The sequence below is a fragment of the Carettochelys insculpta genome, chromosome 22 (genome assembly GCF_033958435.1).
Source record: "Carettochelys insculpta isolate YL-2023 chromosome 22, ASM3395843v1, whole genome shotgun sequence".
In the NCBI taxonomy this organism is placed as follows: domain Eukaryota; kingdom Metazoa; phylum Chordata; order Testudines; family Carettochelyidae; genus Carettochelys; species Carettochelys insculpta.
In genome coordinates this window covers 23615610-23751698 of record NC_134158.1, presented here as the reverse complement: position 1 = coordinate 23751698, position 136089 = coordinate 23615610, and the positions used below count along the sequence as shown (strand labels likewise).

The 136089-nt window shown below is 58.4% G+C and overlaps 7 protein-coding genes across 18 annotated transcripts; 2 read left to right on the top strand and 5 right to left on the bottom strand.

Annotated features, from left to right (window-relative positions):
* Positions 1–7369: 7369 nt before the first annotated feature.
* On the bottom strand, positions 7370–24293 carry DHX34 (DExH-box helicase 34). Of its 2 annotated transcripts, XM_075016158.1 has the most exons (17): positions 24181–24293; positions 23106–23947; positions 22506–22817; positions 21677–21937; positions 21426–21528; positions 20295–20512; positions 18529–18703; positions 18236–18429; positions 17700–17801; positions 17400–17630; positions 16773–16940; positions 16032–16146; positions 9840–9946; positions 9355–9612; positions 8552–8728; positions 7955–8084; positions 7370–7814 (listed from the first exon to the last, which is right to left on the bottom strand). In XM_075016158.1, exons 2-17 carry the CDS (start codon positions 23817–23819, stop codon positions 7681–7683), a joined length of 3399 nt encoding a protein of 1132 aa, XP_074872259.1. In that variant the 5' UTR covers positions 23820–23947; positions 24181–24293; the 3' UTR covers positions 7370–7680. The 2 variants fall into 2 exon arrangements, with proteins under 2 accessions (XP_074872259.1, XP_074872260.1); XM_075016159.1 differs by lacking the exons at positions 7370–7814; positions 7955–8084; positions 8552–8728 and having other exon boundaries at positions 9412–9653.
* Positions 24294–25232: 939 nt separating this feature from the next.
* Positions 25233–30605, bottom strand: LOC142024449 (C5a anaphylatoxin chemotactic receptor 1-like). 2 transcript variants are annotated; one of them, XM_075016458.1, is made up of 2 exons: positions 30527–30605; positions 25233–26860 (listed from the first exon to the last, which is right to left on the bottom strand). In XM_075016458.1, exon 2 carries the CDS (start codon positions 26838–26840, stop codon positions 25824–25826), a length of 1017 nt encoding a protein of 338 aa, XP_074872559.1. In that variant the 5' UTR covers positions 26841–26860; positions 30527–30605; the 3' UTR covers positions 25233–25823. The 2 variants fall into 2 exon arrangements, with proteins under 2 accessions (XP_074872559.1, XP_074872558.1); XM_075016457.1 differs by lacking the exon at positions 30527–30605 and adding an exon at positions 27802–29831.
* A 1002-nt stretch (positions 30606–31607) lies between these two features.
* On the bottom strand, positions 31608–35940 carry LOC142024511 (C5a anaphylatoxin chemotactic receptor 1-like). Of its 3 annotated transcripts, none has more exons than XM_075016574.1 (3): positions 35918–35940; positions 35332–35384; positions 31608–33328 (listed from the first exon to the last, which is right to left on the bottom strand). In XM_075016574.1, the coding sequence occupies exons 2-3, from the start codon at positions 35336–35338 to the stop codon at positions 32247–32249; spliced, it is 1089 nt and encodes a 362-aa protein (XP_074872675.1). In that variant the 5' UTR covers positions 35339–35384; positions 35918–35940; the 3' UTR covers positions 31608–32246. The 3 variants fall into 3 exon arrangements, with proteins under 3 accessions (XP_074872675.1, XP_074872676.1, XP_074872677.1); XM_075016575.1 differs by having other exon boundaries at positions 35332–35381; positions 35918–35939; XM_075016576.1 differs by lacking the exon at positions 35332–35384 and having other exon boundaries at positions 35918–35927.
* A 13049-nt stretch (positions 35941–48989) lies between these two features.
* Positions 48990–57275, bottom strand: CCDC9 (coiled-coil domain containing 9). Of its 4 annotated transcripts, none has more exons than XM_075016889.1 (13): positions 57131–57275; positions 56394–56498; positions 55865–56011; positions 55308–55577; positions 54483–54569; positions 54087–54263; positions 53725–53912; positions 53520–53572; positions 52190–52313; positions 51769–51826; positions 51298–51655; positions 50737–50792; positions 48990–49626 (listed from the first exon to the last, which is right to left on the bottom strand). In XM_075016889.1, exons 1-13 carry the CDS (start codon positions 57131–57133, stop codon positions 49609–49611), a joined length of 1644 nt encoding a protein of 547 aa, XP_074872990.1. In that variant the 5' UTR covers positions 57134–57275; the 3' UTR covers positions 48990–49608. The 4 variants fall into 4 exon arrangements, with proteins under 4 accessions (XP_074872990.1, XP_074872991.1, XP_074872987.1 ...); XM_075016890.1 differs by having other exon boundaries at positions 51298–51658; positions 55883–56011; XM_075016886.1 differs by having other exon boundaries at positions 51298–51658; positions 57131–57274.
* Positions 57276–70740: 13465 nt separating this feature from the next.
* Positions 70741–75240, top strand: BBC3 (BCL2 binding component 3). Its single transcript, XM_075016653.1, has 4 exons — positions 70741–70946; positions 71588–71891; positions 73277–73452; positions 74259–75240. Exons 2-4 carry the CDS (start codon positions 71600–71602, stop codon positions 74376–74378), a joined length of 588 nt encoding a protein of 195 aa, XP_074872754.1. The 5' UTR covers positions 70741–70946; positions 71588–71599; the 3' UTR covers positions 74379–75240.
* Positions 75241–76004: 764 nt separating this feature from the next.
* On the bottom strand, positions 76005–96814 carry SAE1 (SUMO1 activating enzyme subunit 1). 5 transcript variants are annotated; one of them, XM_075016648.1, is made up of 9 exons: positions 96652–96814; positions 92089–92252; positions 88057–88230; positions 86782–86924; positions 86192–86291; positions 83085–83190; positions 78580–78724; positions 77117–77186; positions 76005–76283 (listed from the first exon to the last, which is right to left on the bottom strand). In XM_075016648.1, the coding sequence occupies exons 1-9, from the start codon at positions 96806–96808 to the stop codon at positions 76191–76193; spliced, it is 1152 nt and encodes a 383-aa protein (XP_074872749.1). In that variant the 5' UTR covers positions 96809–96814; the 3' UTR covers positions 76005–76190. The 5 variants fall into 5 exon arrangements, 4 of the variants coding, with proteins under 4 accessions (XP_074872749.1, XP_074872751.1, XP_074872750.1 ...); XM_075016650.1 differs by lacking the exon at positions 96652–96814 and adding an exon at positions 92937–93059; XM_075016649.1 differs by lacking the exon at positions 96652–96814 and adding an exon at positions 92937–93059 and having other exon boundaries at positions 92089–92200.
* An 18-nt stretch (positions 96815–96832) lies between these two features.
* On the top strand, positions 96833–127212 carry ZC3H4 (zinc finger CCCH-type containing 4). The gene is made up of 14 exons (XM_075016647.1): positions 96833–97036; positions 109549–109774; positions 110518–110628; positions 112453–112675; positions 115190–115332; positions 115934–116030; positions 116162–116307; positions 117228–117341; positions 117751–117862; positions 119037–119146; positions 119852–120213; positions 120912–121264; positions 123682–123933; positions 124908–127212. Exons 1-14 carry the CDS (start codon positions 96885–96887, stop codon positions 126398–126400), a joined length of 3894 nt encoding a protein of 1297 aa, XP_074872748.1. The 5' UTR covers positions 96833–96884; the 3' UTR covers positions 126401–127212.
* Positions 127213–136089: the final 8877 nt, after the last annotated feature.

Sequence of the window (136089 nt, the reverse complement as noted above, 5' to 3'; positions counted from 1 at the left end):
ATGAATGAGGTGAACTATGCCGTGGAACTGTCGAACTGGGCTCACAGCCACCGGCTCTGTCATGTGAATATGATGAAACTGTCCTGGGACAGGGAGAACTTGGTGCTGGCCGTGTGCAGGCACTGGGAGGGGCAGGGGGATGATCCCTTGGTGGATCTGCTTGCTGGGACTGGAGCTGGTTCCTTGCTGGAGTCTATTCCCCTCTCTCACCAGCCGACCCCCGCACAGCAGACGGAGATCAGGGAGGTGCTGCGTTCACACCAACAGCTGTTCTCTGACCAGCCTGGACTCACTAATTTGGCTATCCACCAAATAGAGACAGGCACCCACGCTCCTATAGAGTGTGCACCGTTCAGAGCTATGGGAAAAACAGCCCAGGACCTAGAATGGGAGATCCAGGACGTGCTGGCTGTGGGGGTGATCCAGCCATGCTCCAGCCCCTGGGCCTCTCCTGTGGTGTTAGTCCCCAAAAAGGATGGGTCAATCTGGTTTTGTGTGGACTATCGCAAGCTCAATGTCATCACCGCGTTAGATGCCTACCCCATGCCTAGGCCTGATGACCCCCTGGTCAAGCACACGGGAGCCCACTACCTCACCACCATAGACCCACCAAGGTGCACCGGCAAGTACCATTGGATCCAGCCACTTGACTTAAATCGGCTTTCATCACCCTGTTAGGGTCTATGAGTTCCTGGTCCTGTCTTTTGGCCTCAGGTGGCTGCCTGCCACCTTCCAGTGCCTGGTGGACCAGCTGTTGAGGGAGATGGAAGGTTTCACCTTGGCTCGCATTGATGACACGTGTCTTCATCCAGATGTGGGAGGACCACATGTCCCAGGTCAGCCAGGTGCTGGACCGACTCCAGGGATCTGGGCTGACTATCAAGGCAGGGAAGTGCAAGTTGGGGATGTCCAAGGTGACCTACCTGGGCCACTAAGCGGGCAGCATATGCTTAAAGCCAGAGCCAGCTAAAGTGGAGGCCTTCATGGGATAAGAATGTCTCCTCTGGGACAGGCCCTGACTATGCCCTTTCTGCACCCAGCAATACACAGACCAGGTCTCATTGTGTCCCTTGGGCTGGCTGCTCCACCCAGGCCCTGGCTGGCCCTCTGGGGGTGGGTGGCTGGACCCTGTTTCCTGGGCTTGTCCCATAGGTGATTCCCTCCATTGCCGCCAGGAGCCCGTCTCTCCAGGATTTCTCCGGGATTCTCTTTCACACCAGGCCCGGCTGTGTGTGAACTCATCAGGCATCTTCCCGTGCTGTGTGGGTCCTCTGGCTTCTGATCCTCCAGCCACATCCTCAGGTCAAGCGGACACACTCCACAGAACCCTTCCAGGACCATCAGCTTAACCAGGTCTGGGCCCCCATCCCGAACACCCACTTGCAGTAGTACTGAGTCAAGCAGGCCAGCTCCACAGAGGTCTCCTCTGGCCCCTTCTGCACCTCCTGGAACTTCTCCCTGTGTGTCTTGGGGTGTCTGCACGAACTCATGCTGCAGGGCCTGTTTGACCCATTCGTAGTCCCCCGGCTGCAGCCCCGTCAGCTGGTTGAGCACCTCTGCGGCCTTCTGAGCCAGCCAGTGGGTGAGCTGCTGGAGCCATTCAGCTGCGGGGACCTGGTGCACCTCACAGGCTCACTCGAAGGAGGTGAGAAACCCATCCAGGTCCCCCACATCCTTACACTGGGCCAGCCCGAACCTCTCAAAGTGACTGGCAGGCCCAGGTCTCCTGGGCCCCTCCCTGCTCACTGCAGCTGGGGTCTCTCGGCTTCTCAGCTCCGCCAAGGCCGGCTCACACTGCTGCTCACTCTCCCCCCCGCCCGTCCACCTCTCTCCTGACGGATTTTCTCCTGTTCCTGGTGCTCCTATTCCTGCTCTTGCAACTCCCCTAACTGTAGCTCAATCTCCAGCTGTCACTTTCTGCAGAGGGGGACCCTGCCCAGAACAAACCACTATTGATAGAGCACAGCCTGATGGGCCCTGCATCTGTCAGCGCAGTCCTGCACCCCCCGCCGACCTGAAATGCTCCCAAGGGGGTGACCGGCTCCCCTCTGGGACAGGTTCCAGGTCTCTGGACCCATCATTCTCTTCTTGCCGGGCACTCAGCTAGGCTTTGGTCACCTTCACCACGGTCAGGCCCCTCTCCTGCACAGCCCCACAAGTTCTGCTTTCAGGGCTCGGGTGGAATCCATCTCCCCGCCGTTCACCGAGTGCCGACTCCCCGGCCCAAGCTGCAGCGCCCCACAACTCCCAGGAATCACTTTGCTGTGCCTCCAGCCCATCTGGGTCTCTCAAGCCCTCGTCCTACTGCGCACAATGGCTTGCAGCTGGCTGCCCACCCACGGCTGCAGTGCATCCCAGATATGGCAGGGTTTGGGGTCCCCAAGCTCTGCACCCCCCCCGCAGCCAGACGTGACGATCACTCAGCGGGTGGATGAGATGCAGCACAGTACACTCTTGTCAGCACAGCGACCAGAAGGGTCTGTCTGACCTGTGCTGGGGGAAGGAGGTCCCCCAAGGGAACCCCAGGCCGGAAGCCCCTGGTTCAGCCCAGCTGGGCTTTGCTCCTCCCCAGCCTCCAGACCCTCACTCTAACGGCTCTCAAAACCCAGCTGAGCTCTTGTCTGGCTCCGGACAGGTGTCACCTGGCTGCCCAGGTTACAACCAACCAGGACCTGTTGCCAAGGTCTCTCCCTGCCCCCCAAGCAGGGACCCTCGTTACCTAGGTTACAAATCACACACACGCCCCCGCCCCCCATCACACCATTACCACAGCTCAAACCATTGTCACTGCCCTTCCTGAGCCAGGGACAAAGCCCAGGAGCCCTTTGTGCTCTCCAAAGCCGGCTTGCCAAGGCAGCTGTGTGCTCAGCTGTACCGCCGGGACCACGCCATGCGCACCGGCTGGGAGGGAGCAGCTTGGCACACAAGCGGGGCGCGAAGGTGGCAGCAGTTCAGGCCCGTGGCCTTTCCACAAGAGCTGCCCTGGAGGAGCCAGTCACTCCTGTGCTGGGCTGGCCAGGCCAGGCCAGGCTGCTCAGCGCTCGGGAACGGGGCCAAGCTACCCCATGCAGCGTACCCGGTGGGGTACACGGCCCAGGGTGAGGCTACAGCCCTGTGCTGCCCTGTCACTGAGCCGGTCCCCACCGGCAGGCTCCAGCCCGACTCCGGCTGCTGGCTTTCTCCCCTGCCCCGCGCCAAGCACAGCAGGCAGGAGCAGCCAGCCCAGCCGTGACTGCGCGACGTCCCTCCGTCGCCCCCGTGCTGGGCACCAACGCCCTCCTGCTAGCGCGCGCCTCGGGTCACAGAGCCGGTGGCGTCTCTGCATCTGGGGTATCAACGCAATTTACGCCCTAATTACCGGACGGGAAGAGAGTGGCCACCAGTGAAACCCTTAGCGCCAGCAGGGGGGAAGCCGGGACGCAGCCCATCGGCATTAAACTCCCTGCTCGCAGCCAGGAGCTGCGCGTTGCTCTGGCAGCCCAGCCCTGGCCTGGTGCCCAGCCGCTCACCCCAGGCGCGGGTTAGAACTGCGGGGGGCTGGCTGGAGCTGCAGCTGTGCAGGGCTGATGGCTCAGGGCCCCACGCCGTGACTGCCCTGCCAGGCTGGGGCTGCTCCCCGGGAAGACGCCGCTCACAGGTAGGGCAGCTGTGGGGGGCACCCTGTGCCGGCAGACTGCACGCCCTGGCTGCAGCAGGGTCGCCCCCGTTCACAGCCAGAACTGCCACCTCTCCTCTGGAGCAGGGTGGCCAATGCACCTCCTCCTCGGAGCCGGGCACCGGGCACCCCTCGGCACCGTGCCCGAGCGCTTGGCAGAAGGGCAGGGAGCACCAATGAGTCGCCTGCATTGAGTAAGAGCGAAGGTGGCGGGCCTGGCCCTGGGGGCGGCGGGATTGGGTTACAGTGGGGGCGGTGGGCCTGGCCCTGGGATGGTGGGGATTGGGTTACAGTGGGGGCGGTGGGCCTGGCCCTGGGGATGGTGGGGATTGGGTTACAGTGGGGTACTGGGGGTGCAGGGCCCTGGGGGGGCAGGGGGGATTGGGTTAGACCAGGGGGCTGGGGGTGCAGGGCCCTGGGGGGTGGGGGGAATTGGCTTAGAGCGGGGGGCTGGGGGTGCCTGGCCCTGGGGCTGGGGGGTTTGGATTACAGCAGGGGCAGGGGGCCTGGCCCTGGGGGCAGGGGGGGGTTGGGTTAGAGCAGGGGCAGGGGGCCTGGCCCTGGGGGGTTTGAGTAAGAGCCGGGGTGGGGGCTTGGCCCTGGGGGCAGGGGGGGTTGGGTTAGAGCAGGGGTGGGGGGCCTGGCCCTGGGGGCGGGGGGGTTGGGTTAGAGCGGGGGCGGGGGGCCTGGCCCTGCAGATGGGGGAGTTGGGTTAGAGTGGCAGCGAGGGACCTGGCCCTGGAGTTAGAGCGGGGGCAGGGGGACCTGGCCCTGGGGGCGGGGGAGGTTGGGTTAGAGTAGGTGGCACTGGGCAGGGCATCGAATCCCATCGTCTCGCTCTCTACATCATTAACACAATCCGTGTTCTTTCTCCCTAGCGGGTTGGCCCCCTGCTCTGGTGGCGTGAACCCCCCCCGGCCACACCACTGGGGCAGCCCCTCTCCATAGCTGGCTCCTGGCTCCTCACGCCTCGCACCGCCCTGGGCAGGCTGAGCAGGCCCTGGCACCACACCAGGTGGCATCTCACGAGGCCGTTGCACCCCCTGCTTGGCGAGGACCCCCTGCACTGCCTGGGCAGCAGCTTAGCCAGAGCTTGCCCTCCCCATCCTGCGGCGCCGAGGCAGCCACAGGAGACCGCACTGCACCAGCTCAGTGAGACCCCAGCACCAGAGCCGGAGGCGAGGGCCTGCCTTGGCCACCCAGCAGCTGCAGAAACTGGCACTGGCTCCGGCTCCGGCTCCAGCCAGCACTGCGCTCTCAGAGCTTCTGTCCAGGCCACTTATGCAGCCAACATCTGTCCTCTGCACACCCCTGGCGGGTCCCCGGGGCCACCCCCCCCAGCTGGCACCGCCCCCCCGCACGCATTCAGCTTCCTATCGAAATCAGCACAGCCACGGCTACACTGGCTGCTTTTCGGAAGGGGCGTGGTAACGAGCGAGGTCGGAAGATGCTAATGAGGCGCTTTCATGAATATGCAGCACCTCATTAGCATCATGGCAGCCGCAGCAATTCGAAAGTGCCACCTTTGAGTCACACACCGCCGGTGAAGATGGGGCCTTCTGAAAGGCCCCCAGACTGCAAAAGGCCCTTCTTCCTCACACCAAACAGATAAGGGGCTTTCACAGATCGGGGGTTCTTCCAAAAGGCCCCGTCTACATAGGCGGCACGCGACCCAAAAGCTAAGCTTTCAAGGGGCTGCGGCGGCCATTATGCTAATGAGACGCTGCATATTCATGGCCCTCGCTCATTACCTTGCCCCTTTCGAAAAGGGGCTAGTGTAGACATAGCCTCAGTGCTTGCCAGGCAGTCGAAGAAGTGAACCGACGGCATTGGCTGCAGCAGTTACAGATGGGTCAGAGCCCGGGTCCCACACCAGCATGCGATTCGCACTGCGGGACAAGCCCCAGGCTGGGGTGACCCCCCTGCATGCCGAGGGGCCGGCAGTGGCGCGCAGCGCAGCCAGGCAGGTTGGAACAGCCCCAGCAGGTCAGGGCCACCGAAACGCCCCCCATGGTGCAGGCAGAGCCAGCCGGGGACCTGCCCCCGGACCCCGCCAGAGAGCTGGGTGGGGCAGAGGGACAGCAGCCCTGCAGGTGGGGGCAGAACAGGGCTGTCTCCATGCGCTAACCGCAGCTCTGCTGGGGCCATGGCAAGCCCGGGGCAGCCCAGGGTGCTGCTCAGAGCTGAGGACCAGGCAGACACCCCCGTTCTCTGCGCTACGGCCACACAACAGCCCGTGAAGTGCCAGCGGGAGCAAGGGGAGGCCTTGCCAGGCCGGGAGAACCAGTGACCCAGAGCAGGGCAGGGAGAGGCTCAGCTGCAGCTGCAGGGGGCAGGAGCCAGGGGCACATGGAAGGGAAAGCTACTTCTCTCCACTTGCTGGGCGCCCCGGCTGGTGAAGCGGGGGGGGGGTTACCCCCGGGCGAGCTGGCAGGCATCGTCTGAGGCCCTGGAGCGCCCGGCAGTTTCCCTAAGCTGCACCAGGCAGCCCCAGAGCACAGAGGCAGTAAGAGCTCCCAGGTGACACCTTTGCTCCCCGGGACAGAGGACAAGGGGCTGGGGGGCTCGGCTGGTTTGAATGGGAACCACCTGTGAAGGTAGTTACCCTGGGCTGGGGGAGAGGGACAGAGGAGGCCAAAGGGGCCAGGCCCTGGTTTGGAGGCTCCCCTCCCCAACCGGGACCGGAGTGACTGTTTCTGGTAGCTACACTGATACGTCTCCACCAGGCTGCGCCCCGGTCGCCTAACGAACCTGCTGCCGGGCGAGTTGCTCCTGGCTGCAGACAGGGTGCAGAGCCTGGGCACCCCTGAACCCCACCACAGGCTGTCCCTGTCCTTCAGCCCACGCCTGTGCCACTCACTCCCCTGGGGAGCAATGGGACTGCCAGAGCCAGAGCTGAGCTGCCAGGGGACAGGTCTGGGAGCCACCACAGCCTACTGCATAGGACAACCTGAAACCTGTGTCCTGCGCTGCTGCGTTTGGCCAACGGGCCCCGATCTCGGCCAGGGCGCAGGCGGCGCAGAGCCCGACAGGGCCCCGATCTCGGCTGGGGTCCGGGGCACCCATAGCTCCCCTATGCGATGTAATAACTAGCAGGTGACCCTCCAGTAACATGTTTCCTGGCAAGCACAGGTGGTCCCCACGTCTCCACCCGGCCTGGCTCTGCTCGAGCTGGGCACACAAGTCCTGGAGAGACAGAGCAAGGCTGCCACCCTGTGGCCACACGACGCCCAGGCAGCGTCTCCAGTGGAGGTGGCAGGGCCAGGGACCAGCCTTTGCAGCTCCGCTCGTGGCCAGGCTGCACCCCTCTCTCAGCACCCGCCCCATGGAGATCCCCACACCCCTCTCTTGGGCCGGGCTCCCGCTCTCTCTGTCCGCCCTGATGGCCAAGCCAGGCCAGGCTGCCTTCCAGCCACTTGGCGACCACAGCCCCTCCAGAGGCCCCACATGGCTCCCTGCCCATCCAGCTCCCAGCCAGGCCACGCCGAATCGCTCAGGTGCTACTCCGATGCTGCAGCAGAGGCCAGGCCCAGAATGGGCACGTCCTGTCCAGCTGCTTCCCCAGGGAGGGCAAAGCGGCTCTCAGTGCCAGTGAGTTGCCCTGTCTGGGCTGTTGGCCCAAGAGGGGGAACCAGGGGGGCTATTGTGCCATTCCCACATCAGTACCCACCCTTGAGCAGCCCAGGGCCCCAGCAATGCACCAGGGGGCTGTGCTCCTCCAGCACTGGGCTTTTATTCATACCTGGACAGGCCCCAGGCCCTCACCGCAAGGGCTCTGCACTGTCAGAGGGGCCCAGGCCAGCTGGCCCCAGAGCAGTGCCACCAGCCTGCCTACCCCTGCAAACCCGCCAACCCATCTCCACGGACTCAGCAGGGGAGGGAGGCTGCTGGACTCAACTCCCACCCCAGAGCCCACCAGCAACCCCAGCCGGCTGCCAGTAACGCTGCTAAAGCCAGGGAAAGAACCCAGGCAGCCTGGCTCCAGCCCCTGCCCTGAGCAGGGCCCCAGCACACAGCCGACTCAGTCACTGATGCTGCTTCCGGTGTCGCAGGATCTCGGTGGAGGTGAACATGAAGTCCCGCTGGCAGGCGTCGCAGTGGTAAGGTCTGTGCAGAGCGGTGGCTTTGGCTGAAGTCTCAGCAGCCTCTTCCAGGGTAGCTGCAAGGGCAGGGACCCAGCATCAGCGGAGGGGCCCAGCACCTCGCTGTAGTGCCAGCCCGCAGGGCGCCAGGGCAGACACACCCGGGGGCCTGTCTGCAGGGCCTGCGGTGCCCAGCCGGGGGGCCATGGAGACTCACCCTCCTGGGGCTGGGGCCGACAGGCGCTCTCGTGGTTCAGGCGCTCCAGGGGGGTGCAGGGCATATGCAGGGCGCAGTGCGGGCAGGTCCAGAAGCTGCGCAGGCAGTCGCTGTACAGGTCTGTGTCGCTCTGCGGAGATGAGCCGGAGCCAACAGCATGGGAGCAGGTGCGGGGGGGAGCAGGAGCAGGGGGGGCTGGGCCGGGCCAGGCTGGGGAGCAGAGGGGGTGGGGGAGCCAAGGGGGGGAGGGGGAGCCAGGGCTGGGAGCAAATTGAGCTGCAGGGGGTAAGTGGGGAGACCGGAGGCGGGGGGAACACGGAGCTGCGGGGGGGCCCGAGCCAGGGGGGCAGAGGGTAGGGGCTGCAGAGGGGCCTGGGGGGGGGCCGAGCCAGGGGGGCAGGGGGTAGGGGCTGCAGAGGGGCCTGGGGGAACACGGGGCTGCAGAGGGTGGGGGGGGGTGAGCCAGGGCAGTGGGGGGAATATGGGGCTGCAGAGGGGGCGGGGGACCCGGAGCCGGGGGGCTGGGGGAACGCAGGGCTGCAGGGGCAGGGGGACCCGGAGCCCCACCCCACCGGTAGCTAGGCACCGGGCACTCACCGCCAGGCAGTTGTAGGTCAGGAACTCGGTCACCCGATAGCCGCCCTTCTCCTCATGGGGTGTCAGCTCTGCCCCCTGGAAGAGGCCCGGGAGCCCCGGTGCCGCCGCCACCGTCTGGGGCCCCACATAGAGGTTCTGCTTCTCCAGCGCGCTCAGCCGGCGCAGGCTGTACTGCACCTGCCGGGGCGCGGGGGCAAGTCAGCCTGCTCCCCCCACCCCAGTGGCTCCCACCTGGTGCCGGCGCCCCCAGGCCATGGGCACCCCCCACCCCAGCAGTGCCCGGGGAGCAGCCTGGGGCACCCCACTACCTGCACCCCTCCCCCACCACGCAGAGGGAGCTGCCAAAAGCCAACACCAGTCCCAGCCCTGCGCCTCAGAATCCCCTTACCTCGGCTAGAGAGGACATTCCTGAGCTGGCGGCTGGGGGGAGCGGGTCTCCCCTGGTGGCAGAGGGAAGGGGACAGGGCTGGGGGCAGGTCTCTCCAGGGCCCCGAGCTAATGGCCGGGCTGGGCTGGGGGGCAGGTCTCCCCAGGGCCCTGAGCTAATGGCTGGGCTGGGCCGGGCTGGGCTGGGGGTAGGTCTCTCCAGGGCGCCGAGCTAATGGCCGGGCTGGGCTGGGGGTAGGTCTCCCCAGGGCCCTGAGCTAATGGCTGGGCCAGGCTGGGCTGGGGGTAGGTCTCCCCAGCGCCCTGAGCTGACGGCCGGGCTGGGCTGGGGGCAGGTCTCTCCAGGGCGCCGAGCTAATGGCCGGGCTGGGCTGCGGGGCAGGTCTCCCCAGCCGTCCCGGCAGAGCTGCAGGTACCTCGTGCTGCAGAAACTCCAGCAGCCCCTGCTTCAGCATGGCCACCTCGCGGGGCACCACCCCGCGCTCAGGCTGCCCATGGCCCCGCTCCAGCTGCCGGTGCAGGAGCCCCTCCCAGGTGGTGCGCAGCTGCAGGGCAGAGGAGAGCAGGCGCAGAGCGGCCTCGGGGTCCGGCACGCGCAGCTCCAGCCAGGAGTCCGCTACGAGCCGCGTGCAGTCCCCGCTGGTGTCCAGTGAGCCACAGCACAGCAGCAGCGTCTGCGGGGGAGACACAGCTGACGTGGGGCCGAGCACACCGGCTATGGGGGGATGGAACACGGACTGGTTACAAGGGGGCTGAGCAAGGGCCAGATAGCAGGAGGGGGATGGGCAAAATGAGGGCCAGGTATGGGGGCAAGAGGAGGAACCGGGGCAGGGTGTGGGGGGGAGGGGCAGAGGCCACGGAGGCCGGGCCGGGGGGGGGGCAGCGGGGGCCAGACACACACCTGCAGGGCTGGTGCCCGCAGGCAGTTCACCAGGTAGGGCTTGTTGGTCTCCAGCAGCGAGACGAAGGCCAGGAGCTGGTGCCGGCTGCTGAGCCCCTCCGGGGAGCCTGCAGGGCCGTAAGAAACGTCACTCCCCCCGGCAGTGACAGGGGCTGCGAGGGGTGTCCCTAGGGGGTTCACTGCAGGGGCTGGGGGGCTCTGCGCCTCTAATCGGAGGCTTACGGTACCACTGCCCATGGTGGGCTTCAGCATTATTAGCAGATACCTCCCGCCGCAGCCCCAGCCAGCCCCGCCGCTCCCGCCCCCGTGCCCCAGCCAGCCCCTCTGCTCCCGCCCCCGTGCCCCAGCCAGCCCCTCTGCTCCCGCTCCGCCCCCAAGCCAACCACAGTGCTGAAGCAGGGACGGGGGTGGGGGCAGGACACCCATGGCCAAGCACTTCTTCCCGGAGGGATGTCCCTGGGGTGCTGCCCTGCAGGCGACCAGAGCACGGTGCCCTCCAGCAGCCGAGCAGGGCCGGGGCCGAGGGCCACCCCCGTGCACACAGGCTGTCCGTAAGGCTGTGGAGGGTGAGGCTGGGCTCCCGCCCTGGGCCCGCTGACGGGGTAGCTGTGCCATGCGGTGCACCCCAGGGACCTGTTTCATGAGCAAGTGACCCGTCAGCGGTGGCGTGGAAGGTGGGTGTCGCCCAACACACCCTCAGAGGGACAGGCCCCAGGGCTTGAGTGAGAGGACGTGGTTGGGGGTAATGGGGCACGGGGCTGTCTGGGGGGGACCCCTTGGGAGGGGCACCAGGCAGAGAAAGGTCGCATCTCTCCCTCTCTCTGAGAGAAAGGAGGGCAGGGGCCTCGCTCTGGGCACTTGCAATGGGGACAATTCAAACACGTTCACATCTTAGGAGGGGCTGACGGCTTGGTGCCGTGGACTGTGTTGGTCCGGGCGACGGCTGAGCCGGTGTTGTTTATCAGTTAGTCGGACTGGCCTCAGATTTCATTCGTATTGTTGTTTGACGGTCAGCATGTCGACACCCATCTGAGCAACCCTCCTCCTCCATCCAGGCATGGGACTGGCATGGGTTGGGTCGGGTCAGTAAGTTGGCTACCGAAAGAAAATTACAGCTAACACAGAGACTACCAAGTGGAACATGGAACATCCGAACATGGTGAGCGATTGGAAAGTTAGAGCTGCTTTGGAAGGAGATGGAGAGATACCGATGCAATAGACTTGGACAGGCTAAGATGCATTGGATGGCGTCGGGAGAGATGCACGGTTACGAAGTCATTTGGTCAGGAAACAAAATGAGGCAGGAGTCAGATTCCTTCTTAGCAAAAGAGCCAGAGGAGCATCGTGAGGATACAAACCGGTAAGCACGAGAATGATGGTAGCAAGATTCAAAACAAAACCGTTCGACATCTCGGTCATTCAGGTGTATGTGCCCATGCTGGATAGCGTGGAGCACAAGACTGAGCTGTAAACACTTGACAAAGACCCTGGAGGAGATACCGAAGAGAGATGTGTTGATTATCGGAGGAGACTGGAACGTGAAGATTGCAACAGATAACGAAGGTTGGAAGAGAGTCATGGGAAGGTTTGGATATGGAGAAAGAAACGAACGAGGTGAGAAACTACTAGAGTTTGCTACAGAGCATGAGATGGTGATCTGCACATGAGATTCCAACTAAAGGACCACAGGAAGTGGACAGGGCTATCAAATGATGGAAAGTCCAAGAACATGATAGGTACGATCTTGATAACATCAGTACAGCAGCGCTGAACTCTCCAAGGAGTGGATATAGACTCAGATCACAGTCTAGTAATCGCCAACGTCAAGATGAAACTCAAGAGAAAACGTAAGACACAGTTTAAGAAAAGAAGAGAAGAGAAGTGGCGAGACGAGGAAGAAATCGGGGATGTGTACAGAGCAGCACTCAAAAGAGAAGATCAGCAATGTAGGCAGAGAGAAAGACTAGATAAGAGAGTCAAAGGGCTGGCCGTGGCGATACAAGAGGCAATTGAGCAGACTGTTCCGGAAAAAGAGAAGATCACTAAGAAGTGGATTACACAGGAGACGCTGACTTGGTCCAAGAGAAGAGAGCGTTGAAGATCAGAAGGGATGTTTCTGAGAGGGTGGAACAGCAGTATAGGGTGAAATGCAGTGAGGTGAGGAAAGTGGCCAGAAAGGATAAGGCGAAATGGTTAGAGGCGGAGTGTGAAGATATAGAGAGGTATTACGGCAAATGTAAGACATATGGTGTATAAAATGATTAGGAATATTTATAGGAAGTAGCAGCCAAAGCAGATGGGGATCAACGCCGAAGACGAGGTGCTCATGAACAATGAGAAGATTGTGCAGCAATGGATAAGATATTGCACCGATCTGTACGAAGCACAGTTGTACCTGAATGTTTCAGAGAGACTGATCAAAGAACTGAAAGAGATGTCGCCAGAGAGAGCGTGAGACCGATATTTTGATGGAGGAAGTAGAAAGAGCAATGAAGTGACTAAAGAACAAGAGCCCTGGAAATGATATGATCACGGGAGAGATGATCAAATACAGTGGAGAAAGCATGACTCAGGAAATACACCGACTCTGTAATATAGCATGGGAAGAAGAGAAGGCACCTAAGGAATGGACAAGATCTGTGCTAGTGACAATACACAAGAAAGGACGTGCATTGGGGTGCAAGAACTACAGAACGATTGCCCTAACGAGTCATCCAGGCAAGGTGCTGATGATGATACTGACGCAGAGACTGATACCACAGATATCAAAACATTTAGCGGACGAGCAAATGGGGTTCAGGAAAGACAGAAGTACCAGGCAGCAGATATTGGCACCAAGATTGACAGCAGAGAGAGCTCCAAGAAAGAACAAGAACATCTACACTTGCTTCATCGACTTTCAGAAGGTATTTGACGGTACAAATCAGAAAGTGATTTGGGCAGTGCTGGAGTCATAGAGTGGATAGCAGATGGATATGGTTGTTGAAGGATATCAGAGACAATGGAGAGGCAGCAGTAAGAACATGCAGAGAGTTGGGAAGTTGGTTTAGAATGAGTAGAGGTACAAGACAGGAAGATCCGATATCGCCGAATATCTTCATCACGCATCTGGAGAGAGCGATGGACAAGATCAAGGAAGAGGTAGAGGGGATATCTGTGTATGGGGTAAGAAGTAACCACTTGAAGTTCACGGATGATATAGTTATCATTGAGGAAGGTGAGGAGAAGCTAGTGAGAACAGTGCAGGTGCTAAACGAGGAGGGAAGCAGTACGGACTGATTATGAACATTGATAAAACAAAAACAACAGTGTTTGGAAATAAGAAAGTAGGAAGACCAGTGTAGACAGGAACGCACTGGAGAACATAGAGAAGTTCAAGTGTCTGGGACGTAACATAACACATGATCCAGACAGTAAGCAGAAAAGAGAGACTAGAATAGCGAAAGCAAGAGCGAGTTTGAAGGCGATGGATAAGAAAAGCAAAGCAATTAGCTTAGGAACAAAGCTGGGCATCTTGAAAACGTGTATTCACCAGCATGTTGTGCGGATGTGAGACGTGGGTGATAACAAAAGATTCAAAGAGAAGACTATTGGCATTCGAGAGGAGTTGTTATAGAAAGAGCCTGAGAATCGGATGGATGCAGAAGATCACCACCAAGGAATTATGTAGGAAGATACAGCCGAAAGGGAACCTACTGCAGGAGGTTATACAATGGAAGTCACAGCTATTCAGGCATATTTGCAGAATGAACAAAAACAAAAAATCAAGACCCTGGTATTTGGCATAATGGACGGTTCAGCTAGGAGAGGCAGACCCCGCAGAGAATGGGCAGATGATATAGTAGATTGGGGCAGAGCTAGCCTACAGAACCTAAGCCGCTCCGCACTGGACAGGGAAATATGGAAGGAAATAGCAAGAGAGGCATCAGACAGCTCCGGGTGCTGAGCCCAGGGTGGTGGTGGTGGTTGATGATGATACTAATGGCTTAGGGTAAAGAAGAAAAAGATTCTTTTAACAAGAGAAATTTTTTTGGAGTTTTGTCAGTATCCGAAAACCGTGATCGGAATTATTTTAACGCCTTGTGCTGCTAACACTCCCGTGGCCAACTGATAAGACGGATGAACTGCACCATGGGTCCTGTTGGTTTGTTTGGCCTTTCAATCAGAGTTGGATTCCAGGCAAGTGCTCTCTGTTAAGGTTTACAGTTTGTATGGAAGAGGTATTGGGAACCCCTCCCTGCAGCTCTTTGCTATTTATCATAGGTCGGGCTCCTCCGAGGGCTCCCACACACCCGCATGGCGCAAGCACTAGGGACAGGGCTAAGCGGGTTGGGGAGCTCAAGGCCTTACATGCAAGCAGAGCGAATATTCCGAGTTGGTGACACACACACAGTGTGAAATTAGGAGAACTCTTGCTGCTTCTACAGGGCTCTGTCGTGCTTGCAAAGCATGCGTCCTAAACACTCATTTAAAATACCCCGACCCCATATGGAAAGCAGGTGAACACATTGGAGCGGGTCCAGCAGAGAGCAATGAAAATGATTAAGGGTCTGGAGCACACGGCCTACGAGGAGAGGGTGAGGGATTTGGGCTTATTTAGTTTGCAGAAGAGAAGAGTGAGGGTCGATTTAACAGCAGCCTTCAGCTTCCTGAAGTGGGGTCTAAAGAGGATGGAGAGAGACTGTTCTCAGTGGTGTCAGATGGCAGAACAAGGAGCAATGGTCTGAAGTTACAGAGGGAGAGGAGTAGGTTGGATATTAGGAAAAACTATTTCCCCAGGAGGGTGGTGAGGCACTGGAGTGCGTTGTCTGGAGAGGTGGTGGAATCTCCATCCCTAGAGGTTTTTAAGTCCCGGCTTGACAAGGTCCTGGCTGGGATGATTTAGTGGGGGTTGATCCTGCGTTGGGCAGGCAGCTGGACTCAGTGACCTCCTGAGTCTATGATTCTACGATCTGCTTGAAGTTGTCCTTCCCTTCATCATTTCACTGTAGTCACCTGTTTGTGTGGGACTTTGTTTGCTGTGTGTAACTATTACCTGTGTCTACCTTGCGCTGATATCTGCAAGGAGGACATGATTGCTGCTGGTTGAACCATCCCTCTGTTTAGCGCCAGGCGTGCAGAGAACAGGCATGCAGGAGGGGCCACTCCGGGAGCTGTGGACGCCTCTGGCATGCCAGTGGTTGGGTAGTTGCTTCTCTTTTTTCAGAGCAGAACTGGCCAGGCCAGAACCAGAGGCTCTGCTGGCTGCAGCCCAGAGCCCAGGCAAATGGGGCCAGGAAAAACATCTCCACTTCTGGCAGCCCAGAGATCTTTTTGGGCTGCCTCTTAGCCCTGGGCTGCAGCCCCAAAGCCCCTTTCTTAGCCCAGCCCTGAGGCAGGGCAGCCTTGCTCCCCCAGGCTAAGAGTGGCAAGGGGAGAAGTCATGTAGGGCATCATGTGGCTCGTGCCCCCGTGTCCCTCCTCGCCACTGGCCCCTGTCCATGCACGGCCACTGGCTTGCTGGTGGTGGGCAGGAGCTTCTTCCAAAGGGGGCCCTTCTGGGGAATGTGGGCCACCCACCATGGCCGAGACACTGCATGTCTGTCACAGCCGGGCTGGGCAGGCTGCGGCTGTGGCTGACACGTCCCACAAAGCCTGGCCAAGGTCTGGGCCAGCCGGCAGCCAACAAAGCCAGCGAGACTGGAGAGGAGAGAGACTGCATGGGGTTGGATGGGGAGAAATGGCCCCCGGGGGTGGTGTAAGCCAGATGGGAGCAGAGCTCCCCAGGCGCTGCTGGTCCGAGCAAAGCCGCCAGCACCAGAGAGGCACCGAAGGCCCTGCGCACGCAGCCCCCACCAGCACGGCTGCCCCCCGCTCCTACCAGGCGCTCAGACCCTGAATGTGGCACACCCCAGGGCTCTCCTCAAAGGGGGAGAGGGCTCAGCTCTGCCCCTCCCCACGGGGAGCAAGGCCCATGGCCCCTTCACCCCACAGCTCCAAGCGGGGGCGGAGCAGGCTGGAGGATGAGAGGGGCTCCAGGGACTCTGGCTTCCAGTGCCAGCTGCCCCAGAGCCCAGCGCAGGCCAGGCCGGGCCCAGCGTCTCTCTGGGCCCAGGGGCCCCCTGCTATGGCTCCTTACTGGCCCTGGCCAGGCTGTGTGTGAGCACTCAAGGCTGGGGCTAGGCCACCCCCCACCCCCCTACCCCTACCCACCTTTGCTCCTCCCTGGCTCTGTTCCCTCCTCAGAGACCTGCAGCAGCTCGGGGCTGCTGGCAAACACACAGGTCGGGTGCAGCACAATCCCCTGCTTGGTCTTGGTGTGAAAAATCTGTGAGGAGATCAGAGGCGGCATCAGAGCCTGGGCGCCGGGCAACGCCGCCAGCAGAGAGACCCCAGACAGGGCCAGCGACCGCACCAGGCAACGCCACTGGCAGAGAGACCCCAGCCAGGGCCAGCGACCGCGCCGGGCAACGCCACCGGCAGACACACCCCAGACAGGGCCAGTGACCGCGCCGGGCAACGCCGCCGGCAGAGAGACCCCAGCCAAGGCCAGCGACCGCGCCGGGCAACGCCGCCGGCAGAGAGACCCCAGCCAGGGCCAGTGACCGCGCCGGGCAACGCCGCCGGCAGAGAGACCCCAGCCAAGGCCAGCGACCACGCCAGGCAATGCCGCCGGCAGAGACACCCCAGACAGGAACATGGCCCTGCCAAGATCTCGTGGGTTTACTCCACATGCTCCCAAGCCCCAAGCTCAGACTCCCACAGCCCCGCAAACCTGGGGCATAACCCAGGAGTCCTGGCTTCTAACCCACCCCTCCCCCAACACGCTCTAACCCACCAGCCCCCACCAGCCCACTTCCACAGCGAGGAAGAGAACCCCGGCGTCCGGGCTCCCAGCCTCCCCACCCCCACACTAACCCACCAGCTGGGGCTGGAGAGAGGCTGGGGGCGCACCTGGTCGGAGTCCTTGCGGCAGCTGTTGTAAGGGTCAGGCACGGCCAGCTGGGGGTACAGGCCCCGGCACAGCACCAGCATGAGCAGGGCGAGCTGGGCAGGAGACAGGGCTGTGTCGCAGGCAGCCTTGAGCTCGGCCACATCATGCCGCAGCTTGAACCGGACGTCCTGCCAAGGGAAGGGCCGTGGGTGTGGGAGGCTGCACTGAGTGGCCAAGGGCCCGGCCCACCTGGGAGCGCCCCGCGGCAAAGGGGCAGAGCCCTGCAGTGGCCCCATCCCAAAAACACTGCAACTGCCTACCTGCCCCCCCACTCGCCCCCCCGGGATCTGGGCCCCCCTGCACTGGCTGGCCAGTCCCACAGCACAGAGGGCTAGGAAGCCGACACACCGGGCCAAGGGGACAGACCCAAGGTCACGGAGGCAGCGCCAGCAATTGAACCCAGGCGTCCTAGCTCCCAGCCCCTCCCCCTGCTCTAACCTAGCAGCCGCTCCCTGCGTCCCGGCAGCGGGACACGCGGGCTCCGCAGGGAAAGCTCGGGGCCAGCAGTGGCCCCCGGCGGGATGGGACGGGATGGGCCCAGCAGGGCAGCGCCCCCCGCCCCAGCGCTCTGCACAGCCCCCACACACCTGGATGTCGAGGCCCCGCGGTCCATCCTGGCCGGCGCCCTCCCCCTCCTCGCTGGAGGAGCCGGCCTCCGCCTCCTGCAGCCGCAGCACCTTGCGCCGGCGCCCCTCCTGCGCCTCGTGCCGCCGCCGCAGCTGGTGCAGCTCCCGGCGCTCCCGGTGCCGGCTCTGCCGTGCGACACTGTCCTGCAGCCCAGGCCTGGCCTCCAGCAGGCCCTGCTCCTGCAGCAGCTCCTGGGGGTTGGGGGAAGGTTAGGGGGCAGGCTGGGCAGCCCCAGAGCCCCCCTCCTGCCACACACCTACCTGGAACTGGTGCCGCAGGTTGGCAGCTTCATAGAGCCGGTGTTCCTCCAGCCCCCGGCGCCGGCACCACCTCCGGGAGTGGCCAGCCCGCGCCGACTTCTCCTGCCGCCCACACCGAGCCACCATTAGTGGGGAAGGGGGGCCCCAGTGCTCACCAGCAAACCCCAGATCCCCCAAAAGCCCCCCAACACCCACCCCAGAGCCCACCAGCTTCCTGCCCCAGAGCCCACCAGCTTCCCACCCCAGAGCCCTGCCCAGCCCAGCTCCCCACCCCAGAGCCCATCAGCTTCCTGCCCCAGAGCCCTGCCCAGCCCAGCTCCCCACCCCAGAGCCCATCAGCTTCCTGCCCGAGAGCCCTGCCCAGCCCCGCTCCCCGCCCCAGAGCCCCCACCAGCTCCCCCTCAGAGAGCCCCAGCTTCCCCATGGGGCAACTTGCCCATGAGACACCACCCCAGCTCCTGCCCTGGGGGATCCGCTCGGCAGAGCCGCACCCCCGGCACACCCCCCAGGCTGTCGCACAGCGCAGCTGGCCCCACCTGCAGCCACTGGTTGAAGGTGTTGAGCAGGGTCAGCGGGTCGCCGTGGGGGCTCTCGAGGGGCCGGCGGGCTGTGGCGCAGTCAGGGTTGCTGTGCGTGGGGCGCAGCAGCGGAGAGGGAACGCTCAGCACCGCCGCCACCGTGAGCACCGGCCCAGCCAGCCCGAAGAGCGCACCCAGAACCAGCATCTTCCCTGCGGGGGAGCAGAGCGTCAGGGCAGCAGCCTCTGCCCCCAAAGGCGCAAGTCCTCACCATGGCCCCGGTGGCCCTCCAGCCCCCCGCAGCACCTCACCGACCACCACGTCCACAGGCAGCTGGGCCAGCAGGCTGCCCAGGGGCGTCAGGCTCTCGGCCCCGTCCAGCGCCCCCTGCTCCCTCAGGTAGCGCACGGCCGTCTCCAGGCTGGGCTGGGGCGGCGGCTCCAGGAAGGGAAAGCTCCGGGGGTCACCCAGCCCCATGCTCTTCATCTAGGGGTAGAAACGGAGATGAGCCCTTTGCCCGGACGTTGCCGCCACTGCAGGCCCGACCCACGGCCACGTGCGCGGCGCTGCAGGCCAGATATCAGGGTGACCCATGTGACAAAATGGGGGTTTCCGTCCCATTCTTATGCTGTGTGTGGGTTCTACGGTCCTGGAGTAACCCCGGGTGCATGCCCCAGTTTCCATGGGCCCTGCACCAGTGCCTAGAAGGTGACAGGAATTTCAGATGTGACTTTCACCAAGGGAGGCTGGCCAGCTTCTCCTGATGGGGAATCAGTGGTGGAAAACCTCACTGGGCTCATGGGCCTGGCCAGGGAGAACCTTGCAATGCCCAAGTCCGAGCCGATGCCACCGGGGATCAGGTGATGGCTCTCAGACCCATGTGGCGGAACAAGCTGCCTGGGATGGTCCCTTCAAGGTCACCAAAAAGCTGAATGAGGTGAGCTATGTGGTGGACTGTACGACCGGGCTAACAGCCACCGCCTGTACCATGTCAACATAACGTCCTGGGACACAGAGAACTTGGTGCTGGCCGTGTGCAGGCACTGGGAGGATCCCTTGGTGGATCTGCTCGCTGGGACTGGAGCCAGCTCCTTGCTGGAATCTGTTCCCCTCTCTGACCAGCCAACCCCTGCCCAGCAGACGGAGATCAGGGAGGTACGTTCACACCAATGGCTGTTCTCTGACTGGCCCAGACTCACTAACTTGGCTGGCCACCAAATAGAGAAGGTGTCGGATGCCGACCCCCTGCCTAGGCCCAATGACCTCCTTGATGAGAAGTGGGAGCCCACTCCCTCACCACCATAGACCTCACCAAGGGCACATACCACTGGATCCAGACGCCCAGCTCAGATCGGCTGTCAGCACCCTGCTGGGGTTTATGAGTTCCTGGCCTTGCCTTTCGGCCTCAAGAGGCTGCCGGCCACCTTCTAGCGCCTGGTGGACCAGCAGCTAAGGAGGATGGAAGGTTTCATCCTGGGTCACATCACTGACGTGTCTTCAGCCAGACGTGGGAGGACCACATGTCCCAGGTCAGCCAGGTGCTGGACCGACTCCAGGAGTCTGGGCTGACTATCAAGTGCAAGGTGGGAATGGCTGAGGTGACCTACCTGGGCCACAAGGTGGGCAGCGGCTGCTTAAAGCCAGAGCCAGCTAAAGTGGAGGCCGCCAGAGACTGGCCAACACCCCACACTAAGAAGCAGGTCCAGGCCTTCATTGGGATGGTGGGGTACTGCCGGAGGTTTGTGCCCCATGTTAGCTCCATCGCAGCCCCCCTCAGGGAGCTGTGTGAGGAGGGGAAGCCAGACAAGGTGGTCTGGACAGAGCAGTGCTGGGGGCTCTCTGTGTGCTGAAGGAGGCCCTCACCAGGCCCCCAGTGCTGGCAGACCCAGACTTTGACAAGCCTTTCATGGTGTTCACCGGCACCTCAGACGTGGGGCCAGGCGCTGTGCTAATGCAGGTGAACGACAAGGGGGAGACACACCCCGTCGTGTACCTGAGCAAGAAGCTGCTGCCCCGGGAGCAGAACTCGGCGGCCACAGAGAGGGAATGTCTGTGGGGGGCCACCAGCTCCACCTACCTGCAGCACCAGGGCATCAAGCGCCACCCGCTGGATCTCAGGCACTGGGTAGGGGGCGAAGGCGTCGTAGTCGGACTCGGCGTAGAGCCGGTAGCAGACCCCGGGGCCCGTCCGGCCCGCGCGCCCCTTCCGCTGCTCCGCGCTGGCCCGGCTGATCCAGAACTCCTGCAGCCGCTGCACCTTGGCCTGGGGGTCGTAGCTCAGCTCCTTCACCTTCCCTAGGGACAGGCCAGGCAGGTGCTCTGGGGACGGCTGCACTGGCCTGCCCCCCCCCGCCCCCCCCAGCGCAAGGCCCGGGGGCTCCAGGCGCCCCCCTCCCAGGAGCAGGCGTTTCACCAGAGTCCAGCTGCCATAAACAAATGCCTGTAAAACGTTCAACCCTTAGTGGCTTCTCCGCTAGAAGCAGCCAGGTGAGCCAGTGGGGAGAAAGGGGCATTTCTGAATGAAGAGAGGGGGATTTCGTCTTTGTGCTGGGCTGGAGCCCAGACACATGGGGAAGATGCTCAAGCAGGATGAGTAAATCCAGTACGTACCCAGGGCCCCACGCAGCAGAAAGGGAAGGCTCAGTTACACGCCGCCAGGTTATTTTTAGTTGGGGTTTTGTTTTGGGTTTGAGGCTGGTCGATGACTTTTCCCCTGGCATCTGTAACGTCTACGCTGACTCCCAGGGAAGTAATTCTCTGCTTTACCTGGCATGTTCTGAGTTGTTTTACTACAGCCGACAGCCAAGTATGCGTCTGTATTCGCTTAGTACTTCTCCAGCTTTCGTCGTGGGAGCAAATTGCTTTTTTAAGGCAGTGATTTGATGCCTGGGTCCTAGAGGAGCCGAGGCCAAAGGGGCAGCTGCCAGACCACAGCTGCTTCTTCCCAAGCTCTCATCTATGGAAAGGGTGAAGGCAGGGAGAGGGCCAAGTGCCTCCTGGGTTCGAAGGCAGCTCTCTCCCTTGGCAGTGGCGATCACCCGCCAGGGTCACAGAACCTGTGACCTTGGGGGGGGGTTTTTAAGCAGAGCCTCTAGGTGTTCGCTGGCCCCCAGCGCCTGCACCCAGAGGGGGCTCAGCTCAGCCCTGGCACCAGCACAAAGAACACCCCAGCCAAAGACTCCCCCCAGCCCGAGTGCGGGCATCTCACCAGAGTCCAGCACAAAGCGCACCCCGTCGATGGTGACCGAGGTCTCGGCGATATTGGTGGAGACAATGCACTTCCGGACTCCGGGGGGGGGCATGTCAAACACCTGGAGGCAGAGACCGGTCACAGCCCCCAATGTGCTCTGGCCCCTCTCCGCCCCAGCCCCCCATCGCCCTGGCCATTCTCCACCCAGCCGTACACCTCTCCCCAGGGCAGACCACCCCTGGGGCCGCCCTGCGCACGCCCGCACCCACCTTGTCCTGCTCGGCAATGGAGAGGGTGCTGTGCAGGGGCAGAACCACCCAGCGCTGGCTGTGGGCTGCGTAGGCCTGGGCTGCCTCCAGCACCGTGCTGATCTCAGCCACCCCGCTGAGGAAGATAAGCAGGTCGCCCCTTTCCTCGGGCGGGTACTTGTGGTCGATGGCCTGCAGCACCTGCAGGTAGGGCCGGGGATCCAGCCGCTCCGGTTTCCCGCTGCCTGGCGCCTCCTCCCGGGCAAGGGGCTGGTAGACCACCTGGGCAAGCAGAGAGGCTGTGAGGGCAAAGCAACCTGCTGCCCACAGCGACACCGCCCACCTCTTCCCACAGGCTGGCGGGGCAGCCAAGGACCCTGGGCTCTAATTCTGTGTTCACAGCTGCATCTCAGCCCTAGGCAAGGGATCGCTGCACACAGCCCCCGCGCGCCACCCCAGAGGTGGCTGCATCTCAGCCCTGGGCCAGGGATCGCTGCACACAACCCCCGCGCGCCACCCCAGAGGTGGCTGCATCTCAGCCCTGGGCCAGGGATCGCTGCACACAGCCCCCGCGTGCCAGTACAGGGGTGGCTGCATCTCAGCCCCAGGCGGGGGATCCCCAGGGATGCTCCAGGGCAGTGTAAGCTGTGCAGTTGTCGGCCGCCTTAGGAGAGCTTGCAGTGCTGCCCAGCTGATTAGCAGCATGCGCACGGCTCTGGCTTTTCCGTGGGCTGGGGGTGCACGTTGGCTGGTAAAACCCCACACAGCTGGACAACGGGGGGAATGCTGCCCAGGGTGCAGTGAGGGGCCCCCACGTGCCTGTCCACACCCAGCCCTCCCCCGCTCTCACCGTGATGGGGAAGAGCCGCCCGGGCACCTGCACCACAGGGGCGCCCCCGAAGTAGCCAGCAAAGAGGCGGATGTTGATGGTGGCTGACATGAGCACCAGCTTGAGGTCAGGGCGGGCGGGCAGCAAGCGGCGGAGTACACCCAGCAGGAAGTCGCTGTGCAGGTGCCGCTCGTGCACCTCGTCAGCAATCAGCACCTGGTAGCCAGGCAGCGCCGGCTCACGCTGCACCTGCCGCAGCAGCAGTCCCTCCGTCAGGAAGACGATCTTGGTGGCTGGGGAGCGGGTGCTCTCAAAGCGGATCTGGTATCCCACCTGTGGGGCCAGGGCAGGCAGTCAGCCAGGGAGCCCAGAACCCGCCCAAGGCCAGCAGGCGGTCTCCCCCAGGTAGCGCAGACACGCAGGGTGCTGCCCGGAGAGAGGCCCCGATCCGGGGGCTCTTTCACCCCGAGGCGTGGCCCAGCCCCCATGCAGCTGCGCTAGGACACAGCAGCAAGAGGCTGCAGGAGCCAGTTTGTCTGGGACCCCAGCCCTGGCCAGGAGGAACAGGGCTCACGTCCCCCGCTCGCATCTCCAGAGCTGGCCTGGCTCTGCCCCACTCACCTCCGCCCCGTGCTGGTGCAGGCTCTCGAAGGCCACGCGCTTGGCCAGCGAGATGCAGGCGATGCGACGAGGCTGGGTGCAGGCCACGTGGCTGTAGCCAGCCGCCAGCAGGTACTGTGGGACCTGCGTGGACTTGCCGCAGCCCGTGTCCCCAGCTACCACCACCACCTGGTTCTGGGCCACAGCCTGCAGCAGCCGGTCGCGGTACTGGGCAATGGGCAGGGCAGCCCGCTCCCGCTGCAGCTTGGCAAGCTTGGCAAAGCTCTGCTTCTGGGCAAAGTCCAGGAAGTGCAGCAGGGCGGCACGGAACTGGGAGAGCTGCTCGGCTGGCACCTCTGGGCCTCTCCAGGGGTCCCCCCTGCAGCCCCTCGCCGGCCCCTCCTCCGCCCGGCTCAGCACCGCCAGGTTGATCCGGTAGCGGGGGTCGTAGTCCTGAGGGAGGCCAACCAGCCCAGGAGTGGCAGAGACCCGAGGCCGGTCTGCTGGCTCCCGCTCAGCCCGCAGGCTCTGGAAGCGCTGGAGCCGCTCAAAGAAGGCCCAGAACTGGCGGCTGTCCTCGGAGCTGGCCCGGAGGTAACCCTGCTCCCCGAAATAGAGCTCCTCCAGCCAGCGCCGCGTCTCAGGGCAGCTCCAGTCCCAGCTCCTGCCCGGGGACCCCCGAGACGGGTCCCTGCTTCGCCGATCGGCTCGGGGCTCCTTCTCGGACGATGGCATCTCGGGGCGCTCTGCTCGACGGGAGGGAAAGGCGCCCCCGGGGCTGCACCCCCACACAGGAAATCTGGCACCCGCAGGGCTGAGGCCACAGGCAGGACTGACTCTAGGGCTGCCCCGTTCTGTGGCGCCTGGGGACAGAAAGGGACAGAGAAGGATGGGGACTCCTTCTGGGACAGCAGTCAACAGCCAGCAGCAGCCCTGTGCCTGGCCCAGAGGTGCTGCCCCAAACCCCTCCCTGGGCTTCCTACAACCCCTGGCACCAGAGGGCACATTCCCTCCCTCACCCCCTCAGAGCTAATGCCCCCCCACAGCATACACCCCCATGAGCCCCCTTCCTCCCACAGACCCCCAATGCACACACCTGGGCCCCACCAAGGCCCACTCTGCCTGTGTGCCCAGACCTCCCCTCCTCAGAGCCAGCACTCCAGCACAGCACCACAGACACATCAGTAGCCACATGTACGTAAACCCCCCTCTGTACCCCCAGTCCTTGAGCTCCCCTTCTGTACCCCCTGCAACTCCAACCCCCAGAGCCCTACCTCCACCCTCTGCACCCCCTGCAACCCCAGCCCCAGAGCCCTACCCCCACCCTCTGCACCCCCGAAGCCCCAGAGCCCTACCCCAATCCTCTGCACCCCCTGCAACTCCAACCCCCAGAGCCCTACCCCCACCCTCTGCACCCCCGAAACCCCAGAGCCCTACCCCAACCCTCTGCACCCCCTGCAACCCCAGCCCCAGAGACCTGCTCCCACCCTCTGCACCCCCTGCAACTCCAACCCCCAGAGCCCTACCCCCACCCTCTGCACCCCCTGCAACCCCAGCCCCCGTACCCCCAGAGCCCCGCCCCCACCCTCTGCATCCCCAGCCCCCGTACCCCCAGAGCCCCGCCCCCACCCCTGCAACCCCAGCCCACCAGTGCCCCGCCCCCACTCTCTGCACCCCTGTAACTCCAGAGCCCCGCCCCACACTCCCGTGCCCCCCCCCCAGCAGCTCTCACCGCTCGCGCCGCGCAGGCCGCATGCGCCGGGAAGCACCGCCCCCCGGCCCGGCCCGGCCGTGCGCTTCCTGCCGGGGGCCGGGCCCGGGCAGCCGGGGGCTGGGGTGCCGTGCAGGGGCCGGGGCCGGTGCACGCTGTCCCTGGTGCATGGGGGGCAGCCGGGGGCTGGGGTGCCGTGCAGGGGCCGGGGCTGGGGCCGGGGCCGGGGCCGGTGCACGCTGTCCCTGGTGCATGGGGGGCAGCCGGGGGCTGGGGTTCCGTGCAGGGGCCGGGGCCGGTGCACGCTGTCCCTGGTGCATGGGGGGCAGCCGGGGGCTGGGGTTCCGTGCAGGGGCCGGGGCCGGTGCACGCTGTCCCTGGTGCATGGGGGGCAGCCGGGGGCTGGGGTTCCGTGCAGGGACTGGGGCTGGTGGACACTGTCGGTGCGTGGGGGGAATGAAATCCCATCCCCAGGGGCTTCTTGGGGAGCTCCTGTCCGCCGCGGCCTGGGCTTGTTCCCCCTCCGTGAGTGCTGCATGACACAGCTCGGGGTGGGGCTGCAGAGCATTCGGGGTCCGGCTGCCCCAGGGGCCTGGGCCTGTGCAGACGCAGGCTCCTTTGTCAGCCTGCAGCCCAGCCCAGCTTTGCTTCCAGCGAGTCACAGGCTGGCCACTCTGAGCAGCCAGGCTACAGTGGCTGGAGCTGGGAGCAGGGCCACAGCCGGCCCCTGATGCCCACAGGCCAGGCGAGGAGGGGACAGGCTGCGGGAGAGGGCTTGGCACCCAGCCGTGTGTTGGGGGTGGCCCTGCCCCAGAACGGGCCGCTGGGGGGTTCCGTGGTAACAGGAGCCGGAGGGTGGCAGGTCGTTGTGCTTCCTCCAGCCGGCGCCACAGAGATGGGTCCCCAACTCCACAGCAGCCAGCTCGGTCACCGGCAGCATCCCAGGTAGCCACAACGCGCCGCGGCCGGGCTGCCAGCCTCTCGCCCATCACGCCCTGCTCCTGCCCCAGCGGGTGCTCCCCGTGGCCCTAAGCCATTGTCTCCATGGCCTGCCTGCTGCTCGTGGACGTGGCCTTGTCCTCTCGCTCTGTTCCCTGCTCCTGGAGGGCGTAGCTCAGGCAGCTTCGCCCCACCCCCATCCCCACCCCCACGTAGATGATGGGGTTGAGGCAGCTGTTGACATAGGCCAGGCTGACCACGAGGGGCTGGGTGGCAACCACCAGCTTATACAGATGGGAGCCAGGGCCGTGAGTGGCCAGGATCAGCCCCACCACATGGTAGGGGAGCCAGCACCCAAAGAAGCTGCCGAGCACAACCAGCACAAGCACCGTGGGCCTGTGCCATGGGCCCAAGCGGCTGCTCTGGAGGCGGGCCAGCACCCGCCCATAGCAGGTGGCGATCACCACGAATGGCACCAAGAAGCCGGCGGCGAAGCGGAAGGCGGCGACGGAGACCTCGGTGGCATAACCGGCCATTCGACCATAGTCCACCCCACAGGTGACCTTGTCGGAGAAGGGCTCGGCCCGCGTCGTCCGGAAGATGAAGGTGGGCAGAGTGAGCATCAGCGCCAGCAGCCAGACTGCCCCGCACAGGCCCCAGGCCAGCAGCGGCGTGCGGTGGTTCTGGCACCAGACAGGCTGGGTCACCAGGGCGCAGCGGTCGGCGCTGATGGCCGTCAGGAGCAGCACACTGGCAAACATGTTCAGGATGGTGAGGGACGGGAGCAGCTTGCAGGCAAAGTCGCCCAGGTCCCAGCGGTTGTGGTGGGCCACAGGCACGGCCAGGAAGGGCAGCGCCAGACAGCACAGCAGGTCTGCCAGCGCCAGGTTGAGGAACCAGACGGTGTTCACCGTGCGCTTCATCCTGCATCCCGTCACCCAGACGACGGCCGCGTTGCCCGGCACACCCAGCAGGAAGACGAGGACGTAGAGAACCAGAGAGACCCCCAGGAGGGGGGTGAGGGGCTGCGGGGGCGTCTCCCAGTCGGGCGCGGTGAAGTTCGTGTACGCGGAGGGGTCGTACTCGTACGACTCGGTGTCGTTCATTCTCCACCACGAGCTGCAACCTAAAAACCAAACTGGGTTTGCCGGGATTACCCCGCCCTGCACTGCTCTGCACCTGCCCCCGAGCTGGAGGCTCGCCCCGGGCGCCAGCCCAGCCGGGCTGTAGTGGAGCGTGGGCCTGGCGGGAGGGCCCCACGGCGCCTCCCGGGGTGTCCATCTGCCACTCCCAGATGCTGAGCCAGAGGCTGGTCCCCTGCGCAGAGTCATGGGAGCTGGACAAAGCCAGGTGCCTGAGGTTACCCCCAGCCCTGAGCGGTTCCAGGCAGGAGGCTCCCACTGTGGGGCCAGCCAGCCACAGCCGGGACTCCTGCCAGCTGCGTAACAGCCCTGCCCCCAGCCACCCACACGCGCAGGGGACGATGTGGGGGAGTCTCTGCCCATGGCTGCAGTAAAAGGCCCCTCCTCAGCGGGTGGCGCTCCAGAGGTCTAGTCCTGCTGCCCCAGTCACAGGTGCCTGGGAGCAGGACAGAGCCCGGCCCTGGTGTCACCCAGGCCTGCAAACTAGGGGAGCGATCCCCCGGGTGGGCACAGGCGCTTGTGGTGTCCAGCTGAGCCTGCGGCCCCACACACAGCGAGAGTCATGAGCGCTCACGCGTCCCCGGCAGCGGGGCCCAGGCCCAGCGGGAGGAGCCGGTCGCCCCCCAGCAGCGGGGCCCAGGCCCAGCGGGAGGAGCCGGTCGCCCCCCAGCAGCGGGGCCCAGGCTCAGCGGGAGGAGCCGGTCGCCCCCCAGCAGCGGGGCCCAGGCCCAGCGGGAGGAGCCGGTCGCCCCCCAGCAGCGGGGCCCAGGCTCAGCGGGAGGAGCCGGTCGCCCCCCAGCAGCGGGGCCCAGGCCCAGCGGGAGGAGCCGGTCGCCCCCCAGCAGCGGGGCCCAGGCCCAGCGGGAGGAGCCGGTCGCCCCCCAGCAGCGGGGCCCAGGCCCAGCGGGAGGAGCCGGTCACTCACCTGGCAGCGGGGCCCAGGCCGAGCTGGTCGCCCCCCGGCAGTGGGCATCTGCACAGAGCTGCGAGTTGGATTCTGATCTCCAGAGCCCCAGCCGGACGTTCTCCCCAGCGGCTGTCCCCACCCCTGCATGGGTGGCCCCTGCTGCTTTGCGGGGGGCAGGGGAGAGGTCATCTCTGCTTCCTTGTGTGCAAAGGGAGAGCCCAGCCCAGGCACGGAGGGGTAACCCCCCCACTGCTTCCATTCCCCAAAGACCAAGGCCCAGCTGGAGGTGCGGTTTGGTTGCATCACAGCAGTCACACAGGCATTGAGCAATAGGGCCCGGGTGCTGGGCGGCAGCAGGCTGGTCTGGATAGGGAAGCTGGTGGAGTTCTGCTGCAGCAGCAGAAAGCAACAGGGAAGTGGCCTGCGGGGGGCAAGGGGCAGTGTCTGGAGGGCTCAGCCCAGGCAGAGCACACAGAAGCACAAGCTGGTCCCGGTTCAGGGCACAGCCCAGAAGGCCCTGGGGGGTTAGATGCCTCCAGCCGCACTCTGGCCAGGAGTCCTCTTGCCCTTCTGCTGGGCCTGGAAAGTAGGGCCCCACACAGCCCACAGCAGGCAGCAACCAGGCTAGCACCCGGAGCAGGGCGGGGTCGGAGCAGGGCATGTGGTAACAGCAGCTGGCTGGGCCGGTGAGGCGCCATGCTCAGCTCCTGCTCACCCCCCAGGGTCCCCCAGGGAGAGGAGGGGCTCTAGCAGCATTCGCAGAGATCCAGCAAACTCGCAGCATGCGGGCCATGGCCAGTCAGGACCAGCCCGGGGAGTGGCTAACCCAGTCTCCACCAGAGGCAGCGAACCTGTGCTCTGACCCCCTACGCACCGAGGGGCCAGCTGCAGCCTGGACAGCAGGGTTCCCTGTAAGCTGAGCGCTTAGCGGCCACCCATCAGAGCTCCAGGTGCTGGGCAGAGCCTGGGTGTCGTCTGGTGGCGCACGCCTTGCTGCACAGAACAGCTCTGCTCTGCCCACGGGTGGAAAAGGTGAGAGGGAGCCCAGGCAGCGGCCTTTGGCACAAGCCCTGGCTCCGCTGCGTTGCCGACTTCTGCCCCCCCGCCTCCAGGACGGCTGCGGTTCTGGGCTGGGGCGCGGTGGTGGATGGTGGCCGCAGCTGCAAGTTTGCTTAGGGCAGCACCATTCCCACAGCTGTCCCTCGGACAGCTTCCCCGTAAACTCCCACATGGGGAACTGCCGCTGGTTCCTGCCCTGGGGAGGGGCGAACCCGGAGCACAAGCTGCTAAATCACCATTCACCCACATGAGATCCTGCTGGCCCTGGCCTGGAACCAACCCAGCCACCTTCCAGCTGGGCTCTGAATGGCTAGCGGCATGGGCAGGGGCCGGCTTTGGAGCATCTACAGCCCTAGGGCAAGGCGGGCCGGAGGTGGAAGCCCAGGACACACTCCCGGGGGCTCAGTCGCAGCCGGTGGGTTGCAGCAGTGCTCCCGTGCACACGGGCAAGCAGGTGGTGGAGAGGCCTGGGCAAGGGTGAAATGAAGCTCCCCGTTTCGCCGCTGGGGCGGGAGGTGAGGGTGTAAAGGTGAGGCCTTTTCCTGCAGCCATGGGGCAAGGCCCCACCGCCCTGTCTGCAGCCAGATTAGAAGAGTAACAGCCGTTAGCAGAGAGGCAGGAAGTCATCACAGCCTCACACTCTGTCTGTAAAGCATTAAACAACTTTAAGACCAGGCTGTTCAGAGGGGGACCCCGTCCTTGCAGCACCCACCAGCCGCAGTGAAAGACACTGAGCTCGGGCTGGGGAGAGAAAGCTTAGTCTGAGCATTTCCTCCAGCAAGGAACTGCTCTCTGTAGGGTTTTGTTCTTTCCTTCTGTCCGTCTGCAGGTGGTAATTTCCCACATATCAGTCAGCCCGGTTTTAATCTAGAGTCAGTCCTTCGCTTACGTCACTTGGCACCCACAGAGCTGCATTTATACAGAGGGTCATGTTTGCCCCGCCTACATACCCGGGTGGAAAACCTCATTCCTTTACTGTTTGGTCTTTATAGCCCAGGTCTCCATTGACACCTGATCTCTGTCTGGTCCTTTTGTTGGTTGTCTGCTGTATAGTCAGATTTGCTAGGTGTAAATCTCTGGAGGTGGTGAGGCAGGGTGGGTAGGGAATTGTGTTGCCACACGGTAGGGCTGGGCAGTGACGTGCCAGCGTAATGATCAGTTACGGAATAGCTCGGCAGGGCTCAAGTTTCCCTGCATGAAGTGGGGCCCAACAGGCAGTTCTGTGGGAACCAGCTCCAGGACACAGCTCTCAAGGTCAGAGCTGCCAGATTCTCAGCCCTGTGCCAGTGACACCACACAGAGCCCAGAGGTTCTGCGTCCTGACTGGCCATCAAGACAAGTTTCTCCGGCCCCTGGCTGGGGTGAGCCCTGCCTGCTGGGCATGGGTGTTCCAGCCTGGGGAGCGGCTTGCAAGAGCAGTTAAGGGTGTGAGGTTGAAGACCCTGCAAACCTGCAGGCGATGAAGCTGGGAGGGAGCGGGTGCCTGGACAGACAGGGGTCTGCCTGAGCTCTAGGAACCGAGGATGGGCCCCTGCCCTGCAGTGTGCGAGTGACAGGGAAGTTTTGTGGGTAACAAGGGGGAGCTGCCCGTCCCCGATGGAGCACTGCACAGCGCAGGGACCAGGGGCTGCATGGTGGGGAGGGAAATAGGTTGCCTGGAGCAGGGGATCAGGGCAGGACTCACTGTGCCTCGGTCTCTCATCTCTGCCTGGCCAGTCCCAGCTGCTCCGGAGGCCAGTCAGAGGTGCTGGTGCAGGGGCGGCTGCTGGCAATGGACAGCTTCTCTCTGGGTGCCATGCAGCTGGAGCTGTTGGTTCAGTCCAGTCAGCACAAACAAACAGGAAGGATGCAAGACAGCTCGAGATAAGCCCCAGCTGGGCAAATGCCAGAGGGCTGCTGGGAGATAAGGCTGGGCCAGCGACTGGCCCTGCAGACAGAGAGCACGGGGGCTGTGGGGAGAACCAGGGGGCAAGCAGGAGTCACTGGGGTGGTCTAAGCTGCTGGCCCTGCCTGGAGCCCCACTGCGTGCGCAGGGGTTAAGTAAGACAATTGGTTGTAATCCCCCTTCTCTGGCTTGCTGGTCATTGGTTCCCCCAGGGAAGCCCCAGGCAGTGTTCCCTGCTAACTGAGGGCTTGGGGGGCTAGTGGGAAGGGAGAGCAGGGCAGCCTCCCAGGGCACTGTGCCCCAGGACAGGCCTGGCACAGGTGCAGTAACTTCCACACCTGCCCCCCAAGGAGTCTCCTGCTGGCGAGTCACCCTCCCTCCCAGCCTTGCGAGGATGGGCCCCGGCTGCTCCCACCCCTCACCCCAACATGCCAGCCCCCAAAGGGGGAGAGGCTCCGAAAATTCTGAGCTTCTGGCAAGCTGGGGCGGGAGGTTAGAAACTCTCCCACTGTCTTGCTCTGGTGGACGCTGCTCCGGAGCACCCAGCCTGGCAGCCGCCTATGTGGCACATGGCAGTCCAGTGCCTGGCCACAAACTGCCCCCTTCTGAGCTGGGCATCCCACCTGCTACTAGTACCACCAAGTGCATGAGGCCAGGGAGAGAGGCTCTGGGCCCTGGAAGCCCCAGGCTGTGGAGGGTGGCCCTGTCAGCCTCTCGTTGCTGAGTCGCGTAAGAGGAATCTGCAGTGGCGGATTAACATAAGGGCAGAAAGGACACGTGCCCAGGTCCCCCAGGCTCCAGAACTCCATCGTGTTTGAACATTTTGCTGTAATGGGACGAAAGAAAAGTCTCACTATTGTATTTTATTCTGCACCAGGAGTCATGATAAGCAGGAGTAGATAGTAGAGCACAAATAATGACGTGACAGTAATATACCTGGGGGAGGGGTGACAGTATTGTCCCAGGGCCACACCTGTTCTTAATGCACCCCTGCTGCTATGGTAGCTGAACGGCCACAGAACTGTGCACACCTCTGTAGCCAGCCTCCTGGAGGCAGCTTCTCCCGCGGAGGAGACCCGTCCGGAGCCATGCACTGGGGTTATCGGGTGATTCCAAGTGTGGCCCCAGTCATGCCCGTGTGGCAGAAGGGTTGTGGGGCTGGGGCCAGGCTGTGGGGAGGGAATCTGGGGCAGGGAGACCCAGGGAACTGGAGACTGGCAGGAGCTGGGAGAGGAGGAAGGGGGGGTTGTGTGATGGAGAAATGGGAAAATGATGCCATAATATGCCGATAGGCAAATTTAGAGGTGTCACTCTGTGCATTCCATCTCCATCTGCCCCCGTAGCCCAGCCTAACGGGGCCTGAGGCAAGTTAGGGGCAGTGGCCACGCAGCCATGCCGTGCGCCCCACATGGACCCAGGGTAACAGCCGGAAGTGAAGGGGCAGTAGCTGTGGCCTGGGTGTCACACACCCAGCAAGCCCCAGGGCTGGTGGAGGCCCTCCACAGGGGCTGGGTCTACTTTACATGTCTGTGCTGTGTGCCCCTCCCATGGATTTGGTCTCCAGTGTGGACTTGGTCTTTGTCCTGCTGTCCCCCGTGGAGTGGAGCGAGTCCTCACTCAGCACATTGCGGAGGATGGTCTTCAGTGAGCGCTGGAACCGGTCTTTGAAGTCCTGGCCCATGATGACGTAGATGATGGGGTTGATGCAGCTGTTGACATAGGCCAGCCCCACAATCAGGGGGTCAGAAGTGGAGGCGCCCTTGTACAGACTGGAGCTAGGGCTGTGGGTGGCCAGGATCAGCCCCACCACATGGTAGGGGAGCCAGCACACGAAGAAGCTGGTGAGCACCACGAGAACAACTCTCATGGTCTTGCGGGAGCGGTGGAAGCGGCTGCTGTGGAGGCGGGCCAGCACCCGCCCGTAGCAGGTGGCGATCACCACGAATGGCACCAGGAAGCCGGTGGCGAAGCGGAAGGCGGCGACAGAGACCTCGGTGGCATAACCGGCCATTTGACCATAGTCCACCCCGCAGGTGACCTTGTCGGAGAAGGGCTCGGCCCGCGTCGTCCGGAAGATGAAGGTGGGCAGAGTGAGCATCAGCGCCAGCAGCCAGACTGCCCCGCACAGACCCCAGGCCAGCAGCGGCGTGCGGTGGTTCTGGCACCAGACAGGCTGGGTCACCAGGGCGCAGCGGTCGGCGCTGATGGCCGTCAGGAGCAGCACACTGGCAAACATGTTCAGGATGGTGAGGGACGGGAGCAGCTTGCAGGCAAAGTCGCCCAGGTCCCAGCGGTTGTGGTGGGCCGCGGGCACGGCCAGGAAGGGCAGCGCCAGGCAGCACAGCAGGTCTGCCAGCGCCAGGTTGAGGAACCAGACGGTGTTCACCGTGCGCTTCATCCCGCATCCCGTCACCCAGACGACGGCCGCGTTGCCCGGCACGCCCAGCAGGAAGACGAGGAAGTAGAGAACTAGAGAGACCCCCAGGACGGGGGTGAGGGGCTGCGGGGGCGTCTCCCAGTCGGGCGCGGTGAAGTTCACGTACGCGGAGGGGTCGTACTCGTACGAGTCGGTGTCGTTCATTATCCACCCAGCTCTGTCTCCTGTAAAGCAACAGGACGAGATGAGTTCTAGTCCCGTCCTGTGCTGGGCCAGCGGAGCCCCAGAGCTGCAGGGCTGTATTCGAACACGGGGCCAGCTTGGCCTCACGCGATCACTCTGAGAGCTCAGGTTTGCCCTCACCGGGGCACCTGGAGTCCTGTGGGATGGGCTCGGGACGTGCGAGCAGGAGCTGCGTTGACTGGCAGGAGCTGGGGGTGGCCAGAGAACCTTTGCCTGGGGTCAGCAGCTCGGTGGGATTTGCACCTTTCTCTGAGTGAAAGCATGCTTGGCATGGCCGCAGGCAAGATCCCCATCAGATGGGCCCTGGCCATGTCCATAGCAGCAGGGACAAGCAGCCCTTCCCACCAGCATGCCCCCAAGCTATGGCCAGGAGTGTCAGGTTCATCCCTCCCCCTCTCTCTGCCCCCCCAAAACCTGCCCTTGAGCATGGTCCCGCATCAACTCCCACCAGCAGCCTGTGTCTGGGAGTGCCTGTGGGCCCCACGCTGTTGGGGAGTGGGCGAGATGGGGCGCAGAGCAGCTGGAGCTGCTCACAGGCTTGTTTTGAGTGGGCAGGAGTTTGTGTGTCTGGCTTTGGAGCAAGATAAAGTGACACTTCAGCCATCCTGCTGCTGGACACCTGCCCCAGCCAGCCCCAGGACCCTGCTGCTTTGGCCGCACCAGGCTGAGATGCGAGCCAAGCCCCTCAGTCCATCCAGGCACTGGCTTCAGCTCCTGCCCCTCCGCCCCACAACCTGGGCAGGCTGCCCCATCATTCGCCGTCACAGCACAATGTCCAGCCGCCTGTGGGTGGGGGAAGCCAGCACCCCAGTGCAGACCAGTCCTCCATCCAGGACCTCTCTGCTACACTCCCCCTCAAGACCCAGGCAGCACCAATGAGCAGCTGGCGCCTGCCCTCTGAGAGCTGGACTGAGGCCCCCAGTTGCCTTCATCCCGGCCAAGGAAGGCGAAGGACCAGCCGAGCGGCTCTGTGTTCTGCTCCCCTGCTGCTCTGCAGCAGACCATTGCCCAACTTTGCTTCCTTTGTGGGACAAGCCAGCAAAGCTGAGCAACGAGGCCGGAAGGAAAAAACTATCTTTAGTTTGACGCACCCTCTCCAGCTGATGGCCTCGCCCCTGGAGACATGGCCGCGGTGGGGCAGCATCAGGCCCTCAGTGCAAAGCCCCAGCCGACTGGGGCAGGTTCTGACCCGAAGAGCAGTGAGTGCCTGGATGCAAGGGCTGGTGACAGGCGAGTGCCCCACCTCAGACCCACAGGGTCCCATTCCCAGCTCTGGGTAGGCAGTGGGACCAGCTGGTTACCTCAGGGCTGCTGGGTCCTATCCCAACTCTGGGAGGGCAGTGGGGGCTAGTGGTTAGATCAGGGTCAGGGAGTCAGGACTCCTGGGCTCTATCCCCGCTGTGGAAGGGCAGTGGGGGCTGGTGGTTAGAGCAAGGTCAGGGAGTCAGGACTCCTGGGCTCTAACCCCCGCTGTGGGGGCTGGTGGTTAGAGCAGGTGACGGCCACCGCAGCACAAAAGGGAGCTAAATGTGCAGAAAGGAGGTTCTTTCACAGCGGTCAGCCAGGGTGCCGCAAGATTTCTCACCACAAAGCAATCCAGTCTCCGGAAGGAGGAGTTGTGTAAATGCAGGAGCTCTCCTGCCAGGCCTTGCAGCAGGCTGAAAGGTGACCACTACTGGGGACTGACAGCTCCAGGGGCAGGGGTGCCCTGGCACAGCAGAGCTGGTGGGTGGTTGGGCACCGACCCGCCCAGGCTGGGTGAAATGCAGCCCAAGCCATGAGCTGCCAAAACTGGTGGCTCAAAATATTTTAACAGACCCAGACAAAAATCAAAATCTCGCCCTGCTCCCCAAGGGAAGCGGGAGCCGCCGGAGGGGTTTTCCCAGTTAGCTCCAACTCCCCAGTGGCAAGCAGCTGCTCTGCCACAGAACACGCAGGTTTGCAGCGGGGTGACACCAGGACATCCCCATCCCTTCACACTCACCCTGCATGCACAGAAATGCTGTCCCGGCAGCGGAGCCCCAGGCTTTCTTCCTGCTAGAGCAGAACAGAGGAGAGAGGATGCAGGCGCTTGGCACAGCCACCGCACCACAAACCAACCCTGCGACCTCCAACGAGCCGCCATGGGCTGGGCTGGGCACTGCCAGGGTGGGGCCAGCTCTGGCAAACTGGCACCAGCAGGGCAAGCCCGGGCGCCTGGGGGACCAAACACGCAAGGAGCGCCAGTCGAGCCAGCACATGAAGTGGCTGGGACCGTCTCACCCCAGGGCCTCAGCTGCTCAGGTACAAGCTTCAGGAGCTAAATCCCGGGCTGCTGGAACAGGGCCATGCTGCAAAGCCCAGATGCCACAGCAGCACCCCAGCCCAGCCCTGGCTGAAAACCAGTCCAGCCACGGCCATTCATGCCAGACTGAGACAGTGCCCAGGCAGAGAGATGGGGCAGGAGCTCTGGGGACATGCAGCCAGGCAGAGGCCAGCATCTGGCCCCAGAGGGCTGTGCCCGCTCGCTGCCCCTGTTGCAGAGGAGAGGTGGCACCGGAACGGCTGCTCAGAGCTCAGCAAGCACTCACCCTGTGCCAGCCCCGCAGGCTGCGTCCGCGCTGCAGGCGTCACTAGCTCCACTGGGGCCACAGCTGAGGTTTTATATGGCCGTGAACAGGAAGCTCCAGGGCTTGGCGGGTGGATTGCTATGCTCAGCCCTAGGGAGCAGGACAAGGGGCAGCAAGCGGGTAGGAGGAGCTCGGCTGTGGTGGAGGTCACAGAGGGGTGGGATGGTGTGGTGGGGTTCAGGGGGCCCCCTGCACTTCACCCCGTCCGCTGGCAGGAGTGACTCTCACTCAGCAGGTACAACAGGAGGTTTATTAGGCAACAGAGGCCCAGTTTCTCACAGAAGCGACAGCACAGCAGTTAGAGACAGTCCTTCCAACCTGTCCTGGGGAGAGGAGCCCGAGAGGTGCCCCTCTGGGGTGTAGCTTCCCCCTCCCCGGCTGGCTCCTTCCAGCTCCCTCTTCCCTCCCCTCTAACCGTGCCCCCGATTCAAAACCAGCTCGGCTCCTCCCTCCTCTTTGTTCAGGGCTGAGGTGTTACCTGCCAGCCTGGGTTATAGCCCCAGGGTCATCCTTAGCCTCCGGGAGCTGCTCTGCTTGTCTCACACATCCAGCCTGAGTCTCACATGCACCCCCCCCACCCCCGCCATCACAGATGGGCGCAGAGCTTGAGATCTGGGTTTCATTTGCAGGGCTGCTACCTTCACCCAGCCTGCTCTCAGCCTCAGCACCCTGTGCTCCACAGCTCCAGCTCCAGCTCCTTGTGCAGCCACACCTGGAGTACTGCATCCAGTTCTGGGCCCCCCGTACCAAAAGGAGGTGGGCACATTGGAGCAGGTTCATTGAAGGGCAATAAAAATGATTAAGGGGCTGGAGCACACGACCTACGAGGAGAGGGTGAGGGATTTGGGCTTGTTTAGTTTCCAGAATTGAAGACTGAGGGGCGATTTGACAGCAGCCTTCAGCTTCCTGAAGGGGGCTCTAAAGAGGCAGGAGAGAGGCTGTTCTCAGTGGTGGCAGGCGGCAGAACAAGGAGCAACAGGCTGAAGTTACAGAGGGGGAGGTGTAGGTTGGATATTAGGAAAAACTATTTCCCCAGGTGGGTGGTGAAGCACTGGAATGTGTTGCCTGGAGAGGTGGTGGAATCTCCATCCCTAGAGGTTTTCAAGTCCCAGCTTGACATAGTCCTGGCTGGGATGACTTGGTTGGGGTTGATCCTGCTTCGGGCAGGGGGCTGCACTTAAGGACCTCCTGAGCTCCCTTCCAGCCCTAGGGGTCTATGAACTGTTGTTCCCCCTTCCCCCCACCCCAGTCACAGCAGCTAGATTCTGCTCTGTGGCTGCAAGGTGCAGGAGACCATCTCTGCCCCGCCCTGAGCCCCAGACAGCAGCAAACCCACGCCCGCTCCTTCCAGACACAGTGACACAGAGGAACCCAGTCGGCAGGAGAGTGGGTGCAAGGGGGTGTCTGGGATGGGATTGCTTCCTGGGGAGACTAAGCCACCCAGCCCAGTGGGTGAGGCTTTTGTAGCAACCCTAAATAGATAGGTGTGTTTTAATAGCACATTTGCATTACCGTGTGGTGGTGTATTTCCCTGTATTATCCCATGTCTTTTAATAGGAGCTTTGTACCTCTTTGTACAAAGAGGTCTTTGTGTCTAACTCCAGATTGTACCTGAGGCTCCATTTTAAGGGCGATGCTCAGCTGTGTCAGCCTGCGACCGTTGTGCTGCCTGTGTGAGAATGGGTGTGTGTGTGATCCACCTGGAAGAGTGAAGCTGGATGCTCAGAGGTCAGAGATGTCGCTGTATTAGTCTGTAGCTTCGAGAACAAGAAGTCTTGTGGCACCTTATAGACTAACAGATATTTTGGAGCACAAGTTTTCGTGGGCAAAGATCCACTTGGTCTCGTGGTCTTTGCCCACGAAAGCTGATGCTCCAAAATATCTGTTAGTCTATAAGGTGCCACAAGACTTCTTGTTGTTCTTGATGCTCACAGAGTTACTCTCTGGAGCTTTGCTCCAATCAATCAGACAGAGACAACCATCGACAAGACCTTTACCAAGCTTTCCTCGAACTATAATACCCACCTAAGGAAGTGAGGAAACAGATTGACAGAGCCAGACGGGTACCCAGAAGCCACCTGCTACAAGACAGGCCTCGCAAGGAAAACAAGAGAACACTCCTGGCCATCACATACAGCCCCCACCTAAGGCCTCTCCAGCACATCATCAGCAATCTGCAACCCATCCTGGACAACGATCCCTCACTCTCACAGACCTTGGGAGGCAGGTCTGTCCTCGCCTACAGACAGCCTGCCAGCCTTAAACAAATCCTCACCAGCCACTCCAGATCACAACACAGGAACTCTAAACCTGGAACCAATCTCTGCAACAAACCTCACTGCCAACTCTGCTCACATATCTCCACCAGGGATATCATCACAGGACCTAACTTCAACCATTCCATCAGGGGCTCTTTCACCTGCACATCTACTGATATAATATATGCCACCATGTGCCAGCAATGCCCCTCTGCAATTTACACTGGCCAAACTGGACAGTCTCTACGTAAAAGAATAAATGGACATAAACCAGACAGCAGGAACGGTAATGTACAGAAACCTGTGGGAGAGCTCTTCAATCTCCCTGGCCACTCAATAGCAGATTTAAAAGTAGCAGCCCTAAAACAAAGAAAATTACAAAATCAAATGGGGAGAGAAATCTCTGAGCTGCAATTTATTTGCAAATTTGACTCCATCAACCAAGGATTGAACAGAGACTGGGAGTGGCTGGCCCCTTACAAAACCAGCTTCTGTGCCCTGGGTATTAGCAGCTCCACATTAGAGTCTGACAATGGACCACATCCTCACCTGACTTGTTTTTCCCTCTTTTGATACACACTACTGATACTGGGCCATTTCCACTCCGACTGAATAGACCTTGTCAGCTCTGGCCCTTCCTTTTACTGGGACCCCCCACTCTTTAAATACCCCTCTGGAAACGCCCCCCCACACTTGTGCATCTGATGAAGTGGGTCTTTGCCCACAAAAGCTCATGCTCCAAAATATCTGTTAGTCTATAAGGTGCGACAGGACTTCTTGTTGCCCTCTGGAGCCGCCTGTCTGAACAACAAAGACTTGGAGGCTGAAGGACAATGAGAACTGGACTCTACAGCAGTGACCCAGCCGGGAAGGAAGATTAAGTCCCATCTGCAGGTGATGAGTCACACAGAAACCTGGGGCGGTGGGAAAGGCTCAGACCCATCGGCCATTGCCTGGTGACTCATCGTGCCTGGGGAAGTGGGACAGAACCAGAACTGTGAACTAAATGCTGTAAAAGATGTGTGCACCCTACAGGGCTGGGCTCCTCTTCTCAACCTTGGAGCATTGGCCCGGCTGCACAGAACCTGGCTCCACACTCACCTCTATGCTCTCTGGCCAATGGATTAGCCTCCTTGGGTAACGATGAGCAACCAAAAGAGGGGTGTGTGTGTGTGTGTGTGTGTGTGTGTGTGTGTGTGTGTGTGTGTGTGTGTGTGTGTGTGTGTGTGTGTAAACTGTCTGTTACATGCACGTAATTGAATGGTGCTGCCGTATCCTCACTAAACGTGGCGTTCTTGCCTCGTCCCTCTGAAAAGATCCCGTGTGCTTCTTGTAAGCCTAACCCTTGGGCTCACGTGAGCCAGCTGCGAGCTACTGTGGCAAGCAGCACATCCAGCTGCTCTGGGACAAAACCCTCCTTTCACCCAGCTCCCTGCTCCCACACTGGGAGGGAGAGAGCCTGTGGCCCTGCCAGGCCGTCAGCTCCTTGCTGGCTGCATCTCAGGAGCTACCTGCAAAGCCCAAACTGCCCTGATGCACCTCCGCCTGGCCCCTGGGGGCTCCTGCTGGGGCGTCCACTAAGATTCCCCCCTTCTAAGGCTGCAGTGGGGGGCCAGCCACACCCTCATCTCCTTCTCCCCATGTGGGAGGGCAGCACAGATAACTCTGGCTGTAGCAGGAGCCTCCCTGGAGTAGCTCCCAGCCTCCTCCCAGCTGAGACCCAGGCTAGCTCAGCCAGTCCAGGAGCGACACGTCCCCCGCAGCCATGCCCAGCCCTTGAGGGGCTGTTGGGAGTCATGGGTCACAGGAGGGAACGAACAGGCAGTGAGTCGAGAGAGGCCGTGAGCCAGGGCCCCAGGGAGTCACCTGGGGAAAAGGCTGCGTAACGCCGAGGAGGTAAAATTGTGCAGAAGGCTGCGAAGAAGAAAGAAACGAACAACTGACCAGGGACGACTCCAGTGCACGTGGCCCGGGGCTGGGTAAGCAGAACTGGGTGGTGTAAATTGGATCTTCTGAGACTGGTCATGACACGCACAGCGGGGGAGGACTAAACAGCACCCCGCCCGGATCGGGGGTGCAGCCAATGGGCTGAAGGGCGCACCCCAGCCCCTTCCCTGCCAAGGGAATGTATTTCTTCTTATGACGAAGGTTGTGGAGCTCCAGGCAGAGCCAGGCATTCACCCTCCACGGCGGGAGAACCACTCGCCCCTGCTCAATGATAAGGGTTCCATCGCTCGCCATCTGCAGGCAGGAGTGACTCCCACGCCGCAGGGGGGAGAGAAGGGTTATTAGGCCACGGAGATGCAGCGTGGTTCAGACTCGTCAGCACAGTGACCAGAAGGGTCTGTCTGACCCATGTTCATAGAACCACAGAATCCGAGGGCTGGAAGAGACCTCAGGGGGTCATCGAGTCCAGCCCCCTGCCCAAAGCAGGATCAACCCCAACTAAATCATCCCAGGCAGGGCTTTGTCAAGCTGGGACTTAAACATCTCTAGGGATGCAGAATCCACCACCTCTCTAGGCAACACATTCCAGTGCTTCACCACCCTCCTGGGGAAATAGTTTTTCCTAATATCCAACCTACTCCTCTCCCTCTGTAACTTCAGATCATTGCGCCTTGTTCTGCCATCTGACACCACTGAAAACAAAAAAGCAGTCCAGTAGCACTTTAAAGACTAATAAAATAATTTATTAGTGGGTCTTTCCCCACAAAAGCTCATGCTCCAAAATATCTGTTAGTCTATAAGGTGCCACAGGACTTCTTGTTGTTCTGACTGCCAATCAGACATTGAGCCATTGATCACTACCCCTGGGGCCTGACCATGTAGCCAGCGTTCTCTCTGCCTTACAGTCCGTGTATCCAATCCAGACTTCCTTAATTTATGGGCAAGAATGTTGTAGGAGACTGTACCAAAAGCTTTGCTCAAGTCGAGGTATATCACATCCACTGACTTCCCCATGTCCACAGAGCCTCTTACCTCTTCATAGAAGCTAATCAGATTGGTCAGGCAGGACTTGCCCCTGGTGACTCCATGTTGACCACTCTTGATCACTTTCCCCTCTTCCAAGTGCTCCAAAATGGATTCCTTGAGGATCCTCTCCAGGATTTTTCCAGGGACTGAGGTAAGGCTGACCAGTCTAGTTCCCTGGATCATCCTTCGGTCCCTTTTTTAAGATGGGCACGGCCTTTGCCTTTTTCCAATCACCCAGGATCTCTCCCAGTCTACACGAGTTTTCAGAGATAACAGACAAAGACTCTGCAATGACATCTGCCAATTCCCTCAGTGCCCATGCATGCATTAAATCCAGACCCATAGATTTCCGTACATCCAACTTTTCTAGAACCAACAAGAAGACCTGTAGTACCTTATAGACTAACAGATAATTTGGAGCATAAGCTTTCGTGGGCAAAGACCCGCTTCATCAACTGCATCTCTAAAATATCTCTTAGTCTACGAGGTGCCAGAGGACATCTTGCTGTTTTTGGAGATACAGACTAACACGCCTACCTCTCTGATAGCTTTTCTCAGTAGCTCTTAACCTGTTCTTTCACTGAGGGCCACCCATGTCCTTCCCATACTGCACTGTCTAGTGCCATAGTCTGGGAGTGGAACTTGTCCATGAAGATGGAGGCATTGAGAACTTCAGCCTTTCCCACATCATCTGTCACCAGGTTACCTCCCTCAGCCAGTAATGGCCCCACACCCTCCCTGATCACCCTCTTATTGTCAGCATGCCTGTACAAACCCTTCTTGCTGCCCTTCGCATTCCACGCCAGCTGCAGTTCCAAATGTGCTTTTGCTTTCCTGATTATGCCCTGGCATTCTCCAGCCGTATGTTTATACTCCTCCTTAGTCATCTATCCAAGTTTCCACTTCTTATGCGCATCCTTTCTGAGTTTAAGCTCACCAAGGATTTCCCTGGGAAGCCTGGCTGGTTGCCTGCCACATTTGCTTTTCTCAGTATGCATCGGGTTTGTTCCATGCCTTCAATGAGGCTTCTTTTAAACACTGCCAGTTCTCCTGAACGCCTTTCCTCTTCATATCAGCTTCCCAGGGGATCCTGCCCACCAGTTCTCTGAGGGAGTTGAAGTCTGCTCCTCTCAAATCCGGGGACTGTATATTACTGCTCACCTTTCTTCCTTTTGTCAGTATCCTGAACTCTACCACCTTGTGGTAAAGAACCGACCAGGCTGGCATGCTCTCGTATGACATGCGTATGACAACTTTAAAGAGCAGTGACGCCTGTGCCTGATTGATGCTCATGAGAGGAAGAAAAGCAACCGCAGCAGCCACCACCACAACAGAGCCAGGACAATCCCCGTGCCCCCCTGTGAACGCCCATGCCCCCCTGTGAACGCCCATGCCCCCCTGTGAACGCCCATGCCCCCCCGTGAACGCCCATGCCCCCCTGTGAACGCCCATGCCCCCCCGTGAACGCCCATGCCCCCCCGTGAACGCCCATGCCCCCCTGTGAACGCCCATGCCCCCCCTGTGAACACCCATGCCCCCCTGTGAACGCCCATGCCCCCCTGTGAACGCCCATGCCCCCCCGTGAACGCCCATGCCCCCCCTGTGAACGCCCATGCCCCCCTGTGAACGCCCATGCCCCCCTGTGAACGCCCATGCCCCCCCGTGAACGCCCATGCCCCCCCGTGAACGCCCATGCCCCCCCTGTGAACGCCCATGCCGTTCGAAGCGTGGACTCCTCAGACACATGCGAGTCCACAACCGATGAGCCTGTGCAAGCTCAAGACGTCAGCGTCGGGCACGACGGACGGCCTACTACCATCTCATGGGCACTGCACCTCAGGTTGCCACCCACTTCTGTTTCTTCTACCGAGAAGGAGGAGATCCCCCGGAGGCCACCCCAGCCTGGAAACGCTGCGTGGTGCCCTGCCTGCCTTTTATTCCTCTGCAGCCTCCCCCACCCTAACTGCCCACCTCTATGTCCAAACCCAGACCAGTTCCTCCCTGCTTCTTGTTCAGGGACTATGGTGTTACCTGCCAGCGTAGGTTACAGCCAGCAGGGGGTCATCCCCAGCCCATGGGAGCTGCTCAGCCTCTCTCTCTCTCTCTCTCTCTCTCACACACACACACAATCTCAAAATCGGATGAACTATTAGACTTAAATTGGATTAAAAATTAGACCATTAATTATTCCAGCTGCACATTATTTTTAACCTTCTTTTTAATAGCTAACTATTCAATTTAAACATTGCTTTTTTTTTAAAAAACTGCTCCTTAATTGCATACAGTGAAGTGTGTAAAAGGCAGAGATGCCTGTTTGTTTGCTGTGAATTGAATTGTTCCGTGTTAAAATCTGCGGGACTGCTGCCAGGCTGCTCAGCCGAGCACCAGCGTCTCTTCTAAGAGGTTGCCGACTCCCTGGGGTTGGCCTTGGCTGCTCCCTGAGGCGGTTTGGACTTCTCTGGGCCCCTCTGAGGAAGACGGGAGACTTAACCCCCAGGCATTCACTGACTCGTGCCACGAGCAATGCATGGGGAGCCCTTTCTGCACAGGCAGCAGGGCCCCGGCTCCATCCAGGTCTCACCCTGCCAGGGGGCTGCAACTCTCTGTCCCCCGGCGGGAGCCTCAGTGGGGCCCCTGTGCAGGCCACCAGCCACCTCCCGGGCCTGATGTGGTTGCAGAGCCGCAGCCCGGGGCCGCTCTACATGCTGGGGGGTGCCTGCACCAGCTGCAGCAAACCCCCAGCAGCAGCGAGGCTCAGGCAGTGGGGATGCACAGCCAGCCCGGGGGGCCCAGCAACAGCTCCCTGTGATGTATGTGCTGTAGTGGGGGCGGGGGGTGAGTGACAGGCTGAGCAGCTCCCACCAGCTGGGGATGACCCCTGGGGCTGCAGCCGGAGCTGGCAGGTGACACCTCTGTCCTGAGCACAGCGCGGGGAGGAGCCCGGCTGGTTGGAATCGGAGGCGGCAGTGAGAAGGGGGTGTGGGGAGGCAGTTGGCCTGTGCTGAGGAGAGGGGGAAAAGAAGGGGCTAGTCCCTAGACGGGACCCCCCTCCAGCCCCTCCCTGAGACGGATGGGAGTGACTGTCTCTGCCGGCTGCACTGACACCTCTGCGCTGCGCTGTGTCCCTGTCAACTAACAAACTCCCTGTTCTACCGGCTGAGGGAGAGTCACTCCTGCCTGCGGCCGGGGTGCAGAGCCTGGGGACCCCTGAACCCCATCAGCAGTGGGATGCACTGCACCCAGGGACGGGCTTTCAGCAGCCACTGACTGGACACAGCACAAGGCAGGAGGCTCAGGAGAGCCCAGGGTGCTGGAGGCAGAATGAAGCGATTTTTGGTAGTCGTGGGGCGCTGCAGCTTGGGCCGGGGAGTCGGCACTCAGGGAACGACGGGGAGATGGATTCCACCCGAGCCCTGGAGGCAGAACTTGGGCTGTGCAGAGAGAGGGGCCTGACCGTGGGGAAGGCGACCAAGGCCCAGCTGATTGCCCGGCTGGAAGAGGATGACTGATCCAGGGGGCCAGATCCCATCCCAGCAGGAAGTGGTCAGTCACCACCTGGGTGCATTTCAGGCCCTCAGGCAGGAGCAGGGGCTGGTCTCCACCAGACAGATGTGGTGGCCACCAGGCTGTGCTCCAACAGTGGTTTGTCCTGGGCCGAGTCCCCAGCCACAGAGCTGTGACGGCTGGAGATTAAGGTTGGTTAAAGGAACTGAAAGGCCATAGGCAGGAGCACCAGGACCAGAAGAGGCAGCAGGAGCACGTGCAGACCATGGCAGAGATGAAACATAAAAAGGCCCCAGCTGCAGTGAGTGGGGAGGGGCCCAGGAGACCTGGGTCTGCCAGTCACTTTGAGAGGTTCAGGCTGGCCCAGTGTAAGGATGTGGGGGACCTGGATGGGTTTCTCACCTCCTTCAAGTGAGCCTGTGAGGTGCACCAGGTCCCCCTCAGCTGAATGGGTCCGGCAGCTCACCCCCTGGCTGGCTCAGAAGGCTGCAGAGGTGCTCAGCCAACCAGAGAGGCTGCAGCCGGGGCACTAAGAATGGGTCAAACAGGCCCTGCTGCATGAGTTTGGGCAGAAGTTCCAGGAGGGGCAGAAGGGGCCGGAGGAGACCTCTGCAGAGCTGGCCTCCTGCCTGACTCAATACTACCACAAGTGGGTGTTGGGGCTGGGGGCCCAGACTGCAGAGGGCCTGGTTGTTGATGGTCCTGGAAAGGTTCTATGGAGCGTGTCCGGCCGACCTGAGGCCATGGCTCGATGCCCAGAAGCCAGAAGACCCACACGGTGCGGGGAAGCTGGCTGATGAGTTCATGGACAGCCGGGCCAGGGAATGCCGGAGAGACCAGTTCCTGGCTGTGCAACTGGGAGGATCACCTCTGGGGTGAACTCAGGAAACAGGGCCCAACCTTGTGCCCCCCAGAGGGCCAGCCAGGGCCTGGATGGAGCAGCTGGCCCGAGGGACACAGTGAGACCTGGGCTGTTATCGCTGTGGGCAGAAGGCCCAGCCAGGGGAGACCTTGTACGGTTATCTGGATGGGGTCCCAGTGGCCAGAGGAGCCGGCTGCCCAGGTGGGAGGGGCTGGCAATACATCAGTTGTGGGGGTAGACCCACAGGCCAGCACCTCCGGGAGACCTGACGCCCCAGAGGCGAACGTCTCTGTGTGCCGGGTGGGGGTGGGGCGGCCCTGCACAGCGAGTGCCTTGTGCCCCTGGAGGTGGGGCAGGAAGGTGATGGGCTTCTGGAACATGGGGGCGGAGGTGACGCTGCCCAGCCTGAGCGAGTGAGCCCAGCCCCCATGGTGCCAACGCCCAGCTGTCCCTGAGAGAGGGGCACAGAGAGGCCCCATTCAAGGCACCCGCAGCCTGGGAGCACCAGAAAGGGGGGCTAAGGGGGCCCCAAGGAAGTGGGGGTGCTCCAGCACTTGCCAATGGAGGTGCTGATGGGGGGGCGACCTACAGGAGAGGCCAGAAGGACCCCCCAGTGCTCTGGTCGCTACCCATAGCCAGAGCCAGCCAGGAGTTTAAGGCCCTGCCCGGGGGGTGTGTGCAGCAGGGTGCACAGGGGCCCAACCCGACAGGCACAGGGCTCAGCAGGGCTGGGACTCCAGACCCAGGCAGTGGTGGGGAGCAGGTCCCTGTCCTGCCCCAGCTGCTGGATTCCAGGCCAAGGTGCAGGCAGACCCCTCCTTGCAGACGCTGAGGGGCCAGGGTGCGGCTCAGCCCCTGGGGTGGGAGCCCATCAGGAGAGATTGCCGGGGGAGAGGGGATTCCTGTACCGGGAGTGGCTCCCCCCAGGAATGGAGGATCATGGGGGGGGGGGTCCAGGAGCAGCTGGAAGTTCCCCAAAGGTATCACCCCAGGCTGCTGTGCCTGGCCCATGACAACCCACTCTCAGGGCACTGGGGATCTGGCGCACCCAGCTGAGGCTGCTTCAGGCCTTTTATTGACCACGGACATTTGCTGGGCCTGCGGCTCCGGCCAGAGGGTGGGGAGAGCCCGAGACTGGGGAAAGCTGCCGTGAGGCACCTGCACGTCGTAGAGCCTGCCTGGAAGGTAGCGATCGATATAGCGGGGCCCACCGGCATGGTGAGTCGGATGGGGAAGAAATACCTGCTGGTGGCAGTGGCTGCTGCTGCCCCGGTGCCGTGGCTCTGTCCTCTACCGAGGCAGCCACGGTGGCAGACGCGCTACTGGCCATTTTTGGCTGGGTGGGGTTCCCTAAGGAGGTCCTCAGTGACCAGGAGCCGACTTCACGTCCACCTGCTCCGGTGCAGGTGGGGGAACGCGGGGATCCGGCTCTCCTGGGCCTGGGGGTGTCGCTCCCGGCCCAACGGGCTGGTGGGAAGGTTCCTTGGGACACTGAGGCAGATGCTGGAGGCCTTTGTGCACCCACACCTGCAGGACTGGGAGGAGCCCTTGTCCCACCTGCTGTTTGCAGCCAGCAGGTGCCCAAGGGCCCACCAGGTTCCCCTGACTGATCCGCAGTGCAGAAGGGGGAGGGGACCCCTGGGCTTGCTGAGAGAGTTGTGGGGGGGTTCCCCCGGTTGGGGAGTCGGGGGGGAGGATGTCCTGGCTTTCCAGGAAAGGCTTGTGGAGCTCATGGGCCCGGCCAGGGAGCCCCTGGGCAGAGCCCAAGGGAAGAGGAGGGGCTGGTACGTCCGCAGAGGGTGGGGCCGTGCTGGACCCTCAAAATCGTCCGGCAGCCAGAGAGGGTGGAGCGGCTCCAGCAGGACATCACCGCGGCAGGGCCGGGCAAAGGGGAGCGCCGACGCCAGAGCTGATTCTCTACCCGCTTGGGGGGGGGGGGGGACGTGAACTTCCCCAGGTTCCTGGCAGAGGGACCCCCAGTCTGAGCAGCTCCCCCCCGGCTGGGGATGACCCCTGGGGCTGCAACCTCAGCCGGCAGGTGACACCTCTGTCCTGAGCACGGCCAGGGAGGAGCCCGGCTGGTTGGAATCGGAGGCGGCAGTTAGAAGGGGGCAGGGAGGCAACTGGCCTGTGCTGGCCGGGGGGCAGAAGGGCTCTGCTCCCTAGCTGGAAGCCCCCCTCAGGCCTCCTCTCCCCAGGAGGGGGTGGAGTGACTGTCTCTGCCAGCTGCACTGACACCTCCACGCTGCCTCTCTGGCGGCCCTGTTCTCCTGCGGCTGGGGTGCAGAGCTTGGGGCCCCCGAACCCCCCCACACTCCTGTCCCCGACAGCTGATCCCCTGGGTCGCTCTGGGGCACACAGAGCCCCGGCTGCTCTCCCTCCTGCCGCAGTCATGCTGGCTGCACCCGGCAGACGCAGGTCTGGGCACCCCCTCCCTTGCCAGGCCTGCCCTCCGCAGCACTGTCCAGTCTCCTGTGGCCACCTGCCCCACGGCTATGCAGGATGTCCCACCCACCACATCCCCATCAGCCTCCTCCCCGGACACCCTGCCAGCTCTCCCCTCAACCCCAGCGCCTGCAGGCAGAGCTCTGCCCCCTACTGCCATGCACCTGGGGCGGCCTTGGGCTGCTAAGCTTGCACCCCCGCAGAGGGAGGCTAAGGCTGCGGGTGACGGGGTCCTTTTCTCAGCAGCCCAGGAAGAGGCTCCATCCCTTGAGGTTTTTAAGGGCCGGCTGGACAAGGTCCTGGCTGGGATGACTCAGTGGGGGTTGATCCTGCTTGAAGCAGGGGGCTGGACTGGATGACCTCCCGAGGTCCCTTCCAGCCCTGGGATTCTGTGAAGAGGGGGTAGAGCCCTAGGCAGGGGCCTGAGCTCTGGGAGTGCAGGGAGCCCCTGCAGGCTCAGCCCCCACGAGCAGGGCAGGGGGGCTGGAGCTGCCCCACCCTTCCAGGGCAGGGCTGGTGGGTGAGGATGGCAGCAGGGGGCAGGCCCCGCCGCAGGCGCAGTGCCTGGTCCTGCAGGGTGCCCACACGCTGTGCTGTAACACAAGCCCCCCTCTCGCTACCGGCAGGAGAGCGGGAGCCAGGCGCCTCCATGCAGCTGGCAGCAACAGTTCTGGGGCTCCCGCCCCGCAGCCCCGGCCTTGGCCCCGGATTTCCGAAAGACGCAGGCCGTGCGGCTGAACGCTGTGGCGGGGGCAGGACCAGCACTCACTGCAGCTGCGCTCTGGGCACAGCAGCCTGGAGCAGCTGACAGAAACAAGGGAAGCACAGTCCTGGCCGGAGGAGGAAGGGCAGCTGCTCCCCCTCTCCCCTTCCAGCTGTGCTGAAGCCGGGGCCCTGCACCTCCCCTCAGCAGGTCCCACACGCCCGGCTGCCTGGGCGGAGCTGCGCAGCTCGCAGGCCGCAGGAAGAACCCGACGCAACCAGGCCCACGGCTTTGTCATGGCTTTACTGTCAGCACGTTGGATACAGCAGCGCGGCCAGGCAGCGGGCAGGACGGCAGAGCCCCCCGCAGGAAAGCCTCTAACCCCCTGTCCTGCTGCAGCCACGGGGAAGGAAGCGGCCCCCACGGCACCGGTGCGGCTGGCCCACGCCCAGCTCCCTGCTGAGGCACAGCCGGCTCGGGGCACACCACAGCCAGCTCCAGCCCAGGGGGCAGGGTGCTCTGAATGAGCGAACTGTGGCCATGGCCAAGGGTCCCAGCCAACCCCGCCCCTGCGGAGGGACCGTGCACAGGCACTGCCCCGGGTGTCCCAGCTAGGGGCAGCCCTGCAAGGGGGGGGGGGGGCGCTCGGCCCACTTGTGCAGGGCGCACACACCTCCCCCTGCCCAGAGCCCAATGCACGTGGCCAAGCAGATCCCTGATGTGTCTGCAGCTGCTGGAGCAACTGCCCGCCCCCACCCGCCCAGCTTCATGCAATTCCCCACAGACACCGGCAGAGACCCTCGGCCCACGCGCTCCGGGCCAGCCGCCGGCACGCGACGTCCTGCCGCAGGGGCTCCTGCACTGACGGCCGGGGAGCGGCGATGGGCCAGGCAGGTGCCCCGGGGCTCTAGGGCTCCCGGTTAGCCTGTCACAGGGAGAGAACGTGCCATGAGCTCACAGCCCAGCCCCGGCCAGACCCCGCAGGCAGCCCCAACCCACACCCCACAGCCCAGGGGACGCCCGCTGTGGCGAGGGCAGCGCCAGGCCTCCCACAGCAGCAGCTCCCGCCAGCTGCTCAGCCCAACCAAGCCCCATCCCACGCAGGGCCTCTGCCGGGGGCAGTAGCTGTCTGAGGAGATGGACCCGTGCAGCAAGCGGGGGGGTTCTGTGCAGGGCCCCTGTGCCCCCCTTCCCCAGGCTTGGGTCTTGCTCCAGGGGAATTGGAAGGGCAGGCTGGAACCACCCTGGAAGTCAGGGGAAAATGCCCTGCTGGAGCTGCACTGCTGGGGACCCTGCACATGGAGGTCTCAGCCCGGCCCAGCCCCACAAGCAGCTGCAGCTCTTACAGCCAGGCCGGGGCAGGGGCCTGGCGGGAGCGGACAGGCAGCTCTCAGCCCTGGGTTCCTGGGTCACGGCCCCCACAAGCACCACCTGCAGCCAGAGGCCCCCAGGCCCATTGCGGCGCTTCAGCCCCTGCCCACACTTCACTGTGGTGCCCAGCCAGGCCACGGGAGGGGCGAGTGAAGGGAGTGCAGGAGCTGGAGAGGCGACGTTCCCACGCCCCAGCCCCTCTCGGCAGGGCAGCAAGGAGAAGGCCCCCCCTTGCCAGATGGCGGCTGCGAGCACACCGCTGTCACACCTGCTCCCTGAGGGGCCCAGGCAGCAGCCCCATGCCTGGCCCAGCCGGAAACACCCCCCACTACGGCGATGAGGCTGCAGCAGCCCCGAGCTGGGCCTAGCCAGAGAGCCACCTCCCTGCACTGGGTCAGGGCCACGCAGGAGAGGGCCACGCAGCAGCCACGAGCCGGGCCCAGCAGGAGAGAGACACCCTGCACACAGGCCCAAGCTGGGCCGCAGCCCGTGTCCCTGCTACGAACCTGGCTGTCCCCAGCACAGAGCAAGCCCTGAGGAGGGGCGGTGGCCGGAGGGTCCCTGCCCCATGCCCAGCACCCACCACGGAGCACCAGGGGACAGAGGGCGTGAGCCCTGCTAGCAGCCTGGCGGGTGGGGAGGACAAGCTCATACCAGAACACACCTGCTCGGTGTCCAGCGCCGACACCACCTCCAGCTGGCTTGGGATCACCTCGGCCCCTGGGGAGGAGAGAGGGTCTCAGGGGTAACGCCGTGGGAAGGGTTATCCACTCCCTGGCCCTGGCCCGAACAGGGATGCAGGAGAGATGGCATCGGCCCTGCCTGCAGCGCACAGCTCCCACCCGCCCAGGGGCACTAGGGAGCCCGGCCAGGCCCCTCACCCAGTCCAGCCATGGTCCCACAGGAGACTCAAGCCCCATTGCAGGGGGTGTTGCCTGGTAACCGCTCCCCCACTCCCCAAGGGCTCCACCCCCTCAGTCCCCAGCACCTTCCAGCTCAGGGGTCCCGCCACTGTGCTGCTGGGGGCCGCCAGCACCATCGGTCCCCCCACCCACCTAGCTCCCCTGCAGCTGGGGACTCAGCCCATTATTTCCTGGGCTTATGTCCCCCCAACCCCTGCTCCAGGAGCCTTCTAGCCTGTCCCCCCACTGTCACCCCTGCTCCTGCAATGGGGCAGCCAGACACCTGGCCCCTCCCCCTAGCACAGCCCCGCTGGGCCCCTTACCTGCAGTAGCTCCGAGCAGCCCTGCCCCCAGCGCCTGGGGGATGGGGACAGGGCCCTGCGAAGGGCTGTCCCCCACGCTGCTGCGGGGCGAGTTCAGCTCCATCTCCTCGCCCCAGTCCGAGACAAGCCGGTAACCCGCGGCCGGGGAGAAAGGACTGAGGGGTTTGCCCTGGGGCTCTGGTGGGGGCATGGCCAGCTTGGGGGCTGTGCCCCGCCCAGCCTTGGGGGGATCCGCCTTCTCCTCCTCGCCCGACGAGCTGTGCTGCCCTTCATCATCCTCTTCCTCCTCCCCGCTGACATCCTCCCACTGGTCCTCATCCTCGTCGGGGGGAAGCTGCGCAGCTGGCTCCTCGGCCGGCTGCTGCAAGGCAGGGCAGGGCCCATCAGACAGCGAGGGGCAGCGGGACTGGGCCTGCCCCCTGCCAGGCCTGAGGGGGAAGGAAGGGCACTGTGGCTGGACAACCCGCTTACCTGCGGCTCCTTGGCTGCTGGCCCCTCGTCCTTCTCCTCCCACCGGTTGTCATGCATGCTGCGCAGGGAAGGAACAGGCATCAGCAGGGCCCCCCTGTGCCAAGCACAGCAGAGCCCAGCCCCAAGGGGTTCTCGGCTGGGGAGCAAACTCACCGGGAATGCAGCCCTCCAGCCCAGGAGGGGTTCACATGGGCCCTGGGGAGCTGAGGTGCATGGAGAGCCCCTCCCCCCAGCCAAGCACACAGGGAGAGCACCCAGGAAGCCCAGCTCTAACCACTAGACCCCACTCCTGCCCCCCAAGCTGGGGACACACCCAAGGAATCCTGGCTCCCAGCCCAACCTGTCTCACAAGGATTCAAGGGCCTCCCTGCTCCGGCCTCGCAGGCGCCAGCCCCAAGCTGGGCAAAGAAGCCAGACTCACCTGTACGGCTTGGAGGGGGCAGACTGGCGCTGGCCCCGGCCCCGGCCCCGCCTCCGGCGCTCGGCCCGGCGCTCAGACAGAAAGTCCCCGAAAGAAGCTGGCCTCGGCGGCCTCCTCGTCACATCTGAGGGCAGCAGAGGGTCAATGCCCGGGCAGGGGGAGCTCACAGCAGGGCCCTTACAGCTCATGGCTGGGGCCACATGCCCGGCCTGGGCCACGCGGGGTGCAGCCTCCAGTGAGGGGAGAGCCACTGGGTCTGCAAAACACCTCTGCCCTGAGGCACAGCACAGAGCTGCTCTGCCCCACGGGGACCTGCGTGACGCGACCGGGTTTGCCAGCCAATGGGAGAACCATTTCCGTAAGCGCTGTACTGAGTTTGCATCAACCTTGCGCTGAGCCACTGCCCTGAGCCCGTTCCTGCTGCTGACACGTCTGGCCCACGTGTGCCTGTGGGGCTAACGTTACTGGCTCCGTGCCAGCGTTCGATTTCACAATGGGAGGCGAGGTTGGTGCCCAGCCAGGTGAAACGGGCTGAGCCAAGGAGCAGCCTATCGGCTCCAATCCACTGCTCCGGCATGGGGCTGAGACAGATCACCGGGGAGCCTGCCAACGGCCGAGCACCCCAAAAAGGGACGGGCAGGGGACCTGAGCAGGTGCTTCACCACCGAGTACGTGCCCGGGAAACTCCCCCCACACAGCGAGTCCATACAGAGAGCACTGGCCACGGCCTTTTCCTTCCCTGCTCTCAGCCTCCGTCTTGTCAGCAGTTTGCAAGAACATCTGAATGGACTAGGGCCCCCCGCACCCGAGGCAGCATTTTCACAGACTTCTAAGATAACCGCTTTTGCCACCTGCTGCAGCCTCTACCCAGAGATTCATAACTGGGACACGTAACGTAACCACCGTCACAGGGTCCCTCTAGATATCCTTTTCCTAATAAACATTTGCACTTGGAAGGCTTGGCCCAGCGGGCTGAGCTGAGAAGACTCTGTGTGGCACTGGCGAGATTTGCTTCCACGAGCTCTCCCCCGCGCAAGGCAGCTCACGGCTGGAAGCTGCTGGGAGCCTGAGGGATCTGCCTGTGTGACTTCCGGCTGGCCAGGGAGGCAGCAGAGACGCTCTGTGTGGCCAGCTTAGTTCTGCCTTGTGGGAGGAGACCCCGGCCTGGGCTGTAAGGGCCTGGTTTTAAGCAACCCGCTCCCAGCTGGTTCTCTCAGCTGTGTACCTGCTTCCCCATGAGACAGGCCCCCGCCCCAAGCTCCCTCCCCAGAGCGCCCTGCGGGGGGCGGGAAGGGCAGGGGAGGCCCCCAGCACTGCCATGGTCACTTACCACACCAGGTGCCCAGCTCTGGTCCTGGCGCTGCGCCGGAGCCCTCCTTAAACCTGAACGATGCACCCCAAGTTAGCGTAGCCATGGGCAAACCCCCACCCCAGAGAATGCCCCCCTCCCCCAACCAGCTCCCCCCTCCCCCTGCAACCACACACAGCCCAGGCCTTGCCGTGCGCCCTGGAGCCCCACCCCACTGCCCTCCTACATGGTGTCCGTCTTCTCGGCATCCCACTCCCGGCACCACTGGCCCGTCGGCTTGCGGTGCCGCGCCAGGCGCTCCCGGTCGATCTGCTCCCGCTCCTTCTTCCAGCGCACGTATTCTGCCCGCTCCCGGCCCGTCATGGACAGCGTCATGTCCAGTGGGGCCCCGGCCCTGGGGCCTGGCCGGTGGTCCTGCGGGGGGAGGGGGGTGGACACAGGCTCACAGCCAGGACTGGGCACCTCACAGGACTCACCCCACCCCACCCCACACACTGCCCTCCAGGCCTGCTCTCATGGCCCATTCCCCTCCCACTGCCCCCAAAGACACCCTCCCACGCCAGGACCCCCTTGGACGCTGGCACCTACCGGGCTGGGCCGGTCCTTCTCCCGCTCCATGCCCATCTTCACCTTGTTGAAGTCAGGGCCCCCCCAGTTGCGGACATGCCGCCGGCTCCCCTCCTTGCGGTCGGGCTCCTGCAGGGGGCCGCTGCGCCGTGGGTCATCCAGGAAGTTCCTCACTGGGTTCTTCTCCTGCAGCCCTTCCTGCCGCACGCAGGGGGGTAGGAGGGTGTTAGATGAATCAGCCTGGGGGGCAATCTAACCACATCTCTCCCACCGCCTCGCCTAGCGGCAAGGAAGTGCTGGGGTGCAGTCAGCTCAGCACAAGGGGCCCAGAAACTGGGGGTGGCCCCACCATGCCCCTCCACGCAATGATAACCAAGGGGGAGTCCCAGCTGGCTGCCCCTCCCTGCCCCCCCTCACCCGCTGGTTCCGCTCATACTCCGCAATCTTCTCCATCTCCTCAGCCATCTTCTCAATGTTCTGCCGCCGGCGTTTCTCCCAGTCCTGCTGTGGGGAGGGGCGGGGTGAGGGTGCAGCACGGCCAGGGGCGCTAATACCAGGTCAGTGCCCCATTCTCAACATCCCCCCCACCGCCCCCGAGCCAGCCAATCCCTGCTCTGGGAACCGGTACCCCTAGAGGAGACAGGCCCCAGGGCTGTAAGAAAGCATTAGCATGGATCACTCGAGAGCATGGATCATTCAAGCCAAATCCACCCAGTTCACTTCTCCGACCTCGCTGGTTTCTGACAGTGCCCCCATGCAAATCCAGGAAGGAGACCTCAACGTTCCTGGGCACTGCAGACTCGGCTGGCTGTATCCCGCACTCCAAGGGAGGTCTCATGTTCACTGTCAAACTGGGGGAGGCAGCAGTAGGGGTCCTGCAAGGCCTTAGTGTGTTGGGGGGAGGGGGTTACAATGCTAATGACCCTGACAAACTGCTGAGAATTAATTCAACAGAGTGCTTCACTCTGGCTGCAGAAGAGCTGTCACTGGAGGGTTTAAAGAGGGGTCGCCCCCACCCACATCAGGGCTGGTACCCCAGAGATCCTACGTCCCAGTCTCCAGCCCCCACCCTTCGCAAGGGAGCCACCTGTTACGAGCCGGTCGCCCCTCGTTGCTTGGGGGCACCTCCCCCAAGAAGGCAACGTGCAACACCAGGGCTAGGGCAGCAGCAAGTGTGAATGCACCTGGAACACACCACTGCTGAACCACGCCCAGCCTGGCACGCCGCCCGTCATTACGCACCTTAGACTTCCGGTCAGGGCCTCCTTCTCCGGCTGCTGCACCAGCCCCTCCTCGACCCCGTGGCCTGCGCCCTCGCCCGCCCCGTTCCCCCGGGAACGGGCCATCCCCTCCTCCGCCTCCTGTCCCCTCCCAGACAGGCAGGTCAGGCTGCTCCACCCGTGGTGACCGGCTGGAGGGGTAGGGGCCCGCTCGCCCTGCACCCGGTGGAGCTGCGCCACGGCCGGCCTTGGGCGGGCCAGAGGGCTTCCTGCCGCTGACCACACGCTTCTCCTGGGACAGGGGAGAGAGGGAGAGGGTTAAACCTCCGGGCCAGGCACACGATGTCATGGCTGCTCCTCCTCCACCACCCCTCAACACCCCAGCTTAGTGCCCTGCCCCCAGACTCATCCCTGTGCCCCCCAACTTCGCAGCAGCCCCACCCCCCAAAACTGTGCCCCACACCATGGTGCTGCCACCCACCTCCCAGCCGGCCTTTCACCTCCCCCATCCCGCATCAACGTTGCTCCACTTTGCCCCCGAGCACTGGTGACTGTCCCCTCTCCCGCCCCAGTGCTCACCCCAGGGGACAGCGAGACCTGGACAGTGATGGAGAGATCCCGGTCACCCCCCGTCCTCTCAGGCTCACTCTGGGAGTGGCGCGGCCGGCGCAAGCCAGTCACTGCGATACCTTCCTGCTCCGCCTTCTTCCGATCCTCCTCGATCTCCTGGGGATGACGAGTGGGCTGAGCTCCAGGACTGGGCCTGGCACACTGGGCCCAGCTGAGCTGGTGCCGCCCCCTCCCTACAACGAAAGCCAGGGCCCGCAACACACCCACTCCTGCTCCAGAGCCTGGTACCCCCCTGCACCCAGCCGGATCCATGCTGAGCCCCAAACCCGCTACCCCACGGGCCCGGAACACCCACTGCATAGTACCCAATGCTTGGGGCTTCAGAGAAATAAATGCCCCCACCCCCAAGGAACGCAGGGAGTCTAGAATCAGCCAGGTATGAGGCAAACCCTCTGGGGCCTAAGTCCCCCACCCTTAGCCTGTCCCATGCCAGGCCAGCCCCACCCTTAGCCTGACCCAGACCAGCCCCCGCCCCTACCTGGTAGCGCTTGATGAGCGCCTCGTTCTTCTTGCGCAGCGCCTCGATGCGCTTGTCCAGCTCCGCGTCCTTCTCCTCCTTCGACTTCAGGTCCAGCGCGGCCGACTAGGGCAGGGCAGAGGGGCCTGAGGAAGCCGGGCCGAGCCGAACCGAGCAGGACAGGACAGGACAGGGCCGAGCCAGGCAGAGCCGGGCGTGGGGGGGACAGGGCCGGGCCGGGCCAGGGCGGGAGGGGACAGGACAGGACAGGACCGGGGGGGGGGACACACAGGACAGGGCCGGGGGGGGGGACAGGACAGGACAGGACAGGGCCGGGGGGGGGGACACACAGGACAGGGCCGGGGGGGGGGACAGGACAGGACAGGGCCGGACCGGACCGGGGGGGGGGGACACACAGAACAGGGCCGGGGGGGGGGGGGGGACGGGACAGGACAGGACCGGACCGGACCGGACCGGGGGGGACACACAGGACAGGGCCGGGGGGGGGGGGGGACAGGACAGGACCGGACCGGACCGGACCGGAGGGGGGACAGGACAGGGCCGGGGGTGGGGGGGGACAGGACAGGACAGGACCGGACCGGACCGGACAGGACCGGAGGGGGGACAGGACAGGGCAGGGCCAGGGCCGGGCCCGGGAGCCCTTCGGAAGCGGGGCCACGTCCCATCCCCCCGCACTTGCAGCTGCTCCCTGGGGGTCCCCGGGCCGGGGGGGCAGCGGGGCGCTGGCGCGAACTCACCATATCCGGGCGGGCGGGGGCGCCCAGACCCCACCTGTTCCCGCCGCGCTCCTCCCACTGCACCACGTGGTTCGGACATCCGCTTCCGGGGGCGGTGGGGCTCTTAAAAGGGGCCCGTCAGCGGCCTGCCTGTGGGTCCTCTCGGAGCTGTCCGTGCGCTCCGGGGCGGCACTCAGGGGCTGGGCCCATCCTGGGCCGCACGGGGTGGATACCCCAACACTCGCCCCCCGCACTGAGTCCCTCCCTCTGTCCACCCCGTGGTACTGGCACTAATGGGTGGGCCGCCGTTTAGGCATGTTGATAATTGGTACCATATTTCCCGGACCGGACAGACTGGACTCTGTTGCTCCAAATGGTGTCCGCGCTGTACGGTCCGGGGGAGCTAGCAACTTCCGGTACCCCAGGCTGGGCCCAAAGCCGGGCGCAGGTGCAGAGCCCTGGGCTGGGCTAGCGGCAGGACCCCGGGCTGGCAGAGCCCTCGGGAGGGCCTGTGGAGGGCAGGACCCTGGGGCTGGCTCTCTGCCCCTCTGTCCGTCCGTCCATCATTCCTTCCGCTCCTCTTTCTGCTCACGCATCCCTCTGTCCCGCTCTGTCCATCTGTCCTTCCGTCTGTCCGTCCCTCCTGTCCTTTCCTCCGTCCAGCTGTTCATCTCTCGGTCCATGCCTCCATCATCCAGCCAGCCCCCCGTCCACCTGTCTGTCCCTCCATCCTTCCTTCCAGCCAGCCAGCCCCCCGTCCACCTGTCTGTCCCTCCATCCTTCCTTCCAGCCGGCCAGCCCCCCGTCCACCTGTCTGTCCCTCCATCCTTCCTTCCTTCCAGCCAGCCATACCTCTGTCCATTCCTCCATTCGACTGTCTGTTCCTCCATAGAATTAGAGACCTGGAAGGGACCTCGGAAGTCCATCTGGCCCTGTCCCCCGCGCTCCTGGCAGGGCCCAGCAGCGTCCAGCCCATCCCTGCCGGGAGTGTCTAACCTGCTCTTACAAATCTCCACTGCTGGAGATCCTACAACCTCCCCGGGCAGTTTATTCCCGTGCTGAGTGTGAGAAAGTGTCCCTGACGTCCAGCGCCGAGCGGAGGAACGACTGGCCTCTGTGTGCGGCTCACATCGCTCCTGCCACTACGTCCCAGAGCCAGCCCGGCCGGCTCCTCCTGAGCCCGCTAGATGGAGCCCGTGGGCCAGCGCTGGGAGTGAGGCGAGGCGGCCGCAGCCAGGCAGAGGGCTGCACCTGGCCCGTGCCGGGGATGCAGGATGCTCTGGCAGGTGTCCCCAGCGCTGCCCAGTGCTGGCGTGGGAACCTGGGCGCCACACGCCTGCCCCTGCCGGGTTCTGTGGGAAAGTGCTCGGCTTCAGGGCACCCACGGCCAGGGGCCCTCAGGACTGACCGCAGCCCTCCTGTCCCACCCCAGCATTGCCCAGCTCTCCCCTGCAGGGGTCTGTCCAGCCTGCTCCTGCAAATCTCCACAACCAGCCCATCCCAGTGCTTACCCGCCCCCAACCTGAACCGCCCGTGGAAACCCACAGCCCCCTGGAGTCCCTCACCCACAGCCTGCAGCCCTTGTCTCACTCCCTACAGCTGGGATTTGGGATGCGCAAGAAGGACTTTGTATATTGGGGACCTTCTGGCAGCCCTGGACACCCGGAGCAGAGCTGAGTGGCACAGGCTCAGCAGCCCTGGAGGGGAGCCCTGCAGCCAGCTGCCTGCCCCTGCCAGCCTGCAGGGCCTGCACACGGTCACCCGTTTCATCCTGCCAAGCATCCAGCCTTGTTTCCATGGCAGCTGCTCTTCCTGCTGGGCTCCTGGGCGCTGATTGGCTGCTGCCGCCTGGGCAGAGCAGATGGAGGGAAGGGCTGGACCCGTTACAGGGGGACTGATGGGTGGGGCGGGAGTCTCTGATTTATAGTGAAAAACACATCCAAGGTGGAAAGGCAGGAGCATGGCCCCAGAGCACTGTCTCCCCCTGGGGGGGTGGAGCCAGACCCCCACGCCCCCACTGCCGCAGGCCTTCGGAGGGAGGGCTGGCTGCACTCACCCCTAGGCAGCAGACTCCCCGCCCCAGGTGTGCCAGGGTCAGTGCCTCTCCCTTGGGGCACCCACTGGCCCCTCCTGCTGCCACAGCAAGGGTAGGCGCTGCCGGGGCAGAAGGGTACCATGTCCTGGTTTGAGACCCTCTCCCCAGCAGCAGGCCTCACCCCACCTGAGCCCTGCACCCCCCATGTCTGGCAAGGCTGCATGGCAGAGTCAGGCCAGGGCAGCTCCCAGATCTCAGCCATGGCTCCCCTGGGCACCAGGAGCTGCTCTCCACCACATTAGCTGTTTTCCTTTTGCCCAGGGCAAAGTGGAGCCCCAGGTGCTGCCCAGAGATAGGTGGGAGGCAGCCTTGCCCTACAGGCTCCCCAGCCCCATGTCCCAGGCGGGACCCAGAGAGATGAGTTCACAAGGCAAGAACCAGAACTGAACCCAGGCGTCCTGTGAACACAAGCCAGGCGACTATTCAGCCAGCTGCTAATTGGCCCTGGGCCAACTTCCCACCTGGAGCTGAGTGGGGCTAGGCTGGGCTCAGAGGCAGCTGCTTCTGAGCATTGGGTGTGTGATCACTGCACACACAGCCCCTCAGCCCCACACCAGAGGTGTCTGCATCTCAGTGTAACCCCCCCCCAGGCGTGCCTCACTCTCCCACAAAGCGGCACTTCACAGAGGAAGTCTGAGCTGTAGAGACGCCTGCACTAAGCTCCCGAAGTCCCAGGCTCGAGTTACAAGAGCACCAGGGGAGGGTTCCCAGGGCAGTTGTTGAACAGCTGCAGCGCTTCGCCCCAGAAGAGGCTGCACGTCAGCAGCAGGGGACAGGCACGTGGTGTTGGGCTGCACCAGCACTGGAGCTTTGGCCATATCAGGTGCTGCTGGGCTGACCCTAGTGTGGCCCCTGCAGGAAAAAGGCCGCAGGAGAGTAAGCCACAGCACGTGGCTCAGCCTCCTCCGTCCCTCCAGTGCAGACCCCAAGAGGGGGCAAGGGCCCTTCCTGACAAACTAACCCCTGCCTGGTCCAGCCTGGTGTGATGCCCCTGGGGAGCACAGGCTGCTGACCCCAGGGAGAGGCTCCCTCTGTCCTGCTCAGCAGGGCCAGGGGATTAGCCACAGCCACCCTTGAGTCCGCTTGTCCTGCTGCCAGCTGGCCCGGCTGCGGGACACCAGGGCAACCAGATGTGCAGGACAAATAGCTGGAGCCCCAGCTGGGCCTGGTGCCTGAGGGAGGCTGGGGTAAGCTGGGTAACCAGGCTTAGTCCTGCCTTCCCAGCCCTCCACGCAGAGACCCAGACCAGCCAGTGGGGCTGACAACCAGTGCCAGACCAGATTTACCTCTCCCCTGCATGGGCCACAGCTGGGAACAGCCTCCTCCCCACCCAGAGCATGAGGCAAGTTGTGGGGGGGTCAGGCACTGCAGCCCCCTTGCACTGGAAGGTGGCAGCCAGCCACGCAGAGTAAGAGGTTGGCAGAGCTGGGACAGAACCCAGGAGTGCGGGCTGGCTGCCTCCAGGGGCACAGGGGCTGGGATTTCGGGGAACTCCTACTCCAGGTCTAAAAATCCCCAGGCCAGAGGAAGAGGTGGGGGCAGAGGAGTCCTGAGAAAATGGAGCCATGGGGCAGCGTGCAACTGCTCAACAGCCGAGGCAGCAGATGTGGGTAGAGACATGGGGTGGCTCAAGGGGAGCAGGGAGGTGGGCATGTGATGCAGTGTACATGGCTGGCCGTGGACACGGCCCTGGCCCTCAGCCAGCTCAGGTGCGGCTGGGTGGAGCTAGGGGGCTGTGGGGTGCAGTGCACACAGCTCGATGGGGAAAATAGCCCCCAAGCCCTTACCCTGTGCAGGGAGGTGGGGTGCATGGAGTGCAGGGCAGAAGGGGTGCAAGAAGGTGGGGTGTATTGTGGGAAAGGATGCACAAAGGTGGGGTGCACAGTGTGCAGGGCGGAAAGGGGTGCATTGTGGGAAGGGTGCAGGGAGGTGGGGTGTGCGGGGTGCAGGGGAGAAGGGGTGCATTGTGGGAAGGGTGTTGGGAGGTGGGGTGTGCGGGGTGCAGGGGAGAAGGGGTGCATTGTGGGCAGGGATGAACGAAGGTGGGGTGCACAGGGTGCAGGAAAGCAGGGTGCATTGCGGGAAAGGGTGCAGGGAGGTGGGGTGTGCGGGGTGCAGGGCAGAAGGGGTACATTGTGGGCAGGGATGAACGAAGGTGGGGTGCACAGGGTGCAGGAAAGCGGGGTGCATTGTGGAAAGGGGTGCGGAGAGGTGGGGTGCATGGGGTGCAGGACGCAAGGGGTACAGGGAGGTGGGGTGCATTGTGGGAAGGGGTGCAGGGTGGTGGGGTGTGCAGGGTGCAGGGCAGAAGGGGTGCATTGTAGGAAGGGGTGCAGGGAGGTGGGGTGCGTGGGGTGCAGGATGGAAGGGGTGCAGGGCAGAAGGGGTGCATTGTGGGAATGGGTGCAGGAGGTGGGGTGTGCAGGGTGCAGGGCGGAAGGGGTGCATTGTGGGAACGGGTGCAGGGAGGTGGGGTTCATGGGGTACAGGGCAGAAGGGGTGCATTGTGGGAAGGGGTGCAGGGAGGTGGGGTGCGCAGGGTGCAGGACGGAAGGGGTGCAGGGAGGTGGGGTGCGCGGGGTGCAGGACGGAAGGGGTGTAGGGAGGTGGGGTGCATTGCAGGAAGGGGTGCAGGGAGGTGGGGTGCGCGGGGTGCAGGACAGAAGGGGTGCAGGGAGGTGGGGTGCACGGGGTGCAGGACAGAAGGGGTGCAGGGAGGTGGGGTGCATTGCGGGAAGGGGTGCAGGGAGGTGGGGTGTGCGGGGTGCAGGACAGAAGGGGTGCAGGGAGGTGGGGTGCACGGTGTGCAGGACAGAAGGGATGCAGGGAGGTGGGGTTGCACGGGGTGCAGCACGGAAGGGGTGCACGGAGGTGGGGTGCGTGGGGTACAAGACGGAAGGGGTGCAGGGAGGTGGGGTGCATTGCGGGAAGGGGTGCAGGGAGGTGGGGTGTGCGGGGTGCAGGACAGAAGGGGTGCAGGGAGGTGGGGTGCACGGTGTGCAGGACAGAAGGGGCGCAGGGAGGTGGGGTTGCACGGGGTGCAGCATGGAAGGGGTGCACGGAGGTGGGGTGCATTGCGGGAAGGGGTGCAGGGAGGTGGGAGGACAAGGGGAGGGTTAGCCCCCCGTTATAAGATTAGGGGAGGGAGACGCTCAGGTCCGCCGGCCGCACGCGGTCCCTGTTCCTTTGGTGACAGTCTGGGAGTTTACCGCTGATTGGCTGCGCTGGGCCGGCTCGGACCAATCAGCGCCGGGCGGTGGGGCAGGCTCCGCTGGGAGGCACGGGAGGGGGCAGCGGAGTCACTCCCTGAGCGGGGCACAGAGCGAGGGAGGGGGAGGGGCAGAGCGGGGTTTGGGGGAGGGGTCCAGGGAGGGGCAGGGTGGTTTCAGGGCAGGGAATGGGGCCAGGAAGACGGGTGGGGGGGAGGTGCAGAGGGAGGTTGGGGTGCGAGGGGGCAGGGGCATAGAGGGGTTTGGAGTGGGGGAGGGGCAGAGGGCTGTTGGGGTGCGAGGGCGGGGGAGGGGACAGAGGTTTGGAGTGAGGGATGGGCAGATGGTGGATGGGGTGTCGTGGGGTGGGGAGTAGAGAGGGGTTTGGAGCAGGGGAGGTGCAGAGGGAGGTTGGGGTGTGAGGTGTCGGGGGTAGAGAGGGATTTGGTGCAGGGGAGGGGCAGAGGGAGGTTGGGGGTGGGGGCAGAGAGGGGTTTGGTGTGGGAGAGGGGCAGAGGGAGGTTGGGGTGCAATGGGGCAGGGGTACAGAGGGGTTAGGGGCAGAGGGAGGTTGGGGCAGGGGCAGAGAGGGGTTTGGTGTGGGGGAGGGGCAGAGGGAGGTTGGGGTGGGGGTACAGAGGGGTTTGGCGCAGGGGGGGGGCAGAGGGAGGTTGGGGGAGGGCACAGCCAAGTTTGAAGGTGGGGGGCAGTGCAGCGCTCAGGCTGGGGCACAGACCCGTGCAACGGAGCTGTGACTGGAAGAGGGTGTGAGAGAGCCAGGACAGCTGGGTTCTGCCCCCAGCTCTGGCAGGGGCATGGGGCCGGGCTGGTATCTGCAGGGGGGAGCAGGGCAGAGCCCTGGCACTCAATGTAGGGCGGGTGGCTGTCTCTCTTGGGCTGTCACGGTTCTCAACTGCAAGGCCCATTCCCTGCCCCGGGACAGCCCAGGTCTCCCACCTTGCACCTGCCCCAGCCCTTCCTTGCAGGCCCTGTTCTCCCACCGCCTGCAGGGCCCAGCCCCCAGCCGACCCCAGGGGGAGGGGCTGACTCAGCCGGGGGTTTCCGTGAGCTCATTTTCAGGGGGTTGTGGGTGGCTCAGGTGACAAGCGGGGCGGGGGGGGGGGGAGTGGCCCAGACACTGACATCAGGGCCCCATTCTGCAGAGGAGGGGAATGCCGCCCGCAGGCGCTGAAGGGTTGGGGCCCAGACAGGGCCCAGGGCTGTGAGCTGAGAGGGCAGCAAAGCAGCTAAGGCAGAAGCTGGGAGTTGCTGCTCAGCAGCTGGGAGACCTTGTGCAAGTCACATCCCCGCTCTGTGCCTCAGTTTCCCCTCCCACTATTTACACTGGAAGTTCTTTGTGGAGATGACTGTTGGTCTGGGGGGGTGCCCAAACCGTCAGGGCCCTGATCTCAGTTGAAGACCGCCAGTCAGAGGGCGTAACATCCCCTTTCCCAGTCACCGGGCTCATGCTCCTCTGCCTGGCTCCTGGCGTGCGGCTGACCCCCGTGCGAAGCGGTGCCAGCGCACACGTTCTGCTGGAGAATCTCACATCCCTCGTGCGCAGGTCTGGGGCCAGCACAACCTTGGTGTCCAACACGCCCCTTGTGAGAAGGCAGAATCTGGCCCAGGGTCACTCGGGTCTCCCCACAGCTGCTGCTGGAGAACATGGAGGGTCCAAGGCATAGCCCCTCGGGGTGCCCGCTACCCCCATCTGCCAGGGCCACTTTCAGCAGCCGTGCCTTTTAAAACCAGCCCTTTGCAGGGGTCCCCCACACCCAGTGCTCTGACTGGGCAGCTCCCTCATCCCATCTCCGAGTGGGGCCTTGTCCTCAAGCGCCCACCCTCTGGCTGAGGCAGGCTCTGGGCCAGGCCCTGTCTGAGCGAGTGGGGCGGGCGCACAGCGTGGGCATTGCATCATGCGAGCTGGGCATGTGCTGAGTGGCCGGTGCTGTCGCTGGGTAACACACACACACACACAGACAAACACGCCCCACGTGGGCATTGCATCATGTGAGCCAGGCATTTGCTGAGTGGCCGGCGCTGTCGCTGGGTAACACACACACACACCACGTGTGTATTGCATCATGTGAGCTTTCTGAGTGGCTGGTGCTGTCACTGGGTAACACACACACAGTGTCACTGGATCACACACAGCGACACAAGCAGGTACTTCCTGAGCGGCCAGCATTGTCACTGGGTCACACACACACAAGCATACACACCCAGGAGCTGGGCACTTTCTGAATGGCCAGCGCTGTCGCTGGGTAACACGCACACACTCGTGCTCTGTCACTGGGTAGCACACACGCCATCACTGTGTCTCACACACACACACAGGCACACTGTTGCTGGGTAACACATGCCCTGTTGCTAGGAGATGTGAACACACACACTGTTGCTGGGTGACACGCAGACACACAAGCTGTCTCTGGGTAATACACACAAACCCTGTCACTGGTTGACACACACATGCACACACTGCTGCTGGGTAATGCACACACATGCAGTGTCTCTGGGTCACACACTCACTGGGTGACTGACACACATGAACACGTATGCAGTCGCTGGGTGACACACACACATATATGCTGCTGCTGGGTGCCACATACATACACCATCGCTGGGTGACAGGCACACACACATGCTGTGGCTGGGTGACACACAAGCCTGCATGTGCATGCACACACACATGCACACACACACGCACACGCACACACGCACACGCACACTCACTCTTGCTGGACGGACCCCTCAGCAGCAGCCTTACTCCTCAGGCCGAGCACGCGGTGGTCCCTGCCTGTGAATCCTCACAACAGCCCCCTCCGCCCACCCCCTACTGCCCAGCCTGCCTGGCGGCCCAAGCACACCCCAGTGCTGATGCTACCCCAGCCTGCCGGGGCTACTGGCCAGCAGCACACATGTGCAATGAGTGTGAGCACCACGGCAAGGGAACACACGGCGTGTGCAAAGCAGTGCCCGTGCCATGAGTGTGCTGGTCTCCCTCCGGGGAGCAGGGAACCCCTTCCAGGGCACTGACCCTGCCTCGGGTGCAGAAAGGCTCAGCTCCCCATGCAGCGGGGGCGTCCCCGGGGGAGAGGTCGCATTGGGGAGTGATCCCCAGCTCTGAGCCTGGTGTGGGAGCGCACGGGGGAGGGGACTCGACTTGGCCTCCTGCAGCTGTGAGGCGGCCCCTCCACCAGCCTGGGAATTCCCTGCCCTCAGCCCCACCGTGGGAAATCCCCGGCCCCACAGTCCTCAAGGAACACTGAGCAAGGAGGGGGCAGGGCTGGGGGTCGGGAGTGAGAGGCACTGGCTGGGCTGGGCTGGGCTGGGCTGGGCTGGGGGCCAGAGGCTGGAGGTCGGGTGTCAGGGCTGTGGGCATGTTTGGGGGACTCAGCCAGGGACTGGCTGGGGGGCGCAGTTCAGGTCCTTAGGACCCCAGTAGATGAAGGTGGCTGCGAGAGGCAGCTCAGTGCCAGGCGAGAGGGGAGCCCAGCTGGGCAGAGGATTCAAACCCTGCACAATCCCCCTCTGTTCCTGGGTCTGTGCACATCTGTGCCGTACTCAGGAGGGCTGTGTGTGCAACAGGTCAGGTGCTGAGGGGGTGCACGGAGAGGCTGGGCCCTGGCTGGCACATGCCTCCCTTGCCTGGAGAGAGAGCCAAGAGCCTGAACCTGGCCCTGTGACCGCATTAGTGTGCGTGTGTGAGCAAGAGCACTAGCGTGTACAACACAGAATCCTAGGGCTGGAAGGGACCTCAGGAGGTCACCAACTTCAGCCCCCTGCTTTGAGCAGGATCAGCCCCAACTAAGTCATCCCAGCCAGGACTCTGTCAAGCTGGGACTTAAAAACCTCAAGGGATGGAGATTCCACCACCTCTCTAGGCAACACATTCCAGTGCTTCACCACCAGCCTGGGGAAAGAGTTTTTCCTAATATCCAACCTACTCCTCCCCACTGTAACTTCAGACCATTGCTCCTTGTTCTGCTGCCTGTCACCACGGAGAACAGTCTCTCTCCAACCTCTTTAGAGCTCCCCTTCAGGAAGTTGAAGGCTGCTGTCAAATCGCCCCTCACTCTTCTCTTCTGCAAATTAAATAAGCCCAAATCTCTCAACCTCTTCTTATAGGTCTTGTGCTCCAGCCCCTTAATCATTTTCGTTGCCCTTCGCTGAACCCGCTCCAATGGGTCCACCTCCTTTCTATACTAGGGGGCCCAGAACTGGACACAGTACTCCAGACGTGGCCTCACCAGTGCCAAATAGAGGGGAACAACTTCTCCAGATCTGCTCAAAATGCTCCTCCTAATGCACTCCAATGTGTCGTTGGGCTTCTTGGCTACCACGGCACACTGGTGACTTACACCCAGCCTTTCATCCACCATAACCCCAGGTCCCTTTCCGCTGCACTGCGTCTGAGCCGGTCTGTCCCCAGCATGTAGCAATGCTTGGGATTCTTCTGTCCCAAGTGCAGGACTCTGCACTTTTGTTGAACTGCATCAGAACTGTGTCTTCACATGTACACCTGCATGCGTCTGTGCTCTAGTGTTTTTACCTATGCATCCAAGTGCACATTAGTGTAGGTGTGTGTTCACACCTACTCAGTCCATGCATCAGCATGTCACACATGCACAGGGCCTGCTCTCCCTGCCTCTCAGGCAGGCGTTTGAGGTGTGGGGGGATGTGTGGACCCCTGTTCCCCATGGTGCATGGCCCCAGCCACAAGAGTCAGCTTCAGCCTGACACACCCTGGCTCATGGGGGAGCTGCCCTGCCCTCTCCCCCACTCATTTGAGGGGTGGGGGGGTGAGGGCACAGCGCCAGGCAGGCCCTGCAGTGGGACTGGTCAGGTGCCTTATGGGAGGGGGCTGCTGTTATTTGGGGTGCAAGCAGAGAAGCCAGTGGCCTGGCTTGGCCGTGTCCCAGCCCTAGGAGCTGCAGGTGGGTAGTGGGGAAGGCCTGTGGGAGGCTCTGGACCTGGCCTGACCCCTGGGAAGCTTGCAGGAAGCACCACACACAGCTGCTCCCGACTGGCCTGGCCTGGCCCTGCTCTGCCCCCAGTGCCACAAGGCACGGCCAAACCCGCTACATGCCCAGGGCCAGCTGCCTGTAGGGCTCTGGCCCTGCCCCATGTAACCCACCAGCCAGCCGCTGCCTCCCCGGCCCCTCATGGGGTGGGGGAGTAGGTCTGTAGGCTCCCAGACAGATAGGGCTGCGTGTGCAGCCAGCCAGACGCGGGGGCAGGTTCCAGCAGAGGATGTTCGACAGACAGATGGGGGAGACCAGACAGAAGACAGTTGAGGGGCTGGACAGACAGGGTCCAGGCTGCAGTGGGGGGGCTGTGGGGGGAGGCACACCAGCAGAAGGACAGGGCCAGACAGATGGGCAGGCTGCGGGGTAGATGGACACACAGGGGAGACACGTTGCAGCAGTGGGGGCTGGACAGTCAGATAGACCAGGGTGGACAGACAGACAAGTCCAGGCTGCAGCAAGAGGGGAGACAGACTGGATGTGTGTGTGTTGGACAGACGGACAGGTCAGGCTGCAGGTTGTGTGGGGCTGCACAGACAACCTGACAGGCTCTGGCTTCTGCCGCTGTCATCTGCCTGGAACCCAACCTCTGAGCCAAGATCCCCCCAGGCCAAGCCAACCCTCCCCCCACAATCAAACAAACATAACCCCTGGGCTGAGCCCCCAAAACAAGGCCCGAGCCCCCCAGATTGAGCCCTGAACCCCCTAGGGCCAACCCACCCCAGACTGAGCCCCCAAGAACGAATTCCCCCACCGGCCAAGCCACAAACCCCACTGACCCGAACCCAAATGAACACCCCAAGAGAGCCCCTATGCCCCTAATCCAGCCCCCTGGCCTAAGCCCCTGCAGGCTGGTCCTGCCCCAGACCTGAACCTGCTGGCCTGAACCCTGCACCCATGAGCTGACTCTCCCCTCCAAACAGAGCCACACCCCCCAGGCAAATAACCCCCCAGCCCAAATCCAAGCCCTCCCAGACTGAGTCCCCCCAGACCGAGCCTGGAGTCAACCCCAAAGCTCCACCTTGGCCCAACACTCCCGGCACGACCCTAAACCCCACCCCAAGGATGGCCAGATGGAGCTCCAAGTCCCCTAGGGAACCTCTAAACCACCATCCCCTGGCTCACCCAGATCCAGCCTCGCCTGGCCCCAAACACACCACGGAACCCAGACCCAGCACCCCCCCCAGCTCTAACCACTAGACCCCACACCCCTCCCACAGCTGGGGATAGCACCCAGGCGTCCTGGCCCCCAGCCCCTGGTCTAATCACGGGACCCATACCTCACACCCCAGAAACGCCACCTGACCCGGGCAGTTGGTATAAAGCCCCAGGATTCCTGCGAGCCCAGGGCTGTCGGTCTGCCCACGGGGTCAGGTTGTCACAGCAAATGGGTTCTTGGTTTCCCTGAGTTACAGCAGCCCCACGTGGAGCCCAGCAGAGTCGCTGCCTTAGAGTGAAGTCAGGATGTCTCACACATGGCCCCGATGTGGCTCACAGTACCCAGCCACGTGCCCGGCCCCTGGTGCAGCACCCGGCGCATGTAACACCAAAGTCAGGTGCAGTCTCCCCATGGTGAGATGGGAGGTGAGGGGCTCAGAGAGACAGGGATCTGAACCTGGCACTCCACAAGGCCGTGGCAGAGACCAGACCTCCTAATCCCCGGGTCCTCAGGGCCACGCCTGGCGCAGCAGCCGGCCGGCCCCACATCCTCAGCCTCTCGCCTGCACTGCAAGCTGGTGAAAGTCCCTCTGACTCATGCCGTGAGTGGCTCTGGGAACCGCTGCTTCCTGCACACGCTGCTCAGGCCACAAGGGCCTCTCGCCCTGGGCCCTGAAGCCCATGGAGTCACTGCTGCCAGAAAGGGGCAGGTGAGGGCCTGCATTAGTCCATCTTCACTCCACCTGCTGTCACCTGTAAGGCGCCGCTTGGGCTGCCGGCCTCTCCTGCATGCCTTGGCTCCCCCAGGGCTCAAGTCTTCGGAGAATCTTTGAGGTGGGGTCTACGGCGGTCGGTGCCTGGCCCAACAGGGCCCTGATCTTGGCTGGGGTCTGGGCGGTGACTGGCCTGAAGTGCCCCTGATGTCAGCCGGAGTGCATGTGGCTCGATGGGGCGCCGATCTCGGCTGGGGTGTGGGCAGCGCCCGGCCCGACAGGGCCCTGATCTCAGCTGGGGTGCAGGTGGCGCTCTACCTGGCTGGGGTCTGTGCAGCACCTGGCACAGCTGGGACCGCTGGGACCTGGGACAAATGGGTGGGAGGCTTTGTGTGCATCTCTCAGTGGGGTGGGGGGGCTTGGTGCGGCTCAGGGAGTCAGGCTTTATGCGCCCTCCATGCATTGCTGCACAGGCATGTGGAGGCGCCATGGGGAGGGGGCTGGGGGAGCTGGTCACGGCACAGGGACAAAACAAAGAGGAAATCAGGACAGGGGGCAGGTAAAAGCTAATCGCAGCCCCCCGGGTTCCCCCCTTCTCGGGTGGGATGGGATGTGCCACAGACTCCCATCGCCCTGGGGCACAAGCCCAGCCAGGCCATGGGGTGTCTTCTTCTCCAGCAGGGCTCACACGGACTGGTCTCCCAGTTCCTGATCAGCCAGCACCCTATTCCCCCGCCCCCCGCACGGCCCCTCCACCTCCCACACCCCGACACCCCACTCCTCTGCCCCCCGCCCGGCCCCTCCACCTCCCACACCCCGACACCCCACTCCTCTGCGCCCCGCCCGGCCCCTCCACCTCCCACACCCCGACACCCCACTCCCCCGCCCCCCGCACGGCCCCCTCCACCTCCCACACCTCGACGCCCCACTCCCCCGCCCCCCGCACGGCCCCTCCACCTCCCACACCCCGACACCCCACTCCCCCGCCCGGCCCCTCCACCTCCCACACCCCGACACCCCACTCCTCTGCGCCCCGCCCGGCCCCTCCACCTCCCACACCCCGACACCCCACTCCCCCGCCCCCCGCACGGCCCCCTCCACCTCCCACACCTCGACGCCCCACTCCCCCGCCCCCCGCACGGCCCCTCCACCTCCCACACCCCAACATCCCACTCCCCCGCCCGGCCCCTCCACCTCCCACACCCTCGACACCCTATTTCCTCGCCCCCCGCACGGCCCCTCCACCTCCCACACCCCGACACCCCACTCCCCCGCCCCCCCATGGCCCCTCCATCTCCCACACCCCGACACCCCATTTCCCCACCCCCCTGCACAGCCCCTCCATCTCCCACACCCCGACACCCCACTTCCCGTGCACCCCTCCCCCCGGGGGATCCCCGCTCGCCACAGGCGCTTGCACAAGCCCGAACTTGTCCGCGCGGGCGGGGCGGGCCTGCGGTGACGTCACGGGCGGGGCGGGGCGGGGCGGCGCGAGCCCCGGGAGCGGCTGGGGTCCGCGCGAAGCGCTGGGCTTTGCTCGTGCCGGTGCTGCTGAGCTCGCCGTGCCCGCCGCCCCTCCGAGCCTCCGCGGGAGCCAGTGAGCCCGAGCCGCCCGGGAGGGTTCATGCAGCTGCCGTGAGTGGGGGCTGTGGCCGGGCTGCAGGGGGGCTGTGGCGGGGTAAGGGGAGCAGTGCTCAGGGTGCGGGGGCTGTGGCGGGGTACAGGGAGCAGTGGTCAGGGTGGGGGGGGGCTCTGTGGGCTGTGGCCGGGGTGCGGGGGGCTGTGGGTAAGGGGAGCAGTGCTCAGGGTGCGGGGGCTGTGGGTAAGGGGAGCAGTGCTCAGGGTGAGGGGGGCTGTGCCCGGGGTGCGGGAGGCTGTGGGTGAGGGGAGCAGTGCTCAGGGTGCGGGGGGCTGTGGGTAAGGGGAGGACAGTGTCCGCGCTGCAGAGCTTGAGGGGCCGGGAGTTGGGGGTCCGTAAGCTTGGGGGGCTGCCGGGGCTGTGGGTAGAGTGGGGGTGCGGCCGCCCGGTGCCGGCGGATGCGGAGCCCCTCATGCCTGCAGAGAACGGGGAGTTCGCGGTCTCCCTCGGCCGCCCGGAGCCCCGCCCGAGCCGCGAACTGGCGGCGCCGGGGAGCGGGAGCGGGTTCAGGCGCTGCCGCCCGGGTTTGTTTACAAACATTGCTGCGGCGCCCCGTCCCGCGGCGCCCCCTGGTGGCCACGGTGGGTCCTCGCGCCCGAGGGAGGCGGCTGCCCTGAGCGCCGCCTTTGCCTTGCAGAGCTCACCGACCATGGCCAGACCACTGCAGGAGAGGAGCCGCGCTGAGCCGACAGCCGCCGTGCCCGGGGACCCAGCCTTCCTGCTGCGGGGGGCGGTGGCCGTGCCGCCCACCGTCTGCCCGGGCAGCCTCGCCCTACCACCCCGGCTGAGCTGCAACCTCTGCCCTGCTGGGCCCCCCTCCTGCTCGCTCTACCGCTGCATCCGTGGGCCAGAGCCCCCCAGGAGCCGCGGCACTGGCACCAGCACCAGGCGCTGGGATGCCCCCGAAGCTGGAGGAACCAGGGGCAGCAGCCTGGCACATGGTGAGTCTCCCTGTGTGGGCACCCTGTTCCCAGCCTGGTACCCTGTGAGTGGCCAGAGGTGCTGCATGGGAAAGGGGCCAGGAACACAATGGATAGGGTACCCCTGCCCTGGGGGTGTGACCCTGCCCCCAGAATGCCCCTTGTAGTCCACAGGTTCCCACCCCTTCTGCCCTGAACCTCCCCCATAGTCCTGGGGTCCCACCCCCTCTCCCCCGGGGGCAGCTGCTCTGTGTGGCCACAGCTGGATGCCCAGCCTAATGGTTCCTGTTAGCTCTGCTTGCCCTGCCCCAGCTGGCGGGTGTCCTAGGCAGGGGTGCCAGTGTGCCGAGTGCCTGCCTCTGGCATGGTGAGCTGGGTGCACATGACTGTGCAGCCCCACACAGGCAGGGACCCTTTGAAGTCCTGCGGGGTCACAGATAAGGAAGCCCAGGACGAAGGCAGCCTGGGGAGATGGGCCTCGCTGCTGCTGGGGTTGGGGGAATGTGAACTGCGATTGCAATGGGACAGGGCACGGCGGGTGGGGTGGAAACGCTCCCTGGCCTTTCACTGGCCCGCGGGTTCCCTGTGCCCCCAGCTGCTGCGCATTGTCACCCTGGGCCCTGCCAGCCTGTGGCAGCCCAGCCTGACAGGATCTGGGGTGCTGGCCAGCTGGGGCTTCCCACCTTGGGTCTCCGCAAACTGCACCCAGGCTACCTGCTGACTCTCAGCTCTCCCACAGGCTGGCTCAGCTAACAGGGGGCTGCTCATTAGCCAGTGGGAAGTGAGGAGCCGGGCAGGCAGATGGCAGTGCCATTGTGGGGGTGGAGGGCAACCCAGGCAGCACGGCTGGACCGACAAGCTCGGGCACATCCCAGCTGGGCCGAGCTTGTGTCTGCCGGGCACCATGGCTAGGGCGGGCAGGCCCCCATGAGCCATGTAGCCTAGGCTGGGCACAGGGCAGGGCTGTATCCCTCCCCAGCACTTTACCCTGCCTGTGGCCATGAGGCCCTGGCAGCAACTGAGGGGGGATGTGGTGGGTTGTTGAGCTGGGCCAGGAGCGCTGCAGGGGCTTGGCTGAAAGGGGTATCCCCAGATCAGCTGGAAGGCCGGGCTCCTGACCCCTGGGGCAGGCCAGGTCTGACCCCACCCCCCACATGCAGCAATTGTTCTGGGCTTTCCTGTTGACCAGCGCTGGGGCCTGTGTGTAGGGAACTGTATCCTGGCCTCACGCCAGGATCAAGGGCTCAGCAGCATGTACTGGCTGGGCTCCACTGCCAGCCCCGCTGTCCCCAGGGGGCAAGGGTCAGAGCCCCCAGTCGGCTGGAAGGGGGCCCCCGAGCCCTGGGTCAGCTGTCACTGGGGTACATGCTCTAAAGCCCTGACAGCCCATCTCTGCTTGCCTGCAGAACTGCAGCCCGTGTTGGATGAGGGGCCCACCAGGGAGCAACCCCCGACGCAGCTGGCCCCAGAGGGTACAGAGCCTGACGGCCGCCTGCCCAGAGAGCCCCTGAACCCAGAGCGGCTGCTCGGAGTGCAGCTGCGGCGCATGGGTGATGCCTTCCAGGAGGCCCATGAGAGACAGGTCAGTCTCAGTAGAAAGACCAGGGGCTGGGGAGGCATCAGGTGGGGTGGATGGGGGAGGCTGGGGGCCAGTAGGAGGTGGCATCCAGGGAAGGGAGCCTGGGTGGGGGGTGGTGACCCTTGCAGGGGGCTTGGCCTGCAGCTGCAGAGCAAGGAGTTGCTCAGGGTAGCAGCCCCTTCCTTTGCTGCTAGGGGAGTGAACTCAGGGCTGGCAGGTGCAGCTCCCCTGGGGAGATCCTGGCGAGGGCAGGACCAGCTTGGCCAGGTACAGCCAGGAGGGGCTGCCCCTGCCTCTGGGCGTGGACAGCGGCAGCGGCTCCCCAAGGGAAGGAGTGGCGGGAATAGAATCTGTGTGTTCTACATGCGCCTGTTCTAACCAATAGGCCCCACTCCTCTCCCAGAGCTGGAGAGAACTCAGGAGTCCTGGCTCTGACCCTCTCCCTTGGCAGAACGCCCCCCACACGGCACCGCAAACACACACCACCCCTCCGCACGCAGGAGGGAGGCTGGGCTAGGCTGTGCCTGCCCAGGGCGCTTGGGCAAGCGAGCCGCTGAGTCACAGACTATAAATAGCGCTGGGTATATAAGGCTGCGGCGCAAGTGGCAGGCAGCTCAGTGTGAGCAGAGCGCCAGCCAGCCGGCTCCCCTGCGCAGCCAGCCTGCCCCACGGCAAGGCACACTGACCTCCCTGGGGCTCCAGAAGGCTGCCTGGGGCTGCTGCCAGCCTGGAAATCAGACAGCCAGCGCCTGCAGGGAGGGGCAGCAGAGCGTCCTGCTATGGCACTGACTCTGCCTCTGTCCCCACAGTGGCGGGAGCGCCAGCGTCAGGGAGCCCTTTGGGCTCGTTTCTACCACTGCATCTCTCAGCTGCTGGGCGCCTTCTACAACATGCCAGTGGACGTGATGCCTGAGCTGCAGCCCAACTAACTTGGCTGGGGCCGGACACCAGAGCCTCCTGGCCAAACGTAACCACTTCCAGCAGCTGTCTTGTAGCTGACTCCTGCAGGCCAGGACCTCAGGCTGGTGCCCTGGCCAGGGCAGGTTCTATTTATTTATTTATTACTGAGGACTGGAGGCAGGGGGGAGGTGTCCGGTGCTGGAGAGCTGTCTGGCCACATGCCAGGAAGCAGCCCTTGCGGAGGCAGCTGCAGCCCTCGGTGGGTGCTGTAGGAACCCCCCCCCCACACTGTACCTCTTGGGGAGCCTGCTGCACAGGCAGTGCTGTGGGGACGTGATCCCCCTTGTGCTCCTTCTGCCATCCCCCACTCCCCTTAGTGGATGGTCTGCAAAGCAGGTCACGCTGGGACACCAGCGGGGGGAAGGCAAACCACGGAGGGGTCTGAGCCAGCTGCTTCATCCCTGGGGGAGCCCTTCTGCACTGCTGGGGAGACCTGGGCCTGCTAAGCTGCACAGCTGCCTAGTACTCCCTGAACCTGAGCCCCTCCCCCAGCCCCACCCATGCCAGGTGCTGCTGGAACTGCCACAGTGGGTGGGGTCCTCTATCCCCCAGCAGCCTGTTCCCCACACTGCCCATCCCTAAGCCCACCCCAGAGCCTACACCCCCACCCATCCCCAACCTTCTACTAGGGCCCTCTGCTCCAGCCCTAAGCCCCCCCGCCATTGACCCCACCACCACACCCCCACCCGCTGCAGAAGGAATATGGTATGTACCACTATGGAGATTGTGCACCAAACAAAATTCATTCCACACATGCACATAAGTTGAAGGGAATGCTGTCGGGTGGTGGAGGCACTCTGCTGGGGGCAGCAGGAGCACACTGTAAATGCTGTACATAGGGGGGAGGTGTTGTACATACTCTGGGTCCAGCTGTACATAGGGGAGAGCTGTATATACCCTGGGCCTGGCTGTACATAGGGGAGAGCTGTACATACTGGGATACACTTGCTGTACATGGGCTGTTGCTTTTTCTTTTTTTTTTTTTTTTTTTTCTACATTTCCTTTTCAATAAAACTGGATTTGAGCCAAGAGGCGGCTGCATCTCTGCCACTCCCAGCCCTTCACGGGGGCTATTTTGGAGCTGGGTCGGGCTAATTTTAGAACAAGAAGCCACGATGACCACGGCCCAAGCTGACGGTGGGAAGGGCACAGCCCTCAAGGACCTCTGGCCTCACCCACCCCAGGGGCACAGTTCCTGCAAAGACCCATCCCGCCCCCAAGCTGAAGTGCGGAACACCCTGACCTCAGCTCCCCATGGGCAATGGACTCCAGCCGAGCTCCTGTGCAGGGGCCTGGGGGTGTACAAAGCAGTGGTCCCCCTGCCCAGGCCCACTGCCTGTTTGGCAGCCTCCTAGCATCACTAGCTCTGGCCTGGGGGGGAGCCCAGCCCAGTTAAGTGCTACTTAGACCAGCTATTTCAGTCTTCAGGGAGGCTCTTCCCCTGCCAAAGCCTGCTGAGCAGGGGCCTTGGGCACTGCCTGGGGGCACAGAGCCAGCGCCATGTGCACCCCCAGGCCAGGCTCTGAGAAGAGCACAGGGCAGCCTGCCTGGTTGCAGGACCCAGCCCACAAGGGCTGCAGCAACAGAAGACAGGCTGGGAAGCAGAGTTTAATGAGGAACCCAGGAGACGGTAGCGAGGGATCACTCTCCCTCGCTCTGGCACAGGCTCTGTGACGAGGGACATCTGCAGCCCCGCAGGGCCAGGCCTGCTCTGGCTGGAAACGAGGCACACCCCAGCAGGCTGGACTCTGTGGGCACTCCAGCAGCAGGCAGTGCCCAGCTCAGTGGAGACCTAGGCACTCCACCACCCCGTTCCCCTTGACGCCGTCGAAGAAGAAGAAGTTGTTGTGGGGTGGATCCCGCTGGGACAGAGCCTGGAGGAGAAGGGGGCATTGTTACAGCCAGGGCATAGGAATCCTCCAGCTTCAGGAACGGGCAGCTGGGGAGGGAAGCAGTCCCCAACCTGGCTACAAGTTGTCATGGGCAAGTGATGAGCAGCTCAGGGGTGGAGCAGCACCAGCCAGGAGACACTTGCCAAGCCCCACCCCCCAGCAGGGTTATGCTCAGCCCTGGGGCAGTGGCTGTTCCCCCGGACACCAGGGTAGCAGCCAGTGTGTGCAGGGCCAACCAGGGCTGTCCAGCTGGGGCTGCAGTGCCCCCCTCAGCCAGGGCTGCACACTGCCCTCAGTCTGGCAGGGAAAGCAGAGCCCAAGCCCAGCAAGGGGCCCCTGGAGCTGGGCTGCAAGCAGCCCTCAGGAGAGGCAGGGAGCCGTCCGCCCTACATCAGGGGCTGGTCTGGAGCCCCACCTGCGCCAGCTTCACTGCACCCTCCCCAGGTGCTCCTGGCTCCAGCCACCGGCAGGGCAGCGGAGGGAGCAGGAAGCCAGAGCCCCCAAGCAGCAGCACAGCCCAGGCTCAGCCAGGACAGACACAGCTAAGGCTGCTGGGGGAGGGCAGCACTCGGGGGTCTGGACAAGGGAGGGAGCCCAACTGGCTGGGCTGAGCAAAGGGCCCTGAGATTCCCAGCCAAGCCAGACAGGGATTCCAGACACACCCAAGAATGATCGGGACTCCCTGCTGGGGGAGAGCAACAGGCAGCTGGGAACCAGGGCACAGGGCCTCCACAAGGACCCAGCACGGCCGACGACAGGAGAGGTCCCCCTCCACGGATGCACCCCCAGCTCGGACAGCTGGGCCTCGTCATTACCTTGACGACCTCTTGTCCAAGGACTCCGCCGAGCACCGCGCAGACAGGAGCCATTTCAGAGAAGCAGTAGCTAGCAGGAAGAAACAGGTCAGGTCAGCACCAGCATGACTCTGGCTGCCGGCCCTGGCCAACCAGAGACGCGACGGACAGCCCAGCCCAGGCCGAGCAGAGAGGATGTGATGGGCGACTGTTGCCAAGCGGGCCTGGGACAGCCCTTCTGGAGAGGGCTCTACAGACACGCCAACACCCCCCTGTTTTGGGGTGCAGAAGGCACAGGGCTGCTGGATACCCCAGGCAGCACTTACAGAACAACCTGTGCACACTGGCCTGACTCCCAAGATGATCTGTCAGGGCCTGAGAGAGGACAATTGGCCAGGGGAGGGGCCAGCAGAGTGGGCCCAAGACATCTCCCACTGCGAGGAGGCTCCAGGGTGAGCACCGAGCAGCCACACATACAGCTCAGCCTGGCCACTCAATGCTGCACGCAACCCTTCTAAAAATAGGGCCAGAATCCTCCGCCCTGCTCAGGGCGCATTCCCACCATTCCTGCCGCGCACGGCGGCCCCCGCGGCCCAGGGCAGCGTGTGGCAGCATGTAGGCGGGCGGGACGCTCAGGCTGAAATGAATTGGGGGGCGCAGAGCGGCTCTTTCCAGCCCACGCGCAAGGGGCAGCAGAGTCACAGGTCCCCCCACTGGCAGCTCCCAACCCTGCTCCCTACTTCATGGGGGGAGGGGAAATCTACTGCACCCGCCCTGTCTCCCTCCCCCACCCCAGGTCTCCCAGGCGCTCGAGAATGACTGGAGCTTCGCTGCCCTGGTCCAAAACCCAGCCTGGGGGCCTCACGAGAGGCCCCACAGAAAGGCGGCCGGGTCTCCATTCAGCACCGTGACTTGCTGCAGACAGCCGGAGGGTCTCCCAAGGCAGCACGGAGCTGTAGGCACAGGGTCGCGCACAGCCTGGGGGAGCCAGGCTTTCCCAGCCGCCCCGTCAGGGCTGAACGCACCAGCCCACAGAGCCCAGCCAGGCGCAGCTGGGAGGCTCTGCACTCACCCCACACAGCGATACAGACCTGCAGACGCTGATTAATGGCCCCTGCAAAGCTGGCTTCACGCACTGGGCCACAGGCTGACCTCAGGGCCCAGCCCAGTGCAGGTAGGAGACACCTCACAGAAGGCTGCAGCTGTCGCTCTGCCCGTCCAGGAAAGGCAACTCCATTCCCCAGGAGTCTCTGCAGTTGCAGGCCAGAGGCCAACCCACCCCATGGAGCCAGGGGGCTGTCTACCAGCCCCGTCTAGTCAAACCCAGAGGCACATGCCTGCTCCAGCCCCACAAGGGATGCCAATGGGCCCTGCTCTGCTCCCATTTACCACTGCACCGGCGGTGAGGAACACCCAGCACGGCAAGGAACTGAACGGCCCCAGCGTGGGGGCGAGCAGCCGCCCCAGCCCGAGACCGAGCGCACCTGACGAAGTCGTCGGGCAGCAGATGGGCACCGACGCCCAAGGCAGCCAGCACCTCATTGCGGATCTGCAGCAGCAGCGCTGAGTCTTGTGCGTAGCGCTCGGGCAGCGGGTCTCTGCCGGCATCTGTCCGGAACTTCAGCAGCACTGCAGGGAGAAATCACACGCCTGACCCCCGGCCCAGCCCAGGGTCACCGTCTCTGGTCACAGGGCGGGGGTCTGAACATGGGGGTGCAGGACCAGTACAGCCTACAGCGCACCACTGCACACACTAGCTGGGCACTAGCTCAGGCCCGCACACGCCCCAGGCCGGGGCAGGCAGAGCACCAGTCTGAGGCCTGGGGTCTATTCCCAGCACATCTTCCCCGTCTGACCCCTTTGGACAGGCCAGAGAGCACCGTCTGCAAACTTGTGCCAGGCACGCGGGACCCCGGTCTCAGGTGGCCCTGCCCATGCACAGACAGCAAACCCCACTTCAAGGAGACATAGCAAAAGGCCCTGCCCAGGGACCTGAGCACAGGGCAGGGACTGGCTTGCCATATGCCCAGTCTGTAAATCAGGGCCTGGCTGGGGCTCCCCACGGCCTGGTTCTGATGACACAAGGCGAGGCTGCCCCAGAACAAAGCCCCACAGCAGCCTCATGCCTCACCTGGCCTGTCCCAGCCCCGTGGTCACTCCCGGCGGCCGCAGCTCCAGCAGCTCAGTCTCTCTCCGCACCCGGCCCTGGCCTGTCGCTGTTCATAATGCCCAAGGCTGAAGCCCCAAGGCCTGCTCCTTTAGGTGGAGCCGTTAGCTCAGGTGAGTAGAGCCCAGGGACAAGCAAGGCCCTGCCATCCATCTTGCTGGAGCTGGGGGAGGTGGCTCCCAACCCACCAGTGAGCAGCTCCAGGAAGGGCAGAGAGCATGGCCAGCAGCCGAGCCGCCTGCCTGCCTGCCTGCCTGGGTGCTAGCGAGGGGCAGGCTGGCATCAGGCAGTTACCTCCCCGCCACATCCAGCAGGGTCCTGAGGGCTGCCAGGAAAGCAGCCAAGAGGCCCAGCGGGTCTACGATGACTTACAGCAACACCAACAGGAGTGGCGATTTTGGGAGAGTCAGCACTCCACAGCCTGCCACAGCCAGCAGAGCAGGAAACACCCAGGGAGACAGGCCGCCACTAGTCACTGCCCCCTACCTGGAGAGCCAGGGCCCCAGCCACCATTAACCCGCCCTGCCCCACACACCTCCCCTGGGAGCCAGAGCCCAGGCCACCACTAACATCCCCCACCCCCACCCTGGGCAACCAGGGCTCAGCAGAGCTGGGATCAGGGGCCGCAACCCACTCGCTGCCAGGACAGCCACTTGTTGCCTCCCGCCACTGGGGAAAGTCGGGCATGGCTGGGAACCGATCACAGGCAGGAACGCCTTGAGATGCCAAGTGCGCCTACCAGCCAGCAGGACAACGACAGGCCCTTCCCACGCCCCTGGCAGCCTGAGCCAAGGGCCCAGCATTGGATGAGCAGGCAGGGCTGGCTCTGCAGCCCCAGGAGCAGTTGCCAAGCTCTGGAGGGAACAGGCCAGCCTGGGGACCGCAGCAAGGCAGTGCGGAGCTCCAGAACTCCAACACCTCCTCCCCAGGGGGAGCCCAGGCAAGCAGCTGGAGAGGTGCGCGGCCTGGACACCTGAGGAGCATGTCCCCAGCCTGCAGTGAGCATCAGTTTGTATTTACCCTCTGGACTGTGGGGAGGGAAGTGGGCCCTGCCAGGCGTGGGCAGGTGCTCACAGCCCAACTCGCAGGCAGATGCTGAGCGGGTACTCACTGAGGCTTCACCGAGATTGCAGCTCGTGCAGGCCCTAGCGCCCGAGTGCGGCGCACAGCGGGCAAACCACACGCTGGGGCCAGGCCGGCCCCTCCCAGCTGGCAGGGTGCATCCGCTCTGGGGAGCGGGGCTGTTTCCACACTCGCCCGGGTATTTTTAGCTCACTGCTGTTATGGGAAGCTCACATTAACCACAAAGCCAATAAATCAAAACCAGCTCCTGCCACAGGAAGTGCCGCCTGCTTGCGCGGCTGAGCGGGGCCCCTGGCACTGACAGGCACGCTCGCCAGGCCTGCGCTGGGCAGAGACCCCAGGCAGAGCTGGCTCCCAACCTGGTGCAAAGGTCCAAGCAAGCCAGGAGTATGCAGAAGCAGCTTTCTGTGGGAAGAGCCCTCTCCCCAGGAGGAGCGCCGCATGGTGGGAGAGCCAGGCTACGTGAACACTGCATGCAGATGTGGTCATCTCCTCTCCACAAAGATATCCTGGTACAAGGAAAAGTTCAGGAAAGGGCAACAAGGATGACTGGGGCATGGCAGCTGTTCCTTACGAGGAGAGGTGAATACGACTGGAAAAGACGATACCCCAGAGATCTACAAGATCACGACTGGCGTGGAGAAAGTGAAGAAAGAAAAGTTCTTTATTCCTTCCCGTAATACAAGAACTAGGGTCACCTCAAGAAATTAATGGGCAAAAGGTTTACAACCAGCCAAAGAACTTATTTTTAACCCCAACACAGAGCCAACCTGTGGAACGCCTTGCCCAAGGGTGGTGAGAAAGCCAAGATTACAACAAGGCTCTAAGGAGAGGGAGAGAAATCCTTGGAGGGCAGGACCATCCATGGCGGTTAGCCAGGCTGGGCAGGGCTGGCAGTGGGGAACAGGGCAGGGTCACTCAGCGAGTGCCTGCTCTGCTCATCCCCTCTGGGCACCTGGCATCAGCCACTGTCAGACGAGAGAAGACTGGGCTACGCTGTGGTTTCCCAATCTGGGGGGCGTGACGAAATTCCGGAGGGGGGCGGGTGAGGCGACCCAAAGAACCAGCCTTTGCTTCCAGGTCTCAGCCCCTGCTATTTTATGTGGGCGACCTGGTGCAGCTGCTGCAAAAAGCAGGCTGCCACCAAAGACCCATGTGGAGCTAGCTGCATCCTGCAAAGAAGTGTGGGTAGGGAGGAGGACAGAGTTAGATGTGGGGCTGGGGGAGCCTGGCTCAGGGGAGGGGAAGAAGATGAGGCAAGAGTGGGGGGGCTGATGGTGCCTGGCTTTGGGGGAGGGAGGGGCTCTGGCAGCTGGCCCTGGCTTGGGCTGGCAAGTAGGTGGCCGGCTCCAGCAATGAAGGGCTCAGGCGGCTGACCTGCTATTTGGGTGGGCAGCTCGGGCGGCAGGCAGGCTGGCGGCTAGGCCCTGGCCCCAGCGGCTGGCGGGCAAGCAGGCAACTGGCCCCAACGGCTGGCGGGCAGACGGGAGGGCAGCTCTGGCAGTGCAGGGATCAGGTGGGTGGGAGGCCGGCACAGGGCTCGGGAAGCTGGCCAGCTGGGGCTGCACCAGGCATCTGCAAGTTGGGGGCTGTGCCGTTAGCCTGGCTGGTCCATACTTGGCCTCCAGTCTGAGATGGGTCCAGCACACTGTCTGGCACCCCAGCCAGGGCTGCAGCTGGTTTCTGCAGGGCCTGGGCCACACCTGCAGCTCTGGGGCCATGTCGGCAGCCCATTTGGGGCAGAGCTGGTGCCCATGGGGCCTAGGCCATGTCCAGCATGGGGCTGGGCTGGTGTCAGTCCAGCAGGGGTCAAGGTCCAGCAGGAGGTTAAGAGGGCCCCAGGGCTGGGCGGGGTGGGCAGGGCACTAAGGCTCTGGCATTTGGCTCAGGGCAGGGTGGCACAGCTCCACTGAGTCTGCTATCTTCCAAGCAACTTTTCCGGCAACCCCACTCAATTAGTAAGCAATCTGTTCAATACTGATGCCGAAACATTGCTAGAAGTATTGCAAGAACAAGCACGCAAAATATGATTCAAGTGCAAAAAATTCTGAAAACAAGCTTGGAGGGTTTTCGAAAAAATATTTCCCAATGTCCCTGAAAGTTGGGGCAGAAGCGCTATGTATTGTTCTTCCATTTTTGTAAATATACTCACATTGAAAACGAAACAAAGAAATCGACTGGACGTCAAAAATGATTTGCGTTGCGCACTTTCATCTTTCAAACCCAGGATTTCCCAGCTTGTGAAAAAAACGCAGTGTCATCCTTCACATTGAGTTCGTTTGGTTTCTGCTGTTTCTGATGTTAAATTACATTTTTATTAAATTTGTGCGCCAAGTAAAACTATTTGGGGTTATTGTTAATTTTAAATAAACACAAACGATATAAAAACGTTATTTTAAATTATGAATTGAATTTTTGGTTAAAGGGGGTTGGATGATGGTAAAGAAGAGGCAGGGGGGCGTGAGGGTCTCATAAATTAAAAGTGGGGCATGATGCTGAAAAGTCTGGGAACCCCTGGACTTAGACAGACCTGTGCTCTGCCCCCGCTGGGCCATTCTTACCTTGCTATGCAGAACAAAGCCTCAAAGCCCCACCCCCACCTCACCTCCCTGAGAGCAGACATATGGCCTCCTTACCGTGAGGATGGGAAACGGAGGCACAGAGTGGGGGACTGGCCTGGCCCCCAACCCCACCCCTCCTGGGGGAGTGCAAGCCTGAGGCCTCCCAGATGTCCCTTACCCTGAAGCAGGAAGTAGTCTGGGGCAGTGCGCTTCAGGGCTGCCTTCGCCTTCTCACTGTGCCAGTCGACTGCCAGCGCCTCCTTCAGCTGGCAGAACATCGCCCGCTGCAACGGGAGAGCCAGTGTGAGATGGGCGGTGCCCTGGGACAGCTAGCGGCAGAGAGGCAGGACACCACCCGCTGCAATGGGAGCGCCAGCAGGAGAGGGGGAGGGCGCTGCCCGTCAAACAGCAGGAGAGAGCCTGGGGGGCATCTGCACCTAGGGAGCAGCGTGCGCAGAACAGCGCTGTCTGTTCCGCGCCATCGCCGATCCTCGGTGGCGTACACCAGCCAATCCCCACCGCGGGGGCATTTACACTGCCGAGAGTCCAGTCGAAGGCCGGGCGAGTCCTGCCTCCCTGCCACGCTGCAGAGGGCTGCTCCTCATCCCACAGCCCCTGTGCAGGTTTGACAAGGACCTCTGCCCCCTCCAGCTGGCCCCGGGGAGAGTGAGCCCCTCTTCCCGTTGGGCACAGCAAGCGGGGCCCACCTGGGGGCTGGGCAGAAGGCCAATGTGCTGGGCCGGGCCAGGCCAGCGCAGCTGGGGCCTGGGGCGGGAGGGAGGGAGGACGGACACTGACAGAGACACGTCTGCACATCGAGCCCTGGTTAAGGGAACAGAGGCCAGTCTTGTCCCCCTTGGGGGCCAGCAGATTCCACCCCCCAGCTCTGTGCTTCAGCTCGGGCCAGAGTGCAGACCCAGCCAGTGCCACTGACTCCCAGAGAGCAGCCAGCCCTGAGCACCAGACTCAGCACTGCCACAGCTGGATTGAACCCACAGCCTAGCCTGGGGGAGGGATGCTGGCAGACCTTGGAAACATGAGGAGCTGCTTGTAGGGTGGCCTCCCTCTGTGGCTGTGCTGCCCAAGCCCCTCAGTAGTCTGCAGGAGCACCGAGCCCAGAGCCTGGGCGGCAAGCAGGTCTGGCAGAGGGCTCCTCATGCTGGGCCTGACTCTAGCCCCCTACAATTGCTGTGCGAACTGCCAGTCCGCAGGGTTAGCCAACCCTGGAGAATCAGCTCCCAGGACACAGAGACCAGGCTTCAGGCGGGTGGATTAATGGTGAGACCCACTCGTGGGAGTTCAGCCCCATCCCCAGGGGTCCGGGTTAAGAGTCAGCACAGCTCCCATCTGGAAGAAGAGGGCAGGGGAGTCCAGCCCCACCCCACAGCCCAAGGGCGTCAGTTACCACCATCTCTTCTCGGAGATTCTAAGGGGCTGCTAAGCCCCTCCAGTGCGAGCGCCCGTGTCCCGTCCACAGCCCCTGGCTACGCTAGAGACCAGCTTCCCACAAAGGTCGTCCAAAGGCTCAGCGGCTGGAGACTCCCTGGGACATGGCTTCCCACAGCTGATCTCCACGGCCTTGCGCCTCCCTGCACGGCGCCTGGTTACACGCAGGAAATGCATGGCCATGGCACTCCCATTTCTCCGGCAGGGCAGGGCAGGGCACCAACCCTTCCAGCCTGGCTGCTTTCAGACTCGCAGCAGTGAGAGGAACAGGAGCAGAGCGACAGAGGCAAACCCATCCCCACTCCAGTGGGGGGCAGGAGCCCCTCAAGGAAAGCCAAGGACGAACGCCCCTTCAGACAAGAGCAGCGGCCTTGCCTCAACAAGCCCAGGGCTGTGCGTCACTGTGAAGCTGTCCCGCAGTAACCCAGAGTCTGCAGCCAGCTCAACCCAGCGCTGGGGGCTGGGCAACGTGCAGCCATGCCAGCAGGGAGGCACAGGCTGCACTCCAGAGCCCTAAGCCCTCAAGGAGCCCCTCCCCAGGCACTGGCATGCTGGCAACGCTCCGCAGGAATCCCTGACCGGCTCGGGATCGGAATCCCAGCCCCAGTCCACTGGGGGAGGAGGACAGCTGGCCTGCAGCAGCAGCTGGGGAGTAGCGCAGGGCCGAGCTGCACCTAACACCCAACAAGCCGAAAGGGACACAAAAGGCCGTTCTCCTCACAGTCACACAATGCCAGGGGATTTCCACTCACTGCCTGCAGAGTAATGCCCCAGCCCAAGTATTTCCATGTGAAAGGCTCTGCCTCCCCTCCCGCCCACCTGCCACAAGCCAGCCTCCTGTTTGCACGGGGCGTCGTAAGCAGTTGGCAGCAGCAACAAGGCAGCTTTGGCTGGGAGCTGACTGCTTGGCTACACACCCCAGGTGCACTGGTCCAGTCACAGCAGGGCAGGATGCGAGGCACACCAGCGCGGCTGCTCCCAGACAGGAGGGGAACAACCTACAGCAGTCCAACCGTCCCTACGCCAGGGGCTGCACCCGTCCAAATATTGGGTAAAAATCCCTTCCCGGCCGTGGGAGCTGGGGGTGGTGCGGGAAGGGTAGAGGGGGCCTAACTCATCCAACAAGCTAGTAGCCCAGAGGCAGAATTTAGACAGAACCAACTCAGTACCCTGCCTGTCAGCGCGCACAGCCGCTGGCCTGTGCGGAGGCCAGGCCAAGATCACCATGTATGGCACCTTGAGCCTGGCTTCGCAGTAGCCTGCCTGAGGGCGCACACTCACACAGAGCTGGGGAATTCAACACCACCACTGGCTAGGAGGAGGCTCACACGGGGATGAACCTCCCTCTATCAACACCCGCCCCTGACCCCCATCTGTAGTGGCACTGCCCATGACTTCCACTCACAGCTCCAGCCAACGGGCCGCCTTTGGTCAGCACAGGGCAGCGCCCCCGCAGGCCTCGGGCTCTGGCTCTAAGAAAGGAGCAGAGTCACCGACAAACAAGCCTGTCATTTGAAAAGGGTGGCTCAGGCGCTGGCATGCTGGGCTGCCACAGCCCTGCGCGGCCGCGAGGTGCTCTCTAGAGCTTGGCTTAGCTGGAGGCAGGATGCAGACCTAGGCCAAGGGCTCACGAGCAGCAGATGGAAGTGGAGCTAGGAGCTACACCGCCCATGGGAAGACACTGGAACACAACAACCCGCTCACGGCCCATCCGAGCAATGCAACATCGTCTGTCCTGTGCACCAGGTGCCTCTGCTGGGGGACCCACTGAGACACCGGCCTGACATCTCCCTGTACGGCAGGTGCCCTACAGTGGCCAGCAGGGGCAGTTCCACGCACCTTTTTCACCATAGTCGTCTCTGCTGACTCAAGCTTGGCTTTTTTGGTTTCGGGCCCATCTTCCACTCCCTGACTGGCTTTGCTCACCTTGGTCTTCTCTCTGCAGAGAGACGGAGAGAGATTGACTGCAGCAGCTCCCTGGCAGAGGGAAGCCGGACTCAGAACCCACACCAGGAGAATCCACATGGGCAGAGCCTGCTGTGGCTCAGCTTTGACATGCGCCGGGTCTGCTGGCGGGAAGCGGAGGCGCAAAGAGGACACCTGCCTGCCCCGAAGCAGACGATCTGTGCATGGCTCGCAGAAGAGCCTCACTGGCTGACATTCACACAACTCCATGACCACAATCACAGCCGCTTCCAACACGGGTGCCCCCAGCACACTGACGACTGCTTGGGTTACTGAGCTTGCCCTGCCCAGTACACAGCTGTGCCTTCCCTGCAGCCTGAGCGTGGCAGCAAGCAGAGATCCCAGCATGCAGAGCAGCCCCCTTTTGCGCACCTAGCATGTTACAAAGGAGCCTTCGCCGGCTGCCGGGTCCCTTGTGTGCGAGGGCCCTGCCGGCTGCTCCCCTGCCCCAGAGGCAGACTTACTCCACAAACTCGTGCGCACCCAGGTTGGCAAACATGTAGCCGTAGTAGCCAAAGACATCTCCAGTGAAGAACTTGATGCCTTTCTCATGGCAAATCTGATCCACCTTCACCATGACGCAGCGGGAGCAGCACGTCAGGCAGACCTGGGAGGAGCACAAGCACCAGAGTCATCCCCGCCCCCACGGACGGGAGCAGCCCACGCTGCATGTCTCCTGACCCCTTTGAGACTCGGCAGGATGACTGGTTCCCCAGAAGCGGGGAGCCCAGCCTGTCCCCACTGGGCACTGGCGGCACATGGGCAGGGACCAGCCACAGAGCAGTGCTGTGTGCACCATCTCTCCCAGCCACGATGGCTGCTCATTCCAACGGCCGCGGCTCCAGGGAGAATAAGGAGATTCCAGCTTCCTCTTGGCAACAAAGCCAAACACTGGCACATGTCATGTCACTGAAATGCAGGGCTTGCCACACAGGGCAACGGACCAGCAGTGCACATCACATCCTGCCTGTGTCACAACAGCTCCCCTGGGCAGGCCTCCTGGCTAAGCAATTCCTTGTTCTCGCCTCCCAGTCTTCCAGCTGAGCAGACTAGAGGCAGACCAGAGCAGAAGCAGAGGTTGTTTACAAACAGCTAGTCACCCTGCCAAAACCAGTGCACAATCACAGCCCTTCAGCCAAGCAACCACAGACCAAGCCAGGGGACACAGGGTTCAGTCTCACAGGAACCGGTTTTTTTTGCTTGGGGTGAGTGGCGTGTGAAGGAAGTAATCTACAACCAGGGAAATGGACTGAACCAGCCTCAGTCATGACGCTCACCTGTGATGATAATAGGGTTACAATTTCCAAGAAAGTTTTTATCTGAACGTTTTCCTGCAGTGCTGGCAATGCTGAGGCCAGGCTAATGGAGCCAGAAAATAAAGCAAACCAGTCAAAACCCCGAGGACATGCAAACAGGAAGCCAGTGGTACAAAGACTCCCACAGCCATGCTGTACACACACTGGTGCATCAGAGTAATACAGATACTATTTGAACCCAGTTTAGTTAAACAGGTTTTAAACAAGTTCTTGCAGGACCGTGTTTACATTGATTTAAACCTGGTTTGTTGGCTTAGCTTTCGCCTGGAAACGTACAGGCACCAGCTAACACCACAACCAGTTTCACATCAAGTTAAGCATCTACTCAGGATTCACACAAGTTTAGTTACATCAGTTTTTAAGGCAACTAATTAATTGCCCAAGGAAGCATGTACCCAACACCCCACCTCATCTGCCACTTACAGCATCAAACTGAGCAAAGAAATCTTCGGCTTTGCTTTCGATGTTCTCTGGGTCGGCTCTCACCTCTACCATGGGGTTGAGGTTTTGAGCCCGTTCCAAAGATGCTTCAGCTCTGTTGCGACCCACAGAGCCCACAGGTATCAGAAACTGAGCTCTTGTGTCCTCCTTTGACACCTGGCGCAGAGTGAATAAAAATCAATCCATCACTGAACTGTTGGCGATTCCCAGAACCCCGAAAAGCAAGAACACCGCAGGGTACTTATCACAAGTGGGGACACGGGCCTGCAAGGAACCAGCTCCCAGGGCTTTGGGTTCATCACACAGGCACTGAAGTACTCACCCAAAGCTCCTAGGGAGCGCAGTAAAGTTATGGGGCAGGAAGGAAAGGGCTGGCCTAAAGGCTCAATGACATAATTCCAACCAGCAGGAGCTGCCCTTACACAGCAAGAGCCAGGCTGACGTACCCGGGCAGTCACCCCCGTGGAGCCCTGGCTGCACGCGGAGCAACACTGACCCATTCTAGCACCCTACAAAAGAGCCCTGCCAGGGCGCATGCAGCAGATCCAAGGGGAAGCCTCCCTGTCCCTCCATTCACTTTCCTGCCCAGCTCCATGCCTTAGCAAGGAGCAGTTCTGAAGCCAAGAGCTCCACCTTCTGCTGGATGCTAGTGACTGCACGAGGAGTCACAAGCTGTGTGGCAAAGGGATGACGCTACACTGGCTGCTGTGCTGACTAGTAGCTCCAGCTCCGCACTGACCATGGACTCTACGTGTCTTAGGCGCCCTTCTCAGTGCAGGAAGGGTGTCCCTTCGCCACCCGGCCTGTTTGCATTCTACACACCCACTTCAGGGGAGCCCTTGTCTCCTTTGGCCAGTCTGCCACAGACTGCATGGCAGACACCCCTGTGAGCCCCGGCAGCCCCAAGCAAGAGCAACGAGAGCAGCTGGAGCTGAGCTCCAGCTCCAGAAGGGATGTCAGCTCCTGTGGGTGCTAAAGGCCAAGACAGGGCAGCAACTGCCCCACCTCCAACTAAAGCAGTTACTTCCAAGCCAGCTGATGTGGGACTGGTAAGCCCCTAGGCAGAACCATCCCAGCCACAGCACCAGGTAGGGCAGTGGCTCCGGGCTCCACATTTTTGGAGGCCCTGCAATGGCCATCCCAGCCATCCTAGGGATGAAGTAGGGGAACCCCCTGCTGGTGTGGCCACCACACACAACCTCAGACTGCAGGTATCTCCCAATCTAATGCTGCAAAAAAGGGGTAAGGGGCAGAGCAGGGGAGGGGTGGGGCCTGGGGCACTGGTGAGGATTGTCTCAGCTCCCCCATGGGCATGCCCCTAGGCTAACAGCACTTTCAAGATTGCCTTGTTCCATAGGCAAGGCACCTCAGCACATGCAATGAGGGCTCCTGAGTTCCATCCCAGACCTGCCACACACTTCCCGTGAGTTCTTGGCAGGGTGCATAAAAATTGATGATTAAAATAAAATTGATTTTTTAAATCAATAAAATACTAAATTTCTCATTTAAGAAGACAAGTTACAACTAAATCACATTACAAGCAGTCTCATGACAATGAATTACTGGCTCTAGGCTACGTCTACACTAGCCCCAAACTTCGAAATGGCCACACAAATGGCCATTTCGAAGTTTACTAATGAAGCACTGAAATGCATATTCAGCGCTTCATTAGCATGCGGGCGACCGTGGCACTTCAAAATTGGCGCGTCTCGTCACAACGGGGCTCCTTTTCGAAAGGACCCCGCCTACTTCGAAGTCCCCTTATTCCCATCAATAGGCATCCTTCAGTCTGCATAGACTATGGATCTATGCAGACTGAAGGATGCCTACTGATGGGAATAAGGGGACTTCGAAGTAGGCAGGGTCCTTTCGAAAAGGAGCCCCGTCGGGACGAGCCGCGCGGCAGCAAGGCACATCAATTTCGAAGTGCCGCAGCCGCCCGCATGCTAATGAAGCGCTGAATATGCATGTCAGCGCTTCATTAGTAAACTTCGAAATGGCCATTTGTGTGGCCATTTCGAAGTTTGGGGCTAGTGTAGACACGGCCCTAGTGTCCAGCCTAACTACCAGCTCTTGCGGCTTAAAAGTTCTGGGCTTTCATTTTCTGCTTCTCAGCAAACTGAAAAGTAATACATGCAAAGGAAGGTACAGGCTGGACAGGTTTGTTTTTGTTCCGTGCTGTGGTGGCAGACCCTGGCCAAGCTCTGCAGAGGACTTAGCTAAGAAGAAAGTCTTAAACCCAGTGAGACAATAGACTGGAGATAGCAAAAGCAGCACAGAAAGGAACAGTGGAGTGCACTAGCAAGGAGAAATCTCAGAGAGCTAGCCGTGTTCGTCTGTATCTTTGCCAAACAAAACAAGCAGTCCTTAGCACTTCACAGCCTAACCAGTCTATTAGGCGGGTAAGACCCAATTCAGATTACGAGAACTGCTCCACAATCTGGTAAAATGAAAGCTTATGACCTAATAAATAAAATGGTTCGGCTGTCAGGTGCTACAGGACTGCTCGCTTTGTTCTGGAAGGAAAAAGCGTCCTATGCTCTAGGGATGGAAAAGCCTGTTTAGTTACCTGGTTAAATGTTAAGTTCAACCCATTAACTGATTAAACAGGAAGGCCTGCTCTCACCTGGCCATGTTGGAGCACTCCACCCCACCACAGTTCATGGGGCTTGCACCCCCTGGGTTGCAGCGCCTCTGGCCACAGCATTCCCAGGCTGCTCAAGCCCCCACTGGTTAACCAGTTAGCATCCCTACTATGTTACCCCACAGTTTTGCCACAGGAAGTCCATCACAACTTCTGGGCATAAGAAAGAGACCACCTAGGGATATTTTGAAGAAATTTGTTCCCTGGGTAAAAGAAAAACGTGTCAAGCATAGGCAGGGTAAGACAATGCCACAGGGCCTAGCTGCAAGCATGAACCATCATAAGGAAACCTGACTGTGGGCAGAAAATGACACGGATAAAGATGTGGCTAGGGTGGAGTGCATCAACAGGGTAGAAACTGAAATAATTCACTGTGCAGTGCCTCATTCTTCAAGACACTCTCTGTGCTTTTAAAGAGTAAACTCCCAAGCTGTTTCCTGTGTTGGATGCTGCTAGGAAAAAAAGGTTTAGCTTAGCTAGTTAAACAGGACGTAAGGGCTGCATCTATGCTACCTCCCTATGCGAGCCGGCACTTAGAAGTTTAACACTTCGGAGTAGCCACGGGGGAGAATTAGCTTAATGAAGTGCTGTGTATGCACCACAGCACTTCATTAATAAGCTCCCGACACCCTACTTACCATCTTCCCTTCGACGTAGGGAGGTCGTGTAGACAAACCCAAGGATTAATTAATGAGGTTTAGAATCGATCAATAAATTATACTAAACAGAAAGCTGCAGTGAGAGAAATCTAGAGTTGCCAGTTGCCACTGAGTGTCATTTTCTTATTTTGTACTACATAATACATGCCGCTTATTTGGAATGTCACAGCCACAGTCCTTAAGGAGCAGCTGTAAGTCTAGTCCCTGTTTTACTTTAGCATAACTCAGCTTCTCCCAAGGAACCCACCCTGCACTTGTGTTCTCAAAGAGCTGAGCTGCCAGGGAGGTCCATGGGGCTTCCTGCAAAATGAAATGTGCTCGAGCGCTTTTCCTCATAACTTGGCGCCAATCAATTGTTGGTTTTGGTGACTGAAATCACCTTGATTTAAATCAACCCACACTGGATCTCCAACAGTCACTTCTTATCTCTGCTCTGTGGCTCCCAAACAGAGATCCAGGCACACACACAGGAAGGCAGGAACATAACCCATTTGTGTTTATGAGGTGCGTCTAAGATGGTCCACAATAGGGACCCAGCCAAGCACTTCCTGCCCCAGCCTGCAGCGAGGCTGGCCTAATGGGCCCCTGTGAACTGAACCCCCTCCCCCGACTTGCTTCTTCACAGCTGTGCTTCAGGTGGAAGTCTGCAAGGGGGCAGGTGCTCAGAACTCCTGCTGGGCACGACAGAAGGGACAAGCCTAGAGCTCCCACCTGCTGATGGTCTAGCATGGTCAGGCCTTTGACCCCTGCCAAGATGAGGTTCTTCGCCACTTCTGCTCCCAGGCCCTTCATACCAACCAGCAGCACCCGGGATGCGCGCAGTCTGCAATGACATGCATGGGCAGTCTTAACGAATAGATGGCAGCAACGGAGGCCTGGCAGGGGAAAGGAACAGCTCTGTGTTCTCAGCCGCACAGTGGCAAGGAAGGAACCCACACTGGTCACCAGCTTCCCTCCAGGCCAATGATGCAAGGAAAGGCAGAGATAGCTCTGTCCCAAAGCACCAGGTCTGCCCAACAGGTCCACAGCTAGACCTGCAAGCTGACCTCCAAACCTGTAGAGGAAACAGGACCTGGCTCATGCTGCCACACCAAGGACCGGAGAGAGTGTGGAAACAGCAGGGTAAGTGCTGCCTGGGCTTCCCACAGCCAGGGTGAGGAACATGTTGAACTACAGCAGTGGTGCAACTGCCTCTGGAAGGCAGGGGCCTTGCGATGCTGGGGAGGTGGAAAGCAGAGTGGGGCTGAACGCAGCCACTCGGGTGGGGCTCGCACGGCACAGAGGGGCAGCGCAGCGGAAAAGGCCCCGTGGACACACTGCAGAGCCCAAGGGCTGAGACCCGAGCACTGGACCCAGCGGGCTCCGGGGCACAAGCAGCGCAGACAGACAGAGGGCAGGTACAAGGCACCCGCCGGAACTGGGTCATCGCCTCCAGCTCCCCCGCGCTCGGGAAACGGCTCCAACCCGCAGAGCTCCGCCCACACCCGGCGGGCGGCTGAGCTCGCCCCCCTGCGCCCCTCCCGTGGGCCCCGCTGCACCCCCGGCCCCGCCCCGCGCACCGCCGCTGCGCCTCCAGCCCCCACAGGCGGATCTGCCGGTCGTACTGCGCCGCCTCCTCCTCGCTGATGCCGCCCGCGCCGCCCGCCTGCTCCACCATCGTGCCGCCGCCGCGCGCAGCCCGCCCTCCCACTGCGCACGCGCCAAGCGTCGGGCCCGGGCGTGCGCACTGCGCCGGCACAGCCCCGCCCCCACCCAGCGCCCAGCACAGCCCTTCCCCCCACACCCTCAGCGCCCAGCACAGCCCTTCCCCCCACACCCACCCACCCCCCCAACCCCTCAGCGCCCAGCACAGCCCTTCCCCCCACACTCCCCACACCCTCAGCGCCCAGCACAGCCCTTCCCCCCACACCCACCCCCACCCCCCGGGCCCCTCAGCGCCCAGCACAGCCCTTCCCCCCACACCCACCCCACCCCCCCGGCCCCTCAGCGCCCAGCACAGCCCTTCCCCCCACACCCACCCACCCCCCCGGCACCTCAGCGCCCAGCACAGCCCTTCCCCCCACACCCACCCCCACCCCCCCGGCCCCTCAGCGCCCAGCACAGCCCTTCCCCCCACACCCACCCACCCCCCCGGCCCCTCAGCGCCCAGCACAGCCCTTCCCCCCACACCCACCCACCCCCCCGGCCCCTCAGCGCCCAGCACAGCCCTTCCCCCCACACCCACCCACCCCCCCAACCCCTCAGCGCCCAGCACAGCCCTTCCCCCACACACCCCCGGCCCCTCAGCGCCCAGCACAGCCCTTCTCCCACACCCACCCATCCCCCTCACCCCCCCAACCCCTCAGCGCCCAGCACACCCCTTCCCCCACACCCACCCATCCCCCTCACCCCCCCCGGCCCCTCACCGCCCAGCACAGCCCTTCCCCCCACACCCACCCACCCCGCAGGACAGCCCTTCCCCCCACACCCACCCACCCCCCCGGCCCCTCAGAGCCCAGCACAGCCCTTCCCCCCACACCCACCCACCCCCTCAGCGCCCAGCACAGCCCTTCCCCCACACCCACCCATCCCCCAGGACAGCCCTTCCCCCCCACACCCACCCACCCCCCCGGGCCCCTCAGCGCCCAGCACAGCCCTTCCCCCACACCCACCCATCCCCCTCACCCCCCCAACCCCTCAGCGCCCAGCACACCCCTTCCCCCCACACCCACCCATCCCCCTCACCCCCCCCGGCCCCTCAGCGCCCAGCACAGCCCTTCCCCCCACATCCACCCCCCCAGGACAGCCCTTCCCCCCACACCCACCCACCCCCCCGGCCCCTCAGCGCCTAGCACAGCCCTTCCCCCACACCCACCCATCCCCCAGCACACCCCTTCCCCCCACACCCACCCATCCCCCTCACCCCCCCAGCCCCTCAGCGCCCAGCACACCCCTTCCCCCCACACCCACTCATCCCCCTCACTCCCCCGGCCCCTCAGCGCCCAGCACAGCCCTTCCCCCCACATCCACCCCCCCCGGACAGCCCTTCCCCCCACACCTACACCCATCACAGCCCTGCTCCCTCCTCACCCCCCCCACCCCCAGCACAGCCCTTCCCCCCACGCCCCCCAGCACACCACCCTCCGGCCCCTCAGCACCCAGCACAGCCCTTCTCCCCCCACGCACCCACACCCCATCACAGCCCTTCCCCCCCAGCCCCCACACCCCCCAGCACAGCCCTTCCCCTCACACCCCCCAGCACACCCCCGGCCCCTCAGCGCCCAGCACAGCCCTTCCCCCCCACGGACCCACCCCCCAGCACAGCCCTTCCCCCCCACACACCCCACTCCATCACAGCCCTTCCCCCCCACCCCTCACTGCCCAGCACAGCTATTCCCCCTTCACCCCCGCCCCCCAGCGCCCTGCACAGCCCTTCTCCCACCTCAACCCCCACCCCACAGCACCCAGCACAGCCCTTCCCCCACACACACCTCCACCCCTCAGCGCCCAGCACAGCCCTTCCACTCACCCCGCTTCCCCCCACCGCCCAGCACAGCCCTCTCTCACCGCCCACCCCTCATCACCCAGCACAGCCCTTCCCCCTCACCCCCGCCCCCTGCACAGCCCTTCTCCCACCTCAACCCCCACCCCTCAGCACCCAGCACAGCCCTTCCCCCACACACACCTCCACCCCTCAGCGCCCAGCACAGCCCTTCCACTCACCCCCCCTTCCCCCCATCGCCCAACACAGCCCTTCCCCCCACACACCCCCACCACCCAGTACAGCCCTTCCCCTCTCATGCCCCCACCCCTCAGCGCCCAGCACAGCCCTTCCCCCCACGCTCCCCCACCGCCCAGCATAGCCCTTCCCCCCACATGCCCCCGCCCCCACACAGCCCTTCTCCCACCTCAACCCCTGCCCCTCAGCACAGCCCTTCCCCCCACACACCCCCACCCCTCAACACCCAGCATAGCCCTGCCCCCCCACGCCCCTGCCCCCCCACACAGCCCTTCTCCCACCTCAACCCCCGCCCCTCAGCACAGCCCTTCCCCCCCACGCGCCCCCACCGCCCAGCACAGCCCTTCCCCCCACACGCCCCTGCCCCCCACACAGCCCTTCTCCCACCTCAACCCCCGCCCCTCAGCACAGCCCTTCCCCCCCACGCGCCCCCACCGCCCAGCACAGCCCTTCCCCCCACACGCCCCTGCCCCCCACACAGCCCTTCTCCCACCTCAACCCCCGCCCCTCAGCACAGCCCTTCTCCCCACACGCCCCCGCCCCTCAGCGCCCAGCACACGACTCGACCCCTGCGACTGAGCCCTCCACTGCCCCACACCGCTCAGCGCGGCGACAGACACACGCCCCGCCAAGGAGCCGCAGCTCCTTCTGTGAGCCCGGGCACAAGCATCCCGCGGAGCGGGGCGCAGCTCGGGCCTTTGGGATGGAGTCACCCACCACCCCTGCCCGGCCACAGCTCCGCGGTCCCGGGCCGCGTCCGAGCTGCCGAACTGGGCGCTGGAGGGTGCAGTGCCCCGCAAACGGGGCCGCGGCGTGCAGACCTCGTGAAGGGCAGAGCCCAACCAATGGGGCGGGGCGGGGGGCAGGGGCCGGCGGGTGGGGGCGGGGCGCTCGGAGGAGGGCAAGGCCCCACAGATGTGGGGGGCAGGGCCCCGCGGGAGGGGGCGGGGCGAGGCGCTCGGCGGGGGGCGGGGCCCCGCGGGTGGGGGCGGGGCGCTCGGAGGAGGGCAAGGCCCCACAGATGTGGGGGGCGGGGCCCTGCGGGTGGGGGCGGGGCGAGGCGCTCGGCGGGGGGGCGGGGCCCCATGGGTGGGGGTGGAGCGGGGCGGGGCGGTCGGAGGAGGGCAAGGCCCCACAGATGTGGGGGGCGGGGCCCTGCGGGTGGGGGCGGGGCGAGGCGCTCGGCGGGGGGGGCGGGGCCCCGCGGGTGGGGGTGGAGCGGGGCGGGGCGCTCGGAGGAGGGCAAGGCCCCACAGATGTGGGGGGCAGGGCCCCCTGGGTGGGGGTGGAGCGGGGCGGGGCGCTCGGAGGAGGGCAAGGCCCCACAGATGTGGGGGGCGGGGCCCTGCGGGTGGGGGCGGGGCGAGGCGCTCGGCGGGGGGGGCGGGGCCCCGCGGGTGGGGGTGGAGCGGGGCGGGGCGCTCGGAGGAGGGCAAGGCCCCACAGATGTGGGAGGCGCAGGGCCCCGCGGGTGGGGGCTGGGCGGGGGGCGGCCCCTCACGCGGCCCCCCAGAACTAGAGGCAGCGCGGCGGCGGCGGCGCCCGCTCGGGTCAACCTTTGGCTGCGTCCGTCCGCGCCCGCTCGGGCTCGGCTGCCTCCGCCTGCCTTCGGCTTTCTCCGCTCCCGCTCGGCTCGCTTCGGCCATCTCCGGCAGTTTCCGCCTTCCGCGCGGGGCGCTGGCTCGGCGCGGCTGCGTGCCCGGCGGGCGCCATTTTGTGTGCCTGGCCGCGGAGCGCGGGGCCGCGCCGTGCGCCCCCCCGTACAGTGACTGTGCCCCGTGTGCCCCCCATGGCCGTGGAGAGCCCGAGTGCCCCCCCCGCCGCCTCCCCCCCCAGCCCGCACTCCGCCCCCCCATCTCCGTCCTGCCACCGCCACGACAGCGGCAGCCGCGGCCCGTCCCGCCCGCCGCCGCAGCTCCTCCGCCACGGCCCGGACGAAAGGTCCAGTAACCGCCTCTCCCGAGCGCCTGGCTGTCCGGGTGTCCGCCCGGCCGCGGACCAGGTTTGGGGGGGGCGGGGGGCACGGAGGCAGGGGCCCTCCGGGCAGCCAGCCGGGAGACGGGCCGGGCCTGAGGCGGTCGGGCCTGGGGGGCCATGGGGCAGGGTCCGGGGGGGTGGGGCAGAGCCCGGGGCAGGAGCCGGTGGGTGCATGGGGCAGGAGAGGGGACCGGGGTACCGGCCAGGGCCTGGGGAGCCAAGGGGCAGGAGAGGGGAGCAGGCTATGGGGCGGGGTCTGGGGGCTATGGGGTAGGAGAGGGGAGCAGGCTATGGGGCGGGGTCTGGGGGCTATGGGGTAGGAGAGGGGAGCAGGCTATGGGGCGGGGTCTGGGGGCTATGGGGTAGGAGAGGGGACCCGGGTACCGGCCAGGGCCTGGGGAGCTAAGGGGCAGGAGAGGGGAGCAGGGTATGGGGCGGGGTCTGGGGGCTATGGGGCAGGAGAGGGGAGCGAAGTATGGCCAAGGCCTGAGATGAGGCCGGGGGCAGGATCCTGGGAAGGATCTGTGGCATGGCCTGAGCGCAGTCGGGGTGCAGGAGCCTGGTGGATAGGGAGGGGGTAGTCCATGGGTAAGACCTGCATGGGGGTTAGCATCCTCTGGGGAGAACACTAGGGAACAGGGGTCACAGGGGGATTTGCCACTTTGGGGACAGGATAAGAGGAGGAAGAGACTATCTGGGGCAGTGGCCCTGGGGAATAGGGTCTGCATAAGGGGATTGGATTGCAGGGGCAGGGGAGGCAACATTAGGGAGAAAGCATTATCCCCAGGACAGGCACTGAGGTCAGCCTGCCAGCAGTATCCTGGTGGTGGGGGGCCTGTCAAGCAGTGGGAAAGGGGTTATGTTTTTGAGAATAGAGGAGGTAGTTTGAGAGACTTGGCAGGGAGCAGAGCTGGTGACCCCAGTGGGGATGAAAGGCTCTGGGGGAAGGGGGACACTCTTCTGGTATCCCAGCATTTGGAGGGGTTAAGAGAAGGCTTTGTGAACTCCTTAATGAGGCCTTGGACCCCATAGCCTAGCAAGGCTGTACTGGCCTCATTAATGTTCCCTTTGTTCTCAGTGGCTTCATGAATCTCTGCAGGCTATAGGGGAGCTTTAGCAAGTGCAGTGCAGGCAGAAAGGTATCCGGGGTGTAATGAGGGGCATGGAGATGTGGAATGTGTTGGGCAGTTCCCCTCCCTCTACCCACTTTGCATAGACAGACTCTCTTCCACAGCTGGAATCCAGCCTTCCCGGGTACTGAAAGGTTTATAGGCCCTCAGAAAAACCTTCGCTCTTTTTCCAGAGATGTGTGTGAAGCACCTTTCCCCTGCCAATGAAACATTAAGTGCAGCTGTTCCCTTTGTTAGTGTTGGTACTTGCTATCATTGAGAAGGTAGAGCCAGTGCACAAAATAAACAGCTTAATTATGTGTGTTTGTGAGAGAGAGAGAGAGAGAGAGAGAGAGAGAGAGAGTTCTTCCCTAAGAAGGCAGTTATATATTGCAGAGAGCTGCTTGTATGTATTAGCGTGCCTTCCTTTTTAAGGAGTCTGTATTTCATGTGATGCAGGGGTTTGGGGTGGTAAGTATTCTCTTTTATTGAATAATTCAATTATATGTTTTCCTTTCTTTTCCCCACCACCAAAAAAAAACAGTCCTGAGACCATGGTTTTGGACATTTCATGTAAGAAATGAGTTAATACATGTAAGAAATGTAACAAACCAAGCAGGATTCTGCCCCTTTGTGTTCGCGTGACTTTTAGATTCACACATCCCACAGATCTGAACAACAAAAAGTCACAAAAGCACACAGTTTTCTCCAAAAATGTCTGCTGTGACACTTAAGTGGTACGTGTACCTGAGTGAAAGGTCGTGTGGCTCAGTCCCCTGATTCCATCTAGATGTAGGATGTGGATCCCTTACTTTGTTTGCAAACTCCATTCTCATTCCATTATGTTGAATGCAAGCAGACTGCCCCACCATGCAAGTCTGCTCATAAAGCAGAAAGCGTGTTAAAATATTTGGTAACCAACACACCTGTGCAAAAATTGTGACAAAAGAAATCACTGTTTCCCAAATCTCATCACATATCTCCCCCATCCACAATGTTACAGTTGCCACCTGGAGAAGTTTGAGGAAGTCAAGTAGTGATTTACAGTATAAGCACACCCTTTATGGAACCTGTTTGACAGTGTCCTAGTTTTTCTTCTGTGTTTCCATATTTGTCCAGTGTATGTAGTGAAAAATTCATATAAGTTTGTTCCTCACAACATGAAATACATTAGCTCATGTATTCCCTCCCCCTGAAAAGACAAAAAAAAAAAAAAAAAGAATCTTCAGTCATTCCTTTTGTCCTTTGTATTGAACAAAACCACACCTTGTCCTGGAGTGTTCCATCCAGTTTACATTTTTGTTATGTGGATAAAACAAGTTTCTTAAAAGCACGCACAAGTATATTTACATGAAGTTGTGTTGCTTCATATCCCTCTTGTTTACTCTTCTACTGCTATAAAAATAGAAACTTGTGTAAGTTTGTTAAAAGTATAAGTTATGAAACAGCACAAACACTTATAATCCATTGTCGAAGACTAGAGAATTTTTTTGTTGCAAATGTTGATGCATTGTAGAGGGACTTACACATCCAAATATGAAGTCTGCTGTATCCCTTTTAGTTTAGAGGAGGTTTGTAATAGGATCTTTCTCCTTCACATCCTACCTTCGGCATCTTACTTGTGTTATGAAATCAGGGATTGAATTGTCGCTTTGGTCAGTGGACCAGAGTCAGAGCTGGAAAATGTTTCTAAGGTGTTTCTAGCTCTGGCATTTCATGAGATCTGGAACTTGACAGTATGGATTTCTCCTAATTTGCTAAAGCTATGTTTTTTGTTATAAAATTCTCTTGTTAATTCAGTTCAACATCATTTAAGTAAAAGTTAATCTTTACACCTCTATAGTAGATCCTTTCACAAGCAAAACCTGAAAGGCTTTTTGAATCACTACCGACTGATGACATCAGGTGTTTCTTTATCCAGTGTCATTAGGAACTAAAATGGGCAAAAGCAACCAAGAAACTAGATATTTGATGTGGGAGAGTCTTACACTGATTTCCCCTTTATTGGACTAATGCAGTGCAGTTTCTTCGTAGAAATAGAAGTTCTAAAATCAGAAACAGGTCATAAACTGCCAAGGTCTTTGCGATTGTTGAGATATTTCACAAATTGAACATTTAAATTTTGGAGTTTTTAAATGTTAGTAAATGAAGCGACAGTCCGTCTTTACAGTTTTCTTCTGATTACAGCCCTGTGTTTTCAGTTCTTCCATGACTATAATCTCGCACTCAGGACTCTGACCCCAATCTTGCAAATTCATATGCACATGTTTAACTTCACTGCCATGGGCAGGCTCATGGAAATCAGTAGCATTTGTTAATGGTAGTAAGTTCAACACATGCCTAAATGTTTGTTAATATTTTTGGTTACTTCCAGGTGATTCACAGCAAGTATTTCTAGGTTTAGCAGTTCTTGTAATATCCACTGATAATTTCAGGTGAGAATTGGAGTACAGATAAATGAAGCAAAACTGTATTTGGAATGATTAATTCTTATCACCTGGTGTTTTGTGACCTGCCAGGACCGGAAATGAAGAGTGTATCCCTTGGAAAGTTGAAAGATAGAGTATATACTGTTTCATTTCCTAAGGGCTGCATCACAAAATACCAGCACTTGCAAGCTAGGGTTGTTGATTCTTTGGTCTAGCAGTACTTTATAGTACTTCTTGAGAAGTGGCCAAAGCATATCACAGGCCCAGATCAGCGACTTTTTCAATAGTTTTGTTATACTCCTGGGTGTATGATAACAGTCTAGAGCTGTGACACTGTGTGGAATATTGAAAAGCATTACTACTTCACTGCAGGGTGGAGTAACAAGGGTGAGAAGGAGCCAACTCTCTAAACACAAATGACTTTATTAGTTATTGACCAGCGCAAAAATATTTCAGGAGAAAGCTGGATTACGTTTTAAAGTGGTGTTTGAAAGTCTTCCCTAGTATAAAAGTTCCTTCAAAACAGAAAAGAAAAGCAGCAATTTGTAACTTGGTTAGAACCCTGGTTGGGTTTTACAGCTTGGTTATAAACTGAGAAGCAATGCAGGAGACCTAGTTCAGGAGTGACGTCAGTGTCTCCCCGTAGGGTGAGAGGAGTGTCTCCTAAAACTTCCTGGCTGTGTCTACACTAGCAGTCGGCTTTCAAAAGAGGCATGCAAATGCGGGAAATCAAAAATACAAATTAGGTGCAGATTTACATATCGGACACCTCATTTGCATAGTCTTCCAAAAGAAGAAAAGCAGTGTAGACGTGGCCCTTTCAAAAGTGAGCCCCATCTTCGAAAGAACCCTTCTTCCTAATAAAAAATAGGAAGAATGGTCTTTTTGAACATGGGGATTACTTTCAAAAGAGCCACATCTGTGCTGGTTTTCTTCTTTCAAAAGAAGCTCTTTTGAAATAAGAATATTCAAATGAGGTGCCAGATTTGTAAATCTTCACCTCATTTGCATTTTCGGTTTCTCTCATTTGCATGCCTCTTTTGAAAGAGGAATGCTAGTGCAGATGTAGCCTCAGTGGAGAACACACAGCCGATGTTCCAGATTGAAGACAGGCCTTGAATGGAAAGTAGCTTGCAGAAAAGCTGAGAAACTTGACGTGGAATTCCTGCTCCAAGGTGAACAGTTCTGTATGTAACACAGCACATTACATGTTTAAGACCACACTAGTTTAGAAAGCAAATGTTCTCTTGGTTTCTCAGTTGACTTTATTCACACTGTTACCATCTTGAGGTAAAATCCAAGATGATAGCACTATGAAGGAGCAGAGAAAGAGACAAGCTCTGTCCAGTTCCCTTTTTATTTCAGGGTTGTACCAAGTCTCGGGGTTCTATCAAGCTAATAATTTTGAGGGAAATAGGAGTCTGACTCCTAATGATAGACACATTATTCTCTCAGATTCCTTGTAAATCCCATCTTTAATGTTTTGATGTCCCATCCATCCAGGCCTTTGATGGCCTTGATAAAAATCAACTAATAACCTATGACAGTGTGCCACTGCGTACATTATAATGAGCCAAAGAGTACCATGAAAACAACAAAGAATCCCCACACTACTAGACATTCTGTAAAACTGGAAGCCAGCCTTTGGTGTCTTGTTCAGAAAGATGCACCGGGGCATGATTGGAAACTTGTTCTCAGCTAAAATAATCTCTTCCCACTCCCACGTGTCAGCTTGTTTAATGATTTTCTTGCTGGTTTTCAGCTTTCATTCTTTTCACTGATTTTGTTGTGTAGTTTTTTTCTCCCCATGGTGACAGGTCTCAGAGCTAGTCTGTGTTAGTTTGCATCTGCAAAAACAATGAGTCTTGTGGCACCCTAAAGGCTAACAGATTTACTTGGGCATAAGCTTTTGTGGGTTTTATTCATGAACGCTTATGCCCAAATAAATCTGTTTGTCTTTAAGGTGTCACAGGATTCCTTCTTGTTGTCTGTAGAATGTGCTGTAAAAATATCAGATTATTAATACAAAACAGAATTCATCTTGAACCATCTTGCTCATGTCTTTTTTGAGGGAGGAGAAAGACATTTATCCCAAGAACAGGGAAGTGCGCTATGCTGTCTAGGAAGGGTTTCATATACACGGTTAAATTTGTGCAAGATTAGAAGTTAATATTTCTTGATTAGATCTTGGAGACTTGTCAGTCCAGTACACTTCCTGTTATGCTGTGTTTGGTTCATTTTCAAATAGAGCACCGCCTTTATTACTTTGAAAACATGCATTTTCTCCTCATTTTATGCATTCCCTTATGCTGGCCTCAGTTACCTTGTAGCCTTTTCTTTGTTCATTAACTCTCAGGTTTTGTAGTCTGGATCTGCTCCACTAAAACAAATAGCTTTGTACTTGGGATTTCATACTCAACTGCACCTGTTGTATAAGTGTTGTAAAAAGGAAGGTTTTCTGCAGCAGTATGACAGCCCAAATATGAGTCACCATCCTAACTCTCCTGCCCTTAAGAAACACTATGTATAAAGCTGTTTTTATAACTATAAATAGGATACTACCAAGTGCATGTTTTGTAGCAGATAGGTTTATAGAGCAACCGCTTGGATCGCACAAACTTCCTTTTCTTTCCTTTCCAGTTCCCATAAATAGTAAAAAACCCACTTGTTTCCATATGAAGCGGGTAGATGAGAGCAAATTATTTCGGACCAACTTTTCTGGGCTGGAATGAGGAAAATAGTTACAAAATCTTTAGTAAATTATCTCAGCTACAGCTGTTCATTGTGCAAAATGTTCTCATCATTTGTCCATTCCATAGGAGCTTTTCCAAGTTCAACCGAGTATTTTTAGTTACGTGAAATGGAACTATGTAAATATTTAGCCTTCAATTTCTCTAAGATGTTTAGATTTATTTTTGAAAATTGTTTTGTTTTTAATAGATGCATTTGCATAGTAGAAATGTGATTGTTGCATAAAATGTTGATGCCTATATTCACGTGAATAGAAGTTATTGTTAAAACAGAGGGAAAATATTAATGTTTAAAGGCAGGAGATTTACTAACCTTACAAGTGCAGGATAATTCTCATGAAAATTCTTTCTGTGCATAATATGGTATTATAGTTCTTTAATCCCAGTCTTGTAACAATGAATGACTTAACATTCCATTTGTGTATTTGCATATATACTCAGCACCTGTACATTAGAAAAATGGTCAAAGTTCTGAAATAGCTGGTATATAAATTTATTTCTATGATTTAAAACATCTTTTTAAACTATGTTATAGTGGCTAAAGAGGAAAACAGAACACTAAAACTTGTTTTCCAAAAGGCAACAATTTTCCCAATTTTTTTCAGATTTATGTTGCTGTGAGTAATGTTTTTGTTTTCTCTCCTGCTATCACATGAGAGAATTCACCTTTAGGGCACTTTGTCTGTCTGACTGTCTTTAGGTCATTGCTCTGATTGTGATGTCATAAATATAGTGCTGTAGATGGACTTCAGCATTCTGCTAAGATAGCAGTGTCCTCTGTACGGGAGACAGCCCTTGATAGAAAAAGTGTGAAAGAACTGTAGGAATGCCACAAGATGGGTACATATTCCCACACTCTGTATTCTTCATTGTAAATATGTTAGCCACTTTACCAACTTGGCTTCTTTACTGTATAACCCCAGTGAATGTAAATGGTGAGCGAGCTGGGTTAGCACCGCCTTGTCACTTTATAGTAACTTTTATTCACATTTTTAAATACAGATTTAATCACCCTAGCTTTCAGATGCCATTTAGCTGTCATGTGACAGATTCAGATTCTGGTGTTGTTTTCTGTTTTGTCTGTGTGAACACCCAAAATCAAAGTAAATTGTGAAAGCAGATTAAGCTCTTGAGAGTCCTTCTGTCCAAAGAGGTCAAACCTCTTTCCAGATGGTAATGAATTAATCCATATACTTTCTCTTGGAGGTGAGTATTATAATCTCAGTTTTACATACTAGGAAAATGAGGTTAAGAGCTTAAATGATGGGACCGAAGCTTATTAAGATGAGTCACTATGAAAGCCAGAGTTAAGGAATTCAGGAATGCATGGTTCCCTGCCCCATCCTGGGTGCTAGGCTGTCACTTCTCCCAAGATTTTGCTTACTATCTAAACATTTATACCTCAGTGATTTATTATAGACGCTCAGTCCTTTCCTTCTGAAGAGGTGTATGATGGTAAGGTAATTTGTATAATCAGAATTTCTTCTGTTTAGAGTCCCATCAGCTGGTCTACAAATTGCCTAGCAGTAGCCACAAGCTTTTACACTTAATGACAAATTGTCCTCTTGTTCTTTTAGAACAGGCTGACAAATTCTTTCCTCCAACCTTTACATAGACCAGAGTAAGTCAGGCCCAGCTGAAGAACTGTGTATTTTACTCAGCAAAAATGATTGCTGCTTCTTGCAGCTGGCAATTGCAGTGCGGGAGTTTGCAACATGATCTTGATAGGAGCACTTATTTCTGTTTAAAGCCAACAGGGAAGGTAGGAAATTAAAAGCAACCTTGCAATGCCCAGTTGGCAGGTGCTTTCAGAGAACGTAATGCTGATTTAAGCAGAGTGATGCTAATGGGATGCTAATGGGAATAATCTTTTTTTCCCTTGGACAATAGAATGCATTCCAAAAACATATGTTGTTGAAAGAATTTACCATACCACAGCAGACCTATAAAATAATGGATCATCAGCAGTTGCCACAGGAGAATATTAGTAGTCTAAATAGCCTGCCCAGCTTGTTTTTCACCCTCAACAATATGTGGTGTCTTTGTTTTTGTTTTTTTGGTTTTTGCACTGTAGCCACCCATGCACTAGACCCTGGAAGGCTGAGGTTAATTCTTCTACCACCCTTGCTACCACCTATTGACAAGATCAGATTTACTCCTGCACTTTGGTATGTGTCTACACTACCGGTGGTGCAGATGTAGCTATGTCACTGTGCATTTCTAATGCAGTCCTGTGTGGTCAGTGCAGCTTATTCCTTTTAGGTTTTTTCTGACATAATTCTCCCATCTGATTGTAAATATCTCAAATAAGAAGGCTTCCGTTGCTTTTGGGACGCTAGTATAAAAATTTAAACCCAGTTTCCTTCCTTTTTTGAAGCTGCCATTTTAAATTAGCTCCAGCCCTATGAAAAATGTTGATTCATCTAGTTGAAGGTCAATGTTCCTATTTTCTAAGAAGGCATCAGATTCACCAGTGTCCTGGGTCCCTTGCCTGATGCTAACAAACAATGCCTTTTCAGTGCTACAGAGGAAGATGAAAACCAACTAGCCGCTCACAACGCATATATAATGTGGGAACTCAAGAGTTAGGGTTCTCTGAGACAGCAGTAAAGGGAGGAAAATCTTCCATGTTATGGGTATGCATAGTGTTTTGCTTTTTTTTGGAAATCACAACTCTCTGAGACATGGTGACCTTAGAGGGACTTTTGTGTTTAACTAGGAGCAAACGACAATTTGTTGGGGGTTGGAGAAAGGGTTTTCAGACATCTGGTATTTTGAGATTCTGAAGTGGCTAAGGTAAGTGTGAAGATGAAGGGAGACAGCTACTGGAAGAGGAAATTACAATTATTTTACATTTTTTTCTCATTGACTTTATACATTTATTATTTGACTATCAGAAATGTATGTAGAGTCTGAATTCACCAGATACTGTTCCATGCTCTTTCATGTTGGTTTCTAGCATTGTGCCATTTAGGTATGTGGAAGGTGAACCCTGGATAGGTGCTAGTGTTTATTTCAGTGACTAGTTTTGCAGGAATTACGTTTATTGTGTAGCAAGTACAGGTGGCGCCTCATCCAGCACCCTCAGGACCTGACTAGTGCCAGATGAGAGAATTTGCTGGACCATGGGAGGCCAGTATTGTCTAGCACATTACCAACACTTTTATTGCTTACTGGGCTCTTAGAAGACATTTAGAGGTAAATTACAGCTAAATAACAGCACAGAATACTGAGAGCCAGGTCTGGTGGCTGAAAACGAACTTTATGGGACCGTGGGAAACTTGGCCACACACCCATGGAAAGTGGCCGTCTGGCTAACTAAAATCATGCCAGATTGTAGATGTTGCCAGACGAGAGTGTTGTGGATTGGAGAGGTTCAGTCTGTGGCACTGCAGTAAGCCTGACCTTGGCTTGAACAAGTATGTTGTTAAACAATTGCAAATGGAAATCAAAACAGGCTTAGAACTTGAGATCAAGTGGAAATGAATGGCTCAGGAAAATTGGCAGTGGGTGTATCCAGAGTATGTGATCTCTAAGGAGCTAGAGCTGATATCCGTCCAGACCAAGCTGGTGATGACCAAATGATATCTTGTCTATTCACATGTCTGTGCAATGAGTTTGCAGGGCCTTAGTCCTTTCAGAATAACTTCAGATGTCCTAATTGCATTACTGGCTGTGTGAGGAGATAAGGATTGGTGGATGAGGGCTAGCTGGCTGAGACTCAGCCCAGATAAGACTGTGATGTAGGTCAGATCTGTGAATGTACCAGAGGAGACAGAAAGGATTATTTCTGTCCCTTCAAGGTGTGCACCTGCCTTTGGTTGCCCTGCTTCATGATCAGTGTGGGGGTGGGGATGTCTGATGAGACGCCCACCTGCTGCTTGAAGATCAAGTAGCAGCTACAACCACTTTGGCCTTTTTCCATCTACTTGGCAGCTAGGAAGTTGTGTTCCTTCCTTTCAGATGCAGTCTGCCACTGTTATCGCCATCTTTGAAATTAGGCACCATCATGGTGTGGATACTTAAATTTGTTTGAAAACTGCAGCTGCTGTGGAATTTGTTGGCTTGGTTGTTAATCAGTGTTTATTTCAGTGAGGACATTAAACCTGTGCTGGGCGACCTGCCCTAGTTGCGTGTTGAATTCTGGATTGATGTTAAGATTTTGGTTTAGATTTATAGGGCTGTAAATAAGACAGGCTCTGTCCTGTGACACTGTCACAGCGGCAGTCAACAGAGGCACCTGAGTGGAGTTCTGCCAATACAGGCTAGAGGTCTTTTTTTAATTAAGAGCCTGGGTCTTTGGAACTCACTTCCTCCACAGGTCCATATTAACCTAGGGGTGTTTCAGTGTCTCTGTTCCCCTGCTCTTGCAGGGAGATTGGTGTTAAGCAGCGCTTGTGGTGATGTGGTCTGGAATGGGGGCCGATGAATTTCTGTGTACATGAGGATGAGGTTACTTGACATAGTTTGGAGGAATTCAGTAGTCCATTTACTTATGTAATGTACTGGTTACCAAGGGCATCCAAGGGGAGGAGGGAATGCTTTTATCATTTGTGAAATCCAAATAGATAAATCCTTGAACCTCAGATAGACTTGGCCTCTTGGTCCCAGTCGGGAGGATGAACAACTGTAGTCTATTCTCTAGGTGGAAGGGATGAGGCTCATTAGCAGGGGATAGTGTAGAGAGGGCAGGCAACTTGGCACTGTTGCTGCTGTACCTAGTCTGCAGCTAAAGGCACAGTTTTGGTTTCATTTTCTAGAGCTGTCAATTGTTTACATCTTTCAGCATCAGCGCAAGTAACAGGAGACATTTCTGTAGAGTGGCCAACGATTAATATCCTAAATGATATTTCTGTTTCGATTTCTTGGCACTATTACTGTTGTGTTTTGCCTTTAACAAAAAGGGAGGAGGAGACCTTTTCAAGGGTTGGGTTTCTCTTGCTACTAAAACATCTGAGGAAAGGGTTATCCTTCAATTGGTGGCATATTCACTCTGTTTTTGAAACTCAGTGTTAATATTCCAGCCATTCAACATACTCCTAATTATTCTAAATACAGAAGTGAATAGTATAAGTATCTGTAGGTTTGGTCAGAGCACAATTAAGAAAATGAGAATTCATAGGATTTGGAAAAAAGAAAGCAGTATGGAAAGAGAGTTCAGGAACTGCTTACACCCATTCTTGGTTTGTAGATTTGATCTGTTGTGAACTCAGAGAAAGCTTTTCTTAACTCATTGCCAGTAATTCTTAAACAGAATGTGACGGAAAACCCTCTGAGGAATTCCAGGTCTTGGTTTGTTTCATGTGACAATGACCATAGTTACGTGTGAACTCTCCTGTTGTGTAAAGAGCAAACAGCAGCCGTATGTTTCCAGATTTCTCACCAATCCAAAATTAAAAGACCAATTCCATTTTCTTAAGGCTTGGAAATGAAGGCTCAAACGACTATTGTTTCCATGCAGAAGTCCAGATAATTGTAGATTAAACTAAGTTTATTTTTTAATGCACACGGGTTTGTTTTGTTTTGTTTTGTTTTGTTTTTTAAGATATGAAGTTGCCTGTTTAAATACCCTGGAAGAAGAGCTAGATGCTTTTTCAGTATGTGATTTGCTGAATTCCATATAAGAATTAGGATGCAAAACAGGAGTAATGGGCTTTCAGTGATCATTTGTTTTAGTTTTATCTTCTGGATGACCAAATAGTTTATTGCATGTTGCACGTGGTACTTCAGTTCAAAGGCTGATTGAATTTGTGGTAATGTTCTGTAAGATTTGAAGCTGTAACTTTGCAGTCTCTGCTATTCATTGTTCAGTAGATTTATTTTATAGGCTTCTTCCACTTTTTAAAAATCTGCATAGATGTAAACGGTTAAATAGCGGAGATCTCGCTTCTCTTTAACTGGGGGTTGTGATCTGAGGCATAATCCCATGCCTGCTGCATGTGAGAGACTTGGATAAGCTTGGCTTGAATGTTTCTTCTACTTTAAGGTGTTTTCCCAAAATATATGGGTTTTTTTGTAACAAGTGACGCTGATTGATAACAAAGTCAAATTCTGCAGAAGTCTCAGGCATCCTAATTTGGGGCTAGTGTTACCTTTAGATTTAGAAACCCCCAACATGTTGAGTTGGCTTGAGTGTCTTGAGTGATTTTGTCAGGAGTGAAATGCCAATGTGTGTGTTGGCTTTGCAGGGAAGATGGGGAGCTGGAGGAAGGAGAGCTTGAGGATGATGGGGGAGAGGAGCCCCAAAATGCCTCTGAATCACATGAGCGGGGCCGGAAGGAGAAGGGAGAGAAGCATCACAGTGATTCAGATGACGAAAAAGCTCATCGGCGGATGAAACGCAAGAGGAGAAAAGAGAGGGAGAGAGAGAAGGAGAAAAGAAGAGCAAAAAAGAAAAGGAAATCAAAGCACAAAGTAAGTAAACAAACCTCTAAAGTTCTCTTAGTCCTACCAGGGTGGTACTAGGGGTCCCAACTCTACTTCTTTAAGAGCACAGCGTGGCCCAACTACATATGCAGAGATTCCAATGGGTTCTTTTACATACCTTGTGGAGAACATTAGTTATAGTCTTCCTGCATTAGGCCTTGCCAGAAGATGTAGCCAATCACTGTGGACTATATGGTACCTCACCTACAAGGAAATATGAGTTTTCTGTGTAAGTCAGATATAACTGAGCAGGAGAGTAACAAAATGGTGGGAGGCAGAAGATGCCTTAGTAAGGGTTCTCTCCTTGTTTTCTATGTTTGTAAATATTGGTGGGTGGAATGGAAAGAAAAAAACAGTTTGATTTGGGAAACTAAATCTCTTTGTGCACCTGTGCTTACAAGGAGGCTAGTACGTGGCAAACTAAAATATCTGGTTTGTAAAATCAAAGATGTTTATGAGAGCCTCAAAGTAATAGACAGTGTAATATGAGCAGCTTTCATGAGAAACTGATGAAACAAACTGGTAATGTTCCCAGTTTGCACAGAAGCTGCAGTGAAGTTTGAAATACATTATGAGTGTTCCGTTGTGGGAACACTCTCATCTTATGTTCCCTTAGGAAAGACTCATTTGTGTTGTGTGTGTTAGGCCAGATGCCTGGCCACAGAATTGGAATTCAAGCTTAGAGCGTAAGAGCCTCTATGCTAATTTGAGACAATGTGTTTGTCTTGCAGCGCCATGCATCTTCCAGTGACGACTTTACCGATTATAGCGAGGACTCCGATTTCAGCCCCAGCGAGAAGGGACACAGAAAGTACAGGGAATACAGCCCCCCTTACTCTCTTGTAAGTGTGTGCTGTCAACCAGCTGTGGGAAAAGCTGCTCTCTCCTGCACTGAGTGCAGGGCTTTGCACACTGAGATCTGACTTGGTCCATGGAGGGGCTGAAGGCTGGTCTGATGGACTCCTGGTTTGCCTCCGGGTAACAAGTCCCTTCTGTTTCTCAGTGGCTTTTTTCCATGACTTCTAAAAATTAAACCCTTGCATCAGATGTTCCCTTTGGCCTTCCATTGGCAGCATGAAACAGCCACTTCCCAACAAGGAGACTGGGAAGAGTAGACAGAAATGAGCATATAAATGCAGGTACCACATGCAGTAATTAAACTAGTTATTAGGAAATTGCCATGAAGTGGGTCTGGTTTTTTTCCACAGGTTATGTGCCTCTGAATCCAGAGGGAGCCCTGAAGAATACTAATGATTCCCTCTTCAGGGAGCTCCATGTTCCCAGGCTTCAATCCTGTAGAGTTGTGGCTGTGAGAAGAGTGTGCACTTTTCAGTGTCTCCTTCTAGCTCTGTCTGGTGGCTCCATTAGAATCATAGAATTCTAGGGCTGGAAGGGACCTCAGGAAGTCCTTGAGTCCAGCCCCTTGCCTAAAGCAGGATCAACCCCAACTAAATCATCCCAGCCAGGACTTTGTCAAGCTGGGACTTAAAAGCTTCTAGGGATGGAGATTTCATCACCTCTCTAGGTAACACATTCCAGTGCTTCACCACCCTCCTGCAGAAATAGTTTTTCCTAATATCCAACCTACTCCTCTCCCTCTGTAACTTCAGAACATTGCTCCTTGTTCTGCCATCTGTCACCATTGAGAACAGTCTGTCTCCATCCTCTTTAGAGCCCCCTTTCAGGAAGTTGAAGGCTGCTGTCAAATCGCCCCTCAGTCTTCTCTTCTGCAAACTAAATAAGACCAAATCCCTCAGCCTGTCCTCATAGGTCACATGCTCCAGCCCCTTAATCACTTCTGTTGCCCTCTGCTGAACCTGCTCCAATGCACCTGTCTGCTCTCTATACTGGGGGGCCCAGAACTGGACACAGTACTCCAGATGTGGCCTCACCAGTGCCGAGTAGACGGGAATAATAACTTCTCTAGATCTGCTGGAAATGCTTCTCCTAATGCACCACAATATGCCGTTAGCCTTTGTGGCTACAAGGACACACTGGTGACTCATATCCAGCCTCACATCTGCTGTAATCCCCAGGTCCTTTTCTGCTGCACGGCTACTTAGCTGGTCCGTCCCCAGCCTGTAACAGTGCTTGGGATTCTTCTGTCCCAGGTGCAGCAGGGTGCAACACTTCTTGTTGAACCTCATCACATTTCTTTTGGCCGAATCCTCCAATTTGTCTAGGTCACTCTGGGCCCTATCCCTACCATTCAGTGTACCTCTGCCCCTAAGGTAGGGTTATCCGCAAACTTGCTGAGGGTGCAATCCATCCTCTCATGCAGGTTAATAAAGGTATTGAACTGTACTGGCCCTAGAACTGATCCTTGGGGCACCCCACTTGAAGCTGACTGCCAACCAGACGCTGAGTCATTTCTCCCTTTCTAATCACACTTTGTGCTTTGTGTATATAGTCTTGGTGAGGAGCTTGTCTGTCTGCAGGGATCCACAGGCCCTGGGAGAAGGCTGCCTGGGGAGGTATGCATTGTGGGTAGAAAAGGAAAGCATGGCTTTAAGGTCTGGGGATAAAAACTGCTCTACCTCCACAATTCCTTGGGGCATCTGGAGAGGGGGTGCATGCCCCCAGCGATTTGCCGGGCTTAACCGCAACTGTGCTGTTTCAAAGTGATCGCTCCTTAACAAACCCTTTCTTTCTGTCTACTCTGTCAGTCTCACCAGCAGTACCAGTCCTCTCACAGTGCCCCCTTGCCAAAGAAGAGCTACTCCAAAATGGATAGCAAGAATTACAACATGTATGAGGATTATGAGAATGAGGCCTATGGCGAGTACGAGGGGGAGGAAGATGAAGACATGGGGAAAGAAGAATATGACGACTTCACAAAAGAGCTCAACCAGTACCGGCGGGCTAAGGAGGGGACACACCGGGGGCGAGGTATAGCTGTCATTGCCAAGCTGCTTTTCTAATCAGCGCTCTAGAACACTTGTGCTTATTAAGGTTGATGATCAGTCACCAGAAAGATCACAGGCTCGCAGTTGGATGCGTGCACATGGTTTGTGGTGCGCTTTCTGGCTCCTTGGTTACAGGAGAGGTCTGCTTACATGGCTCCTGCTGCAGGGGTGGGGTTACCTGCACAAACCTGTCATTCAGCACTCACTCTTACCTGTTCTGAGTGTTCAGGCACACCCTCTGCGGGAAGGATAGCTCAGTGGTTTGACCATTGGCCTGCTAAACCCACGGTTGTGAGTTCAGTCCTTGAGGAGGCCATTTAGGGGGTCTGTGGCACATAGATAAAAACAAACAAAAAAACCCAAATGTCAGGGATGGTGATGGGTCCTGCTGAGAGGGCAGGGGACTGGACTTGATGACTTCTGAAGGCCCCTTCCAGTTCTGAGAGAAAGGTATATCTCACTCTGGAGTTTTCAGGGTCTTTTACCATTGATAGAGCCTTTCACAGTCATATTATACTTAATCACTATGTATTAACAATTACCAAAAACAGAATGCGCACACCAAGCAAACAGTGCTCACCACTCCCAAGAAGGCAGATGAACTTTTCTTGATAGCCAGTCAGGACTCCAGTTTCTGCACAGTGTTACTGGTTCAGGGTTGAGGTCTGGCAGCTCTCATCTTGGACATGTGTCCCTGAGCTGGTTTCCGAAGAAACTTCCTTTTGGAGACTAATTTTATATGGTGAAATTTGAGTCCCGCTTAGCTAAGCGTAACTTCTGCTGGTTTACTAAAATGTTACTAACCAGTCCTAACATACTGTAACAGAATTACCTAACCAGTCATATCCCACCATCTTAATGGAGCCACCCCGGCAAAGTTAATTATACAGCAAACAGCAACAATGAAGGACCAGCTAGAGATGAGACAGACAGACAGTAGGAGAGTGGGGACCATAATAACAGAGTGAGGATTTCACACCCCCAGCCATTGACAAGTGGTGTTCTTTGCCAGGTGAGATGCTGTCAGACTGTTTTCCTTACCCGTCCTGAGATCTGTTTCTTTGTCTGACACTAGTGGGGGCTGTTGGGACAGGGCCTGGAATCCCACCACTCCAATGCCATTCAGCAGGAACATGAGTATGGGACTTCCTGCTCTTGAGCTAACAGCTGCTGCTCTTTCAGTCTGGCTGCAGGTAAAGGCTGTAGGCCTTCCCATATGGCTACAGCAGGAGGCCTTTTCTTTACAGGACGGCCTAAATGGCTCAGTACTCTATAGTGAAACCCAAAAAGCCATTTCTTTACATTTTACTCTTCAATGGCATAGGTCAGACCCCACTTCTTCTAGCTTTTTTATTTAAAGCACATTCTTTCTCTTATGGCAAGATAGATACAGGTGAGCCAAATAACAGGCTGCCCTTTATGTGCAGAGAAAACAATGTCAGTATAGTGCAGCAAGTCAGATTTCATCCTGCTACAGTATTTTCAGAATAGACTTTGAAGCATAGCATGTGGCTAGGCCAGCACGAAGGGTGAAACTTTATGTGCAGGAATTCCCTGCATTCACAACAGCTGCATTGAAGTATTTGCATTTTAGCCACTTCAAAAGTAATTTGTGTCAGAACATGAAAAACTTTGACCCCCTTAAAACCAAATTGCACTAAGATTTGATATGTCAAAAGTCTAAAATACAAGGAACATGCGCTCACGAGGAGTGCTCATAACCAGTGACACTTCCTGGAATGCCATTGGCTTTACTTTCAGATGGGCATGTCTGTACTCCCGGGGTGTGTAATAGAGACATGTCTATATATTATATTGTTTGAGGAAGGATGATAGAGGTGATAACCTGGGACTCGGAGGGTCTAAGTTCAGTTCCCTGCTCTTTCACAGATCTCTCATGTGACAGGTCAGGTTCCCTTGTCTCTCTACAGATCTATTTACCTGTCTGTAAAGCAGGGGAAATCATTATCCTCCCTCCTAGTGGTGTGGTGAGGAAAAGTATACGAGAGATTGTGATATGTTCACGCACTCTGGGTATGGGAGGCAGGTAAGTGCTACATATCAACAGGTTCTGGCTACAGGTTGATAAAGCCTGAAGCAGGACCATGGCATAGATGGTACAGCCAGTGTATATTGTCTTTTCCGCATAACTGTGACCAGTGACACTTCCTGGAATGCCATTGGCTTTCCCTTCAGATGGGCATGTATTTATGTTTGAGTTCCTTAGGCGAATGCTCAGCCTTGTAATAGTAGGCTTAGAAAGCCCCAGCATGCCCTCACACGCTGACTAGGAATAACTCAGAGATCATTTGCCACCATAAGCTGATCTGATTGTCCCCTGGAAGTGAAAGACAACTATGTTCCTCATGCAAACCAACATAGTATCTGCTGCAAAGACAACCGGACATTAATTGTGGTGCCATTAAATTAATTAATTAATGTCTTGAGTATTTAGGTACTGCTGTAACAGGCCAATGCTTGTTTGCTTTCTCTACAGGCGGCCGAGGTCGAGGCCGAGGGTACCGAGGGCGTGGAGGCAGGGGTGGAATGAGAGGGAGAGGCATGGGCAGAGGAGGTCGCGGGAGAGGAAGAAGCGAGCACCCAGAGGAGGAGGAGGAAATGTATGAAGAAGAAATGGAAGTAAGGCCTGTTACTGAACTGTATCTCAGAGAAACACAGAAGAATAGAGTTGGAGGTCATCCAATCCAGTCCTAACTTAATCATCCCAGCCAAGGGCTTTGTCAAGTCTGGCCTTGCAAGCCTCTAATGGAGAGTCTACCCTCTCCTTAGGCAACCTGTTCCAGTGCTTCACCACCCTCCTAGTGAACGGTGTTTCCTAATCCAACCTAGGCCTCCTTCACTGCAACCCCCTCCTCTTCGGAGCCCCTCTTCAGGTAGTTGAAGGCAGCTATCAAGTGCCCCTCCCTCTTCTTTTCTGCAGCATGAATAAGCCCAGTTCTTTCAAGGTCTCCTTATAAATCGTATACCCAGGCCCTGTAATCATTTTCATTGCTTTCTGCTGGACTCTCTCCAGTTTGTCCACGCCCATTCTGGAGGTGGGGGGACCGGAACTGGATGCAGTCCTCCAGGTGTGGCCTCACATGAGTCCTCCAGAAATGGGCACCATTAAGGGAGAGCTGATTCCTATCTGGAATTGGAAGTGGTTGGGGGAGCGTCAATCACCCTGGGCCCTCTAGCAAGAGTCGGGTCCCCTGAGTGCGCTGCTCTTTCTGAATTTCAGTATGGTGACAACGAAGAGCCAATGGGGGAGGAGGAGTACGACGACTATTCCAAAGAGCTGAACCAGTACCGGAGGAGCAAAGAGGGCCGAGGACGAGGTATGGGACTAAGACCAGAGCAGAGTGAATTAGATGGTGCTCAGGGGCTTTTCACAGCCCAGAGAATACAGCGAGACTGGTCTGTCATTTTCTTTGGGAGAACTTTGTGATGTTGTTGTATTCTATTTCAGGTTCCAATCGGGGACGGGGGCGTGGCTCAAGAGGGAGAGGGAGCAAGGGGCTGGGCAGGGGAAGAGGAAGAGGTGGGAGCAGAAGTGGAATGGGGAAAGGTGGCGGAACGAACGAGGATGACGATTACTATGAGGAGGACATGGGGGTAAGCAGCTCTGCCCGCCTTCTTGAGGGTCTTGCTGTGGTTGGGTCTCCTGAGGGAACAGTGCCCAGGGGGGATTCCCTGACACCCCAGCCAGGCTTCTTCAGAAACCATTTCACTTGCATGCACTGAGTTCTGGAATTTAGGGCTGAAGTTGGGCTTTCTGAGCCTGCCCAGGAGCTCTCTGCCCCTACAACAAACTTGTTCAGTTTGCACATAAAGATGGCTTCCGCCTGCCAGCCCTGCATGTTTCCCTTAGCTCTGAGCCAGAAGCTGACCTCCTCTGTCATCAAGGAGAGTAAAGATCCAGCCCTTCGGCTTCCACAACTCCCTTGGAATGCAGCACTTAGGAAGAGTGAACAGCCCTGCTGATGAGGCGTACAGCAGACCCTTTTCTCGCTGGATTTGGCTCTGCAGGGCATCCAGGAATAAAGCCATTACTAGTGACATTGTGCTGGCACAGAGAGCGGACCTGCTGAAAGGCTAGGGCTCCACCTCTCTCGTCCTAGCTGCACTTCAGTGGGCAGTAGGCTGGTGATCAATCATATATGGCTGTGCTTGATACGCGAACCTGTTTCTTGACCCTGGGGCATTGATTGTCTCCCTTCCTTCAAAGGGCTCCTCTGCCTGCTTTGGTCTTGGAGGAGAAGTACTCTCCAGCACCGTTAAACTGGCGCCCAGGAAGGGCAGAAGGAGGGGAACCATTATTAGTGCATGTCACAGCCTGGGCACAGGTCTTCTAGTCAGAAAATGGCTCCTGTTCATCTCCCTCAAGCTGAAATTTCTGTCTCCTCTTGCTTGTGCCACCTTCAAGCAAGACTTTCTGATTTGCTTTGAAACGCATATTGTGTGGAGATGGCTAGTTTCTTAGGGCTAACATTTGCCGCTTTGTGCTTATAATTGTACCCTTGTAATTCCTGCAGGAAGGAGGCGGTGGCGGGAATTACCGGCGCAGCGACCATGATAAACCCCACCAGCAGTCGGATAAGAAGGGAAAAGTTATCTGCAAATATTTTGTGGAAGGGAGGTGCACCTGGGTAAGGCGCTACTTAAGGCTGACCTTGGCTTTACCATTACACATATGTGTAGCACCGAGAACGTGTCCAGGGCTGTACAAGGCATAGACTTGTATGTGGTCCTTACCCCAAGGAACACAGAGTCAAGAATTGTAGGCTGAGTGCTGGGAAAGTTAGACCAGGTATAAGGAAAAGTAACCAAGCAAACAACAATCTAAGTGACACACCTGGTTTTCTTCCTACTTCCTGATTCTCTGGCTTTAAACACACAGGATATAGCTGTGGTACGCAGAGCCTCTGTTTTGAGGGTTTCAGGGCCAGGTCCCCAGGAAAAAATCAGTTCCATAACAAGTGTCTTATAGGACTGTTCATTAGCATGAATGTGTTGTTATTTCTTCAACAGATGGGATGTTATGCTTTTTCTGTGCAGGGAGAACACTGCAATTTCAGCCATGACATCGAGCTCCCAAAGAAACGGGAACTGTGCAAGTTTTATATCACCGGTTACTGTGCAAGAGCTGAAAATTGCCCGTACATGCACGATATCCTTTTGTCATGGCCACTGTGTTCCCAGTTGCCACGGAGGTGAATGGCTTTGCATCAGTCATGTGCAGTCCTCTGCAATGGGGAAAAATGAGCCAAAGAGTCAGCCCCTGGAGCAGGTGGCTTACAGTCTGCTCTGGTTCTCAGAACATGGGGTACACTCACTTGTTGGAGAGGGCCATGAAGGGTAACTGGAGTGTCAACAGACCTGTCATCTGTTCTTTGGTCTCAGGGTTTGTTTCCAAAAGTCAGTCTGTAGCTGTTAGAGTTGCAAACAAATCCCTCACGTTGGCCATGTCTACACGGGCCCTTCCCTTTCAGAAGGGGCATTTAAATGATCGCAACTGGTTAATGAGACACTAATATGACTATTCAGCGCCTCATTAGCATAACAACGGCCAGTTGCACTTTGAAAGTGCTGCTTTCGAAACTCAAAGTGGCCATGTAGACGCTGGCACTTCAAAATAAACCCCAGACTTTGAAATTCCCTTATTCCCAAAACTAATAGGGAGAGGCTTGTCTAGACAGAGCCATTGTAATCTGCGCTAACTGGTGCCCGAGTCTGCGAAGAGCCAGATGCAGGAACTCTCAGGGGCTGCCCTGAATGTAACCTTTGCCAGCCTGAGCCTGCACAGGCCCTGAGCACTGAGGTGTGAATTGCCCCATTCTTTTTGGTGGTGCTGGCTCAGCTGCCAGTGATGATATGTTAATGATTTCAGTGCTCTACCAAGCATCTCAGAAAGGAAGGGAAGGGCCCATATGAAGACCTGCACTAATGGCTCCCAGCAGGCAGGAGGCTAGGACTTGCCCTGGAGACCCTTAAGAGGTGTAGGCTTTTAACGGCACAGGACAGCTGTGGGGGCATGAGGAAGTTCATTTCGGTGAAGGCAGGCTCAGCTTCAAATAGTACAGCATGGAGAAGGCACAAGGGAATGGGGTCTTCACAGCCACAGAGCTGCACAAGGCAGGTAGCTTTGCAGGAGTTTTTGGAAGGGAAAAAAGGGGTGTGGGAAAGTTTTATTTTCAGTGTCAGGGCTGCAGAGATTTTACATGCCAAGTAAGAATGAACCCCATCAGAGCCACTGGTACAGCATTGCTAGAAACCCTGTCTGCCCATTGCCGGATTTTTGATTAATTACTAAAAGGCGTTTTATTTTCCTTAATGCTCTGTACGTGACTTTCCTTGTAAACTGTTCCACACCACTGGGAACTGTATCAATGGGGACGAGTGCATGTTTTCCCATGAGCCACTCACTGACGAGACGCGGGAACTGCTGGACAAGGTAAAAGGGGATGTTGATGTGAGTTTGTTTCCAAGCCATGCTCTTACCTTGGTTGCTTTTACTGCCCATGGGAGACTTTCACTGGAAGGAGACAGAAGGGTTTGTAAGATGGGGTGACAAGGGGGAATTCTTGAAAGGACGTGCAGAGAGCCTGGTCTGACACTGCAAACCAAAACCCCATCATCTGAGACGCTTTCAGTTTGTTAACCTACTCATCTAATGTACAGTATGAGACAAGTCTGTGCTGGCAGAAGAATAACCCAGTAGGTCTGACCCATTTCTCAGTTCTGTGCTGCTGCAATATAAATGCTGAAAACATCTGTCCTTAGGTCCTCGGTGACACTGTAACTGGGGGGAACTGGGGCATGTGTCTGTGTGTACGAGTTGTTACAACATGTAAACCCCTGGATTTCAGCCAGACCCGAACTAGATCGCTGAGTTTCTAGGTTCTCTTGGGCGAAGCCTGTTCTGCTGGTCTTCACTTTACTCCTGGCTGATGCTCCCTTTTCTTGCCAGTAAACTGGTGGTTTGGAGTGTGGTGGGGTTGTGAGGGAGCAGCCTTGTGAGGGCTCAGTGTGGTTGTGCCCTTTCCAGCCGACTAACGCTGCACTGTAGTCCAAGAGAAGAGGCTTTTCTCTCCACACGCTCCAGGACCTGCCCCTCGCAGTCCGGTGAGCTGAGCTCTCATTTCTCTCACTCCCGCAGATGCTGGCTGATGATGCAGAAGCAGGTGCAGAAGATGAGAAGGAAGTTGAAGAGCTAAAGAAGCAGGGCATCAATCCGTTACCAAAACCTCCCCCTGGAGTGGGCCTGCTGCCTACACCCCCTCGTCCTCCTGGACCGCCAGCTCCAACTTCTCCCAATAGCAGGCCAATTCCTGGAGGACCACCACCTCCTCCGCCACCCCCGCTGCCTCCACCTGGGCCACCGCAGCTGCCACCTCCACCACACGAGCCACTCTCGCCACAGCAGCTGCAGCAGCAACAGGACATGTATAAGAAGATCCCTTCTCTCTTTGAGATAGTAGTACGCCCCACTGGGCAGCTAGCGGAGAAACTAGGAGTGCGGTAAGCATGACCCTCGCTTCCAGCTGCTCGTGACTGTACAAGAGAGTAATGCTCCAAGGGAGGAACAGGAATGGGGGTGGTATGTGCCATTGACAAGTCATCATTCATGCCCTTCTCTCTGAGGATTTTACAGCAAAAATTCATCCACCGTCTCACTCAGTCACAAGCAAAACCTTCCCACTTGCAGCCTAGTTACTAACTGACATTTCATGGTGCTGCTAGCGTAGTAGTAAAATTCTCCCTACATATGTCTTAGAAGCTCTGTGACTCCTTTAGACACAATTCAGGGTGACCTGTGTTGTGTTTCACTGCATATGGGGTACTACTGGCCACTTACTGCAGTCACAGAGACTGTGTAGTCAGAACACTACACATACGGTGTGGCAGCCTAGCCATGCAGCGCTCCAACTATGTGAATGCAGCATGTGCTGCCATTTCGTACCAACATACAGAAGTCCTGGGGACGGTTCTGCCAAGTAACGGTACCAGCAGTAAAGAGCTGGGCAGTAGCCGCCTTTTGGGCGTAAGTGAAGCTTTAACTGGTGGGGGGAGGGGGCATTAAAGTGGCCTGGTCCATTCCTGCAGGAAGCAGGGCTTGCAGCACCCTGGTTTTTTCTCCTGTTCTCAGGAGGACACTGCTGTAAGCCCTGTTGTATGTAGGGAAATGGGATTCATCTCAAGTTTCTGTTCTCTTCCAGGCACCCAGTTCCACCACCTCCCCGCTTCCCTGGGCCTGGTGGACCACCTGGGCCTATGCCAGGTCCCATGCACCCAGATATGCACCCTGACATGCATCTGGACATGCATCCCGATATGCATCCCGATATGCATCCTGACATGCACCCTGACATGCACCCGGATATGCCTATGGGTCCAGGGATGAATCCTGGACCTCCAATGGGTCCTGGGCCTCCTATGATGCCATATGGCCCGGATGATTCTCCACACTCTGGAATGATGCCCCCCATCCCACCTGCTCAAAGCTTCTATGATAACTTCTACCAACATCAAGAGGGCCTGGACATGGACCCTGGCATGATGGGTGACCCAGGTACATTCTTCTTACCAGCTGTCCCTGCATTACAGGAGTTGCTCTTGTGCAGGAAGATGCCACATTGGCTTAATCATGAAATCATAGGGTTGGAAGAGAGTTCTAGAGGTTATTGGGTCCAGCACCTTCAAAGTCAAGCCAGGACTTACTGGCTTCTAGGGAAGGAGATTCCACCACCTACCTAGGGAGCCCATTGCAGTGCTTCACCACCCTCTTAGAAAAATAGATTTTCCTAATAACCAACCTACACCTTTCCCACTGCACCTTGAGACCATTCCTCCTTGTTCTGCCATTTGCCACCACTGAGAACAACCTCTCTCTGTCGTCTTTAGAGCCCCCTTCAGGGAGTTGAAGGCTGCTATCAAATCACCCCCCACTCTTCCGTAGGCTAAATAAACCCAAATCCCTCAGCCTCTCCTCATAGGTCATGTGCTCCAGCCCCTTAATCATTTTTTTTTGCTCTCCACTGGACTCTCTCCAATTTGCCCACATCCTTTCTATACTGGGGGGCCCAGAATTGGGCACAACACTCCAGATACCGTCTCACCAGTGCCAGATAAAGGGAAAGAATCACTTTCCTTGATCTGCTGGGAATGCTCCTACTAATGCATCCCAATATGCTAGTAGGTGTCTTGGCTACCAGGACACACTGTTGACTTATATCCAGCCTCTCATCCACTGTAATCCCCAGGTCCTTTTCTGCTACTCTGCTGCTGAGCCAGTCGGTCCCTAGCCTGTAACAGTGCTTGGGATTCTTCTATCCCAAGTGCAGGACTCTGCACTTCTTCTTGAACCTCATCAGATTACTTTTGGCCCAATCCTCCAATTTGTCTTGGTCTCCCTGGACCCTCCAGTGTACCAACCTCTCCCCCTAGTTTAGTGTCATCCGCAGGTTTGTTGAGTGTACAATCCGTCCCCTCATCCAGGTCATTAATAAAGATGGCCCCAGAACTGACCCCTCCGGGTCGCCCACCAGACATAAAGCCATTGGTCACTACCTGTTAAGCTTGATGATCTGGGCAGATTTCTGTCCACCTTACAGATCATTTATCCCAACCATACTTCTTTAACTTGCTGGCAAGGGTACTGTGGATCCTTTGCTAACACTTTGTTGCAGGCCAGGTATATTACATCCACCGCCTTCCCCATGTCTGCAGAGCCAGTTACCTCATTATAGAAAGCACTCAGGCTGGTCAGGCACGACTTGCCCTTGGTGAATTGGCACTGGTGAGGCCACATCTGGAATATTGTGTCCAGTTTTGGGCCCGCCCAGTATAAAAATGATGTGGATTTGCTGGAGCAGGTTCAGCGAAGGGCAACAAAAATGATGAAGGGTCTGGAGCACAAGACCTGTGAGGATAGGCTGAGGGATTTGGGCTTGTTTAGTTTACAGAAGAGAAGACTTAGAGGTGATTTAATAGCAGCCTTCAACTTCCTGAAGGGGAGCTCTAAAAAGGAGGGTGAGAAACTGTTTCTCAGTGGTGTCAGGTAGCAGAACAAGGAGCAATGGTCTGAAGTTGAAGAGGGAGAGGTGTCAGTTAGATATTAGGAAAAACTACTTCACCAGGCGGGTGGTGAAGCACTGGAATGTGTTGCCTAGAGAGGTGGTGGATTCTCCCTCCCTTGAGGTTTATAAGTCCTGGCTGGACAAGGTCCTGGCTGGGATGACTTAGTGGGGGTTGATCCTGCTTGAAGCAGGGGTCTGGACTAGGTGACCTCCTGAGATCCCTTCCAGCCCTGTGATTCTGTGAATCCATCATGACTATTCTTGATCATCTTCCTCTCCTCCAAGTCCTTCAAAATGGATTCCTTGAGGATGCCCTCCAGGATTTCTTCAGTGACTGCCACGAGGCTGATTAGTCTTTAGTTCCCCAAATTCTCCTTCTTCCCTTTTTTAAAAACAGGCACTACATTTGTCCTTCTCCAGTTACCTGTGAGCTCCCACAGTAGCTGTGAGTTTTCAAAAATAATGGGCAGTGGCTCTGCACTCACATCAGCCAATTCCCTTGGCTGCATTAGGCCTGGCCCCATGGATTTGTGCGTGTACAGCTTTTCTAAATATGAGACCTGTTCTTTCTCCACTGGTCTCATTTAACCAAACGTGTTCTTAACACCATGATGTCCAACACACTAGCCACATATGGCAGTTTGGCCAGTTGAGTGTGGCTGGTTGACTTGAACAGTAAATATATTTTCCGAATAATATGGTTTTAACATACTGATATGTGAGCAGTTTACAAGTTCTTTTGGGCAGCTAGGCAGAACTTGCACCTGTCGAAGCTCAACTGCTAGTTGGTTTCACAGGCATAAGTCTCTCTTTACTACTTTCTTGAGACTAGTTTGTGATATGCAGCTGTATGAGAAATTACTGCAGTGTACTTTGATTGTGAAGGTTTCCCCTGTTCCTTCCCTGGCAGAGGACTATGGCAATGACGAAGCTATGGATGAACCTCTAGGAGAGCATCTTTTCCCTGATCAGTCCTTGGAGCCTGATTTCTTGTGTGAAGGTGGAGTTCCAGGGTTACACAAACCATCAGCCAACATCCCTGACTTCCTGCCATCTGCCCAGAGAGCCCTTTACCTGAGGATCCAGCAAAAGCAGCAGGAAGAGGAGGAGAGGGCTCGGAGACTGGCTGAGAGCAGTAAGCAGGAGCGGGAGAATGAGGAAGGCAAGTAGCAGAGCACCAAGTCCTTCATTCAGAGGCATGGCCATGAGGGATGCCCTTGCTTGCACAAGCCACACACACACTACTGGGTGCCCTGCAGCAGACAAACCTGATGTCCTGGCTTAGGAGGCCTCAGCATGTTTCCTCCCAGAGTCCAGTGGCACCACTTCCGGTTGGCTGGAGTTGGTCACTGCTTTCCACTATGTCTGCAATATTCCTGTGCTTGCAGATCTCTCAGTGACAGAGATAAGAGTGCTAACCCAGAGCTGGTCTTTGCCTGGCCCATCACTCTGAGAACTATGATGTGCTAGGGGACCAAAATCCTTCCTGATTTCCAAGCTGACAACCCTGTGGGTTTGATTCCCCCAGCAGAAACCCTGTGGGAATATCTTCCTGCCTCCCGCTTGGGCAAAAGTTGTACAAATGACAAAACTTAGAAACAAAAGAGGAGTTACAGAGATGATGATCTCAGCAGACTGCTTGATGCCAGCCTAGGCCCCATGTGGCAGCTGGGAAGCTAGTCTCTGCTCCTGGGTATCTCGATAACTCATCAGGGTCCTGGCTTTGTAGCAGAGGACACTGCAGATTTCTGAGGAACATGCCGTCCCGCCTTTTGCCAATAAATCTCCCCACCCCTAGTTGAGAGACTCCTTTCTCAAGAAGGGCCTGGGAGGGGCACTGAAATTCATGAAGGAAGAAAGAGGGGAGGAAAAGTGGAAAGAGTATGCCAAAGGAATGAGAGCAGCCCTGAAAGAACCAGGAAAGGGCAAAGCTAGTGTAATCTGGTGAGGTTGGGAGGGAACCTGTTCATGGAACCTCCTTTCCAGCATTGCAGCTCTATGAGCTGCCAGCAGGTTGAGGGAGCTGCTACGTAGTGTGAGACCAGTTGCTGCAGACCCTGGCAGGACCGAATGCCCTGTGTTAGCTTGCCTCACACACACTGTGCTATTTGCTTACACTCTTCTCCTCATCTCCAGGTGATACTGGTAACTGGTATTCCAGTGATGAAGATGATGGCGGAAGTAGCGTCACTTCCATACTGAAAACGCTAAGGCAGCAGAGTTCAAGCAGGCCTCATGCCCAGCCACCCCATGGCGAAATGAGTGGCGGCATTGGCCCGTCTCCAGGGGTGAGTGACCCTCGCCTGCAGAAGGCCTTGCCGGCAGGGAGCAGTCGGCCTGCCGATCCGCGAGTGCTCCGGGACCCCAGGCTGTCTCGAAATGCTGAGCCTTGTGGTCCGTTGAGCACTGGAGACACAGGGCCCACTGATCCCAGACTAGCACGACACATTCCAACGCCCACCCTGAAGTCTGATGCGCCTCATTCCAGCAATGCTGCCAATCAGAAGGCTGCCTTGGTGCCCGACGAGGAGGAAGGGGAAAGAACACTAAGAGACAAGCCGGTCAATATCCCCTTAGATGCACTGCCAGCCCACGCTCTGAGAGACCCCAGGTCTCAGCTTCAGCAGTTCAGCCACATAAAAAAAGATGTGGTCTTAAACAAGCCAAACTTTGCCCGAACGGTCCTGTGGAGCCCAGAGGATCTGATCCCACTACCTGTCCCAAAGCAAGAATTTGTTCCTGTCCCAGCTGCTCTCCAGTCACTACCTGCCCTTGACCCACGACTTAACAGGCCCCAGAATACAGGCCTGGCTGACCCCCGACAGCGAGGGGCAGCAGCTCAGGCAGAACCAGCCACTGGTTCTGGCACCAATGTCCCTGACTTTGAGTTGTTGTCAAGAATATTAAAGACTGTGAATGCAACTGGCAGTGCAGGACCTGGCCAGAGCGATAAGCCCAGTGACCCTCGGATGCGCAAAGCACCAGCTGATCCCAGGCTGCAGAAACCAGCAGAGCCAGCAGCAGCCAGAGCCACTAAACCGCTGGAGTCAGCACAGCCACCAGCTGCTGGCATGTCCAGCAGTGAGTCTGCTCCCACCATTGCTCCCTATGACCCCAGGCTGCTGACAGCTGGGGGACTAAGCAAAGGCAGTAGCCAAAGCAATGTGCTCAGTGGGATTAGCCTGTATGACCCCAGGACTCCAAGTTCAGGTGGCAAAGCCACAGAATCTCCCAGCGAAGGGAATGCATCATTGAAAGGCCCAGAGGCTAGCAAGGGCGCCACCAAGGCCAAAGAGCCTCTGTTTGTGCGCAAGTCTGCTTTGGATCAGCCCGAGGGTGAGAAGGCAAGTGCTGAGCTTGCAACAGACAGGTACAATAGCTATAACAGGCCACGTCCCAAGGCCTCTGCTGCCACCTCTGCACCTGCCCAGGAGACTGCACCTCAGCCAGGGGTTCATAACCTCCCTGTGCCCTCCGTCTATGGCATGGTTAAGCAGACCACAAAATCTGGCTCAGGCAGCCCCTTTGCAGGGAACAGTCCTGCCCAAGAGAGCGAGCAGCAGGACGCTGGGTCTCTGAAAGATGTTTTTAAGGGCTTTGACCCCACAGCTTCACCATTCTGCCAGTAGTATTAAAGGACTGACCTTGTGTCCATGTATTGAATAGCAGCACACAGTGTTGGTAACGTTTTTTATTCCATTAGTGCTCACTTCAGCTACATAACTTGTATATAAATCATTTTGGTTCTGATCCGTGCTGTAATATATAGTCTCAAAGATGCATTTTAAATGAATAATCAGAGTATCCTTGTGCAGTAATAACCAGCATTTTGTTTGACTACCCCAGTTGTTGCAGCGCTTTCTTTCACAATGCAATTGAAATCGTTCTTGGAAAATAGTGAATTGTCTGAAATCTCCTTGGGAAGCTGTGGCGGACCTGTCACACCACCCTTTGGTCCTCTCTCTCGGGCTGTGTCCGCAGCCGGACATCTCCCCATACTGCATTCAGCACAAGGGCTGAGACAGACTGGATGACAGAGGGTCCCTACGTATTGCTCAGCAGACTAGAGCTGAGCCATGCAGATCAGTAGAATGTGTGTTTACTTCTAAAGCGTAACTAACTGAAGTATTTGTATCATAGTCTTTTTTAAAATTCTCGTACTGCGAACAGAATGACCATGGAAGCATAACCATGTGGGATTATTTCTGTAATTTTGGGGGTTTGCTTTTGTTTTAAGTAAATATTTTATGTCATTTCCTGGAGGATGTTTAGTTGTAAAATCTATCTGTGCTGTAACAGGACTTGGATTCCCAAGATCACCCACGGAGGGCAATGGAGTATTTGCATCCCAAAAAAATTGTGCAGTCTACCAAAAAAAAAGGTTGTATTATGGAAATTAAATTATTAATCTCAATCAGATTTCACTTGTATGTATTTTGCGTACAGAGGGTTTTTCCATAAACACAAACTCGTATTCTGAGAGTTTTCTCTAGATAGTCACCCCAGGGGCAAAATTCACCTCCACCCAGATGGGACAGGTAAAGTCTGCATGCAGTGTATTTCAAGGTGCAGTTTTGTCGTTGAGCGCCACATTACAAAGCAAGGCCGTTCTTTGGAAAAGATGGGAAAGCCATGTTAGGTGCAGAATACTTTTTTCTGTTTCATTCTGTGCTTAGAAAGAAACATGTAGCTGGAAGAACTGAGTGAGATGAACTGTTTCCAGTGTTTCCAAGGAAAAGCAGCCACAGGGGAAGGAGCAGGAGTGATAGACCATCAAGATTTTCAGAATACGAACAGGATACTATAGAGTCTGTGGTTATGAATGTGGTTGTTGAGGGACGAAAGATCTGGGGTGATCTTGCTACAGGATGGTTCAGAGGGCAAAAGTGGTAGGCAGCAGGTTTATAAAACCCTTCCATCAGATGAGTCAAGGCCTTACGTTGTCCTGGTCATCCCTCAGACCACAGTTGTCTCAAGTATGCATGTTAGATCTTTGTTAGGCTGCCTCTTGGTATTGGTCAAAAGGGCTGTTGTCAGAAGTCCGGCTTGTTTTAAATCTATGTGCTGGAAAGACAAAATTATTTTTGCCTTTGATGATGAAAATGTAGTAATATTTTTTTCTTCTTTCCATACTCTTCTGGGTAGCCTCTGTTTACTCATTGTCAAGGTGTGTCCTACCCCTAGTTCTTGGTATTTCAGTGACAGAATCACTGTGAAAGTAGCTGGATTCTGCCCTTTGTAGCAGTATCTCCCACTCGCAAGTATTTGGCTGACAAAGCCTGTAGCAAATATGCTCACAAGTATTGGAAGAGAGAGACATTTTATGCAAAGTGTCTTTAAAGCATAAAGTCACCAAGGAAAAGTGAAAACCCTTGCACCTTTTTAGCCATATGTTAAGACATGGATCTGTACAATGTACATGACCAACATGCAGTATCAGCTCTTGTGAAATAATGGAAAGTAAGTTTAAAATATTTAACAGTTTGAAAACCATGATTGAGCCAGATGTGTTCTTTACACTTGTAACCAGGTGGTACTAGTAGGAAAAGTGTGAACAGAGTATAGCACTTTTGTCTCACACGAGCCAGAACTTTTTGTCAGAGAGGCCAAATACGTGGTGATGGTGAGTGTTTTAAAGGACCAGTGTGGGTGTCACACCTCTCCTTCCCCAGATCTGTGCTCCGGCCTAAGTGAGGATCTGGTGCCAGCTATCCCAGCTGACCGACCACCAAAAGAGGCAGCTTAGCACCCTGGCTCTGGATATTTTTCACTTGAAGTGGTCCCTTTTTCTGGCTGTGTGAGAGATTTCAAGTTTTATTGCAAAATATTGCCCAAGCACCTGTATCTCTCTGGCTTGAGAGTTCATCCTTTGCATCATGTCAAAGTGGCTTCTCTCTGACTGGTGTCTGCAGAAGTAGTGTGTGGGAGGAAAAGCATTTCTCAGGGCGGTGGCTGCCAGCATGGCTGGCAAGAGGAATTGTCCCACAGTGGAATAGCGACTTCAAAGCACTTTTGTGTTGGAAGAGTTCTTCAGATAATTGGTGTTCTTTGGCCAAAATTAATAATGCCAAGATCAACCCTTCTCCACTGAGAAGAGGCTGGGTTCTAAAGTTTTGCATTTATGTTTGGTGTTAATTTAATTCTTCTCTGGGAGTGCTTTTTTTTTTAAACTTCTTTCTGAGCCCCACTTTAATGAGAGGCAAAAGGATGTACCAAACTTACCCTAAACAATCTCTCTCTACCCACCTGGATTGCAGAAAACTCCCAAGCCACTGGATTGTCCTGATCTATTCAATATCTGCATGTCCAATGGAAATTTGACACTCCTATTATGGTTTCTGCTTGTCTCTCTCCCTGACAGGGTTTACTAGTGGTCAGAGAATTGGTGGGGTGTTGGTGTGGCAGGTAGTGCAGTTGTAGTTGTTTACTCATATTTTCTCTTTTTCTAGCCTCAGCTCTTAACCTGCAGTGAAGTGTAACATGAATTTGTTGTTTTGGAGTTTGGCTGGTATCAGTATAACAAAAAAGAGAGGAGTGAAATACATCATTTGTGTCATTTTCTGCCCAGCAAGGTTGCTTTTAGTTAGCAGGATGTAAAGTCAGTGGCATTTGTAACATACCCCTAAACATTTGTAACATACCTTTAAAAGAACCCTTACTGAACCCTGTCCACAATATGAAAACAGATGATGCTGTACTTTGGAATCTGTTCACTGTAATGGAAAACATCACCAGTCTTTAATCTATTGTTGTTTTTCCATCTGCCAGAGCTTTAAAAGAAAAACTAGTGCTCTAATTGAGATTGTAATAAACTGTAAATACTATTTCAGAATTGAAGTTGTTGATGCAAATATGTATATACTGGATTGGTATTTTTACAATGTTTCCTTGCATGGCTTTGTGTTTTTTTCCTTTTTTATTGCACATTTTGTCTTCCAGAAAGTCATCTCTGTTTCTCCTGTGACCTCTTTAATCCTCTACAGTTGTATTACTGCCATTAAAGGATGCACATATTTTAAAGGCTTCCGTTTCATTTGGCTGAAGCAAGCCCTGCTGACGGGGGTTGGGGGTGGGGTAGGGAGAACAAAGGGGGAAGTTGTCCCAGGGCTTGGCATTTTAAAGGGGCCCAGAGTGCTAGCTGCCACTGCTGCTTCATTGACATCTGGAGCTCCAGGCCCCTTTGAAATGCCGTGGCAGCTCTGTTCTGGCTGTGCATGGCTGAAAGAGAAAGGGGGAGGCCCAGCATCACGAACCAGGCAGTACTGAGAACTCTGCCTAATCCACTCTTGGCCTCATCTGTTCTGGGGCATGGAGCCAGACCCACCTTGCCCTGGGGCCCATGACAGCTGTCCATACTGCTGGCCTTAAGCATGGGTTAACTTAATTTGTGTTTGTTTAGCAATTCTCCCTGCTAGCTCTTTACAAATTAAAGCCACAAAGTGCTTTGTTTTCATAGGAGAGTTAAAAATCCCATTTTAGAGCTGTGCCTGTTTGGGGCAGGGCTGGTTTACAGTGTGAACGATGGCATGGAGACGTACAGCCCATCTTGCTATTTCTGTGTCCCACAGGGCACACAGTTTACAGATATGTTTCCAGTCTCTCTTTAATCCCAGTCTATTCAGGCACCTAATGTTGTTTAGGGAGCAGTAATCCCGGATGTGACTATTGGATTGCTGGTGACGGTACAGAAAGAACCACAAGTTAGAAGCAGGGCTGTGAACAGTTAACCAGTACGCCTCACCCTGCATGGATTAACGATTACCTGGTGGGGTCTGGAGCAGTGTCCTGTCCCTCGGGGGGGGCCTGGTGCGGGTGGGGTGTGGGCGCTCTGGTGCAACCAGAGCAGCCCTGGTCTATGCAACTTAACCTTTAACTGGTTAACTAACTAAATGAGACTTGACATCCCTTGTTAAATGGATTGATTGTGTTATCAGGAGTTCCTAAGAGAAAGTGGCTTTGCTGCCTGCCCAAGCATTTGTAGATCTCTGCTCTGCACACCTCACAACCAGGCACTTTACCCTCTCCCCCAAGAGGTATCAGGGAATCCGTGCACCAATTGGAGTCAGTGACTTGATGTGACAACCAGGACTTGAACCCAGGTGTCCTGAGCCCCAGTCCAGCATCCTGCCCTGTCCTTCCTTAAGCTGAGCTGTGAGGCTTCGGCCACAGAGCGTCTGCAACCCTGTGAGATGAGCCTCCGTGGTGCTCAGCAATTATGGCCCGTTGTCAGAAGTGTTTGGTGAAGCAGGAAGCCGAGTACAGATGTGGCCAGGATGGGACGTGCGAGGCAGGGTGGGTAGAGAGAAATTTTTGTGTCTGCTCTGGAGGAGCTAGTATAATGCAGGACTGATAAAGGACCAGGAAGCCAGACAGCGACGCTCTGGGAGAGTTTTCTTAGGGGATATGTGGAAATGTCAATGCATGAAATGTTTGGAGGCCTCCCAAGTTCACAGCTGCAAAATGCTTCATAGACCTTGAAATCTCTTCTGCTTTGGGTTTACGCTGTGCATGTCTCACGGCTGAGACATGCATTTCTCAAACGAGGGTCCTGCCGCAAAAGGGAGCTGGGGGAGAGGATCACAAGTTTATATGAGAAGGTCATGATGTGGCTGCCCCTACTTCTGCCTTCAGAGCTGGGGGGGCTGGAGAGTGGCAGCTGTTAAATGGGAGCCCAGCTCTGACTGTAGCACCACCATGGCAGTCCCATGCCAGGCCATCCTTATTTCTACACGGCAGCTGGCAGTGGTCGGCCTCCAGATCTGGCCTCCTGGCCAACAGCTGCTGATCTCCAACTGCTCAGCTCTGAAGGAAGCACCACACCAGCAGCAGTGCAGAAGTAAGGGTAACACCCTGTTGATAACCCAGGCAGACAAACAGCCACGCACAACTCCTTCCTGGGGCAGGACCTTACAATTATCACATTGAAACCAGGAAATGTGTGATTTTAAAAATATTATGACCATGGAATTGACCAAAATGGACCATGAATTCAGTAGGGCCCTAGACATATGTGAGAGAACTGGACAAGGGAGGGCAGTTTTTCAAAGGGATGTTATTTAGGGCCCAAGAAAACAAGTCCACTGTGCAGGAAAGACAGGGTGCCAAGAGAGCAGCCTGGGTCAACCAGGAGATCTCGAAAGGTGTAAAAATCAAAACGGAAGTGAGTAAAAAGTGGCAACGAGATCAGTGTACAAAGGATGAATACACCCAATAACACAAGTAAGGGCAAAATTCGAAAGACGAAGACACAAAATGAGCTCAGTCTAGCAAGACACATAAAGGGAAACAAGAAAACATACTACAAATACATTAGAAGCAAGAGGAAGAGCAAGGACAGGGTAGACCCATGGGTCAGTGAAGAGGGAGAAACAATGACAGAAAACATGGAAATGGCAGAGGAGCTTACTGACTTCTTTGTTTTGTAGTGACAGAGAGGGAGCCGTGCTAGTCTCTGTACTAGCAAAACAGAAAGCAGTCCAGTAGCACTTTAAAGACTAACAAAATGATTTACTAGGTGAGGAGCTTTTGTGGGACAGACCCACTTGTTCAGACCATCGCCAGACCAGAACAGACTCAATATTTAAGGCACAGAGAACCAAATAGAGTAATCTGGTTTTCACCAAGAAGGTTGGTTGTGTCTGGGGGTCCAATACAGTGGCTGCTAGTGGAAGTGCAGTAGGTTTAGAAGTTGAAAAAGGAACAAGTTTTAGAATTACTTAGAGACTTAGATGTCTTCAAGTCACCAGGGCCTGATGAAATACGTCCTGGAGTACTCAAGGTGCTGACAGAGGAGGTATGTGAGCCATTAGCTGTCATCTCGGAAAAGCCATGGACGTCGGGAGAGATTCCAGAAGACTGGAAGAGGGCAAATACAGCGCCCGTCTATAGGAAGGGAATTAAGATAACCTCAGGGAATTGTAGACCAGCGGCCACGTACACATCCCTGCATCACACTCCTGCGCTCTCCCTGAGCGCCACTTCCAATGAATATGAGAGCAGTCGTGCCCCTACCCCGCAGCAGCTGCGCCACTCCACTGGAAGGGGGAGCTGCCCCCGTACTCACTATAAGTCATGTGGCGCTTCCATGGGAAGAGGCAGGGGTGGGGAAGGGGCAGTTGGCCAGTGCACCCCCTAAATGGGTTGCCTCTGCCCATCAGCTTAACATCTGTGCCAGGTGTGACCCCATGGACGTGTGAGGGTTTGATTCCCCTGGTTCGATTGCATGTGTTTCCTACTGTCCTGTAGTAACACCAGGTGGTGCCTCGGTTTCCCTAGGCACAGCATCAGTGCCTAATGGTGGTGGGAGTTTCGGTATGATGACTTCTCACACATACAATGAGCCTCCATGGCCTTTGTAACCTAGGCAACAGGACACAGGCAGGCGCAGGGGCCTGGCCAGTCTGAGTTGGAGCTGGGCAGTTAAGAGGTGGTCAGTCCGGGCTGGCTGCACAGGGAGGAAGGCACCAGGGCCCAGCTCAGGGACCCGTTGTGATGGAGTTCAGGGGTCCCCAGGCTCTGCACCCTGTCCATAGGCAGGAGTGACTCTCACTCAGCAGGAGAATGGCAGGTTTATTGGCCGACAGGACACAGCGTCGTACAGAGGAGTCAGTGCAGCTGGCAGAGACAGCCAGTCCAATCCATGCTGGGGAGAGGAGGCCCCGAGGGGCCCCCAGAGCCGGGGCCTGGCCCCCTCCTTTGTTTCTCTCTCTCTCTCCCAGCCCAGACTCACCGCTGCCCAACTCCCAGTTCCAATTCAAACCCCTCAGGCTCCACCTCCCCCTTTGTCTGCAGCACAGAGGTGTCACCTGGTCACCAGGTTACCCCCAGCAGTAGCCCCCCACCCTCTGTGAGACACACACGGACACTCATGTATCCCCCACTCCATCACATCTCTCCCCCCTTCCAGACCAAATTGAGTGGAGTCACTCAGCCGGTGACCTGGGGAAGTTTGGGGCCCTCCCCGCATGATAGGGCATCAGCTGTACCCTCAGTGCTCCCCTCGATATGTACCACTTCCATGTCATAATCCTTCCGGGGGAGGCGCCACATCCGGAGCTTGGCATTGGCCCCTTTCATGTGATGCAGCTGGGCAAGTCCCTTAGTTCCCTCGGGTTGGCTGGACTCCCTGCTTCAGTCTCTGGTCCATCAGCCACGTTCTCAGGTCGGGCAGGCAGAGCCCATACAGCTGCTGCAGCAAATGTGTGGAATTCCGTTACAGTCCAGTAAAGGAAGGTACAAATGCTTCTACCCTTGGCATTTAGCCAGACCACCAAAATGGTTGTGTGCCTCAGTTTCCCCTTCCATGCCACACAATAGGTTTGGCACGTTCCGTCTCATGTGAGAGGTTGCAAGACTAGTTACAGGGCACAACGGTGACATTTCAGAATTACAAACTCCTTCAACACACAATTCATGTTTATACATCAATGTCATCATGTGACATGGCTCTTTCCAAACATTCAGTGCATGGTACAATTCTACAGCTTTTGGTAGCAGCACCCACTGGTTACAGCCGTCAGTGTGAGTAACAGAACAAACCCATTGCAATTGTACATTTACATTACCCTTTGGTAGACCACAACCTTTGTGTAACCTCCTTGAGAATCTGCTATTTTGGGACTAAATGGCTGAGGCCTTTCTTAGCACCATCAAGTTCTAATCTTCTCTCTTGCCCCCGCGGGGTAGAGATCTGATCTGCTCTCTCTCTCTCTCTGTGCCCTCCCTTCTAACAAGTGCTGGGCTATTGTTGATCAGGATGACTTCCCCCTCACAGCCAGGCTGGAAATTTGCAAACCAAACCGCTTTCTGAAACAGAGAGGGAGCTGTGCTAGTTTATCAAAACAGAAAGCAGTCAAGTAGCACTTTAAAGACTACTTAAAGACTCATCTTTAAAGTGCTACTTGACTGCTTTTTGTTTTGATTTTGCTTTCTGAAAGTTGTTTTGTGAGTCCCAGACACAGACTCCACATGAAGGAATCCCTGTTTATCCCTTTCTGGCCCATGGCACCTTTGTCCTTCCACTTCCAGCTTCTGCTTCCCCATGGAATCAGAAGTGGAGTCCAGTATGAGAATGTAAGTGCTTCCACCATCTGGAGATGGGGAATTGCTGGGCCTCTCCTGCAACCCACAGAGATTGACTGTGCAGCCGTTTCACTTGGTTATCACAGGGCCGCTCACACTACCTGATAGTTTTCACTTTACTTGGACCAACTTCCAATTCCTGAGAGACTTTTACCCTGCCTGCTTTGGACCCTTGCAGAGCACAGCCAGTGGTTTCACACTCATGCAGGTCCTGGCCATCAGGAGCTGAAACAAACTTCTCCACAGGCAAAGGGCTGCTCTGGCTCTCACAGACAAGCACCTTTCGGGTTCAGTCTCCTTCACCTCACTCCCATGTTCTGCAGTCCCCACAGATGGGTCAGGAAAAGTTTCAGGGAAATTTTCTTCCTCAAGAGCTCCCCCAAACAACTCACCCCGTCTGTCTCCACAACAAGCTCCTGGGTTTCACCTATGCCCAGGATCACTTCTGGCCCATCAGGCAAATTCTCACATAATCCCCCTCCAGGCAGACAGCCAGTACCACCAGACAGAAGGTCAGGATCCCTTTCCTCCCTTCTGCTACCAGCTTCTTTCTCTTCATCAATCAGCATAACTCCATCGCCAGTCTGCTCTTCCTGGCTACGTCTACACGTGCACCCAACTTCGAAATAGCTTATTTCGATGTTGCAACATCGAAATAGGCTATTTCGATGAATAACGTCTACACGTCCTCCAGGGCTGGCAACGTCGATGTTCAACTTCGACGTTGCTCAGCCCAACATCGAAATAGGCACAGCGAGGGAACGTCTACACGCCAAAGTAGCACACATCGAAATAAGGGAGCCAGGCACAGCTGCAGACAGGGTCACGGGGCGGACTCAACAACAAGTCGCTCCCTTAAAGGGCCCCTCCCAGACACACTTTCATTAAACAGTGCAAGATACACAGAGCCAACAACTAGTTGCAGACCCTGTATATGCAGCACGGACCCCCAGCTGCAGCAGCAGCAGCCAGAAGCCCTGGGCTAAGGGCTGCTGCCCACGGTGACCACAGAGCCCCGCAAGGGCTGGAGAGAGAGTATCTCTCAACCCCCCAGCTGATGGCCGCCATGGAGGACCCCGCTATTTCGATGTTGCGGGACGCGGATCGTCTACACGTCCCTACTTCGATGTTGAACGTCGAAGTAGGGCGCTATTCCCATCCGCTCATGGGGTTAGCGACTTCGACGTCTCGCCGCCTAACGTCGATTTCAACTTCGAAATAGCGCCCAACACGTGTA

What these genes read in the sequence shown, in the direction of transcription:
- DHX34 (XM_075016158.1), bottom strand. Translation starts at nt 23,819, where the DNA reads ATGCCATCGTCCGAGAAGGAGCCCCGAGCCGATCGGCGAAGCAGGGAC. An exon ending in CGCGGGGCCTCGACATCCAG is followed by an intron (nt 16,941 to 17,399) that starts GTGTGTGGGGGC and finishes TTCCCTTGGCAG; the next exon opens with GACGTCCGGTTCAAGCTGCG. An exon ending in TGCGGGCACCAGCCCTGCAG is followed by an intron (nt 9,613 to 9,839) that starts GTGTGTGTCTGG and finishes TCTCCCCCGCAG; the next exon opens with ACGCTGCTGCTGTGCTGTGG.
- LOC142024449 (XM_075016457.1), bottom strand. Translation starts at nt 28,444, where the DNA reads ATGCCCTGCTCCGACCCCGCCCTGCTCCGGGTGCTAGCCTGGTTGCTG. An exon ending in GGCCTGGGCCCCGCTGCCAG is followed by an intron (nt 26,861 to 27,801) that starts GTGAGTGACCGG and finishes TTTGGTTTTTAG; the next exon opens with GTTGCAGCTCGTGGTGGAGA.
- CCDC9 (XM_075016886.1), bottom strand. An exon ending in AGGTCTCGCTGTCCCCTGGG is followed by an intron (nt 55,578 to 55,864) that starts GTGAGCACTGGG and finishes CCCCTGTCCCAG; the next exon opens with GAGAAGCGTGTGGTCAGCGG. An exon ending in GCCGAGAAGACGGACACCAT is followed by an intron (nt 53,573 to 53,724) that starts GTAGGAGGGCAG and finishes TGCATCGTTCAG; the next exon opens with GTTTAAGGAGGGCTCCGGCG.
- BBC3 (XM_075016653.1), top strand. Translation starts at nt 71,600, where the DNA reads ATGGCCAGACCACTGCAGGAGAGGAGCCGCGCTGAGCCGACAGCCGCC. An exon ending in GGGCAGCAGCCTGGCACATG is followed by an intron (nt 71,892 to 73,276) that starts GTGAGTCTCCCT and finishes GCTTGCCTGCAG; the next exon opens with AACTGCAGCCCGTGTTGGAT. An exon ending in AGGAGGCCCATGAGAGACAG is followed by an intron (nt 73,453 to 74,258) that starts GTCAGTCTCAGT and finishes CTGTCCCCACAG; the next exon opens with TGGCGGGAGCGCCAGCGTCA.
- SAE1 (XM_075016648.1), bottom strand. Translation starts at nt 96,808, where the DNA reads ATGGCGCCCGCCGGGCACGCAGCCGCGCCGAGCCAGCGCCCCGCGCGG. An exon ending in AGACGACTATGGTGAAAAAG is followed by an intron (nt 83,191 to 86,191) that starts GTGCGTGGAACT and finishes CTCCCGTTGCAG; the next exon opens with CGGGCGATGTTCTGCCAGCT. An exon ending in AGACTACTTCCTGCTTCAGG is followed by an intron (nt 78,725 to 83,084) that starts GTAAGGGACATC and finishes TTCTCCCTGCAG; the next exon opens with TGCTGCTGAAGTTCCGGACA.
- ZC3H4 (XM_075016647.1), top strand. Translation starts at nt 96,885, where the DNA reads ATGGCCGTGGAGAGCCCGAGTGCCCCCCCCGCCGCCTCCCCCCCCAGC. An exon ending in ACTATGAGGAGGACATGGGG is followed by an intron (nt 116,308 to 117,227) that starts GTAAGCAGCTCT and finishes TAATTCCTGCAG; the next exon opens with GAAGGAGGCGGTGGCGGGAA. An exon ending in TGGCATGATGGGTGACCCAG is followed by an intron (nt 121,265 to 123,681) that starts GTACATTCTTCT and finishes CTTCCCTGGCAG; the next exon opens with AGGACTATGGCAATGACGAA.